We start from the raw sequence: 144179 nt of genomic DNA, 5'->3' as shown, positions 1-144179 counted from the left end.
CTGTAGAAGTGCTGCACTCAAATGCCACAAATTTGGAATTCTCAGCAGTGACCACAGGACTGGAAGAGGTTAGTTTTCATTCCAATCCCAAAGAAAGGCAATGCCAAAGAATGTTCAATTTACTGCACAATTGCACTCATCTCACATAATAGCGAAGTAATGCTAGAAATTCTCCAAGCCAGACTTCAACAGTATGTGAACCTTGAACTTCCAGATGTTCAAGCTGAATTTAGAAAAGGCAGAGGAACGAGAGATCAAATTGCCAACATATGCTGGATCATTGAAAAAGCAAGAAAAGAGTTCCAGAAAAACATATATTTCTGCTTTATTGACTATGCCAAAGCCTTTACTATGTGGATCACCACAAACTGTGGAAAATTCTGAAAGAGATGGGAACACCAGACCACCTGACCTGCCTCCTAGGAAATCTGTATGCAGGTCATGAAGCAACAGTTAGAACTGGACTTGGAAAAACAGACTGGTTCCAAATCAGGAAAGGAGTACATCAAGGCTGTATATTGTCACCCTGCTTACTTAACTTACATGTAGAATATATCATGAGAAATGCTGGGCTGGAAGAAGCACAAGCTGGAATCAAGATTGTTGGGAGAAATATCAATAACCTCAGATATGCAGATTATACCACACTTATGATAGAAAGAAAAGAACTAAGAGCCTCTTGATGAAAGTGAAAAATTGGCTTAAAACACAACATTCAGAAAGCTAAGATCATAGCATCTGGCCCCACCACTTCATGGCAAATAGATGGGGAAACAATGAAAACTATGAGAGACTTTAGTTTTTTGGGGGCTCTGAAATCACTGCAGATGGTGACAGCAGCCATGAAATTAAAAGACGCTTGCTTTTTGGAAGAAAAGTTATGACCAACCTAGACATCATATTAAAAAGCAGAGACATTACTTTGCCAACAAAGGTCCATCTAGTCAAAGCTATGGTTTTTCCAGTAGTCATGTATGGATGTGAAAGCTGGACTATAAAGAAAGTTGAGTGCTGAAGAACTGATGCTTTTGAACTGTGGTATTGGAGAAGACTCTTGAGAGTCCCTTGGACTGCAAAGATATCCAACCAGTCCATCCTAAACAAAATCAGTCCTGAATATTCATTGGAAGAAATGATGTTTAAGCTGAAACTCCAATACTTTGGCCACCTGATGTGAAGAACTGACTCATTTGAAAAGACTCCTGATGCTGGGAATGATTGAAGGTGGAAGAGAAGGGGATGACAGAGGATGGGATGGCATCACCAACTTAATGCACATGAGTTTGAGTAAGGTCCAGGAGTTAGCAATGGACAGGGAAGCCTGGCGTCCATGGGGTTACAAAGATTTGGACACAACTGAGCAACTGAACTGAGATGTGCTGATGGGAATATCTAATCCTCATGAGACAGAGTGATTTTTCTAATTTTTTCTCAAATATATGTGTAGTGCTTAGATGATGCTTCTTCTATAGCTGGTACTCAGTAGGTATTGGTTAAATAAAGAAGTAAGAGACATAGCCTGTATCTTAAGTTCATTCTATTTTGTTCTTGCCAGAGTAAGGAGCAATAGAGTAGAAAGCATGATCAATAGTGTTTATCTGTTTTCAGCAAGATCTCCCTATCCCTGCCTGGCAGGGCTGCCCTTGACACACCACTTCTCATCGTCTCATCCAGAGTTGTGCTTCAATGTTAGCTTTGAATTCCAATCACAAGCTAAAGAAAAAATCAGACATAATTGTGCACATTTTTTTTATCCCTTCCTGCTTCTACCACATACTACCCCTAGGTGATGGTTTAGTTGCTATGTCATGTCAGAATCTTGTGATCCCATGGACTGTAGCCTGCCAGGATCCTCTGTCCATGGGAATCTCCAGGCGAGAATACTGGAGTGGGTTGCCATTTCCTTCTCCAGAGGATCTTCCCGACCCAGGAATCAAACCCAAGTCTCCTGCATTCCAGGCAGATTCTTTACCAACTGAACTGTAAGACTACCCCTAGAAGTATCTTGAAAAGAGCAAAGTAGATATCATATAGGATTTTTTTTTTTTTAGTAAAATCTGCACACAACTGAATTGGAGGAGATAATTGAGCCATTGATCTTACAGCGGAATCTGGACAATTAGAGGTTCCTCATTCCCTTTTCTGCCCTTGGAATGTGTGTTACACTTGCTTTCCCTACAGTATAAGCTGCTCATGGACACAGCCTTGAGATTGTCTTGTGATACTGAGACCATTTAGATGTATATGCGACTGAACTCAGTTAAGGCTTTTATATAAACTTTAGGCAAAAGATCTACTGAAATTGCAAGTGCTCAAAACAAGCTTCATGTGTTAATTCCCTTGCTTATTAAACTTGCCACTTACCAGTCTGGAGTGGTCTGCTTCCTCCTTCAATCCTGCCATATACAGGGGCCAGTTTGCAAATCAATAAGCTGATACATAAATTAGGAAAAAGGAAAGAGAAAAAATACTAACAATACCAATAATTAATGTCTTTAACATGATACATTATAATTAATCCAGATCATAAAATTATTTCATACTAAACCCAAATAACCACATTTTTTTGTGAGATTTATTTATCCCATATAATATTAACAACAATTAAAATATAACCAAAGCTTATTAGAACAAAATAAAGCACATGGTAAGCAATTCAACTTATGGCTCAATATTCAAAATTCTATTTTATAATCATGCTCCCTTTTGGAATTTCATTATTGCTCTATAATTTTTGGTTACCTTTTATGATATTTTAATGTTACTTTTGGGCACTCCCGATGGCTCTGTGGTAAAGAATCTGGATGCCTGCAATGCAGGAGTTGTGGGTTCAGTCCCAGGGTGGGGAAGATCCCCTGGAGAAGGAAATGGCAACCCATTCCAATAGTCTTGCTAGGAAAATCCCATGATCAGAGGAGCCTGGTGGACTACAGTCCAACGTGTTGCAAAGAGTCTTTAGGGCATGACTGAGCACACACCTAATGTTACTTTCAACAAAATATATTATAGTTCATTAAATATAATAATAATAATCATATGCCTTGACTTAATTTTTGATGGCCACTATATTAACATTTTTTACTATTATCTTTAAATGGAATAAGCAAACATTTTGAGACCCTGTTTTCTGTAAAGCATATCCTGTTTGTCCTAGTCAGAGAATCATGTACTAATGCAATTAAACGAAGCAATTGTTACCTGACTAAATAGACAAAACACATACTGAGTAAACTTCAAAAACAGGTGGCCAAGTTTAATCAGCTTAAAGAACTCATCCAAAACCTTTTGCCAATCTTATCATCGTGTAGCTCTGCAATCTGCATTATTTTGGTACTGTAATAAAAGCAGTCTCTTGGGTGGTGAATCCATTAGAAGTTCATAAGTTTTTATTTGGAAGCTTAAAATTACAAAATGTTCCCCAACTCTGGATCTCTGTTAAACTAATTTAAAAAAGAAAAAGTTGCAGGCTGGGGATTCCACTTAGATAGGAAAAGATGAATATAATGAAGATTGAGAATTGTCTCCAGAGTTTTGAATTGATCAAAGGTAGATGGAATACTGGAGAGATGAAAATAAGAAATTAAAATAAACAGGTATGAAATAGCTTTAGAGTAGTATTTGGGCTGATGAAGATAGCGTGAAACACAATGTAAAGTTACCAATGAGAATAAGTAAGACTGGACTTTTCTGCCTTTATGCCTTCTGACTTATTCATCTCCTGCCACCACCCTGAGCTGCAGAATTATGGATGAACCTGGGCAGTGACTGCTTGCATGGCCTCAGTAAATTCACATTATAGAGTTGATCTCAACACAGTCTTGCTGCCGTGTACCTGAAAGTGTTACTTTTGCAGATCTCCTGGCCACTGAGGTATAGCTTTTTCTTATACAATTCTTCTGCTTTGGTTAATGGGGCATGCTAGATTACTAATGAGTGGCAGGGGAGGCTGGGTATTTCTTATTTCATTTATTTGGTACTTTTTAAAGCAAATGTTAATAAGCAACTATTATATGGTAGGCTCTGTGCTACTTGTTGAGAGATAATGATGAACATGATACTGGCCTGGCCCTTAAGGAGATTAGGAGGGTGGATGTAAGCAAACAGGCAATTGTAATGCCACATGGGAATAAGTACAGTACAGCTAAGCATAGACAGCTTTGTGAAAAACAACAAACAGGATGTATAATCAATCACATGCATCAGAGGACACTTTCTAGAAGTTATAAGCTGAGACCTAGTGAAGGAGGAGAGCCTCTTGATGAGAGTGAATGAGTAGAGTGAAAAAGTTGACTTAAAACTCAACATTCAGAAAACTAAGATCTTGGCATCTGATCCCACCACCTCATGGCAAATAGAAGGGGGAAAAGTAGAAGCAGAAACAGATTTTATTTTCTTGAGTTCCAAAATTACTGCAGGTGGTGACTTCAGCCATGGAATTAAAAGACAGCTTGCTCATTGAAAGGAAAGCTATAACAAACCTAGACAACATATTGAAAAGCAGAGACGTCACTTTGTTGACAAAGATCTGTATAGTCAAAGCTATAGTTTTTCCAGTAGTCATGTACAGATGTGAGAGTGGGACCATGAAGAAGGCTGAGTGCCAAAGAATTGATGCTTTCAAAAATTGTGGTACTGAAGACTCTTGAGAGTCCTTTGGACAGCAAGGAGATCAAACCAGTTAAGTACTAAAGGAAATCAACACTGAATAGCCACTGAAAGGATTGATGCTGAAGCTGAAGCTCCAATACTTTGGCTGCCTGATGAAGAGTTGACTCAATGGAAAAAACCCTTAGGCTGGGAAATATTGAGGTCAGGATGAGAAGAGAGTGACAGAGGATGAGATGGTTAGATAGCATCACTGACTTGATGGACATGAGTTTGAGCAAACACCTAGAGATAGCGAAGGACAGTTGAGCCTGGCATGTTGCAGCCCATGGGGTTGCAGTGAGTTGGACAGGACTTAGTAACTTAACAGAAACAACAGTGAAGGAGGAATTTTCCAGGAAAAAGAAAAAGAAATGATTTTGATGGTTTCCCCAGGCAGAGCTAAAGAAAGTTGCAGAAATAAGTCAGACCTAAAAGAAATAGTTTTACTCCTGGATTTTTTTACTCCTTCAGGGTAGATACAGATTATGACAAAAAGGCAAATAAGACAAGAGAGGCATGGGGGTGAGGAAAGATGAGGCAGACCCTCACTGAGACTGTGGATGGAAAAATAAATCCAGACTAAGATAAAGTAAAGGTTTGTTCCAAAAGACTATTTCAATAGCGAGAAACACCCTGATCTCAGCATCTGCAAGCATCTCAAAACACACAAACAAACAGAAAACAACAATAAGAAAGGCTTTTCTTTTATAGGGGAGGATAAGTGGGGATGGGAGGAACTTATGGGAGGAACTTAGGGAAATTGGGCAAGTGAATAGGGGCTGGCAGACAGCTGATTGGGGCAGATCAACAGGAAATGTTTCTCTCTGTGTTCAACAGTTCTTGGATTGAACCTGTTCTGCTCTTTAGGGCTTGCGTGAATGCCAGCATTTGGGGGTGAGCCAAAGTTCAAAGGTCTATGGGGAGGAGAGAGGCCCTTCTAAAGTGTGGTCAAGCCAAGCCAGTGGGTAAGGAATGGACAATCGTGAACTTGGACAGGACTCACGCAACCTGCCTGCCCAGTATTTGCCAGTCAGTTCTCCCTGGGGACTGAGTTCTATTCTCTAGCTTTGCAGTAGACAGCGCGCCAACTCCAAATGGACGGATGCCTCAGGCCCATCATGTCACCACCACAGGGCTTTGATCATCTTGCTGCTGCACTCACCAATAATTGGTTTGACAAGTTCCCACGCCCTTGTAACACAGTACCCTGGAAACTGTGATTTCCCCAGTGGCAGTCTGCCTTCCATACCCCACCTGGCATGACCGTGTCTTCCTTCAGCTCCAGGCCAGCTTCACTGCTCAACTGTGAGCCTGACTTGAGTCATGTCATGGAATTTCATGCTAAGATCAGTTTCTTATGCTTCTCTGTAGCTCTCTATTATTGAATCACTGTATTCTGAGCAGTTTGGGGAGACTTTAGTGAGATTCTTCCTGGCTAACAAAATTGTGGCAGAATTTGGAATTATAACAGCAAAAAAGAAATTATTATAGGTATTGAAATGTGATGATTTCACATTTTATATGCGTTTTTGCATATTGGTCTAAATTATAGCTGAATAGAAGATGCAGGGAAATGCATGTTATTTCAGAGTTATACTTCTTTGTATTGTCTAAGGAGGTAAAAGCATATTTAAATTTTCATTATTCAGGTATGTATCCTGAAATCACATTTTGCTCAAACCTTAGGGTATACCCCAGGACAGGTTATTAAAATTCTGGTTAAGCATTCAACAAAACTTACAATTTGCGATTTTATTCTGAGGCCTTTTTTTTTTTTTTTTAAAGAAATGGCATTTTCCAGAAAGTCAACTAATTTTTAAAAGTCTGATTTGTGTTTTATAATTTAGTGAAGTTCATTCTGGATAGAAAAACAATGAGAGAATAATACGCCATATTTTTAAAAATTCTCTTTTATTACTGCACACAGTAGCTAAACTAGGTTAACAAAATATTGCCTAGCAGAGGGAAACTGCTTTAATGATCAAGTAAGAAAGAATTGTAATTAGCTCAGAAAAACTTTTACATTATTAATTTGCTTAGGAAACCACTTCTTCCTAGGGAAAAAAAAAATCTCTTCTCAGTCTTTCAGACTTTTTATCCTTGCAATTAGGAGTTCCAGATATTCTGCCAATTCAGTTAAGTCTGATACACTGATATATTAGGCAAATAAAAATGTGCAAACTAAATATCAATTTGTTGCAATTATGATTAAGAACAGCTGATTTTTTTCCCTGTCTTTTTATTAGAATCTTGCTCAGTGAATAATAAAACTGAATTTATCCTTTGTTCTTTTCTTTTTACTTGAAATTTGTGCAACCAGTTTTTGCAGTATATCATTTAAGGACAGAAGCTGGTACAGAGGCATTATTTCCAAGGACAAAGACAAAGAAGAAGTCAGCTCTCAAGGGCAAGAGCAGGGCTGGGGACTGACCCAAAGGAGACACTGGCAGAAAAGAGAGGAGCAAGGTTGTCAGGGACAGACAGGATGTGGTGGCTGCCACCGGCATCTCTGCTCAGCTGCTCTCTTTTTAAAACCGCATCATCAGGATAAAATGAGAGGAAGAATGAACAGACACGATTGGAGGTGTTGCTAACACCATTTCAAAATGAAACATAAAAGGGCTCATTTCTATGTGCTCTTTATAAAAATCCTTGCTCAATAGAAATATAATGCAAGCCATGTATGTAACTTTTTACTGTCTACTAGCCATATTTACCAAAATCAAAGGTGAATAAATTAACTTTAAGAACGTATTTTATTTAATCTACTATATCCAAAATGGGTAACATATTTGCTATCTTTTTGGCATGTAATAAACATGATTAATGACATAGTATACATTTTTTTCATAATAAGTCTTTCAAAGCCTGTCTGTGTGTTGAACTTAAAGCATATCCTCTTTTGGATTGTCACATCTCCATTTTTCAGTAAGCCATAAGACCATGAAGAGAAATCATAGAAAGATTTCCCTACATCTTTGCTCTACATTGTGGGTCATTTCTGAGATACTATTTAGTCAACTGCTAAGAAACAAAGAAAAGTAGAACTGAAATTTGCTAGGAAGTTACTAATTAGCATATTAAGTAGTTGACCCCAAATTATTTGGAATACTCTATATTGTTTGATGATTGTCTCTCTCTCCCTTTTTTTATTTTTATTTTTTTATCTCTCTTTTTTTAGTGCTTTCTTTTTTAATTAAGGAAATGTCTCATTGTATTTGCAAAAAAGGACTTTTCAAACTCTTTTATATTTTGCTTCCTTTAGATTCTTTTCCCACATTCTTTAAATTTCTGTTCAAGTTTAATTTTCTGCTAAACTATTTCAAAAAGATTCCAACATTACCCTTGCATTTGTCAATTATTTTGCATGAAGAAAAGAACCTGTTCATGTGAGTTTTTTTCTTTGAGGATGGTGGGATTTTTGAGATTGTTCAAACTATGTGAATAACCCAAAAATTGAGTTGTCCAATTTAGTTATACTGTAAGAAAGTTATAATATGAAGGAATATTATGGTTTAAGATTTATAGAACTTATCTCTCCCCAATAAATTCTGTATTTATTGTAAAAGTTTGTCTTCAAAGGTAGGGCATTGATATGCAATTATAACCCAGATGATATTGGACAAGGAGGCATTGGATTGTATGATCCACTTTCTGCTGGTTCTTTGGTGTTGTTTAATGATGTAGTAAAACAAAGCATTATTTTAGACACTGTTCTTCCCAATAGGATATCCAGCTTCAGTTCAAAGTAGAGGATCTATCTGCCAAAAGACGCTAATAATATTCCTCTTATTCTTACTGCAAGACAACAAGAATTTGCTAGAGAGAATACCAAAAAAAGCACAAAAGCATAACAAGGTGTTACTTTGCACCACCACCCAGCCCTCTGCACCCTCCCGCCCACCCCCCTCCTCAGCAAATATTGTCTTTATTCTACCTGGAAAAATATACTGGTTTCTTTTCAGAGAGAGTGAGAAAGAGAGGCTTGATTGATCGCTAAGTATCAGAGCAGAATTACTGAATCAGATTCTCCTGAGATGGGGTTCTGCAATTTGCATTTTAAATAAGATTCCCAATTGATTCTTATCTGCTTTAATGTTTGAGAACCTCTAGTTAAAGAAAATATTTAGAGGCATCATTCAGCCACTTTTTTGCAGGTCCGGAGAGGGGGTTTAATTTAACTAGGCAGATGTAATTTGCAGAACAGATTCAAGTGAACAAAGACTGATAACTGATTCCGTACTTACAGTACTTGAAGCACATGCATAATCAAAGAGTAGAGAATGGAGTGGAGACACCCTGGCCCAGGGGTGTTTGGGGCTTCCCAAAAGAGTGTCCAAAGCCTTAAGGTAAATATTTTGGTCAATGCAGTATTACATTATAATGCTGTTTTGCTTTCCTCTCTCCCTGATTCTCTAAAATTATTAGCAACCAGAAAGAAGAGCATAATGTATGAATGGAAAATGTGCCTGCTAAATCAGTACTTGCTGACGTGAGAAAATAGTGCTTCCACTCTTCAGGGAGTTGAGAGAGTATAGGAGGCCTGAGGAGTTTGAATACATTTCATATAATGTCCTTTTTGGATTCTTATTGCCTATAGCATTTAAAACAAACTTTTTAACCACAGACATGCATCTTACACAATGAGCCTCAAACTATCTTCCCAGCTTTTCTCTTCATTATTCCTCTCATAAATCCTGTGTCTGTCTAGCAACAATGAGCTCGGCCAGTCTTAAAACCACCCTCTTTTTAAAGAAATGTAGGATAATATTTTTAACAATAGTATAGATGCACAGAATTTAAAATTAAATAATTCCATAAAGATTTAAAGGGAAAAAGCACTTTCCTGTGAGTCTCCCATGTTCCCTGCTCACCAGAAGCAACCACTTTAAATAATTTTAGTTTTCTTCTCGTTGGTATATTTGTATTTTAGAATAACATGACTTTTTTTTTCCTTTTATATCTGAAAAAAATGATGATTCTGCTCTCCTTCACAATCCTTTTTCTTCTCCTATCCAACATATTTCTGCTTACCCATTTCCACAAAAATAGTTTCAGCATAATTTGTGGCTATATGTTCTCTGTAATATGACTGTTCACAGCAGAGACAGGTACTGTATTGGGATAACACCTCTTTCTTTCCATAATTAATACTAGGTCACACCCCAGTAGTTCAATATAAATATAGATAACACATTCAAAACCATCAAGTATTATTTGTTGCTGTTTTTCAGTTGCAAATTCTCATCCGACTCTTTGGAAGCACACCAGGTTGTGCTATCCTCCACTATCTCCTGGAGTTTGCTCAAATTCATGTCCCTTGTGTTTGTGAAGCGATCTAACCACCTCATCCTCTGTCATCCTCTTCTCCTGCCCTCAATCTTTCCCAGAATCAGTGTCTTTCCCAGTGAGTCAGCTCTTTGCATCAGGTGACCAAGGTACTAGAGCTTCAGCTTCAGGATCAGTCCTTCGATAAATATTCAGGGTTGATTTCTCTTAGGATTAACTGGTTTGATCTCCTTGCAGTCAAAGGGACTCCCAAGACTCTTCTCCAGAACCACAATTTGAAAGCATCAGTTCTTCAGCACTCAGCCTTCTTTATGGTCCAACTCTCACATCCGTACATGACTCCTGAAAATACCATAACTTTGACTACACGGACCTTTGCCAAGTGTTTTTATGTTTATAATATTGTAGATATTTCTAGAACCTCTGACCTCTGAACAGGTTATGCCTGAGGTTTGTTGCACAACTTTCATGGCCCTAAATCTCTTTACCATCAACTTGATTGTTGCTTTCTTCAGTCTCTTATATTTCATTTCCTGATTCCATGTGGTACCTTTTTATATTCTTTTACTTCGTTCCACATATTCTGTAACTTCCTGAAAACAGAAAATGTTTTGATAATTTGCCTGTCTGAAAATGCCTTTATTTTACTCTGTTTTACTGTCAGCTCAGGTGAGTAAAGTATTCTAGGTTGGAAGTAATCCCCCTTTTCCAAGTTGAATGCATTGCTTGCATTACAGCTTCTCACTTAGTTCCTGTTATCAATAATTCTCCTAATCTCAAGTATATCTAGAGTTCCTGAAAGAAAATGCCTCTAATATATCACCTCTAAAAAGTAAGTTTTCTAACTGCTTCAAAGTGGCTAAGGTCAGTTGTGTAACTGAGGAAAGTTCAGTCCAGTCGCTCAGTTACGTCCAACTCTGAGACCCCATGAACTGCAGCACGCCAGGCCTCCCTGTCCATCACCAACTCCTGGAGTTTACTCAAACTCATGTCCATTGAGTTTGTGATGCCATACAACTATCTTATCCCCTGTTGTCCCCTTCTTCTCCCATCTTAAATCATTCCCAGCATCAGGGTCTTTTCAAATGAGTCAGTTCTTCGTTCACATGAGGAGGCCAAAGTATTGGAGTTTCGGATTCAGCATCAGTCCTTTCAATGAATATTCAGGACTGATTTCCTTTAGGATGCACTGGTTGGATATCCTTGCTGTCCAAGTGACTCTCATGAGTCTTCTTCAACACCACAGCTCAAAAGCATGAATTCTTCAACACTCAAATTTCTTTATAGTAAGTCCAACTCTCACATCCTTACATGACTACTGGAAAAACCATAGCCTTGACTAGATGGACTTTTGTTGGCAAAGTAAAATTTTTGCTTTTGAATATGCTGTCTAGGTTGGTTGTAACTTTTCTTTCAAAGAGCAAGCACCTTTGAATTTCATGGCTGATGTCACCATCTGCAGTGATTTCAGAGCCCCCAAGAAACTAAAGTCTTTCATGGTTTTCATTGTTTCCCCATCTATTTGCCATGAAGTGATGGGAGCAGATGCCATGACCTTAGTTTTTTGAATGTTGTGTTTTAAGCCAAGTTTTTCACTCTCCTCTTTCACTTTCATCAAGAGGCTCTTTAGTTCTTTTCTTTCTATCATAAGTGTGGTATAATCTGCATATCTGAGGTTATTGATATTTCTCCCAACAATCTTGATTCCAGCTTCTGCTTCTTCCAGCCCAGCATTTCTCATGATATATTCTACATGTAAGTTAAGTAAGCAGGGTGACAATATACAGCCTTGATGTACTCCTTTCCTGATTTGGAACCAATCTGTTCTTCCAAGTCCAGTTCTACCTGCTGATTCTTGACCTGCATACAGATTTCCTAGGAGGCAGGTCAGGTGGTCTGGTGTTCCCATCTCTTTCAGAATTTTCCACAGTTTGTGATGATCCACATAATAAAGGCTTTGGCATAGTCAATAAAGCAGAAATAGATCTTTTTCTGGAACTCTCTTGCTTTTTTGATGATCCAGCATATGTTGGCAATTCGATCTCTGGTTCCTCTACCTTTTCTAAAACCAGCTTGAACACCTGGAAGCTCATGGTTTATGTACTGTTGAAGCCTGGCTTGGAGAATTTTGAGCATTACCTCGCTAGCATGTCAGATAAGTGCAATTGTGTGATAGTTTGAGCACTCTTTGGCACTGCTGTTCTTTGGGATTGGAATGAAAACTGACCTTTTCCAGGCCTGCGGTCACTGCTAAATTTTCCAAATTTGCTGGCATATTGAGTGCAGCACTTCCACAGCACCATCTTTTAGGATTTGAAAGAGCTCAGCTGGAATTCCATCACCTCCACTATCTTTGTTTTTAGTAATGTTTCCTAAGGCCCACCTGACTTCACATTCCAGGATGTCTGGCTCCAGGTGAGTGATAACACCATCGTGATTATCTGGGTCATGAAGATTTTTTGTCTAGTTCTTCTGTGTATTCTTGCCACCTCTTATTAATATCTTCTGCTTCTATTAGATTCATACCATTTCTGTCCTTTATTGTGCCCATCTTTATATGAAATGTTCCCTTTGTATCTCCAATTTTCTTCAGATCTCTAGTCTTTCCCATTCTATTGTTCATTTTCCTCTATTTCATTCATTTTCCTCTATTTCTTTGCATCGATCACTGAGGAAGCTTTTCTTATCTCTCCTTGCTATTTTTTTGAATCTCTGCTTTCAAACGGGTATATCTTTCCTTTTCTCCTTTGCCTTTCACTTCTTTTCTCAGCTATTTGTAAGGCATCCTCAGACAACCATTTTGCCTTTTTGCATTTCTTTTTCTTGGGGATGGTCTTGATCACTGCCACCAGTACAATGTCATGAACCTCTGTCCATAGTTCTTCAGGCACTCTTTCTAGCAGATCTAATCCCTTAAATCTATTTGTCACTTCCACTGTATAATTGTATTGGATTTGATTTAGGCCATACCTGAGTGGTCTAGTGGTTTTCCCTACTTTCTTCAATTTAAGTCTGAATTTGGCAATAAGGAGTTCATGATCTGAGGCACAGTTCACTCCCTGTCTTGTTTTTGCTGACTGTAAAGAGCTTCTCCATATTTGGCTGCAAAGAATATAATCAATCTGATTTTGGTATTGACCACCATGCCACTGACATACCATGGTGATGTCCATGTGTAGAGAGTCGTCTCTTGTGTTATTGGAAAAAGGTGTTTGCTATGACCAGTGTGTTCTCTTGGGGAAACTCTATTAGGCTTTGCCCTGCTTTATTCTGTACATCAAGGCCAAATTTGCATGTTCTCCAGGTATCTCTTGACTTCCTACTTTTGCATTCTATTCCCCTATAATGAAAAGGACATCTTTTGGGGGTTTTAGTTCCAGAAGGTCTTGTAGATCTTCACAGAACTTTTCAGCTTCACCATCTTCAGCATTACTGGTTGGGGTTGAGGAAAACGGGCCAAGAAATTTGGCATTCTAGTGCTTTCAAAGTGCTTTGCCTAGTCCTCTGGTTTTGAACACTACCTTTCTATACTGTCTTACCAGCTGATGCAATGGGACAGGTTTTTCATTTGTTTGTTTCCTTCCTTTAGTCAATTATTTATTTTTGGTAATTAGTTTGGAGAAGAACTAGATATGTGTTTTTTTATTCTCATTATGCATAGTTATATTTATTGCAGTGTTAACAAGTTAATATGACATATAATGTAGTGTATGTACCATATTAACTTCCTAAAGTTACACCTGTCAATCCTAATAAGATCAAACCAGTCAATCTTAAAGGAAATCAGTCCAGAATATACATTGGAAGGACTGATACTGAAGCTGAAACTCCAATATTTGGCCACCTGTTGCGAAGAACTGACTCATTGTAAAAGACCCTCGTGCAGGGAAAGACTAAAGGCAGGAGGAGAAGAGGATGACAGAGGATCAGATGGTTGGATGGCATCACCGACTCAATGGACATGAGTTTGAGCAAGCTTTGGGAGTTGGTGGTGGACAGGGAAGCCTGATGTGCTGCAGTCCATGGGGTCACAGAGTCGGTCTGGACTAAGCAACTGAACTAAACTGAACTGAATTTCCTAAAATTCAAAAGTAAGATCTGAATCTTGATACTCATCTATTGTCAATTGATTCATATAAGTGATTTGAATCTGAAATTTGCACTAAACAACTTTTGAGGTTTTTATGTAAGAAATCAAGTTGCATCTTGGCTTTCTACTCAGAAGGCTTATATTCAAAATTGTTCAGATATGATAAGTCAGTATTGTCTATCTTCCTGTTTCCCACCTCCATAATTATTGTTTTCTTCCCTTCTATTTTCTTAGTATATGTGAGTGTGCATATGTGGAATGTGTGTACCCTTAATAAAATCAGATAATTTCATTGTTATTCTAGTGAGGTTTGTGGAGGAAGATTGATTTAAGTTCTATCAAAGAAAGAGAAAAAAAAGAATGGCTTCTCTTTACAACAGAAGAACTAGCACCTGTTGGATATCTTTTGGAGTGAAAGTTATGTACATATGCATTAATAAATTTAAATGTTTAATTAGATAAAATTCTTTCTGCACTTTTCCTTCAATAATAAAAAAGTACATCACGTGTTAGAGTAAATCCTTATTCTAATTTCTATTAGATATATATATAGGAGTCTTTTCTCCATGAATCTCTTCTCCTTGATTGTTGGATTAATATTCTGCTGCTGAGAGAGAAAACATAGGCAAGCAAATAGAATCTGAATACAGTTTTACCTCACTCTAACTTAGGTCTCTTTATGGCTATATATTTTAAGGACAAGAATAAATAATAAACAATGTAGTACTTACTTTATCTGTACCTATTTCTCCTACTAAAGAAAGTGAACTGACAATTTTTTGAACTTGTGAAAAATAAGTTCATAAATGATTTTACTAGCAATATATATATATATATATATATATATATATATATATATATATGATGCATTTATTTAACTTGTAATAAAACAAAATTTTATTGTGAAAGGCATATATTCTAGAATATGCATGCACACTCCTCATGGAAAAACTAGTGATAACCCTTGCATGATGAAGGAAAAATCCCTGGTTTATTTAGTTGCTTCATAATCATTTATGCCTAACTAGCTTTTTTGCTGTCATATGGCATTTTTCCAGTTTATTCTTCAGTTTATTTCATAGTCTATTGCTGGATAGTCAAAATACTTATTACCATTACACACTGCTTCTGTATACATATATTATTACTCAGATACTTTTAGCATATTCTTGATAATATGATATATAAAATTGCGCTTGCTCTAATGTTTATGTTTATTGCTAATCCCAAGATTAGAGTAGATTATAAATACTTTTTATATTGTGTATTACAACTGCCATGCTGAATAATGTTCACGTGACAGCCATTTTTATCTAGAAGTTTTTTCAAATATTTATTTAATTGGTTGTGCTGGGTCTTAGCTGTGGCATGTGGGGTCTTTTGTAGTTGCGGCATGCAAACTCTTAATTGCAGAATGTGAGATCTAGTTCCCTGACCAGGGACTGATCCCAGGTTCCCTGCATTAGGATTGCAACTTCTTAGCCCCTGGGCCAACTGGAAAGTCCCTGTAGTGAGGATCAATCTATAGAAGAGGCTTGAAACTGTGCCTAGCAGATAATAAGTGGTAAATTATTTATTGAGCTTCTCCAGTGGCTCAGCAGTAAAGAATCCTCCAGCAATGTAGGAAACACAGGAGACACAGCTTCGATTCCTGGGTCGGGAAGATCCTCTGGAAGAGGAAACGGCAACCCACTCCAGAATTCTTGCCTGGAGAATCCCAGGGACAGAGGAGACTAACAGGCTAGAGTCCATAAGTTTGCAAAGAGCCAGACACAACTGAAGTGACTAAGTATGCACACACACAGTTCTGTTTACTGTTGGTATCAAACAAGCTTGGATAAATTGCACAAATGTTTATGTCTTTGGGAAAGTGATTTTGAGGGAAGAGAAATGAGAAAAGGAAAATTGCCGATAATTGCCATTTTTTTTTTGTAAGAGAGCGAAGGAAAGATCAGGGATGGAATATTCCTCAAAAAGGTCAAGTTGAAGTCTGGATTAAAGTAAAATTATGGGGGGAAAAAAGCAAGAGTTTACAGAAGAAAAGAAATTATTTAAATTCAGAAAGAGAGGAAATTAAATAGAATTGCCACTTTTGTTTTTACAGTTGAGTTATATGTTTTGAAATATCATTTGATTTAGAAAGTGATTTAAAAACATATTTTTAAGATAAAATAATATTCAGAAATAATTTAAAGGTAAGATGATGGAATTTAAAAGTCTGAAATATATAACAGTGTGAGATTGATCTAATGCATTAATTTGACGTTGAGAATCATTTCATTGAATACCTACCATGTGGTAATAGCTATAGTATGCAAAAAAGCTATTGTCTACAATCTACATAGCATGAGAGATTTTAGACATTCCTTTGTCATTTGCAGTTTTTAACACAGCTTGTAGACTTGAAGGGAGTTTCATTTGTTCTCTTGCTCTCCCAGCTTTTGGTGCTTCAGTCAGAATCTCCTTTTCTGGTTAAACTGACCAGTCTTTAGCAGACCTCTCCTTATCCTAGACAAAACCTCTTTCAGAAGAACGTGTTTAATTTACCCTAGAAAAACATTCACAAAACTGGTTATACCATCTTTATTCATCACAAACTCAAACTTTAAATATCCAACCTTTCAATAGAAAAATGAAATAAAGTATGATATATTCATATCATGGAGTATTACTGAGTAATAATAAAAGAAAACAAATAAATGATACCAGTACCACATGGATGTTCAAAAACACATTGAAAGGAAAAGCCAGGGGCAAAAGAATACATTATATCATATAATAGCACTGAAGTTAAGGTCAACAAAAAGCAAACTTAAACTACGATGACAGGAATCAAAACAGTGGTGGTACTAAAAAAAAAAAAAACAAAAAAACAAAAAACAGTGGTGGTTTGGAAGTAAATGGGAAAGACATGAGGGAAATTTCTGAAGTGATGAAAATGATGAAAATATCTTTTTCATGGTGTTAATATGAGTGTTCACAATTGTCAAAAATTCATCGAACTGAACACTTATGATCACCTTATTTTAGTATGTATTCTTGACTTCCAACAGTACCTTGAAGGCCACATCATGAACAATAGTTGTGAAAGCAAAGTCTGATTTGAAAATACCAGGATTGATGATAGAATGAATGGTTCTTAAGAATCAGAAGTCTTCCAAAGTAATATAGATAGAGTTCAGCTTCAAAGTAATATGGCATAGAGTTCATAACGACCCAAGTATTGGACAAACTTTACAGAGCTAATCCCCAGGCAACCTATGTAAATGAGGAATTAAATTAGGCATAAGGAGAATTAGGCATTAGAGGAGGGTTGGTGTGAAAGGAAAACTCATGCAGACAAGCAGAGAAAACATCAATAAGCTCCCTAGAATATGCTGAGTGCCGTAGAACATGGTGGGAGAGAGATTATAAATTTAGGCAAATATTGACAAGTCACACCTTTGCTCTCAAGTCATTTACAGAGAACAGGTTCTGACCCTATCCCAGAATGTTTAAGCATCTGTCCTTCCATCCTAAATCACTTCAGTCATGTCTGACTCTTCACAACCCTATGGATCTTAGCCCACAGGGCTCCTCTGTCCATGGATTTCTCCAGACAAGAATACTAGAATGGGTTGCCATTTCCTTCTCCAAAGATCTTCCCAACCTGGGGATCAAACCCTTGTCTGTTAGGTCTCCTGCACCGGCAGGTGGGTTTTGTTGTTGTTGTTTTACCACTAGTGCTACCTGGGAAGCTCAGGATATTAAAAAACTTTCAAATTATTTGGGATGGTTAAGGAGCAGACCTTCAGCTGAGCTTTTAATAATGATGTTCAAAGCCCCCATTATACAACCAGGTCCCTAAGGGAGCCACTACTTCTGCCACAATCAAGAAATTGCCTGCCCAATCAGAAAGCTCGTGTAATATGGGCTAGATCCAGAACCTGCCATCTCTGCTTTCCTCTGAAGCAGCTAATGTTTCTCAGAAGTGAAATTGATTCAGCAAACCAGAATCTCATCTATATACTTGAAGGGAATCCAGAAATCTATTTTCATTTTGTTTTGTCTTATTTTAGCGTTTTAGCCTTTGCAGTGTAAGAAAATACACAATAAGCAGTTTGAAATACATATTGAGTAAGCCAAACCAAATATATCACCACTCACACGCTTTTCTTCCCATACTTAAACTTCCAAACAGCAATACCAACAAACAAACAAACCAAAATTCCCCCTTTAACACAACATGAATATCCCAATAGAAACAACATGCTCATCCTTTCATAAAAGCAAGGAACAAAAGTCTTATCAAATATGACATCCATTTCTGAGTGATACTCTTTCAACTGCAATCTCTTTCTGACCCTGGGTAATCTATGGAGTAAACAATCAGTTTAATTACCATCAACATTCCATGTAAAAGAAGAGGAAAAGAAAAGAAATAAAGGGAAATGGATAATACTTGCAAATTTATAGAAATAGCACAGGAAAAAAAATAAAGTAGGCAGAACACTCCTTATTTCTACAAGTGAATATCTGTTCATAGACAGTATTCATAATTTGACACTCAGGAAGGTAACAATGTAGAGTTCAAATTCAGCAACTTTTACAACTAAATTTTGCATGTGATTTGGGTTTCCCTGGTGGCTCGGATGGTAAAGAATCTGACTAAAGTGTTAGTTATTCAGTCATGTCTGACTCTTTGTGACCCCATGGACTATAGCCCACCAGGCGCTTTTGCCCATGGTATTCTCCAGACAAGAATACTGGAATGGGTAAGCTATTCCCTTCTCCAGGGGGTCTTCCCCACCAAGGGATCTAATCCACTTCCTCACATCTCTTCTGTATCAGTCAATATCCAATCAAGAGACAGAAAGGACGTAATAATTTGAGCAAGTTTATAAGCTCTCCTAGGGGGTTAGTTACTCTGGAAAAAAGAGAACTCTAGAGACTTCAGGAATAGCATGTGGAGTGAGCTGCCACATTCTTTATAGCTGAGCAGAGCATGTAAAGAAGGAACAGATTGGAAGACACCCCTACCTTCCCCAAACTGAGATGCAGACTTCCTTGCCAAAGGTTGAACTATGGCTACCCAGGGCATGGACAATTTTCTTTACAGGCTATAGAGTGGAAATAACTTGTAAGGCTCCCTCTAGAGTAATGGGAGAGCTGCCTACAGGGAGGTGCCACATATTTTGGTGAGTCTCACATCACTGGCCAGTACATACTGTTGGCTAATCTGCACTGCAGAAGCATGTCAAAAGGAAAATACTAGAACCATGAAGACTAGAGATCCTTTCATCCTTGATTTGATATGGAGAAGGAAATGGCAACCCACTCCAGTACTCTTGCCTGGAAAATCCCATGGACGCAGGAAACTGGTAGGCTACAGTCCACGGGGTCGCGAAGAGTCAGACACGACTGAGCGACTTCACTTTCACTTTTCACTTTCATGCATTGGAGAAGGAAATGGCAGCCCACTCCAGTGTTCTTGCCTGGAGAATCCCAGGGATGGGGGAGGCTGATGGGCTGCCGTCTATGGGGTCGCACAGAGTCGGACACGACTGAAGTGACTTAGCAGCAGTAGCAGCCGCAGCATCCTTGATATCCCTCCAGCACCTCTCTATTGGCAAAGTTCAAAATAATGTTGTTCAGTTGCTAAGTCGTGTCCAACTCTTTGCAACCTCATAGACTGCAGCCCCCTAGGTTCCTCTGTCCTTTACTATTTCCCTGAGTTTTCTCACATACAGGCCAACTGAGTTGCAGATATTATCTAACCATCTCATCCTCTGCTGCCTCCTTCTTTTTCCTTCAATCTTTCCCAGCATCAGGGTGTTGTCCCATGAGTTGGCTCTTCATTTCAGGTGTCAAAGTATTGGAACTCTAGCATCAGTCCTTCCAATGAATACTCAGGTTTGATCTCCTTTAGGACTGACTGGTTTGATCTCCTTGCAGTCCAAGGGACTCTCAAGAGTCTTTTCAAGCACCACAGTTCAAAAGCATCAATTCTTTGGTGCTCAGCCTTCTTTATGGTCCAACTCTCACATCCATAAATGACTACTGGAAAAATCATAGCTCTGACTATATGGACCTTTATCAGCAAAGTGATGTCTCTGCTTTTTAATATTTGTCTAAGTTTGTCATAGCTTTCCTTCAAGGAGCAAGTGTCTTTTAATTTCATGGCTGCAGTCATTGTCTGCAGTGATTTTGGAGCCCAAGCAAATAAAATGTCATTGCCTCCACTTTTTCCCCTTCTATTTGCTGTGAAGTGATGCGAATGGATGCCATGATCTTAGTTTTCTTTAATGTTGAGTTTTAAGCTAGCTTTTTCAGAATCATGCCATCTGGCAAAAATGTTTTTCAGATTCAGCTCAACAATCATGGTCAGGCAATGAAACATGGACTTGGAACTAAGAGGAAATAGGTTGACATTTGATCACTAACTGGATAGCAGTGATGTTGGAATAACTGCATCCCAGATACATGCCAGAATGTTAGCATCAGTTGGAAAAGATAACCGTCTTTTCAAAACAGTAATGTTTGCCTCAGGCAGGTACTACAAACCTCAAATACGGAGCTTCTTGTGTGACTAATTACAGAAAGATATAATATAAATCAAAGTCAGTATATTTCCTCTGATTCCTTCTGTAAAATAAATTTCACCAATGCTATCTTCCAAACTGACATGTGAGAACTTTGATTTTGGAGATTCTTTAATAGCAGAGTTTTAGAAGAAGAAGTGAAGCAGAAAATTCAGGACCAAATGTCATTATTTTCCTCTCCATGTATAATATGTGGATATATTTATTTTTAACAATATAGAGTATAACAAGATGGTTTCTCTCTTTTCCTGGAAAGTTCCAGAATTGCATTTTCTCAAATTAAAATATTGGGACAGCATAATGTAGAGTTACTAACAAGTTATAAAAAATTTAGATTTCCTTGTCAAATAAGCTTGAATAACTTCTGGGAATATAGGGGCGATTTTGAATTATCATATTCTAGATAGTTGAATTAAAATAAATAGGTAGCATATACCCTCAGTTCATTGTGTCTTGAATTGTGTTTTTTTTAAATATTTCTTCAATATTGAGCTAAAGAATGAATATTATGAAAAATATGTCTATGTTTGATGTGGAAAAGGGTTAACCATTTTTCTTTGCCCTATGGATTTCCACTCATGTGAAAGAATGTTCAACATTACTTCTGGGGTCCCTATAATCTTTCAGTGGATGATAATAATCATTAACATTTATTGAGCAAATATTATGTGCCAGGCACTCTTAGTAGACCTTTCCACATATTAATATATTTAATACTTACAAGAAATCAGTGAGATAAAAAATACATTATCATCATCTCCATTTTATAGATGAGGAAACGTGCCAAAACCTAACTTCCAAAAGTCAATGAGCTAGATAATAGCAGAAAAATTCCATTAAGTCTGGTTCCAGAATTTGCTATTTCTACCACATCCTATCCATAATAATAACAATAAAAAGTTATTGAAAACATGAAGACCTTTGTAGTGTACTTCTATTTTGTTCACAAATTTATTCTTTAGAATACTGAAGAACAAGATTAATGACCTCTTCAAGCCTTTAGCACCGTAGGGGTAGAAGGACAAAATTTTGCAGTCTGTGACAAAATATCTTATGCATATGAAAGTAATCTACTTTGTCTATTGGCAAATATTTTTGAGAATAAAATATTTTGTGTGTAATAACTGGGGAGAAATTGGTGAATAATGATTGACTCATTGGTAAATTGTCTAACTGCAAGCTCTTAATTTAGCAGTTGCTGATTCTGTTAAATTCTTTTCATTTTTTTTGCATATGGAAGAAAATTTTCCATCAGTCTGAGCCATTTAAAGTGGGTTTCCAGAAACCAACTTTGGGGTCTTAGAAAATCAACTTAAAAAAAAATTTAAAAAAAGAAAACAAAAATACCTTTCTCTTTGAATTTTGAAATAGGTAGAAAATACAGGTTCCCCACTAGTAACAATATATATGGAAAATACAAAAATATATTTATCTTGAAGATAGATGAACTTTGTATAAGATTACTTAAAAATACTGGACTGAACATGCTCTGTTTATTGTCCCAAATGTATTCTGGTGATAATTCATTCCTCTTCTACAGGATTAGTGTAGATGTGGAATATTCTTGCAATATTTTAACTCATGCACTAGCGAAAAAAATGCACTATCAGAAACCTGATGATCAGACTATAAGCCTCAGATGGCAAGGGGAAGAGCCAAGACTCTTTGTGTCTAAGGGAGTCAGATTTTGCTGTGAGTCTGTAGGGAATTATGTCTCAATAATGTGCAGACTGGCAGTTCAAGGAGAGCACAGAAAACTCAGTGCTTTCCAATAATGTCTTTGCTCATTGGAGAAAGAAGAGATCTTAGTACAAACCAGTGTTTTTGCCCAAAGTGCTGGAAATATCTAGTCCAAATATGAGATCTGTGTGATCCAAGGGATAAACATGTCCACATGGCTACTTACTTGGAAAACATCAAGACAGCAAGTCACTGTCAGTAGGCCTAGACTCTCTGCCCTTGCAACCTGGCAGATAGAAGCTTGGGACATAAGTACCTCATCTAAGGTCAGAAAAAATAAAAGATGCTTGACAATATTGGGAACAAATGAAATTTTCTGCTAGAATTTATCGAAATTTGATGTGAGATTTTGAATGTCACCAACTTCTATCTACACCTCACTACAGTATTGAAATCCAAACCTACTGCTATCATCCACAAGGAACAGAGCTGGGTAGGTTGGCAATTTCCCCAGTGTGGAAAAGAGCAGCACAGAAAGAAGCGAAGAAACAATTTATACTAATAATGTTCTGTGAAGACATATTATCAACTTTGCTCCTTGTCTCAGCTGTGTTCATTGTCTCATGATGTTTAGGATGTCTATCAGGTGTTTCTATTCTGTGAGTGATGGAGGTGAAATGTCAAGGGTGACTATGGTTCTTGGAACACATGCTTTCTGTTTCTTTGCATTGCAACTTATTCAATTCTATGGTGCAATTTCTTAATCAAATCAAGAATTTGGAGAATGGTGAAATACTGTTCTCATTTTCACATTGACTTATAATTAGCCCTGTGTCCTTATTATCACACACATCAGTAAAAGAATTGGGAAATTCAGGATGAATATATGACAGAGGTTGAACATTTTCATTATACGTAATTTGAGCTTTTCCTTCCTCCTATTTCCTTTCTACATGGAAAGTTACTAATTAATTACAGTAGGCTCCCCTTATCTGTGGTTTTACTTTCTAAGGTTTCAGTTCCTGAGGTTAACTTCAGTCCCAAAAATATTAAATGGAAAATTCCAGAAATAAAAATCCATATGTTTTAAATCGCACACCAAGTTGGATGATGAAATCTCTTGCGGTCCCACCTTGTCCCACCTAGGAAATGAACTGGCCCTTTGTGCATCATGTTCTGCCAGTCAGTCACTTAGTATCTTCTGTTATCAGATTGACTGTAGAGGTTGTGTTCAAGTCACCATTATTTTACTTCATAATGGCCCCAAAGCAGAAAAGTAGTGATTCTGGCAATTGGAATATTCCAAAGAGAAAATATAAAAAGTTTCCTTTAATTAAAAAGGTGAAATCACATGACTTAAAAAGGAAAAAAAAATTGTATGCTGAGATTGCTAAGATATAAGGTAAGAACAAATCTTCTCTCTGTGAAATCGTGAAAAAGGAAAAATTAATTTGTGCTGGTTTTGCAGTTGTATCTCAAAGTGCAAGAGTTATATCCACAGTGCCTGGTAAGTGCTTAGTTAAAATGGAAAAGACATTACATTCACACAATAAGATATTTTGCGAGAGAGAACATGTGTAACTTTTATTAGTGTATTATTATAATTGATATATTTTATATTAAATATTGTTGCTAATCTCTTAATGTGCCTTATTTATAAACTAAATTTAATCACAGGTATGTATGTATGGGAAAAAACATAGTATATATAAGATGTGGTACTCCCTGAGGTTTCAGGCATCCACTGGGGGTCTTGGAATGTAACCACCACAGATGAGGAGAAAATACTGCAACCTCAAGAGATTCCAAGAGATCTTCTCTTGGTCACACTAAGTTTTTAACTTGTTTTCCTTGCTCTCAAGTGTACGCCCTACTTAATTTTTTTTTTTTTTTAATAGTCTTGGCAGCTATGAGCATCTAAGGTATTCCGGATCTAAAGCAGCTGGTCTGAATTAATGTATGGGCTTCTGGAGAGTGACTAATTGATGACAGTCAAGTGTAATCCTTCTAGATTTTTCCTTCAGTATAGTTATACTTTTTTCAGGTCAAATTTCCTTTATGATATCCCCCATGTGAGATTCAGACACAATAATAAAATAAATTATTTTACCTCTTGAAGATACTAAAGTGAACACATGCAAATCTAGGGACAAGCAATAATTACGGTGAGATGGTGGGGAAATGCAGTCTGAGCCCATTAATAAAAGATAATTTTTCTTAGTTAATATTGCTCATCTATATGAAATATTTTAAATGATCACATATTATAGTTGTAATAGGAAAAACTAAAAAATAAAATTATTATTATTTAAAAAATAGCATTTATATTTCAAGATCTCAAGCACCTTACTTGGATTGCTTACTGTTCTTCAGAGTTTGGAAAAAGGTTATTGAGTATTAACAGATGGTCAGGTACTAAATGTTATGTTCAAGCTCAAGGGGAAAGACAGGAATCTAAAATAACGCCATTTCTTTAAAGCTGAAATTGACAGCCATAAACTTATTGATGTAGAAGAAAAAGCTGGAGTATCTGAAGGGAAATTTCTCAGCTACATCACAGTTGAACTGTCTTAGATTTTGACAGTTCTCAACATTGAAATAGTGATGTGCAAGACCAAAAAAGAATGAGTCTACAACTTCCTAGGTTATGCCGGCATGTGGTTTAAGTAGGAAGACAATCTTTTATGCTTATTGAGAGCATGGTCTCTGGAATCAAACCATCTGGACATAAAGACCTGGTTGTTCTATTTAGTAGTTGTGAGACATTGGAAAAGTTCATCAGTCCCCTATACTTCAGTCTCTCCAACTGTAGATTAGGTGTACTAATGGTTCTTACTGAAGAGCTATAGTTTGAACACTAAATGCGATACTATATATATAACATAATCTAGGATTATGTTCAGAACAGTGTGACAGAGGTACAGAGTCGCAGTGACTTAAAACAAGCAAACATGCAGTGAAGCTCATTTATCTTTCATGAAGAAGTTTGGGGTAATTTGGAATTAAACAGTCCAATGTTGATGTGGCAGTTGGACTTTGCAAAAAGTACATGGACACCCAGACTTTCCCCTTGGTTCATGAATGAATCATGATTCAATACATTTTTTTTTCTCCCCCTTATGTCTACATTCCAAGTTACAGGAAGGAACAACACGCGAGAAAGGGAGATGAGGGATTCACAAGTGCTGTCTTTTAAGGAAGGTTCTTAAAAAGTTCCCTGTGACTCTTGCCCAGCCATATTTCATTGGCCCAAGTCTGGTCACTTGTCTGCAAGAAAGCTGGACCATGTGATCCTTGTCTGGTGGCTTACGTGCACAGCTAATTATACAAAGTCCAGATACTATGAACTATTGCTGAACAATAGCTCCCGATATATAAAAAGTCCTCAGTAAGTGCTAAACACTTGTATAATCGGTATAAATTACCAACCCACTTTATTTTAACTAATATGTAGTGATTCAAATTATTTAAATTGGTCCATTTTGCTAGTTAAACTAATCAAATTTGCTGATTATTGGAAAGAAAGCCTGCCTACTTCCCTCCCCCCTTCCTTTCTTCCTTTTTTTCTCTTTCTTCCTTTTTTTTCTTCCTTAGAAATATTTAACAGGGAGGAGTTTCCTTCTACTTTCAGTGATGAGCACCTCCTTAATTTTAGTAAAGACAAATTGTTTGGGAAGGTGCAGTCTATTTATTTGTGGGAAACAGCACTGCACCCTTGAAGTCAAACTTCAGAAAGGAAATTGTTTAGGAAAGAGGACTGAAAGTATATTCAAATCAGAATATTCAAGGAGACCATGATGAGCAGAGCTATATCTTAGTATAAGGATCTAGCTAGTCATTACTGTAGAAAATTGAGTTTAGAAGAATGGTCTATTAATATGGATACTGATTTCCCCAGGTGCACATATGTGCATGTCTCCTTGTATCTGCGATAATGGTCTGTAGCCTAAACTAATATAATGCCCTTTCATCAGAGTGTTATCCTTCTCACAAGAATTTAATAATCATATTTTATCACCCAGAATACTTTGGCCTTTATATTTCACATTGTGGATTCAATGATGGATCCTCATTTGATGATTCTTTATTATCCTCAACCACTGCCAAGGAGGACAGAAAGAGGATGTGATTAATGCGCCAGTCTAGGAACTGTTAAATAGCAAAGAGAAGCACAGTGATGGTAAAGCAAACTACTATTCCTATCTCTGGCTTTCCATTCATTATGTACAATATTGGTATTCTGTTGGCTCATTGTCGTTCAGAATTATTAAATGCAGTGAATGGTGAAAGACAAGGAAACCAAGCTATGATACAGTTGTAGCTGTTGTTAAGTACATAACTCAGCATATATGCCTCCCATATTGTTGGATGAAATAAACAACAGAAGGAGGAAGAAAGCTGTAAAATAGAACATACAAAGCTTGCTAGCAGCAAGCTAATTTTTCAGTATTCAAATTTTATAGCTTTATGTCTATTGGGTTCAGGTTACAGTCTCTGTAATATAGTTTTTAATTATTTGAAACTTATTGAAACTTATTTTGTGGCCCAAACTTTAGTTTATTTTGGTGAATATCTCCTGTGTGTTTAAAAACAGTTTATATCCTGCACTTGTTGAATATGATGCTCTATAATTACCAATTAAGTAAAATTAGATAATTTTAATCTTCTATAGCCTTAATAATTTTTTCTACTTATTCAATACTTTACTGAGAAATTAGTGTTAAAATCATCAATATTTAATTTTTATCACAGATATTTTATTTTATTTTTTATTTATTTATTTTTATTAGTTGGAGGTTAATTACTTCACAACATTTCAGTGGGTTTTGTCATACATTGATATGAATCAGCCATAGAGTTACACGTATTCCCCATCCCGATCCCCCCTCCCACCTCCCTCTCCACCCGATTCCTCTGGGTCTTCCCAGTGCACCAGGCCCGAGCACTTGTCTCATGCATCCCACCTGGGCTGGTGATCTGTTTCACCATAGATAGTATACATGCTGTTCTTTTGAAACATCCCACCCTCACCTTCTCCCACAGAGTTCAAAAGTCTGTTCTGTACTTCTGTGTCTCTTTTTCTGTTTTGCATATAGGATTATCGTTACCATCTTTCTAAATTCCATATATATGTGTCACAGATATTTTAAAGCTGTGCTATGGGATGTATAGGCATTTAAGACTATTATATCTTCCTGATGATTTTAATCTTCTGTCATTATAAAGTATCTCTATCTTTGATAATATTTGTAACTAGCTCATTGGGTATGTAAGTTACTATAAGTTAGGCTATAGTCATTATTTTTTGCACACCATTTCTAATTCTTTAATTTTCAGTTTTTCTGTGCCCTTAAAATTAAATTCTGTCTCTTGTTAAAATCATAGAGTTTGCATTTTTGTGTTCATTTTGGTGATCTCTGTCTTTTAAAGGTAATATTTAGTATATTTGAATTTAATTTAATTATGACATAATTGACATTAAACTACCATTTTGCAGTTTATTTTCTTTATGTACTGTCTGCACTTTTATCTTTTCCTATATTTGCTTGAATTAATCAAGTTTTTATTTACTATCTTTTAGTATTCTGTGTTGACTCATGAGATTTTTAGGCATACATCTTTGTACATTTTTAGTGGTGTTGAAAGGATTGCAATACAGATTCTTATCAGAATCTATCATAAGATAATATTAGATCATTCTGTGTACAGTATAAGAATCTTATAAGATTTATAACTATGTGGACCTACCCTGGTGGTACAGTGGTTAAGACTCTGCACTTCCATTGCAGGGGGCATGTTCTCTCCCTGGTTAAGAAATTAAGATCCTCACGTGCTGGCCAGTGTGTGTGATTAAAACACAACAAATGCATCTGAGTCAGTTCTAGAGAGGTGGATGAACTTAGAGCCTATGATACAGAGTGAAGTGAGTCAGAAAGAGAAAAACAAATATCATATATTAGTGCATATGTATGAAATCTAGAAAGATGGTACTGATGAACCTCTTTGCAGGGCAAGAATAGAGACTCAGACACAGAGAACAGGCTCATGGACACAGCTGGGGAAGAAGAGGATGAGCCGAATCACGAGAGTAGCACTGAAATATACATATTACCATGTGTAAAAGCCAATGGGAAGCTGCTGTGTACTGCAGGGAGCCCAGCCTGGGGCTCTGAGTGGGATGGGGTGGGAGTTGGGAGGAAGATTCAAGAGGAAGGGGACAAATATATAATTACATGACTGACTCATGCTGATGTATGGCAGAAGCACAGCATTGTAACACAATTATCCTTCAGTTAAAAATAAATAAATTTTAAAATGTATCTTATAATACAAAAAATAAGAGTATACAAATAGTCTTTGCTTTGCACATCTCTGATATGTAAGAATTTCTGTTACCATGATTTAAATAGCATGAGGTCCCAACTCACAGTTTAAATTTTATCAATAAATACTGCAGCATACTAACTGTGAGCAAATAGTAAATTTAGCTAGCGCCTCAATCCACAAATCACTGTGTAAATAACAGGTGTGCTTCATGATCAGTATCTACTGCATATCTGCTTTTTTGGTTCATTCAGACAGGAAAGCATGTAATTGAGCTGTTTCCTTGTCTTCCAGTGATAAAACTATGTGTCATTTTACAAAGTGGATGACCAAAAGAGGGAGCTGAGCAGTAAAGTTGAAGGAGCCAGAAAGAATCAAAAGTTACAATGTTGCAATTAAATTTGAATAAAACAGAATGAAGTTATGTAAGAAATAGCTGACCAGGGGATGTTGACCCTGTCCCAATTTGAGAGATGTTAAATGTGCAGCCAGAGAAGCTCAGTGAATGTTAATTATTGATATAAATGAGGGAAGTTAAATAAATGCTATAACATAAAGGGTAAAGATGTCCCAGAGTAAATGACTGGCAAAACTTTAAAGAACTTTTGGAGATATATCATGACGTTTAAAATGCAAGGGGGAAAATGTAGATAACTTATTCATGCTTAGAAAGTATCATGACACTTCAAAAGGACAGAAAGATGCTCACACAACATCCTAAGTCATAAGACAAGAAGGCAAGAGTTTTAACAATTGCTCAAACTATATTCATACTTTTTTTAAACAAAAAAGACTATTGTTTTAAATCACAATGTACTAAATAAACAATAGGGATTTTAAAATTCCCTTACATGTTTAACTTTTAAGGTCACTTTGCAGTTTCAACTTGCATAATTGAAACTGCCTTTGACCCTTTTTACAGCATCTTCACACCCATCACTGGAAAAGACAATGATACTGGGAAAGAATGAAGGCAAAAGTAGAAGTGGGGTGGAGGAGGATGAATTGGTTAGAGACCATCACCAACTCAATGGATGTGAATCTGAGCAAACTCCAGGAGACAGTGAAGGATAGGGAAGCCTGGAGTGCTGCTGTCCATGGGTCACAAAGAGTTGGACATGAATTGACAACTGAACAACAAGAATAACGCCCATCATTCTGTGCTATAGTTTTCATATATTTTACTTCTATGTGTATTATATATACTAGGGTGCATTGGTATTATTTTTTAATATTTAATACTATTTTAAAGAAAAATTATAATAGTATTTATATTCACTCACATATCTACTATTTGGTATTCTCTTTACTTTTTTTTCCTTGAGATCTCAACTTCTACTTTGATCATTTCCTTTTAACCTTTAAACATAACATTCTTCTATAATTAAGAAAAAATGATTAATTCCTCAACTCTTATTTGTCAAAAATATTTATTTAATAGAAATTTTAAAATTTAAAATTTTGAATGAAATTTTAACTGAATATGGAATTCTAAGTTGACTTTTTTTCTTTCTTTTAGCACTTTAAATATGCTATTTCTTTGTCTTCTGGCCTTCACTACTTTTGAATAAATGAGAATTAGTATTTTTCCCTTGAATATAATATTAATTTTTTGGAAGAGATTTCTTAGCAGATTTTTTCCTTGTCTTTATTTTTTAGCAAATTACACCTGTGTACCCAGGTGTAATTTCCATATTTATCTTTCTTAAACTATAAAGAGCCTCTTGGATCTGAGGATTTGCATCTTTTATTAATTTAGAAAATAGCTAAATAGCCATTATCTCTTCAAATATTTATGCTGATCAATTCAGAGTATTTCCTCTGTTCATTCCTCACAGTCCATTTTCCAATGCTTGAAAATAGTTGCTTCGTATACTTTGACTAATGTTTCAAGTGTTTATATGGGATATGTCTAATATTAACTGCTGTCTATCTTGGCCAAAAATAGTCCATATGGCATTTTAATGGATTTATTTTCCTGTTCTCCTACCAGACGAAAGAGTTTATTTTGTTTTCATATATTTTCTTGGCATCATTATAAGTGAACATAGTCATTGAAGAAAAATATTGTAAGTGATTACTTAAAGATTTTTTTTATGACCCTATCATCAAATGATTCAAGGTATTATTAGTACATTTATTGGAAAATATATTAAAATTCTCTAAATCCAAAGGCTGCAATTCAGTTAGTACACTGATACATATATGATCTATAAAAAGCCTTTCATTTAACATTTTTCTCCTTCATATTGTTCATGTGAGAACAATGAAATCAGTATAAGTTTTTATTAGTTTATTCCTTATTTCTAATTTTTAATATAAGTAAAATATTTTTAAAAAGTGTAAGCCAATTAGTTTACATTTAGTTTAATTTCATTATATTTGTTCATTAGACATTCATGGCAAAATAAATTCCAATTAATTAACTCTAGTTTTCTATTGTATACTAATTATTTTTAGCCCCATAAAACTTTTTGTTATATTGCATTTCCAATTTTCAGTCAAAGATCTTTTGATATAAATTTAGGCTTTTTGTTTACTTCCTAACAGGAAAAACACTATCATTTTCTTTCAAGTTAAATTAACAACTATATAACTACATTATTTTTAATGTACATTTGAGAAAATTTTACTAAAACAAGAAAATATAGTTATCATTTTTGTTTTTTTGAGACAAGGAATATAACTTTACTCAGAAAGCTGGCTGACTGAGAGGATGGTAGACTAATGTCTAAAAGTAATCATCTTGTTATCACCTTTAACTGCAGAAAAGATAACAATTAAAGCTTTATACCTAGGTATTAATAAAATAAACATACAAAATAATTTAAGTTCCTCCATATAATATTACAAAAATTGCCAACTGCCTTAACAGTCACTATTCCCTTCATTGTTAGAGTTTTATTTATTTATTTTTTTTTTGACTTTGTTAGAGTTTTAAAACACCTTGGATTTTCCCCAGCTTGTTCTGATTTATTTCTTCACTCTTATATTGCATGTAGCTTTATATTTGTCTTTGTGATTATAAAACTATTGTATTGTTGACAAACAAATATTCAGTGTTCCAGAGAGGATGAGCAAAAGAGAGAAAAATAGCATTTGTCTTTTGCATTTTATTGGTTTATAGTATTCTTTTTTTATCTCCATTTTAGCAAGTTTTAATATCAATATGATACTAAACTGATAAAGAGAAAAACTGTTTTTTTCTTTTCTAAAACTGTCCTAGAAAAATATCTTCTCTTGTAGGTCTGAAGGTGCTCATCTGCCTTCAAATGGTAGCTTGTAAGTATATCTGTAGCTGTCTAAAACCATTTTCTAAATTTTCACTCAGAAAAGTCAACTCAACCCAGCAATGTTTTACTTGCACATAATAGGTACTCAGTAATAAATTAAGTAATGAATTTGTAATCTTGTTAATAATTAACTTGGTAAAATTCATAAACATTATTCTTACCTTTAATTTAATAGAAAGCCTGAAATACTTTATTACCAATTTGTAAAATTAACACATATATATCCATAATTTCTCTAGAATATATTCTGTAATTCATACTTTTCATCATTTTAACACTGGTTCTTTTTTCTCTTCTCCTACTCAGCTTTCTTGGAAACATTACTGAGCCTTTACAGTAAATAAATATGGTAATATCTATTTTGGACTTTCTGAATGTAATCACAACAGCTGTGTTTTATTTCTGGGAAGGATTCATTTTTCAGCTTATAAAATTGTAGGGAAGATGATGAGATAAGTAGAAAGTAAGTAAAAACTCCAACCTAAGAATGGGAAACATTTTGTTATTGCTCCCTAAAGATGATGATAAAGAAAATTTGTTGTACCCCTGATGGATGGAATTTTAAGATGGAAACTGTAATAAATGTATTCAATCATAAGTTTCTTTAAGCATATTACTGACTTGAAATTATTGAAATTCTTTCAATAGCCATCTCCTAACCATAATATTAAATGATATATGGATCACTGTAGCTTTAAATCTTTTTATTAATTTTGTTTATTTTGGGACAACAAATTATGACATGGATATAACTCTAAACTAATAAGTCAAAAATTATGTTGAATAAATATACTGAAAAATTAAGCACAGGGAATTTATGAATATTATTCTCCAGAAGCAAAATAAATTATATGCTAGAAAGTATTCCCACACCTACCTTGTGCCTTTCACATCTAAGTTTATTTTTATAATGAGATCTCTTAATTTCTTAACCATATTTTCTGCTAGCCAAGTTCTTAGAACACAATTATTTATCTCTAATTTATAATTTATCAAACTATTCATAAAAATATTTCCAGCTTTATATGATCTTTTGGAAATTTGTCATGTAATAATCAAGAAGTGAATCATATGTCCCTTTCTCTTGAGCCTGGGCCAACCTTTGTGATATCTCATCAAGAGCCTGGAAGAAGAAAAGTAATACAACTTCCAAGGCTAACTCATTAAAGGCAATTGAGTTCCCATCTGTCTCTCTCTCGCTCAGAATAATTACCCTTGGAAAACAGCCACTATACTGCAAAGAACTCTAAGCTACTGGGATTGGAACAAAGTCCCAAAGTCTTCAGCCATATCAGAGATCCCATTAACAGCCAACACTGACTTACCAGCTCTATGAGCAAACCTTCTTGGAAGTGGATTTTCCAATCCTCAGCTAAGTTGCTATGTGGAACAGACCTTTTCTCCATTTTGTGTTCAAATTGCAGATTTGTGTGCAAAATATTTAACTGATGTCTTTTGCTTGCTTTTTGTTGTTTTTTTTTAAAGATTTTTTTTAATGTGGACCAGATTCAAGTTTTTATTGAATTTGTTACACTATTGCTTCTGTTTTATGTTTTGTTTTTGTGTTTTGTTTGTTTTGTTTTGTTGCAACGAGGTATGTGGGATCTTAGCTCCATGACCAGGGATCAAACTTGCACCCCCTGCATTGGAAGGTGAAGTCAAAACCATCGGACTGTCAGGGAAGTCCCATTGCTGTTGTTTTAAGTCACTAAGCACTGAAATGTTTTGCTTTTCAGCAACAAATAACCAGAATAATTATAATGAGAAAGATAAAGTTACCAACTTTCAACTAGATATGCAGATAAAGGCATAGAAATAAATTCAAAAGAAGTTTTGACTCCGACAACCAGTACATTAAATCTCTGTCTTGTCTTTGAGAATCTGTTCATTTTCCGTAATTTTTATAAACAATCCACCAACTACCCGACTGATATGTAAAAACTGTGAGACAAGTGAAATGCTTTCTATGAAGTTTTAAATATCAAACTCTGTAAGTCAACGACAAAATTCTCTCTTGTCTACAATTTGCAAAAGTAATGCTGACAATATTAAGCTCTACCTGAGCGCAGTACTCCTGTGAAACAGGAATAGTCACCAAATTTGCCCCTCCCCAGTAGTTGTTCAGTAGCTCAGTCAGGTCTGACTCTTTGCCACCACACGGACTGCAACACGCCAGGCTTCCCTGTCCATCACCAGTTCCTGGAGTTTACCCAAACTCATGTCCATTGAGTTGGTGATGCCATCCTCCCATCTCATCCTCTGTCATCCCCGTCTCCTCCTGCCTTCAATCTTTCCCAGCATCACAGTCTTTTCCAAAGAGTTGGCTCTTTGCATCAGGTGGCCAAAATATTGGAGCTTCAGCTTCAGCATCAGTCCTTCCAATGAATATTCAGGGTTGATTTCCTTTAGGATGGACTGGTTGGATCTCCTTGCAGTCCAAGGGACTCTCAAGAGTGTTCTCCAGCACCACAGTTTGAAATCATCGATTCTTTGGTGTTCAGTCTTCTTCATGGTCCAACTCTCACATACATACATGACTACTGGAAAAACCATGGGTTTCACATATAGTGTTTCCCTACAAAATGTTTTACTACAAAGAATTACCTTCCTCATATCACTTAGAGAAGACATTCATAAACGGACCCTTTGTTTACCTGTGACAGGATCTCCAAATAGTCTATGTTCCACAAATAATTAACCTAACTGTTTGACTCCTCTAACTGATGTGGACAAAATTCTTGCAGTGGAACTCAGACAACCCATATTGAAAAATATTCTTTTGAACATCTTCTGGTAGCAAGTAAAGCTATTCTCTGATGAACTATCCAACTACACCACTGTCACTCCTCCCCCATCCAGTTCTTTGTAAATTTGTTTAATCCTTGTCACTTCCCTGGTGGCTCAGACGGTAAGCAGTCCACCTACAAGGCAGGAGACATGGGTTTGATCCCTGGGGTGGGAGGATACCCAGGAGGAAGAAATGACAACCCACTTCAGGATACTTTCCTGGAAAATATCATGGATCGAGGGGCCTGGCAGGCTACAGTCCATGGGATCGTAAAGAGATGGACATGACTGAACGACTTCACTTTCTTTCTTTCTTTTCTCGTAATATAAAAGCTTTTTTCCACCTCGCCTTTGATATTCTTGCAGATCTTCAGGTAAGCTGCAGCGTTCTCTTCATTGCAATGCTTCCTCTCCCTATTATAATAATATTTTAAAATAAAGTCTCTCCTTTATCTACATCTGGATTTGTTTTTACCTGAGAACCAACAGTGATAATTTGAGAATTTCCCAGGTGGCACTAGTGGTAAAGAAGCCGCCTGCCAACACAGGAGATGTAAGAACCGCGGGTTGGATCGCTGGGTCCGGAAGATCTCCTGGAGGAGGGCATGGTAACCCACTTCAGTATTCATGCCTGGAGAATCCCACGGACAGAGGAGCATGTGGACTAATATCCAGACACGACTGAAGGGACCTAGCTCGTAAATGCAATCCTACAACAAGATTAATAATACAACAATAATACAATAATCAAGAAACATAAATCAATTCTATCAATATATTGTATCAGTGATATCTACGTCTGAAGTAGATGATGAGCTTCTTGTGAGCAGAAAAGTTGATGTTTTTATCCCTCTAACCTAATTTTGTGATCAATAATTTGAAATTGAACCATTCTTAGGAAATTGAGAAATGAAAAATAGGTAGAAAAGATATATGTGGCAATTCTTTACACTTTCTCTACACCACTGATCTGAAAAGAATTTGTTCATGGTTAAATCTGCTCTGTGCATTCAGTAATTTGTCCTGAAAAAAATTAAAAAAAACCCAAAACATGAAAACAAGATTACATTGTGTGCCAGAAATAACTGTGAGGAGCTAGATATCCTAAACAGAGAAAGTTGATGTCTTGAATAATTTCTGTGGTATTTGAAATCTGCCAAAACATAATGAACTCCTCTGAAACAATGCCTTATAAAAGACCAATATCCCCTGACAGGTGGGGTGGGGATGTTTCAGGTTACTATACAACAGGAGGCAGCTTAACATAGAAGTTGTGCTACCCACTAGCCACAAGATTTGAGCCCAGGTCCTGGAGTCACTACTTATAAATGTTTGAGATCAGCAGACTAGTAAATTTCTGAATCATTTCATGTAACAATTAATTTGCTTGATCAGAAATATACATATTCACTTCAAATGAATTCAAACACACAAAATGCAATGTGTGCAGTGGCATCAGCTTTCTGAGAAAGAAAAGAAAAAATTAAAATCTCCACAAATCCCTGATTTTTAATGTTTACCAATGTGTGTAATGTAAATACTTCTATCATTGCCAGTTTTAAATAATCAAATAGAGATTGATTGAACATCACATCACTCAATATATACTAATATATGCATTTATATATATATATATATGTATGTGTACTTCTACATACCTATGTACTTACATCTACTCACATATATAGTCAGTGTATATATTCTATGTATTATATATTTTGCACCTATGTTCAATATGTGTGTGTTTTATATATACTACAGAGCATAAAAGAGGAAAGGTCTTTCTAAAGTTGGAAATATAGTGACAGATTTTGAGTAAAGGTTAAGCATGACATTAAGATGCAAAACCTCAAGGAACTAACAACCTTTAAGAAAACTTAGAAAACATACAATAATAAAAAGTTAATAATTGTCATACTTCTGTAATATTTATCAACATATATACATTAGCACTGAAAATACTCACTGCAATATTCTAGTATTTGTATTTCTAAATACACTGAAGCAGTACAGAACACGATCTCTAAATACATAGAAGCATTACAAACACAGTTTGGTCTCTTGCTCAAATGTCTCACAGATTGTATATAAATTCACTGTTAAACTTCCTATAATTTTGGTCTGGATTATTGTAGTAAATTTAGCATATAATGACAACATAATGAGACAGTGATGAAAACAGCTCTTTTGCATTTACCTTCCAGAAAAATACATGCAGAATTTACAAAAGCCAGCAACAGGTTTTGACCAATAGAGATTTACTGCATGCAATTAAGTCAGCACTGCCATTACTATTACCCAAGTGCTTTGAAAAATTGAGTGAACCTTTTTTCTTTCTTTATTAAGAGGAAGAAATTGATAAATCTTTGGGAGGAACATTGTAATCTTAATTTCCAAAGAATGGCTATAATTCCATTGTACAAAACCCAAGTAGATATTCATAGAATTAGAATGGCTTATTAAAAAGTTGCATGTACCATGAAAAAATCATGTAAACATTTTCTTCTACTCTCCCTATTCAAATAAATTAGGAAAATCTGATAAAATCTTTTTTTTTTTCCTCTTTCAAATCTAATTACACTTTCAAAGGCCAAAAGCTGAAATCCATCTCCACTTCAATTAGGAAAAAAATGATCTGAAATAAAATAATTTCAATCACAGAGGCACAAGGAGAAAGTCAAGTAAACTGGGGAAGTTCTTCAGAGACTACCTTTTGGAAGAAATAATGATTGAACATACTCAGAGAGTGGCAAAGAAAATGTGTTTTTGCAAGATTATTTTTTGGCATATTTATTTTAAAGCAGTGAAATGGGGCAAGTTATGTGAGAAGTGTACTAAAGTGTATCTCTTACTGTTTCATTTTATTTAATTTTCTTCTTTAAGGTGTTCATGTATTGATAAAAGATTATTTTAAAAGTGCATCATGTAAAGGAGAAAATTTTGAACAAAAGAAGAATAAAGGACACTTGAATGCCTCTGCAAAGGTCATGAGTTTTTTTTAATTTATTTTAACCTGATATTGTGAGAAAGTCTCAATATAAAATTGATTGCATAAAAAGAGGACATGACACATCATATAGGTAATAATACCTGAAAAATCATTTTGGATTACTAGGACCTGAGCCTCTTTAAGAAATGTCACTCTGCCTCATCTCTGGCCCTCCAGTTCTTTAATATTGTTGGGTTTCTGCCAAGGAAGCTATCTTTTCCTTTTCATTCAAGTGCAGCAATGAGTTTTGAGATATTAATGTCTGAGAGTAGGGTCCAGGGTGAACCAAATCAGAATAACCTGGACTGTCCATCATTTCTTGAGGCCTCCTTGAAACTGCCTAGATCAACTACTTCAGATTTCAGTGGGATTGGACTTGGGAATCTCTCATTTTAACAAACACTTCAGTGATTTTAGGTAATAAATGTTTGAAAACCTCTAGCCCAGGGGAATGTTGAAGTTACCTGCCCTGTACTCATTACAAATTTGTGGAAATGCTTCATTAACCTTCTTCCAAAAACCAGCTTTAATACTAGCAAAACCATTTAATTAACACAAAATATGACATAGATGGAGGACAGTGTTTTCAACCCATCTTAACTTGGACATAATTAATATTTAATTTTCTTCCACATTGAAATGCTTAATGAAAATTAGTCATTTGCTGGACTGTAGGATACGAAAATTAGTGAATATCATGTGTCAGAATTCCTAGGTTTTAATATTCAGTTGAGCACTAATTAAGTTTTTTATCTTGGGAAATTCACTTAAATTTCCTTTTATTTAAATATTAATTTTTATTATTAAATCATACATGAGTATGTTATCCTCTTGAAAAAGGGCAATTCAATTATTATATAAGGAGCTAAATTTCCCTTTGACAATCTCTCTTAATTTCAGTTTCTTCCCAGAATTAACACTTATTATTTTGGTTTGTATCTATCCAGGTAAATATTTTGTTGTTGCTCACTCACTAAGTCATATCTGACTCTTTGTGATCCCATGGACTATAGCAAGCCAGGCTCCTCTGTCATCTACTGTCTCCCAAAGTTTGCTCACATTCATGCCCATTGAGTTGGTGATGCTATCTAACCATATCATCCTCTGCAGCCCCCTTATCCTTTGACCCTCCATCTTTCCCAGCATCAGGGTCTTTTCCAATGAGTCAGCCCTTCACATCAGGTGGTCAAAGTATTGGAGCTTCAGCTTCAGCACCCGTCCTTCCAATGAATATTCAGGGTTGATTTCCTTTAGGATTGACTGGTTTCATCTCCTTGCTGTTCAAGGGACACTCAAGAGTATTCCCTATCATCACAATTTGAAAGCATCAGTTCTTAAGCCGTCAGCTTTCTTTACAGTCCAACTCTCACATCCATACATGACTACTGGAAAAACCATAGTTTTGACTATATGGATCTTTGTTGGCAAAGTGATGTCCTTGTTTTTTAATATACACTATGCAGGTTTGTCATAGCTTTTCTTCCAAGGAGCAAGAGTCTTTTAATTTCATGTGACTGTAGTCACAATCTGCACTGATTTTGGAGCCCAAGAAAATAAAATTTGTCACTGCTTCCATGGTTTCCCCATCTATGCCATGAAGTGACAGGACCAGATACCATGATCTTAGTTTTACGAACGTTGAATTTTAAGGCAGCTTTTTTGCTCTCCTGTTTCACCTTTATCATCCTGTGATTCATCCAGCCCAACATTTCATGTGATATAAGTCCATAAGATCACAGAGTCAGACATGACTGAAGTGACTTAGCACACAACAGCACTCAGTATATATAGGCTTCCCAGGCTACCACTAGTTCTTTACTAGTGGTAAAGAACCTGCCTGCCAATGCAGGACATAATGGGTTCAATCCCTGGGTTGGGAAGATCCGCTGGAGGAGGCAAGTCAACCCACTCCAGTGTTCTTGCCTGGAGAATCCCGTGAACAGAGGAGTCTGGCAGGCTATAGTCCATAAGCTTGCACAGAGTTGAAGACAACTAAAGTGACGCACACACGCATGGACTCTACATGTGTTATATAACCAGTGTGACAATATAGAACCTTGTCATACTCCTTTCCCAACTTGGAAGCAGCCAGTTGTCCCACGTCTTATTCTAACTGTTGCTTCTTTATCTGCATACAGGTTTCACAGGAAACAGGTAAGGTGGACTGGCATTCCCATCTCTAAGAATTTTCCAGTTTGTTGTGATCCACACAGTCAAAGGTTTTAGCATAGTTAATGAAGCAGAAGTAGATGTTTTCTTGGAGTTCTCTTGCTTTCTCTAGGATCCAGGGGATGCTGACAGTTTGGTCTATGGTTTCTCTGCCTTTTTAAAATCCATCTTGTATATCTTGAAGTTCTTGGTTCACATACTGTTGAAGCCTGACTTGAAGGATTTTGAGCATAACTCTGTTAAAATGTGAAATGAGCGCAACTGTACAGTAGTTTGAACATTCTTTGATATTGCCCTCCTTTGAGATTGAAATGAAAACTGACCATTTCTAGTCCTGTGGCCATTGCTGAGTTTTCTAAATTTGCTGACATTTTAAAGTGTAACACTTTAGTAGCATTATTTTTTTAGGATTTTAAATGGCTCAGCTGGAATTCTGTCACCTCCACTAGCTTTGTTCATGTAATACTTCCTTAGCAAAACTTCCTTGATTTCACACTCCAGGTTGTCTGGCTATCATAATTATCTGGGTCATTAAGACCTTTTTTGTATAGTTCTTCTGTGTATTCTTGTCACCTCTTCTTAATCTCTTCTGCTTCTGTTAGGTCCTTACAGTTTTTCTGTCCTTTATCATGCCCATTCTTACATGAAATTTCCTCTTAATATCTTAAATTTTCTTAAAGAGAATTATTTGTTTTCCCATTCTCTGTTTTCCTCTACTGCTTTAATTTAAGAAGCATTAAATTACATCATTACTGTGTTCATTTCAGAAGGCCTTCTTATCTCTCCTTGCAATTCTCTGGAGCTCTGCATCTGTTGGGTATAACTTTCTCTTTCTCCTTTGCCTTTCACATCTCATCTTTCCTCAGCTATTTGTAAAGCCTTCACTGATAACCTCTTTACCTTCTTGCATTTCTTTTTCCTTGGGATGGTATTGGTCACTGCCTCCTCTACAACGTTACAAATCTCTATCCATATTTCTTCAGGTACTCTTTCTACCAGATCTAATCCCTTGAATCTGCTCATCCTCTCCGCTGTACAATCATAAGGGATTTGCTTTAGGTCATACCTGAATGGCCTTGTTGTTTTTCCCTGTTTTCTCCAGTTTAAGCCTGAATTTTGCAGTAAGGAGCTCATGATATGAACCATAGTCAGCTTCAGGTCTTCTTTTGCTGACTATAGAGAGCTTTTCCATCTTTAGTTGCAAAGAGCATAATCAATCTGATTTCAGTAATGACCATATGGTGATGTCCATTTTTTAAATCTATTTATGTATTTTTAAATGTATTTATTTGTTATTGAAGGGTAATTGCTTTATAGAATTTTGTTTTCTGTCAAACCTCAACATGAGTCAGCCATAGGTATACATATGTCCCCTCCGTTTTGAACCTCCCTCCCATCTCCCTCCCCATACTAACCCTCTAGGTTGATTCAGAGCCCCTGCTTGAGTTTCCTGAGCCATACAGCAAATTCCCGCTGGCTATCTATTTTACATATGGTAATGTAAGCTTCCATGTTCTTCTTTCCATACATCTCTCCCTCTCCTCCCCTCTCCCCATGTCCATAAGTCTATTCCCTATGTCTGCTTCTCCAATGCTGCCCTGTAAATAAATTCCTCAGTACCATTCTTCTAGATTCCATATATATGTGTTAGAATATGATATTTATCTTTCTATTTCTAAATTACTTCACTCTGTATAATAGGTTCTAGGTTCATGTATCTCATCAAAACTGACTCAAACACATTCCTTTTTAAGGTTGAGTAATATTCCATTGTGTCTATGTACCACAACTTCTTTATCCATTCATCTGTTGATGAACATCTAGGTTGCTTCCATGTTCTAGCTATTGTAGATAGTCCTGCAATGAACAATGGGATACATGTATCCTTTTCAATTTTAGTTTCCTCAGGGAATATGCCTGGGTCATATGGTGGTTTTATTCCTAGATTTCTAAGTAAACTCTATGCCATCTTCCATAGTGGCTGTATCAATTTACATTCCCCTCAACAATGCAAGAGCATTCCCTTTTCTCCACACCCTCCCCAGCATTTATTGTTTGTAGACATTTTGATGATGGCCATTCTGACCAGTGTGAGGTGATATCTCATTGCAGTTTTGATTTGCATTTCTCTAAAAATGAGCGATGTTGAACATCTTTTCTTGTGTTTGTTAGCCATGTGTATGTCTTCTTTGGAGAAATGTCTGTTTAGGTCTTTTTCCCATTTTTTGATTGGGTTGTTTGTTTTCTCACATTGAGTTGTATGAGCTGCTTGCAGATATTGGAAATTAATCCTTTGTCAGTTGTTTCATTTACTATTATTTTCTCCCATGCTGAGGGTTGTCTTTTCACCTTGCTTATCATTTCCTTTGCTGTGCAAAAGCTTTTAAGTTTAATCAGGTCCCACTTGTTTACTTTTGTTTTTATTTATTACTCCAGGAGGAGGGTCATAGAGGATCTTGCATTGATTTATATCATTGGGTGTTTTGCCTAAGTTTTCCCCTAAGAGATTTTTAGTTTCTGGTCTTTCATTTAGGTCTTTAACCCATTTTAAGTTTATCTTTGTGCATGGTGTTAGGAAGTGTTCGAATTTCATTCTTTTACATGTAGCTGTCCAGTTTTCCCAGCACCATTTATTGAAGAGGCTGTCTTTTCTCCATAGTACTTTCTTGCCTCCCTTGTCAAAAATAAGGTGCCCATAGTTGCATGGGTTTATTTCCGGGCTTTCTATCTTGTTCCATTTGTCTATATTTCTGCTTTTGTACCAGCACCATACTGCCTTGATGACTGTATCTTTGTAGTATAATCTGAAGTCAGGAAGGTTAATTCCTCCAGCTCCATTCTTCTTTCTCAAGACTGGTTTGGCTATTTGGGAGTCTTTTGTGTTTCCATATGAATTATGAAATATTTTGTTCTAGTTCTGTGAAAAACGTCATTGGTAATTTGACAGGATCATGTTGAATCTGTAGATTGCATTTGATAAAATAGTCATTTTCACAATATTAATGCTTCCTACCCAGGAATATGGACTGTTTCTCCATCTGTTTATGTCATCTTTGATTTCTTTCATCAGTGTCTTATAATTTTCTGTGTACAGTTCTTTTGTCTCCTTAGGTACGTTTATTCCTATATATTTACTTTGTTTTGTTGCAATGGTGAATGGGATTGATTCCTTAATTTCTCTTTCCGATTTTTCATTTTGTGTATTGATTTTGTATCAATACAAAATGCAAGTGATTTCTGTGTATTGATTTTGTATCCTGAAACTTTGCTAAATTCACTGATTAGCTCTAGCAATTTTATGATACCATCTTTAGGATTTTCTATGTACAGTATCATGTCATTTGCAAACAGTGAGAGCTTTGCTTCATCTTTTCTGATCTGGATTCCTTTTATTTCTTTTTCTTCTCTGATTGCTGCCGCTAGGACTTCCAAAACTGTGTGAATAATAGTGGTGAAAGTGGGCACCTTGTCTTGTTCCTGATCTTAGTGGGAATGCTTTCAGTTTTCACTATTGAGAATAATGTTTTCTGCAGGCTTATCATATATAGCCTTTACTCTCTTGAGGTAGGTTTCTTCTATGCCCATTTTTTGAAGAGTTTTAATCATAAATGGGTAGTGAATTTTGTCAAAGGCTTTTTCTATGTCTATTGAGATTACCATATGGTTTTTATCTTTCAATTTATTAACATGGTATATCACTTTGATTGATTTGCATATACTGAAGAATCCTTGCATTCCTGGAATAAACCCAACTTGATCATGGTGTATGAGCTTTCTGATGTGTTGGTGAGTTCTGTTTGCTAAAATTTTGTTGAGGACTTTTTACATCTATGTTCCTCAGTGATATTGGCCCATAGTTTTCTTTTTTGTTTGTTGTTTTTGTCTGGTTTTGATATCAGGGTGATGGTGGCAAAAGAGAATGAGTTTGGAAGTGTTCCTTCCTCTGCAATTTTTTGAAAGAGTTTTAGAAGCATAGACGTTAGCTCTTCTCTAAATGTTTGATAGAATTCTCTTGTGAAGCCATCTGGTCCTGGGAGATTTTTGATCACAGTTTCAATTTCAGTGCTTGCAATTGGGTTGTTCATAATTTCTATTTCTTCCTGGTTCAGTCTTGGAAGATTGAACTTTTTTAAGAATGTCCATTTCTTCCAGGTTATCCATTTTATTGTCATATAGTTGTTCATAATAGTCTCTTATAATCCTTTGTATTTCTGCATTGTTTTTTGTAACCTCTCCTTTTTAATTTCTAATTTTGTTGATTTGATTTTTCTCTCTTTTGTTCTTGATGAATCTGGTTAAAAGTTTGTCAGTTTTGTTTATCTTTTCAAAGAACCAGCTTTTAGTTTTATTAATCTTTTCTATTGTTTCTTTCATTTCTTTGTTATCTCTGCTCAAATTTTTATGATTTCTTTCTTTCTACTAATTTTTTTGTTGTTGTTGTTCTTGTTTTTCGAGTTGTTTTAGGTGTAAAGTTAGGTAGTCTATTTGATGTTTTTCTTATTTCTTGTATTGCTATAAACTTCCCTCTTAGAACTGCTTTTGCTGTAGTCCATAGGTTTGGAGTTGTCATGTTTTCATTGTCATTTGTTTCTAGAAATTTTTTGATTTCCCTTTTGATTTCTTCAATAACCTGTTGATTATTTAGAAACGTGTTTTTTAATCTCTATGTATTTATGTTTGTTACAGTTTTTTTTTTTTTTCTTGTAATTTATATCTAGTCTCATAACATTGTGGTCAGAGAAGATGCTTGATATGATTTCAATTTTCTTTAATTTACTGAGCTTTGATTTGTGACCCAAGATGTGTTCTATCCTGGAGAATGTTCCATGTGCACTTAAGAAGAAGGTGTATTCTTCTGTATTTGGATGGAATGTCCTGAAGATATCATTGAGATCTATCTCATCTAATGTATCATTTAAGACTTGTGTTTCCTTATCAATTTTCTGTTTTGATGATTTGCCCATTGGTGTGAGTGGGGTGTTAAAGTCTCCTACTATTATTGTGTTACTGTCAATTTCTCCTTTCATGTCTGTTAATGCTTTGGCAACCCACTCTGGTACTCTTGCCTGGAAAATCCCATGGACGGAGAAGCCTGGTACAGTCCATGGGGTCACAAAGAGTCAGACACGACTGAGCAACTTCAGTGCTTTTCTTACATATTGAGGTGCTCCTATGTTGGGTGCATAGATATTTACAATTGTTATGTCTTCCTCTTGGATTAATCCCTTGATCATTACGCAGTGTCCTTTCTTATCTCTTGCAATATTCTTTATTTTAAGGTCTATTTTGTCTGATATAAGGATTGCTACTCCAGCTTTTTTTTTTTTTTTTTTTTTGCTTCCCATTTTCATGGAATATATTTTCCACCCTCTCACTTTCAGTTTATACGTGTCTTTAGGTCTGAAGTGGGTTTCTTGTAGATAGCATATATATGGGTCTTCTTTTTGTATCCATTCAGCCAATCTGTGTCTTTTAATTGGAGCATTTAATTCATTCACATTTAAAGTAATTATTGATGTATATGTTCCCATTACCATTTCCTTAATTATCTGAGGTTTATTTTGTAGATGTTTTTTTCTTCTCCTGTATTTCTTGACCACATAGTTAGTTAACATTTGTGATAAAGCTGGTTTGGTGGTACTGAATTCTCTTAACTTTTGCTTGCCTGAAAAGTGTTTTATTTCTCCATCAATTTTGAATGAGATCCTTGCTGTGTACAGTAATCTTGGTTGTAGATTTTTCCCTTTCAGTACTTTAAATATATCCTGCCATTCCCTTCTGGCCTGCAGAGTTTCTGCTGAAAGATCAGCTGTTAAGTGTACAGGGTTACCCTTGTATGTTACTTGTTGCTTCTCCCTTGCTGCTTTTAATATTCTTTCTTTGTATTTAGTCTCTTAGTTTGATTACTGTGTGTTTTGGTGTGTTTCTCCATGGGTTTATCCTGTATGGGACTCTTTATGCTTCTTGTACTTGATTAACTACTTCCTTTTTCATTTTGGGGAAATTTTCAACTATAATCTCTTCAAAAATTTTCTCATACCCTTTCTTTTTCCCTTCTTCTTTTGGGATCCCTATAATTCAAATATTGGTGCATTTGATAGTGTCCCAGAGGTCTCTGAGACTATCCCCAATTCTTTTCATTCTTTTTACTTTATTCTACTCTTCAGAAGTTATTTCCATCATCTCATCTTCCAGCTCACTGATTCTTTCTTCTGCTTCAGATATTCTGTTATTGCTTCCTTCCAGAGTATTTTTAATTTCAGTAATTATGTTGTTTGTCTCTATATGTTTATTCTTTAATCAATTAACACAGATTTGTTCATTGATTCTTGCAATTTTTCCATTTTGTTTTCAAGATTTTTGATCATCTTTACTGTCATTATTCTGATTTCTTTCTCAGGTTACTTGCCTATTTCTTCTTCATTTATTTGTACTTCTTTATTTCTAGTTTGCTCCTTCCCTTGTGTAGTATTGTTCTGCCTTTTCATTATTACTCATTATTATAATTATTTAACTTTTTGTTTTTGAAGTCTCCTTTTCCCAGTCTTCAAAGTTGAATTTTTTCTTCCTTTTGATTTCTGCCTTCCTAAGGTTGGTCCAGTGGTTTGTGCAAGCTTCATATAGGCTGAAATTTTTGCTCAGTTTTTGTATGTTTGTTTTTCCCCTGATGGGCAAGGCTGAGTGTGGCGGTAATCCTGTGTGCTGATGGTTGGGTTTGTACTTTTGTTTTGATCATTGCTTAGATGAAGCATCCTGCTTAAGGTGCTACTCGTGTTTGGGTGATGCCAGGACTTGTATTCAAGTGGTTTCCTTTGAGTGAGTTCTCACTATTTGATACTCCCTAGGGTTAGTTCTGTTATCCTAGGTCTTGAAGTCAGTGTTCCCACTCCAAAGTCTCATGGCTTGATCTCTGATCAGGAACGAAGATTCCACAAGTGGTTTGTTATGGCATTAAGTGAGATTAAAAGAAATATCCAAAAATGAGAAGCCAAAGATGAACCCCAGACAAATGCAATTACAAAATCAGGCAAATAATAATTAAAATAATGGAATATACACATGTACATATACACTCAAGAGCAACATCAAAACAGTGTAACAAAAATAAAGTACAATAGATTGACCTGGAGAACAAAGGAAATCAAAAATTATATTTAGCAGTTAAGAGCAAAACTAACTAAAGCATAAAGTGGAAAACAAAGCTAAAGCAAGGTGGCAAGTGGGGAATAAAGCAATGAAAATAAAACTAGCAAATAAATTGAGAGGAAGGAAAGAAAGAAAAGAAAGAAAGAATAGATATGCAAAGTTAAATAGAGGTAGACGAAGACGATTTATATACATAAAAGATTAATTACAAGGGGAAAAGAACAGTAGGAAAGCAACAAATGAATAAATATAGAAAAATATAATAGGTTTTTTAAAAATTTAAAATTAAAATTAGAAAAAAAAAAAAAAAAAAAAACAGAAGAAAGGAAAAAGGAAAACTCCACAGAACTGCAAAAGTCCAATGTAGAGGCAGAGGTGTATAACAGTAAAAAGTGTACTGAATATACACATATACAAATACATCCATAAACAAAATCAAAACAGTCCAACAAAAATAAAGGACAAAATTGACCCAGTGAACAAAGGAAACCAAAAATGATGTCTACCAGAACAAAGCTAACTAAGCACAAACTGGAAAACAGAACAGAATTCCCCAAGGTGCCAACTGGGGAATAAAGCAATGAAAATAAAATTAATAAATATGTTGAGAGGAAAGGAAAGAAAGAATAGATATGCAAACTTAAATATAGGTAGATAAAGAAGATTTATATACATTAAAAATTAACTGCAAGGGGGAAAGAACAGTAGTAAAAGCAAGCAAAAGAATAATGTAGAAAAATAATAATAGGTTTAAAAATTTTTTAAAAAGAGAGGAAAAAAAAATAGAAAAAGGAAAACTCCCTCAAATTGCAAAGCCCAACATAGAGGCAGGGGTTTATAACAACAATAAAAAATGTGACTGAGAAAAAAAAAAGGAAAAAAAGAAACTCAAAAGTTTAATTAGATTTCATAGTGCCAATAAAATTGACAACTACTACAGAGGAGGAGAAAAAGGGGAAAAAAAGATAAGAAAAAAAATCCCAAGGAATCTACATAACAAGTCAAAACATAAGAATAATAAGTGTTTTTCTTGAGTCCCTGCTGTCAGAGTCCTTTCCCTCCCCAGGAGTCACAGTCCACCTCACTCCCTAGGACGCCCTCCAACACTGTGCTGGTCTCTGGACCTGCTGTGGGGGCAGCTCAGATTCTAATCTGGTCCCACTCCTATATGTTCTTGCCTCCAATGTCCACAGCTATCAGAACTAGTGCATTTTCTTTTGTTGGAGCTCTCAATGCCCTTTTATGTATCCCATGGACACAGAGTCTGCCCAGTTGATCGTGTGGATTTATCTGCAGCTTGTGCAGCTGGTGGGAAGTTTTGGGGTCTTCTTCCTTAGCCACCCTGCCCCTGGGTCTCAACTGTGGTTTTATTCCCACCTCTGCATGTGGGTCGATCCCTGGGGTTTGCTCCTGAGGCTGCCCTGGAGGACTGGGTTTGCCCCTGTGAGGGCCAGATGAGGGGGTGGTGCAGCTCCTTGGGTTCCGTGGGCTCTGGCAGCACCACATACTCAAGAGAGTTGGCGGCTCGGGCAGCAGGAAATACAGTGCTCTAGAAGGGGATGGCAACCAGGATTGGCCAATACGCTCCAGTATTCCTGCCTGGAGAGCCCCCTCCCTGACAGAGAAGCCTGGCGGGCCACAGTCTACAGGACCGTAAAGACTCGTACCCTACGGAAGCAACCCTGCATGCATAGATGCAAGACTTTCTGCCTGTGGCAGCTCTGCTCCAGTGAGAGTCGAGCGTGAAGGTGGCTCAGCTGCTTGGCTTGCAGGGACCCTGGTCGGCGCCAAGTGTGCAGGGACACGGACTGCCTCTGTCGCAGGAGTTATGGCCCTATCAGAGTTTTTGTTGAACCTCTTGTAGCTGGCGATCAGAAGGCCTTTTTGGCCAGTCTTTCTCTGTAGCTCTGCCCATTCAGGCACTTAGCGGGCTCCCTTGTCTGGGGTCCTTCTCTGTTGTTCTGTAGGTCAGGCACATAGAGGGGCCCCCCTGGCTGGGGTCCTACCCTGTAGATTTGTGCATCAAGCACTTAAAAGGGCATCCTGGGTGGGGTTCTATTTTGTATTTCAGTGCATCAGGTGTTTGATTGGCCAGCCTCTCTATTATTCAGTTGCCGATGCTTGCATATGGGAAGAGAGATGGTGGGAAGAGCTATGGTGATGGCTCCACTCCCTACCCATAACTCTGCAGTATCGCCTCGCTTCCAGGGCTGCCTCTCTTTCCTGCATTGGCATTTCCCGCCACGATCACCTCCCTCACACCCCCTCGATCCATCTCTCTGCAGTCAATAGCAGCCCTCACCCTGGGATTGCTCCACAATCCCTAAACTCCAGCTCCCAGCCACTGCACCTTTCAGGGGACCAGCACTTCTGTCCGGGTGTGTATGGCTGCAGCAAGGACTGTCTGATTCTCATCCCATTTAGGCCGCCACGGATCAACTGTTTCACTCTCAGCCTTAAATGTTTCTCTTCTGACTCAGACAACTGCCCCAATGTGGGGATTAGATCCCTGTTTCAGTTCCCCCGCCTGCCGAGGGCAGTTCCAGTTCTACTAACACTCCTGTCTGCCCCACTAGTTCCTTCATTCTTATGAGTTTTGCATGGTTCCATATATTCTTTTCCTCTGGTCAGGTACTCCTGTCTGCTCTCTGCTGGTGTTCTGCATGCTCTTCTGTGTCTGAAGGTGTATTCCTGATGTATCTGTGGAGAGAGATGTACTCCACATCCACCTACTTCTCTGCCATCTTGTTCTCCCACCTGGTGATGCCCATGTTTAAAGTCATCTCTTGGGTTCTTGGAAAGGGTGTTTGCTATGACCAGCATGTTCTCTTGATAAAGCTCTGTTAGCTTTTGCTCTGCTTCATTTTGTACCTCAAGGCCAAGCTTGCCTGTTTTTCCAGTTATCTCTTGACTTCCTACTTTTGCATTCCAATCCCTTATGATGACAAGGACAGCCTTTTTTTTTTTTTTTCCTCTCATGTTAATTCCAGAATGTATTCTAGCTTTTCACAGAATCAGTTAACTCCAGCTTCTTTGGCATCAGTGGCTGGGACATAGACTTGGATTACTGTGATGTTGAACAGTTCTTCAAAACAAACCTAGATCACTTTGTCATTTTTGAAGTTGTACCCAAGCACTACGTTTTGGACTCTTCTGCTGACTATGAGAGCTCAGGGATCCTTGCCCATGGGAGTAGATATAGTCCTCATCTGAATTAAATTCACCATGTCTGTCCATTTTAGTTCACTGATTCTTAAGATAGTGATTGAAGAATGGTACCATCTCCTGCTTGACCATATCCAATTTACCTTGATTCGTGCACCTAACATTCCAGGTCCTAGGCGATATTGCTCTTTATAGCATTGGACTTTACTTTCATTGGCTTCACTGGTAGCTCAGATGGTAAAGTGTCTGCCTGCAATGTGGGAGATCTGGGTTCAAGCCCTGGGTTGGGAAGATCCCCTGGAGAAGGAAATGGCAACCCGCTCCAGTACACTTGCCTGGAAAATTCCATGGACAGAGGAGCCTGGTAGGCTATAGTCCATGGGATCGCACAGTTGGACACGACTGAGCGACTTCACTTTACATTCATTACCAGACACATCGACCACTGAGGGTCATTTATAATTTGGCACAGCCTCTTCATTCTTTCTGGAGAAATTAATAATTGCCCTCTGCTCTTCCCCAGTAGCATGTTGGACACCTTACGACCTGGGGGACTCATCATCTGGTGTCATATCTTTTTGCCTTTTCATACTGGTCATGTGGCTTTGTGGCAAGGATACTGGTGAGGGTTGCCATTTCCTCTTCCAGTGGCCCTCGTTTTGTCAGAACTCTTCACTACGACCCAAATGTCTTGTGTGTCCCTGCGCGGTATTGCTCATACATTCACTGAGTTATGGGATCCCTTTCACGGCCATTCGAATAGGGATATATCTCATTATGTTCTTGATTTGCATTTCCCTGATGATTGGTGACACTGAGCAACTTTCACGTACCTGTTGACCATCTGCATGTTTTTTTTTTGGAAGTGTGTACATTCAGGTGCTGTTCCCATTTTTTAATCAGATTGATTTTCTGCTCTTTAATTGTATGAGTTTCTTATATATTTTGGGTATTAACCCCTTATTAAATATTCTATTTGTGAATATTTTCTTCCATTATGTAGTTGCTTTTTCGTTTTGGTAACTCATTCTTTTGCTGTGTGGAGTTTTTTTTAAAATTTTATACAGTCCCCCACTTTTTTATTTTTGGTGTCATATATTTTCTTCTCAGACTTCTACAGTTTCAGGTCCTATGATTAAGTATTTAAACTATTTTTGAGTTAACGTTCATGACTGGTTTATGATAGGAATCCTAGTTCATTCTGCTGAAGATGTTTACCCAGTTTTCCCAAACTAATTTAGCAAAGAGACTCTCCTTTTCCCAATTAGTACTTTTGATTGTTTTGTCAGTATGAGCTGACTTCATGTGCAAGGGACTATTTCTGGGCTGTAAATTCTGTTCCATTGCTTAGTGTGTATATTTTTATACTCATACCACATTGTTTTGATTTCTATAGCTTGGTAGCAATCAGGATGTCTGATATAAGCCTCTGGTTTGGTTTCCCTCAAGCTTACTTTGGAGATTTGGGGTCTTTTGTGGTTCCCTAAGAATTTTAAGATGCTTTTTTTTTTTTTTTTCTGTGAAAAATGTCATTGAAATTTTAATCTAATTTGCATTGATATAGTTCGAATTTAATTCAAGTATTTAGGTTTAAGTAGTATGAACATTTTAACAATATTAATTTATTCAATTCATGAACACATGGTAGCCTCCAACTTCTTGTGTATTCTTTAATATTTTTCATCAAATTCTTACAGTTTTCAATGTACAGATCTCTCACCTCCTTGTCTAAATTTATTCCTAAGTACTTTATTGGTTTCAATGCTATTGTGAAGGGGATTATTTTCTTTGTTTCTTTTCCAGATGTTTCATTGTTAGTGTATAGAAATGCAGTTGATTTAAGTGTGTTGATTTTGTACCTGTAAACTTGTTGATTTTCTATGAATAAGATCTTATCATCTCCAAACAAAAATAATCTTACTTATTCCTAAATAGAAAGAATAAAATTGCCTTCTGATGTTACTTTATCTAATTAAGCTCCCAGAATCTTAACCGCATGACTATAGCACTCAAGCCTGCTCAATGATCAGCAGTAAAAATGATTCCCAAACAATTAAACAATGCTTACTTAGAAATTTCACTGATAGCTCCTGAGCTTTTGTGGGATTCATTTTCAATTCTCTGACATGCATATGTCTTAGCTTGGTAAGCATTGTACCTACTACTTCATACTTTCTATATCTAATATTGTCATTAATTCAGTGGGTCAATATGATACCTTTTGAAATTGAGAAATATTTATGGCCCTTATGGGCTAAATTATAATAGAGAGTTGGAAAGTTCACATATGTCTAAGGCAACAAGTTTAACATATAAGCTATCTCTGCCAGATGAAAAGAAAACCAGTTAGGCTATTTTCAGTCTAGTTTAATGTAGAAGGAAAGCATAACTTCCTTGTGCAGTATCTGCATTTCAATTGCATTAAACTGAATTCATTAACTACAATAAAGAGACCATATATGAAATAATAGCGAGTTATTGTTACTATATTTATTCCTCCACCTGTCATATACTTACATTGGTCAAATTAGAGGATTAAGAGTAGATGTGACACCACAGAAGCTGGGAAGAGAGAAAAGCCTGCCAAAGGTAAAGCTTCCTATTTGACTCTGCTCCTTCCCTTCTTTCTGCAAAGTCTTGCTGGGAGTCCCTTGACCTCTGAGGTGCACTATATGGGACAGAGGGAAGTCCATTTTGATTCTGTTTTGGGGTTAAAGCCCAGAATAGCTTCTGGAGCTCCTTGGAGCTCCAGGGAACATGAGATTCAAATCTCTGTTTAAATCCTGATTTCACCAAGGATTGTGTAATCTTGAGCAAGTTATTTAGTGGCTTCCAGGCGTTGAATGTCCACTGTGTTCCAGGAGCTTCGTGTTTATCATTTCGTTTAATTTCTCACAGTAACTCTGAAAGGTAGATCATTCTACCCCCTTTCTGCACAAAACCTAGGAGGCATTGTGCAGGCAGAAAGGTTCTTGTATTTGAGACTTAGACTGTCTCCATTTGAATCCTTCTGTGGGAACTTGGATAGGTTTAATCTTTTGTGTTTCAAATCTTTTTATGTGTAAAGTTGGATAATTCACCTACTTTCAAGGCTTGTTGTGAGGTCAAATGGTGGAGTACATGACATGTTTGGGTGCGTGTGTGTGTGTGTGTGTGTGTGTGTGTGATGTCATTAAGTAACCTCTGAAAACTACAACAAAAGTGGATGTATTAAGAATCAGGAATCCATATTACTTGAAATTTTGCTTGTGGCATTAATCCAATCATGTCATTTTTTTCTATTCTTGCAAACCTCACTCAAGATTCAGAGTTAATTCAAAGTGTTTTTGTTGTTGTTGTTGTTAAATTCTGTTTTACAATTAACCACCAGCAAAACTGAGGAGGTAAGAGCAAGTTTCTGTCCCATAGGCTATCACAGTTTGGGCACACACTTGCATATGTCATTCCAAAAGGAAAAGTGATATATTTTAAAAAGAAGAATAGAGGCTTTGAGCCATAAAGTAAACAATGCCCACTAAAAGTATTATTTTTCACGATGTTCTCTTTGCTCAAACTTTTGTGACATATTGATTACATGTCTATTTTTTGTAATTTAAAGCCCATGTTACACCATTGAGCATATCTGTATTCTAAAGACTAATAAGGTGAAAAGGGGATATACAGTTAAGGCTTATCCTCTGTTCCATTTTTACTGGAAAGGAAAAAGAAATGGATTCCAATCATTTAGAAAAAAAAAAAAAAAAAAAAAATTTGAAAAACTATTTCACACCAAATTTTCACTTGCAGCTACTGAATATTAACCTATCTGCAAGTAAAAGTAGCAATAATGGGCTGCTAATTTAGAAGCTAGGGAGATGATATTTGTTAACTCAGAAGCAATCAAAAGAATAAGTTTTTTTTTTTTTTCTAGGCCCCCACCCACCCATCTGGATCCATGGGTAGCAAAAATGTTGACTATCCTTCATCTGATATTGGTCCTATGTCCTTCTATCCATTTTACACATCTGCATTTTTAAGCCAAATTTTTAAAAGTATATTAAAGAATCTGCCTGCAGTGTAGGAGCCCCAGGTTTAATCTATGGGTCAGGAACATCCTCTGAAGAGAATGGCAACTCACTCAGGTATTCTTTCCTGGGGAAATCCATGGACAGAGGAGCCTGACAGGCTACAGTTTGTGGGGTCACAAAGAGTCGGGTGGGCACGACTGATCAAATCTCTGTGTGTCTGAAGAAGAAAATTTTGTGTCAGCACTAAATTTCTACCTTTCATTGTGAATTTAAATACTGGAAATTATTTCATTTGATTATACCAAAAAGATCCTCAAGTTCTAGAAAAATGTACCAACTATAATTGCTACATAAATTAAGCATATTGAAAACCCATAAGCCACATATTTTTTAATGACATTTCCCTTAACTCAACAATGAGTCTGATTTTAGGAAAAAGCTTCTCCTTATTTCTTTGTAAAGATATATGTTACAGTTTTAAAGAAAAATAAACCTGTTACTAAATAAACAATTTTTTGTTGTTGTCTCATTACTAAGTTGTGCCCACATCTTTGCCACCCCATGGGCTGTAGCCTGCCAGGCTTCTCTATCGTGGGGATTTCCCAGGCAAGAATAATGGCGTGGGTTGCCGTTTCCTTCTCCCAGGGAATCTTCCTGACCCAGGGATTGAATCTACATCTCCTGCTTATCTGGTGAATACTTTATCACTTTTACCACTTCTTTGCCACCTGGATTCTTTACCAGGGAATTTGTGGAAAAATTATGAAACTGAGATAAGCCAATTTTTTTTTTTTTTTAATTACAATCATGAGAAATGTTCCTAATGTTTAACAGCCTGTAGGGTATGGATCCTGTCAGTCACAATGGACACTGTCTGGAATTAATACTGTAAAACTGTGATCTGGCTATGGCTAGCTATTGATAGCTTATGGAGAAAGATGTCAGATTCATGATCTCCTAAGAAGAAGAATTAACTTTGGGACCAGGGACCAGTCTTGATCACTCAAAAGCTTTTGTGTAGCAAAGTTTTATTAAAGTATACAAAGGGACAGAGAAAACTTTTGACACAGACATCAGAATGGGGGCGGAGCGTGCCTCCTCACTAGTCTTAGCAAGGGAGCGACACACTTTATTTAATTGGTTATTCAATTCAGTCTCTCAGTCGTGTCTGACTCTTTGTGAGCCCATGAACCAAGCACGCCAGGCCTCCCCGTCCATCACTAACTCCCGGAGTTCACCCAAACCCATGCCCATTGAGTCAGTGATGCCATCCAGCCATCTCATCCTCTGTCGTCCCCTTCTCCTCCTGCCCCCAATCCCTCCCAGCATCAGGGTCTTTTCCAGTTAGTCAACTCTTCGCATCAGGTGGCCAAGGTATTGAAGTTTCAGCATCAACATCAGTCCTTCCAATGAACACCAAGGACTTATCTCCTTCAGGATGGACTGGTTGGATCTCCTTTCAGTTCAAGGGACTCTCAAGAGTCTTTTCCAACACCACAGTTCAAAAGCATCATTCTTCACAGTCTAACTCTCACATCCATACATGACCACTGGGAAAAACACAGCCTTGGCCAGATGGACCTTTGTTGGCAAAGTAATGTCTCTGCTTTTTAATATGCTGTCTAGTTTGGTCATAACCTTCCTTCCAAGGAGCAAGCGTGTTTTAATTTCATGGATGCAATCACAATCTGCAGTGATTTGGGAGCCCCCCAAAATAAAGTCAGCCACTGTTACCACTGTTTCCCCATCTATTTGCCATGAAGTAATAGGACCGGGTGCCATGATCTTAGTTTTCTGAATATTTAGCTATAAGCCAACTTTTTGAGTCTCCTCTTTCACTTTCATCAAGAGGCTCTTTAATTCTTCACTCTCTGCCATAAGGGTGGTGTCATATGCATATCTGAGGTTATTGATATTTCTCCCAGCAATCTTAATTCCAGCCTGTGCTTCCTCCAGCCCAGCGTTTCTCATGATGTCCTCTGCATATAAGTTAAATAAGCAGGGTGGCGATATACAGCCTTGACGTACTCTTTTTCCTATTTGGAACCAGTCTGTTGTTCCATGTCCAGTTCTAACTGTTGCTTCCTGACCTGCATACAGGTTTCTCAAGAGGCAAGTCAAGTGATCTGGTATGCCCATCTCTTTCAGAATTTTCCATAGTTTATTGTGATCCACACAGTTAAAGGCTTTAGCATAGTCAGTAAAGCAGAAATAGATGTTTTTCTGGAACTCTCTTGCTTTATCAATGATCCATCGGATGTTGGCAATTTGATCTCTGATTCCTCTGCCTTTTCTAAATCCAGCTTGAACAATTGGAAGTTCACGGTTCGCATATTGCTGAAGCCTGGCTTGGAGAATTTTGAGCATTCCTTTACTAGCGTGGGAGATGAGTGCAATTGTGCGGTAGTTTGAGCATTCTTTGGGATTGCCTTTCTTTGGATTGGAATGAAAACTGACCTTTTCCAGTCCTGTGGCCACTGCTGAGTTTTCCAAATTTGCTGGCACATTGAGTGCAGCACTTTCACAGCATCATCTTTCAGGATTTGAAATAGCTCAGCTGGAATTCCATCACCTCCACTAGCTTTGTTCGTAGTGATGCTTCCTAAGGCCCATTTGACTTCACATTCCAGGATGTCTGTCTCTAGGTAAGTGATCACACAACAGTGATTACCTGGGTCATAAAGATCTTTTTTGTACAGTTCTTCTGTGTATTCTTGCCACCTTGTCTTAATATCTTCTGCTTCTGTTAGGTCCCTACAATTTCTGTCCTTTATTGAGCCCATCTTTGCCTGAAATGTTCCCTTGGTATCTCTAATTTTCTTGAAGAGATCTCTAGATTTTCCCATTCTATGGTTTTCCTCTGTTTCTTTGCATTGAACACTGAGGAAGCCTTTCTTATCTCTCCTTGCTATTCTTTAGAACTCTGCATTCAAATGAGTATATCTTTCCTTTTTTCCTTTGCTTTTTGCTTCCCTTCATTTCACAGCTATTTGCAAGGCCTCCTCATACAGCCATTTTACTTTTTTGCATTTCTTTTTCTTGGGGATGGTCTTGATTCCTGTTTCCTGTACAGTGTCACGAAGCTTTATCTATAGTTCATCAAGCACTCTGTCTATCAGATCTAGTCCCTTAAATCTATTTCTCACTTCCACTGTATAGTCATAAGCGATTTGATTTAGGTCATACCTGAATGGTCTAGTGGTTTTCTCCACTTTCTTCAATTGCAGTTTGAATTTGGCAATAAAGAGTTCATGATCTGAGCTACAGTCAGCTCCTGGTGTTGTTTTTTCTGACTGTATAGAGCTTCTCCATCTTTAGCTGCAAAAAATATAATCAATCTGATTTTAGTTTCAACCATCTGGTAATGTCCATGTGTAGAGTCTTCTCTTGTATTGTTGTAAGAGGGTATTTGTTATGACCAGTGCATTCTCTTGGCCAAACTCTATTAACCTTTGCCCTGCTTTATTCCGTACTCCAAGGCCAAGTTTGCCTGTTACTCCAGGTGGTTTTTACTTCCTACTTTTGCATTCCAGTCCCCTATAATTAAAATGACATCTTTTTTGGATGTTAGTTCTAGAAGATCTTATAGGTCTCCACAGAATTGTTCAAATTCAGCTTCTTCAGCGTTACTGGTCGGGGAATAAACTTGTATTACCGTGATATTGAATGGTTTGCCTTGTTAACGAACAGAGATTGTTCTGTCGTTTTTGAGATTGCATCCAAGTATTGCATTTCAGACTCTTTTGTTGACTATGATGGCTACTCCATTTCTTCTAAGGGATTCCTGCCCACAGTAGTAGATATAATGGTCATCTGTGTTAAATTCACGAGTTCCAGTCCATCTTAGTTCGTTGATTCCTAGAATGTCAATGTTCCCCCTTGTCATCTCCTGTTTTACCACTTCCAATTTGCCTTGACTCATGGACCTAACATTCCAGGTTCCTATGCAATATTGTTCTTTGCAGCATCAAACCTTGATTTTGTCACCAGTCCCATTCACAACTGGGTGTTGTTTTTGCTTTGGCTCCATCCTTCATTCTTTGTGGAGTTATTTCTCCACTGATCTCCAATAGCATATTGGGCACCTACCCACCTGGGGAGTTTATCTTTCAGTGTCCTATCTTTTTACCTTTTCATACCGTTCATGGTTATTACAGTAACCATTATATAATTATATTACAGTATAATTGGTTATTACAGTTAATGAAAAGAATGTCTCAAGGTTATAAAGGTCTTACTAGAACTGCTCCCACAATTTACATTTTAAAATGCAGGATTAGAGCTAACAATAGAAAGATCTTTCCAAACCCACTCCCGTAATATACATTTTGCAATAACAGGATTAGTCAGAAGGTTCTCAAGAAGGAGAACATGTCCTCAAGCAGGATACATTGTTGTCATATAATGCTTAGTACAGAGTTTAATCTGAGTTGCTTTGTTGTGTATTCATCAGCTCTGGGTTAAAAAAAAAAAATGTTTTGTGTGACTAAGACTAAGGAATGTAGGGAAAAAAAAGTTTGTCCTTTTTTCCTTGAGAACTCCAGACCTGTGCCGCCTCCTTGAGAGACCCAGACTCCTCTCTCCTCAGCATCCGGGGACCCCTAATTGTTATCAACCAGCCTAGAAATTGACTCTCTCATTCCCCATTTTTCTTTTAGGAGAATTATGTTGCCAAGGGAAAGGAGCATAGTTTTCATTCCAGAACTACTCCCTGCTCTTGAGGGGTGTAGTCCCTAAATTGTTGAGGCATCATACTCTCCTAACCCTCACACTGAGGGTCTCTGTCAGGGGCCCAAGTAATAGGTGGAGGAGGCTGTGGTGAAGGAGGAAACAACACAGGCTCCATCTTGAAAGCAGGACTCCATCTTGGGCTGGATTGTGGACTTTGAGCTCTACGACCAGTAACTATGGAAACGACATACCGACTGGAAAACCAGGCCCCTGGAAGGAAGAGCCCCAGGGCTCTCTGTCGCCTAAGAGAATATCCTAATTATCTGTGTAAACAAATAAAATCATACATTCTATTATGCTTATTGGGGTATGACCACAGGCCTATTGATAATTGTCCACTGTTAACTACCTAGAATTAAGACATATGAATCACGGGTTAACTTTGATTGTATCTTTCTTTTTCCTTTGTTCAGACTAGTTTCAGGGAACCTTATACACTTAGGGTATATAAGGTTTTCACAAATGCTGGTCAGGGTCCTTGGCCAAGAGGAGACTCTGCCTTGGGCCCGCCGGTGTAATAAACTGCACTCCACTATCCTCACTGTCCTTCTGAATGAGTTTGTTTCCTGGAACGCGTGGCTTCAACAGTGGCACTCTCTGTTCCCCTTCTGATGTCTATGTCAGAAGCTTTCTCTGTCCCTTTTTACACTTAAATAAAACTCTGCTGCACAAAAGCTCTTGAGTGATCAAGCCTAGTCCCTGGTCCTGAAGCTAAATCTTCTTCAGAGATTATGAATCTGACATCATGACATTAAGTAAGTAAGCTGTCACCATGCCCAAAATATTATCCTCCAGGCATTAATTACTTTTAAACTTTGAGTGCAGATCTCATGAGATGTGGAGATCTTATTTTGAGTCTAATGCTGCTGCTTCTGCTGCTGCTAAGTCACTTCCTTCGTGTCCAACTCTGTGCGACCCCATAGACAGCCCACCTGGCTCCTTTGTCCCTGGGATTCACCAGGCAAGAATACTGGAGTGGGTTGCCATTTCCTTCTCCAATGCATGAAAGTGAAGTCTCCCAGTCATGTCTGACTCTTAGGGACCCCATGGACTGTAGCCTACCAGGCTCCTCCATCCATGGGATTCTCCAGGCAAGAATACTGGAGTGGGTTGCCATTGCCTTCTCCGTCTTCTAGGCTAATAGTTTTTAAATATTAATATGTATAAAAATAATCTGAATATCTGTTAAAGTTTCAGATTCCCAAAGCTAGTCTTCACAAAGTCTGAAGTTGAATCAGACAAATCCTAGAAGACTACAGAACTATCAAACCCTTTAGGGAAGTTTGATATGATTTGGACAAAAACTCCTCTATACCATGCTGATCTCAAACCCCATCTTCCACATGCTTATAATATTGATTTCTATCAACTCAAGTGATATAAGAATATTGTTTGATCCCTTACTAAGTGTCCTAATCCCAGATTAGGTCAGAACTCAATTCTGCTGCCACTTGAATAAAAGGAAAAAGATGATTTATTGGCAGGAACCAAGCAATTTTAAAGGAGTGGGGTGAGGTAAGAGAGACAGAAAACAAACTTTCCTTTTAAGAATGGATGAATGTAACTGGTCTTGATTTCTCAGGATCTTTTTAATGCAGCCTATCCCCTTTTTGTCAGATCAATTTTACATTAGAAACTTCTCATATAATTAGATATTTTAAATGACTGTACAGGACCATTTAAGTGGCTTTTTCTGTCTATGTTTTTTGAACTTTTCTCCTTTTCAAAGACAAACATGCTTCTTAGTCTTTTATTTATCAATTCTCAAGCACCTTAAGGAAATAATAAAACAATGATAACCATATATTAGCAAGATTACCATGACCTATCCCAGTCTAATTTTTTAATTAGTGGGTTGTCATTTCCTTCTCCAGGGGATCTTCCCAACTCAGGACTTCCAGCTGATGCTAGCAGTAAAGAAACCATCTGCCAATGCAGGAGACATAAGAGATGTGGGCTCAATCCTTGGGTCAGGAAGACCCTCTGGAGGAGGTCATGGTTACCCACTCTGGTATTCTTGCCTGGAGAATCCCATGGACGGAAGAGCCTGGTGGGCTACAGTCCATAGGGCCGAAGTCAGACACCACTGAAGTGACTTAGCACTCATACATAGGTCTAAAACAAAGAGGGGTAATAGGAGTGGGTCCTGAGGAGAATCAGCATTTTTTGTAACTGCTTCAGGCAAAAACACACTACAGTTTCTTCCAGCAATGCAGAGTTAACCTCCTCAGATGGGGATGGAAAGGCTAATACTTCTAGGGCTTTGGAAGGCCACTTCCACTGCAAAGAATGCTTATCAGTGTTTAGGGCCTCAGTATCCCCAGCTTCATCAGGGTCATGTCTCCATCCTAACTTACAGGATCTCATTCTTACCCCATCAGTGCCCTCAAATTAGTAGTAAAGACCCTGGGAGGCTGGGAGTTCAACTTATATTTTAATTATGAGAGTCTGTTCTGGATTTGATTCTCAGCTATCTCATCCCTGCAGCTATAGGAAATAAGTGTCTTCTTCAGGGCATATTAATAAAGGTCGTATATTTGGTGCTTGATTGGGAATTCAAATCTCTGTGCTCACCCTTTTCCTTTATGACTTTGTCCAGCAACATTAGGAACAATCATCTAACCCCATTATATTTGTTTCTGAAAATGTTCAAAAGTATCATAAACACAGTCACCCAGCTTCTTGCTTCTTATAAGTCATCAATTATAAGTATCCAATGAAGATATTTTATGTATTTCTCTTGCTGGTTCACATCATGGACTATCAGTGCTCCATAATTACAGACAATAAACTCCTTAGCATCTTTAAACCTAATTAGATCCTCAATTCCAAAACCCCCAGAACCAATTCCAAAAATGTATCTTTAGTTATTATTTTTCTAATCTTTTTAAAAATTAATTTTATTGGAGTTTAGTTGATTTGCAATGTTGTGTTGGTTTCTGCTCTGTGTGTGCTAAGTCACTTTGGTTGTATCCAACTCTTGCTGACTCCATGGACTGTAGCCCACCAGGCTCTTTTGTCCATGCAATTCTCCAGGCAAGAATACTGGGGTGGGTTGCCATTTTCTCCTCCGGGGAATCCTCCTGACCCAAGGATCAAACCCACAGTACCTGTAGATCCTGCATTGCAGGCAGATTTTTACCACTGAGCCACTGGGGAAACTATAGTAAAGTGAATCAGTTATACATATACATAGATCCACTCTTTTTTAGATTCCTTTCCCATATAGGTGAGTACACAGTACTGAGTAGAGTTTCCTGTGCTATGCAGTAGGTTCTTATTAGTTATCTGCTTTATATATAGTAGTCAGTATATGTCAATCCCAATTTTCCAGTTTATCACTACTCCTCCTTTTTATCTTTAAAAATGATGCAAGTGAACTTATTTATAAAACTGAAATGGAATCACAGATGTAGAAAACAAGCTAAGACATATCTTTAAAATTATGTAATTATGTTCTTCTAGAACGATTCATATTATACTTTCAGTTCCCAAAGCAATATTAGCCGGTTTTTCAGAGAAAAACCAATAGTATATACCTATATCTACATATCTATCTAATCTGTATATTTCCTCTATTTATCCATCTACCTATCTATCTATCTACCTATGTACCCACCTACCTTTGTAGAGAAAGAGATCGATCGAGATCTTTTTCATAAGGAATTGGCTCATATGAATATGGAGATTACAAACTCCATATGAATATGGAAGGCCAAGAAAAAGATGGTATAGTGCCTGTCCAGTCCTAAAGGCCTGAGAACCAGCAGAACTGATGATGCAAGTCCCAGACAGAGTCCAAAGGCTTAAGAACCAGGGGTACCAAATGTTTAATCTCAGTCTAAGTACAGGAGAAGGTCCCAGTTCAAGTGGCCAGAAAGAGAGGAAATTCTTTCTTCCCTTCTGTTCCAGTCAGGCTCTCAAAAGATTGTATGTTGCCCACCCACATTGAGAAGAGTGATCTGCTTTATTCAGCCTACCAGTTAGATGCTAATCTCATCTGGAAGCACTCTCACAGACACACCCAGAAATAATACTTACCATGTATCTGGGCACTTCTTGTCCTTTTCAAAAGTGAAAGTGAAAGTTGCTCAGTCATGTCCAACTCTTTGCGACCCCATAGTCTATACATTCCATGGAATTCTCTAGGCCAGAATACTGGAGTGGACAGCCTTTCCCTTCTCCAGGGTATCTTCCCAACAAACCAGGGATCAAACCCAGGTCTCTGCATTGCAACTAGATTCTTTATCAACTGAGCCACATAAAATTAACCATCATAGGATCCTCTGAAAAAATTCTTGATGATGCAGCCAAACTTAAACATGTACTTGAGATGATTAAGAAATAGGAGGTACTGGATTTCCTTTAGGAAAATACAGCTAAATGCTTAATTTAATTAAAGCTAAATTTTAAAAATTAAATTAAAACTTGAATAAATGCTTAATTAATTTCACAGTAAAAATGTCAAAGATTTTACTGCAGTGTTTCTTCATAATATCAATGGAAATTCTCTAAAGATATATTATTTAGCTTGTAAATATTTATGATTTTTCATTCACTGCTTTTTTCCTCATCATCTTAACTTTAAGCCACCTAATAATTCATCATCATCTTTAGCGTGAGAAGACACATAAAAAGAAAAAAAAATCTCCTGTTATTGCTGTATTTTTGAAGATGAGGGGATTTTAAAAGTCTTCTATAACAGGTAGATTACTTATCGATACCTTCCTTCTGCTTAGATTTACCTCAATTAATTGCTAAATCATATTACTTACACATTTTTAAAGGCAGAAAAATGTCATTGGCGCAGGAAAAATTGAACTGCCACAGAGACAGATGCAACTTTATTTAAATTATATTGTGTGCTCAGTCACTTCAGTCATGGCTGACTCTTTGTAACCCTATGGATTGTAGCCCCCAGGCTCTTCTGTCCATGGGATGTCCAGGCAAGAATACTGGAGTGATTTGCTATACCTACCTCCAAGTTATCTTCCCAGTTCAGGGACTGAACCTGCATCTCCTGCATCTCCTACATTGCAGATGATTCTTTACCTCTGAACCACTGGGTAAGCCTGTGGCTCAGTGGTAAAGAATAGGAAATTATATTAATAAAATATAAAATCTAGAGGCCACGGACATCCAACAAGTGAAGTCATTAATAAAGCTGCTTCTACTGTGTTATACTTTATGTTGGTAGACTATCAACTACAGCTTCCATAAAGTTCATCTACATAATAGGGTAATAGTACCAGAAAAAACTGTGATTTGAAAAGATACATGAACCCCTATGTTCATACCAGCAGTATTTGCAATACCCAAGACATGGAAACAACCTAAATGTCCAACAACAGATGAACGGATAAAGAAACTATAGTGTATGTTTACAGAAATGTTAGTCAGTCATAAAAAAAGAATGACATAATGACAGCAACAAGGAAGAAACTGGAGATTATCATATTAAGCAAAGTACATCAGAAAGAGAAAGACAAATACCAGATGTGTGAAATCGAAATGATGGCACAGATGAACAAATGAACATATCTATGAAACAGAAACAGACTCACAGACATAGAGAACAGATTTGCAGTTGCCAGGGAAGAGGAGCATGGGGGAGGGAAGGTTTAGGAGCTTGGGATTAGTGGATGCAAGCTGTTATATATAGGATGGATATACAGCAAGGTCCTACTGTATAATACAGGGAACAATATTCAATATCCTGTGATAGGCATAATGCAAAGAATATAAAAAATTTTGTATATATATATACAACTGAATCACTTTTTTGTACAGTGGAAATTAACACATATTGTAAATGAACTAAACTTTAATAAAGTATTTTAAAAAAAACAATAGGTTAATAATAATACAGTGAATTTTGCTAATCATTTTCATATGGTATGACATAGTCATTTATAATATACCAATATTAATCAGAATAATGTATTCATTAGTACGCAAATTCACAGAACAAGGAATATTCATCAAATTAAATGTCCTTAATTTTATGTATTTAAATTTCTCTTTAAGAGCATTGGCTTAAATCTTCATATGTATGACTCTCTTAATTTTCTTGACTGTGATTTAAAAACTGTTGAATATATACAGTTCTACATTTAAACTGGAGAGGTCTAATTATGTGTGGTTTTAAATATTTTATGATTATCACATACATCTTTAATGTCCAGACATAAGGGGTGACTAAAACACAGAATACTTAATTAAGCCTGATATCTTTGTCTAGAATTTTCTTCATTTAATTTCCTATTCATTTTCTACAATATTTTCAGGTATGATTTAGTTGAATATTTGTTTCAGTAACTTTTATTTAGAAACCAATTATTTCTCGAAAACTAGACAATAATTTTCAAAGTGTACGTGTTCCTGGAGACAATTAACACATTCACTCTATCGGAAGAGACTCTGATGCTGGGAAAGACTGAGGGCAGGAGGAGAAGGGAGCGACAGAGGGTGAGGTGGTTGAACGGCATCATCAGCTCAATGGACATGAGTCTGAGCAAACTCCAGGAGATAGTGAAGGACAGGGAAGCCTGGCATGCTGCAGTCCATGGGATCACATAGAGTCAGACACGACTGAGTGACTGAACAACAATAATTGTATTGGAACCGACATTTGTGTCTCCTCACATCTGCTCAGGTCTAGCAGTGAGCCAGGCCACAGCCACTTTCTGGCTTTCTGGAAGGAAAGTCTGGAAGGACTCTAATGATAGCTCATACTTACAGTAACTATTCCCTCCTCATAAATTCTAGGCCACCTTTCATATAGATTTAAGCAGTTGTACACTCCTGAAGACTTGCAAAGAGAGAGAGTGCTAACCCTCCGCAGTAATAACATTGCACTTGTTGGAAATATGATTTTGTATATTGGTACCCAGAGAGTGGTACCCAGAAAGTCAGGTAACATAGCCTAGAAATGTGGGAGAATCATTGCCTTCTTGGCTAGTCTTAGACCAATAAAAGACATAAGTCAGGCAGAAGTCATCAGATAAATTGTTCTTCATGTCCCAAAGTACTGTCCCAAGATCTGTCAGGAGCTATTGATATCTCTAGAGGTATTTCACATGATCCAGCTCCCAGCTGTATTTGTTGCAAAGCTGTGATGGACTCTCTAACTCTTGCATTTGCTCTTTCACCATGCCTCACTTTATTTTAACTTTAACTCTCAGTTGCCATGAATTGCACTTCTAATAAAGAGTTAGCGCACAAGATTTTGTCTCAGACTCTGTTTACTAGGCTACAGTCCATGGGATTGCAGAGTCAGACACGACTGAGCGACTTCACTTTAGCGTAAGCAAGCTTCAGTTGGGAAAACGCCATTTCACTTATTTCCCAACTGAGAAGCACAGCTTTATAGAGTTATATTCCCTACACTGATTTCAGTAAAAATAATAATTTAGTAATAAGCCGATGTGGACTTAGTTGTGAGGATTTTTTTTCTGATTACATAATAACTGGGAAAAGTGAAAGTGAAAGTGAAGTCACTCAGTAATGTCCAACCCTTTGGGACCCCATGGACTGTAGTCTACCAAGGTTCCTCCATCCTGGGGTTTTCCAGGCAAGGGTACTGGAGTGGGTTCCCATTTTCTTCTCCAGGGAATCGTCCCAACCCAGGGATTGAGCCCAGGTCTCCCATGTTGCAAGCAGATGCTTTACCATCTGAACCACCAAGGAAGCCTGTATTGCTTACATTGATTTCAGTAAAAATAATAATTCAGTAATAAATTTATGTGGATTTAGTTGTGAGGTTTTTTTTTTCCTGATTGCATAATAACTGGGAAGCAATAGCTTAAAAATGTGCATATTTAATACATGTGAGTGCTATCACATATAGAGTAATGTAAATAGCAATGCATTAGACTCTCAGCTAGGAGTATATGACTCTGAGAACTGAAGAAATGTACATCTACATAGAGAGATAAAACTATCTTACATGAAGTAATTATTGAACAATTAAGCATTAAAACTGAGATATTAGCTATCAGTGTAGTGGGGATTAATATAAAGTAGTGATCATTTAGCACATTGGAAATGACTTAAAAGCAAGCATAATGGTTCAAATATTTCTACTTTAGCAGTTGAAAAGCAACCAGAATGAGAATAGTCAAACTATCCCTTTGCCTCTAATGACCAGAGGCATGGCCAAGAAAGGACAAATTAAAATTAATAGGAGACAATAGCTCACATACAAGAACCATTTAAATATATGAAGTAACTGTATCAATTAACTAAAATAGAGGGAATTTTAATTCTAATAAAGTAGCTTAGATAAGCTAAAGCGCAAAGCATTGTTTAATGCAATGTATAATTCCTTATCGATTCTGAAACATCTCAAATTGATTTACTTAATTTTGACATTAATTATAATACCCTTAGATTCTCTGATTTTATTCAAAACATCTAATCAGCCTTAACCAATAAAAACAGGATTATTTTTCACTAATAATAATTATAGTACCGTTATTTGTATCTTTATTATAGGCATTTATTTAATCTAGTAATTCAAAAAGTCAACTTTTTAATTTAAATATACCCATTTAAAATACTATTATTCTTATCAAACGAAACTGAAGATAAGAAAACTAAGCTATTGTTTACATTAAAAGTTAAAGTAAGCTTCTATTTTCAGATTTATTTAATATAAAAGCCCAGGCATTTAATCAACATTCTAATACTAGCCAGAAGTTCAAACTATGTCAAACTATGTGGTGACGGAGAAGACTGTTGAGAGTCCCTTGGACTGCAAGGAGATCCAACCAGTCCATCCTAAAGGAAATCAGTCCTGAATATTCATTGGAAGGACTCATGTTGAAGCAGAAACTCCAATACTTTGGCCACCTGATGCGAAGAGCTGACTCATTTGAATAGACCCTGATGCTGGGAAAGATTGAAGGGAGGAGGAAAAGGGGATGACAGAGGATGAGATGGTTGGATGGCATCACCGACTTGGTTGGATGGCATCACCGACTCAATGTACATGAGTTTGAGTAAACTCTGGGAGTTGGTGATGATCAGGGAGGCCTGGCGTGCTGCAGTCCATGGGGTCGCAGAGTTGGATATGACTGAGAGGCTGAACTGAATGGAACTGATACTGTTCTTGGGCTTCCCCAAGGGCTCAGTGGTAAAGAATCCACCTGCAATGCTTAGGAGATGCTTGAAGGATATATGGGTTCGATCTCTGAGTGGGGAAGATACCTTTCAGGAGGAAATGGCAACCCACTCCATTTCATCCTTTTACTCATTCTTGCCTGATAAATGCCATGGACAGAGGGGCCTGGTGGGTTACTATCTATGGGCTCGCAAAAGTGTCAGAGACAACTGATTGACTAACACTTTCACTTTGGTATTAGAAGGTCACACAAATCGACATTTAAATTTTTCAATACAAAGTATTAAACATAGACAAAGATGTAATGAAAAGTGACTCTAATATCCTCTGCTGGGAAACCCTTAGGTCCATGAAAAGCAGTGAAAAAACCAAATGCCACTAGTAAGGGAGGGAGTAAAGGTAGTAAAGATAACCACAAATAACTTTAAAATAAGAATGCCTAATCAAGTTAAGATGCTTCCCTAGTGGTTCAGATGGTAAAGAATCTGCCTGCAATGGAGACCCGAGCTCAATCCCTGGGTTGGGAATAACATTGATAAACTATTGGTTGAAGCAGATATATGTGATATTACTCTAAAGACACAAAAATGAGAGGTATTTTCTTTGATATTTTCTCCCCAAATGGGGAAATAGTCTCCCCTTATTCAGTTAAATTGATTCCTTTTATTTTAACTCCCATTATGCTACTGAGTCTCAGTATTTATTGATGAGAATTTAACATATGCAAAATCAATAAATGTGATATACCACATTAACATAATGAAGGATAAAAAATCTTATATCATCTCAATAGAGGAAGAAAGAGACAATTTGACAAGATACAGGATACTTTCTTGATTTAAAAACAAAAAATAAACTTTAACAATTTAGGGCTAGAACAAATACACCTCAATAAGATAATGGACATGTAAGTCAAGTCAACAACTAACATCATATGTAATAGTAAAAAGTCAAAAGGCTATCCTTTAAGAGCAGTAACAAGACAAGGATCCCCATTCTCACCACTTCTATTCAAAGTAGTATCTGAAGTCCTAGCCAGAATAATTAGGCAAAACAGAAATACAAGGCATCCAAATCAGAAAGGACACATTAAAATTATCCATTTTCCTGATGACATGATCTCATATATAGTAAATCCTAGACTTCACCAAAAATCTGTTAGAAATAAAAAAAAAAAATTCAGCAATGTTTATAGATTCAAAATAAACATATCAAAATAAGCTGTGTTTCTTTTTTTAAATTGAGATATCAGTTCAGTTCAGTTCAGTTGCTCAGTCATGTCTGACTCTTTGTGACCATATGGACTGCAGCACACAGGGCTCCCTGTCCATCACCAACCCCCAGAGTTTACTCAAACTCATGTCCATTGAGTCAGTGATATCATCCAACCGTCTTATTCCTGTCATCCCCTTCTCCTCCTGCCTTCAATCTTTCCCAGGATCAGAGTCTTTTCCAATGAGTCAGGTCTTCACATCAAGTGGCCAAAGTATTGGAGTTTCAGCTTCAACATCAGTCCTTCCAATGAATATTCAGGACTCATTTCCATTAGGATGAACTGGTTGCATCTCCTTGCAGTCCAAGGGACTCAAGAGTCTTCTCCAACATCACAGTTCCAAAGCATCAATTCTTTGGCGCTCAGCTTTCTCTATAGTCCAACTCTCACATCCATACATGACTACTGGGAAAATCATAACCTTGACTAGATGGACCTTTGATGGCAAAGTGATGTCTATGCTTTTTAATACGTTGTCTAGGTTGGTCATAACTTTTCTTCCAAGGAGTAAACGTCTTTTAATTTCATGGCTGCAGTCACCATCTGCAGTGATTTTGGAGACTCCCTTCCCCAAATTGAGATATACTGACATTAATTTTAGGTGTGCAACAAAAGAATCCAATATTTACATGTATTGTGAAATGATCACCATAATGACACCAGTTGATCCATCATGGTACATAGCTACATGTCTTTTTCTTGTGACGAGAACATTTAAGATCCACTCTCCTAGCAACTTTCAAATATACAGTATAATATCTTTAGTTATAGTTACCATGATGTACATTATATCCTGAGGACTTATTTATTTTATAACTGAAAGTTTGGTTTATATTTTTTGGATGACCTTCACCTTTTTTTTTCCCAGCCTACATTGCTTGGCTCTTGCAACTACTTGCAACTACCAGTCTATTCTCTGTGATCTATGTTTTCAAGGGTTTTGTTATTTTTTTTTAGATTTCAAATATAAGTGATATAATATAGTATTTATATTTCTCTTTCTAAATTATTTCACTTAGTATGATACCCTCTAAGTTGTTGCTGCAAATGGCAAGATTCCACTTTTTTAATGGCTGGATAACATTTTATTATTATATCACAGTTTTATCTATACATTCTTCCATTGACAGAGGTTGCTTTCAAGTTTTGGCTATTGTAAATAATGCTGCAATGAACACAGGGGTGCAGATATATTTTTGAGTTAGTGTTTTCACTTCCTTCAGAAAAATATCCAGAAGTGGCGTTGCTATATCATATGGTAGCTCTATTTTAAATTTCTTGAGGAAACTTCATACTGTTTTCCATTGTGACTATGCCAATTTATGTTCCCACAAATAGTTCACAAAGATTCTCTTTTCTCCACAATCTCCCCAGAGCTAGTTATTTCTTATATTTTTGATAATAGCCATTATTACAAGTGTAAGGTGGTATCACATTGTCATTTTGATGCACATTCCCCTGGTGATTGTGATTGGAACACCATTTCACATATCTCTTGGGAATCTGCATGTCTTCTTTGAAAAAACATCTATTCATATCCTCCAGCCATTTTTTAATTGGATTGTTTGTTATTTTGCTATTGAGGTGTATGAGTTCTTTATGTAGTTTGTATGTTAGCTCCTCAACAGTTATATGGTTTGCAAGTATTTTTTTTCCCATTTGGTAGGTTGTCTTTTTACTTTGTTTTTGGGTTCCTTTGGTATATAGAAAAGTTTTTAGTTTGATGTAGTCCCACTTGTTTATTTTTGCTTTTGTTAACTTTGATTTCAGTGCCAAATCAAAAACCAATTACCAAGACTAATGTAAAGGATCTGCCACCTATGCTTTCTTCTAGGAGTTTTAAGGTTTCTGATCTTATGATTGTCTTTAATTCATTTTGAGTTTATTTTTGTGTATGTTGTATGGTAGCAGTCCAGTTTTATTCTTTTGCATGTTGCTGTCTAGTTTTCCCATTAATTGAAGAGACTATCAACTCTTGACTGGACGATTATAATATATTACTGCCAGACACCTGGTTTTCCTTTTTGTTCTTCAATATATGCTGCTGAGAGATGGAGAATGGTGGTTTAATCACTAAGTCAGGTTCAACTCTTTTGTGACCCCATGAATTGTGACCTGCCAGGCTCCTCAGTCTTTGGGATTTACCAGGCAAGAATACTGGGAGTGGGTTGCCATTTCCTTCTCCAGGGGAGATGAAGAATGAGAAAAAATGAATAACCGTTAGTGGTAAAGAACCCATCCACCAATGCAGGAGACATAAGAGATGTGGGTTCAATCCCTGGGTTTGGAAGATCCCCTGGATGAGGGCATGGCAACCCACTCCAATATTCTTGTTTAGAGAATCCCATGGACAGAGAGCCTGGCAGACTGCAGTCCACAGGGTCTCACTCACTTAGCAACATGGTGTTTGATATTCCTGCAAAAATTGTTTTAGAGGAATTGACTGACTAATGCAGAAAATTCCAGGTTGCTTGATAGTAGAAGGTTTGTTTTTTTAATAAACAATTATGAGTTTAACTTCTTTTCTGAGCATAAAAGCAAACATGGAAGAAGTAAAACTGAAGTTTTCATTGCCTTCTTCATCACAAGATGGAGCTAGGTGGCTGAGTCTATTGACTCAAAGCAACAAATTCTTTCATGTGGCCATTTCTGAACACCTACCACTATTATAATAAATATTTCTAATATACTTCTTGCACTTTCAGATGCGGGGTGGTAAGTGCTCAGAAATAAAAGGTGCTAGTATACTTTATCTATCTTTTCCTTAAACTCAGACTCTCCTCAGAACTGCTCAGTTTGAATATGCCAACTGTCACCTAGGACACTACTGATTCAAGTTTTTAAGAAAGAAAGGGTAGCCTCAGTTGATTAGTTTCAGCATGGTCAGATGAATGCTAATCTCAGGAGCAAATAAACTTGGTAACATTTCAGATATTATTAAGTAACAAGAAGAAAATAAAACATTTTTTAAAGAAAGGAAAAGAGTAATTTAATTTGGCAGGATTTATTCTAGTTGAGGTATCCAAAAAGGTCTTTCTGAGTGACATATTGAAAGAATGCTACCTTCTGAGAAGGAAAGAATTATCAAAGGATATAAGCCAAACATATTCTAGACAATGACAAATGGCTTTCAAATGATTAATAATCTGGGAAATCTAACAGTAATTGAAAATCAGAGAAGCAGAAACTTAGTTGAGGAAGAGAGCAGAAGATAAGTGCAGAGGTTTAAACAGAAGCATACCAGGCAGGTTTATGTTGGCAACAATAAATAGTTTAGAATTCTAAGAGTAATGGGAAACTGTTACAGGTATTTAATTAAGGAAGGATGTGCTCTGATCTTACTTGGGTTTCTCTTACCTTGGACGTGGGGTATCTCTTTATGGCTGCTCCAGCAAAGCGCAGTCACTGCTCCTTACCTTGGACGAGGCATATCTCCTCCCAGCCACCCCTCCTGACCTTGAACGTGGAGTAGCTCCTCTCGGCCCTCTTGCGCCCGCACAGCCGCTGCTCCTTGGATGTGGGGTTGCTCCTCTCAGCCACCATCCCTGACTTTGGGTGTGGGCTAGCTCATCTCAGCAGCTGCCCTTGACATCGGGCATATGGTAGGTGTTACAAGAGGGCATCAGAGGGCAGACACACTAAAACCATAATCACAGAAAACTAGCCAATCTGTTCACAGGACCACAGTCTTGTCTAACTCAATGAAACTAAGCCATGCCATGTTGGGCCACCCAAGACAGTCGGGTCATGGTGGAGAGGTCTGACAGAATGTGGTCCACTGGAGAAGGGAATGGCAAACCACTTCAGTATTCTTGCCTTGAGAACCCCATGAACAGTAGGAAAAGGCAAAATGGTACGATACTGAAAGATGAACTCCCCAGGTCGGTAGGTGCCCAGTATGCTACTGGAGATCAGTGGAGAAATAACTCCAGAAAGATGAAGGGATGGAGCCAAAGCAAAAACAATACCCAGTTGTGGATGGGACTGGTGACAGAAGCAAGGTCCAATGCTGTAAAGAGCAATATTGCATAGGAACCTGGAATGTTAGGTCCATGAATCAAGGCAAACTGGAAGTGGTCAAACAGGAGATGGCAAGAGTGAATGTTGACATTCTAGGAATCAGTGAACTAAAATGATCTGGAATGGGTGAATTTAACTCAGATGACCATTATATCTACTACTGTGGGCAGGAATCCCTTAGAAGAAATGGAGTAGCCATCAGCATCAACAAAAGAGTCTGAAATGCAGCACTTGGATGCAATCTCAAAAACGACAGAACGATCTCTGTTCATTAAAAGGCAAACCATTTAATATCACAGTAATCCAAGCCTATGCCCCAACCTGTAATGCTGAAGAAGCTGAAGTTGAACGGTTCTATGAAGACCTACAAGACGTTTTAGAGCTAACACCCAAAAATGATGTCCTTTTCATTATAGGGGACTGGAATGCAAAAGTAGGAACTCAAGAAACACCTGGAGTAACAGGCAAATTTGACCTTGGAGTATGGAATGAAGCAGGGTAAAGGCTAATAGAGTTTTGCCAGGAGAATGCACTGATCATAGAAAACACCCTCTTCCAACAACACAAGAGAAGACTCTACACGTGGACATCACCAGATGGTCAACACCAAAATCAGATTGATTACATTCTTTGCAGCCAAAGATGGAGAAGCTCTATACAGCCAGCAAAAACAAGACCGGGAGCTGACTGTGGCTCAGATCATGAACTCCTTATTGCCAAATTCAGACTTAAATTGAAGAAAGTAGAAAAAACCACTAGACCATTCAGGTATGACCTAAATCAAATCCCTTATGACTATACAGTGGAAGTGAGAAATAGAGTTAAGGGACTAGATCTGATAGAGTGCCTGATGAACTATGGACAGAGGTTCATAACATTGTACAGGAAACAGGGATCAAGACCATCCCCATGGAAAAGAAATGCAAAAAGGCAAAATGGTTGTCTGAGGAGGCCTTACAAATAGCTGTGAAAAAGAAAGGCGAAAGGGAAAGATATTCCCGTTTGAATGCAGAGTTCCAAAGAATAGCAAGGAGAAACAAGAAAGCCTTCCTCAGTGATCAATGCAAAGAAATAAAGGAAAACAACAGAATGGGAAAGACAAGAGATCTCTTCAAGAAAATTACAGATACCAAGGGAACATTTCAGGCAAAGATGGGCTCAATAAAGGACAGAAATTGTAGGGACCTAACAGAAGCAGAAGATATTAAGATGAGGTGGCAAGAATACACAGAAGAACTAGACAAAAAAGATCTTCATGACCCAGATAATCACAATGGTGTGATCACTCACCTAGAGCCAGACATCCTGGAATGTGAGTGAAGTGGGACTTAGAAAGCATCACTACGAACAAAGCTAGTGGAGGTGATGGAATTCCAGTTGAGCTATTTCAAATCCTGAAAGATGATGCTGTGAAAGTGCTGCACTCAATATGCCAGCAAATTTGGAAAACTCAGCAGGGACCAGAGGACTGGAAAAGTTTTCATTCCAATTCCAAAGAAAGGCAATGCCAAAGAATGCTGAAATTACCACACAATTGCACTCATCTCACCTTCACTTTCCTGCATTGGAGAAGGAAATGGCCACTCCAGTGTTCTTGCCTGGAGAATCCCAGGGATGGGGGAGCCTGGTGGGCTGCCGTCTATGGGGTCTCACAGAGTCGGACACTACTGAAGCGACTTAGCAGCAGCAGCAGCACACGCTAGTAAAATAATGCTCAAAATTCTCCAACCCAGGCTTCAGCAATTCCTGAACCATGAACTTCCAGATGTTCAGGCTGGTTTTAGAAAAGGCAGAGGAACCAGAGATCAAATTGCCAACATCTGCTGGATCATCGAAAAAGCAAGAGAGTTCCAGAAAAACATCTATTTCTCCTTTACTGACTATGCTAAAGCCTTTAACTGTGTGCATCACAATAAACTTGGAAAATTCTGAAGGTGATGGGAATACCAGACCACCTGACCTGCCTCTTGAGAAACCTGTATGCAGGTCAGGAAGCAACAGTTAGAACTGGACATGGAACAACAGACTGGTTCCAAATAGGAAAAGGAGGACGTCAAGGCTGTATATCGTCACCCTACTTATTTAACTTATATGCAGAGTACAGCATGAGAAACTCTGGGCTGGAAGAAGCACGAGCTGGAATCAAGATTGTTGGAAGAAATATCAATAACCTCAGATATGCAGATGACACCACCCTTATGGCAGAAAGTGAAGAGGAACTAAAAAACCTCTTGATGAAAGTGAAAGAGGAAAGTGAAAAAGTTGGCTTAAAGCTCAACATTCAGAAAACTAAGATCATGGCATCTGGTCCCATCACTTCATGGAAAATAGATGGGGAAACAGTGGAAACAGTGTCAGACTTTATTTTTTGGGCTCCAAAATCACTGCAGATGGTGATTGCAACCATGAAATTAAAAGATGCTCACTCCTTGGAAGGAAAGTTATGACCAACCTAGGCAGCATATTAAAAAGCAGATACATTACCTTGCCAACAAAATTCCGTCTAGTCAATGCTATGGTTTTTCCAGTGGTCGTGTATGGATGCGAGATTTGGACTGTGAAGAAAGCAGAGTGCCAAAAAATTGATGCTTTTGAACTATGGTTTTGGAGAAGACTCTTGAGAGTCCCTTGGACTGCAAGGAGATCCAACCAGTCCATCCTACAGGAGATCAATCCTAGGTGTTCATTGGAAGGACTGATGTTGAAGCTGAAACTCCAATACTTTGGCCACCTCATGCGAAGAGTTGACTCATTGGAAAAGACCCTGATGCTGGGAGGGATTGGGGGCAGTAGGAGAATGGGATGACAGAAGATGATCTCATCTGGCTGGAGGGCATCACCAACTCAATGGTCATGAATTTGAGTAGACTCTGGGAGTTGGTGATGGACAGAGAGGCCTGGTGTGCTGCGATTCATAGAGTTTCAAAGAGTTGGACACGACTGAGTGAATGAACCAAACCGAACCAGGTGCTCTGATCAGCATTTTACAAAGATAGCTGATTTCTATTATGTTTGGAGAAAAGATTGAGAAAGGGAAAGCTCAGAAGTACAAAGGTAAGGTATAATGTTACTCCTATAGTACAAGTGAGAGATGATGGCAGAAATAAGAGCTGATGGTGATGGAGAAAGGAATTTTGTTTTGGTGGTAAAAAGCAGAGAACTTCCTGATTATAATTTATGTGGGGATAGGAAAAAGACTTGGTCACCTGAACATGTGATGGCACCATTTTCAAAACAGGAAAGATTAGAAAAAAATATAATATTTGATGAAAGAGAAATAATTAGAAGTTACATTTTGATAATGCTAATTTTTACAAAAATCCGGTTAGAATAGGCAGAAGAAACCAATAGTTTCTTTTTGATATATTTGAAGGAATTTCTTATTATGGGAAGTAAAAGAAATTTCAGAAGAAATCGATTTAGAGACTTTACATGGCCTAAAGTTAAGACTAACGTAAATATCAGTAAGTTTCAATTCAATCAAACTTCATCCCTTCATCAATTCTGGCAACCACATCGCATGTGTAGTTTAGCGTACATTCACCTGGTTTAAGGAGGTTCTAGTCCAAAATCACTGCAGATGGTGATTGCAGCCATGAAATTAAAAGATGCTTACTCCTTGGAAGGAAAATTATGACCAACCTAGGCAGCATATTAAAAAGCAGAGACATTACTTTGTCAACAAAGTTCCATCTAGTCAAGGCTATGGTTTTTCCAGTAGTCATGTATGGATGTGAGAGTTGGACTATAAAGAAAGCTGAGCACCGAAGCATTGATGTTTTTGAACTGTGGTGTTGGAGAAGACTCTTGAGAGTCCCTTGGACTGCAAGGAGATCCAACCAGTCTATCCTAAAGGAGATAAGTCCTGGGTGTTCATTGGAAGGACTGATGCTGAAACTGAAACTCCAATACTTCAGCCACCTGATGCTAAGAGCTGACTCATTGGAAAAGACCCTGATGCTGGGAAAGATTGAGGGCAGGAGGAAAAAGGGATGACAGAGGATAAGAAGGTTACATGGGTTTGGATGAACTCCAGGAGTTGGTGATGGACAGGGAGGCCTGGCATGCTGTGGTTTGTGGGGTTGCAGAGAGTCCAACACGACTGAGTGACTGAACTGAACTGAACTGAGAAAGAAGCCCAAGCTAAGCATCACGACAGTTCCCTTCTAATTAGGGAATGTGTAAGACAAAAAAGTACAGCTAATGCACAGCTGCCACAGCAAACAAGGACATTTTTAGCTCAGAGACAAATTATCTAACGTGAATGACTCTATCTCCAATCTCCTTCCAGTAATACTTCAGGCTTCCAATTGTTTGAATTACACTATAAAACTACAATAAACTTTCTGTTCAGCTTTTCTTTGTGCTTCAAAGATTCAAACACCCACTCCCAATCCTGACCAATCATTTTGCCTGTTTTCATTTAGAATCCTTTCCCTACTGATGCCAAAAGTGTCCTAGTGCTTTCTCTCTCTCTCTTTTAAAAAAAATTTTGGGTTTTTTCTTTTTTTTTTTTTTTTTTTCTTTCAATATTGAAACCATCTTTTTCTTTTTTTTTTTTTTTCTTTTCATTATTTTTATTAGTTGGAGGCTAATTACTTTACAATATTGTAGTGGGTTTTGTCATACATTGAAATGAATCAGCCATGGATTTACATGTGTTCCCCAGCCCGATCCCTCCTCCCACCTCCCTCCCTACCTGGGTCTTCCCAGTGCTCCAGGCCCAAGCACTTGTCTCATGCATCCAACCTGGGCTGGTGATCTGTTTCACCCTAGATAATATACATGTTTCGATGCTGTTCTCGCAATACATCCCACCCTCGCCTTCTCCCACAGAGTCCAAAATTCTGTTCTGTACATCTGTGTCTCTTTTTCTGTTTTGCATGTAGGGTTAACTTTACCATCTTTCTAAATTCCATATATATGTGTTAGTATGCTGTAATGTTCTTTATCTTTCTGGCTTACTTCACTCTGTATAAGGGGCTCCAGTTTCATCCATCTCATTAGAACTGATTCAAATGAATTCTTTTTAATGGCTGAGTAATATTCCATGGTGTATATGTACCACAGCTTCCTTAATCATTCGTCTGCTGATGGGCATCTAGGTTGCTTCCATGTCCTGGCTATTATAAACAGTGCTGCAATGAACACTGGGGTGCACGTGTCTCTTTCAGATCTGGTTTCCTCAGTGTGTATGCCCAGAAGTGGGATTGCTGGGTCATATGGCAGTTCTATTTCCAGTTTTTTAAGAAATCTCCACACTGTTATCCATAGCGGCTGTACTAGTTTGCATTCCCACCAACAGTGTAAGAGGGGTCCCTTTTCTCCACACCCTCTCCAGCATTTATTGCTTCTAGACTTTTGGATAGCAGCCATCCTGACTGGCGTGTAATGGTACCTCATTGTGGTTTTGATTTGCATTTCTCTAATAATGAGTGATGTTGAGCATCTTTTCATGTGTTTGTTAGCCATCTGTATGTCTTCTTTGGAGAAATGTCTGCTTAGTTCTTTGGCCCATTTTTTGATTGGGTCATTTATTTTTCTGGAATTTAGCTGCAGGAGTTGCTTATATATTTTTGAGATTAATCCTTTGTCTGTTGCTTCGTTTGCTATTATTTTCTCCCAATCTGAGGGTTGTCTTTTCGCCTTGCTTATAGTTTCCTTTGTTGTGCAAAAGCTTTTAAGTTTAATTAGGTCCCATTTGTTTATTTTTGCTTTTATTTCCAATATTCAGGGAGGTGGGCCATAGAGGATCCTGCTAGATTTATGTCGGAGAGTGTTTTGCCTATGTTCTTCTCTTAAGAGTTTTGTAGTTTCTGTTCTTACATTTAGATCTTCAATCCATTTTGAATTTATATTGTGGTACTATAGGTAATTTACAATGTTGTGCTAGTTTCAGGTGTATGGCAAAGTAATTTCATTATACATTTCATATATCTATTATTTTCAAATTTTCCCATTTATATTATTACCGAGTATTGAATAGAGCTCCCTGTGTTATATAGTAAATCCTTGTTGATTATCTATTTTATATATAGTAGTGTGTATATGTTACTCCTGATCTCTTATTAATGTATTCTTCCTAGTGTTTTTAATACTATTCCTTGTGCCTTAGGTTTCAGGCAACCTTTGTATTCAGACCTGTTCTTATCTGAGTCTTTAGATTGAATGTATCAGATAGATGTCAGTTCAGTGTACTCGTATATCCAGACTCAAAACAAGCTTGCTTGCAGGGCAAATTAGCTAATAATATGGCAGAAAGCTCTAACCACTTATAATTCAATGACCTGAGCTACTGCCTCTGGCATGCTATATATTATAGCTAAGCTCTCTATTGTTTCTCATTTCTACCAATGAAGTCCATTATATACTTTTGATAAACAAAAGTTTATTTTAAATCCACACACTAAAACTCTCTCTTCTCAGTGGAGAGATATAATTCCGAACTCAACTGAAATATAATTTTATGTGTGTGTAAGAACTTTGACCTTGATGATGTGTTTCTATTCATCACAGATAAGGATAAGACCCAAAGTTTGTTTTGCTCCAATGTCAGAAAATATCCTGAACAAAACAACGTGCACATTACAATGTAAGAATCAAAATAATATTTGCATTATGCATCCTCTCGTGCCAGGATCTAATTTTTCTTTTTCACGTGGAATATAAAAAAGAATCTCAAAAGATTGATCTTCACAACCATTTATACACGGGAGATATGATCAGAGACACAATCCCAAAGGTCATTAATCAGTCACAGCTTAGCATTTTATCAACATCAGGACAAATTTCTAAATACCTGAATATATGCTTCCATTTGCCAAGATTAATACATTGCACTGCTCTTACTAATACTCCACAGGGATGTAGAAAATAGGAAGGTAGATTTTCAGAGAAAAATAAAGGAAAGAAGAAGCAAATACAGAATTTTTAAAATAGGAGACATTGGAACGGTGAAATAAGACAAGCAAAGGTAAAGTAAAAAAGACTGAGGCCTTTCTGAATCCTAAGGGAAAAATTCATATATTCTCCTTCATGCCAAGATTGAGTTCTATGACTTTTTCATATTGTGTGTTGTCTTTCTCTCCCAATTCTCACATAAAATATTTCCGGATGACAAATTATTCCTCTGAGGAACATTATAAACAGGTGTGTGACTTTCAGATATGGGCAAGGTTGATTTTAGGAAATATTGCAATGTAAGAGAAATGTGTGAGACAGATTCTTGCCTCTCCTTCCTAAGTTCCTCCCGCTGCATCCCTGCACGTTTTCATTTCCTCCTCACCTACAGCCTTTACAGTCATCCTCCTGCCTCAATCTCAATGCACAAGTCACTTAATACCCTCAAGCAGGGGCACATGGGGAGTCCATGAAATTAACTACAGAATGTGAACGCACACGTGGGATGGCTGTGGCAATGTGCCACTCAGACCTGCTGTGGGGACAATACTTTACCAAAGTTTCCAGCTGTTGCATCTTTGGATCCCCCATGCATTCCCACTGAGGTGATGCTTGTCCCAGGCTTCTGAGCCAATGACTGAGAGCAACATGAACGCCTAAGCAGATTCATTATCAGGAGATACAGGCATTTTTCAACAGGAGACAGTGCCTCAAGGACTCCTTTTTAGTTTGGCCAAACCTTTATTAAAACCATGTGCTGTGTCCAAGAATCTTCCTCCCCAACTTCCTTTCTCTCCTTCTTTCCTTCCATAGGTGTGAGACCAGCGTCATGGTATAAATACTCTTCCGGCTCCCTCCTACAATAAACATCTGTAATGTCTCATTCTGTCTAGGTGTGTGCCATTTGGTAGTCCTAAACTAACACAAATGGCACTAAGATACTTGAAAAAACAGATGGCAAAATAAAGATGCTCGACATGGTCATCCCAGTCTGAAAGAAAAAGAAGATACAAACATGAATGTAGGAGGATCACCAATGGAATGTGATGCAGGATGGCATGCTAAAGAATGCTGGAATGCTAAAGCGCTCCCTTGCAGCTAACCGTGCAGACACAATGCTTCAGGCATTTTCAATAATTGTTTGTGTGTGGGGGAAGGGGAGTGTTGTATGGTGTGAGGAGATATAAAAAAAATTCACAATGTTGGCTGGTTAGGAAGTGAGATAAATCACTGAAGAAGGGTAATAAAAAAAACTCATGGTGGTCAACAGTTGAAGGCCGACTGTGGGGACCAAAAGACTGGCCATGAGGTTGAAAATCTGACAGAATCACAGATATCCAGAAGCATTTCAGTGCTCATCCAAAGCAGATCTGTTATGTTCAAGTTCGGACTCTGGTTGGGAACACCTGCGGCCCCAACACTGGGATGAGTCTATCTATAGAAAACCCCTGAGGATAACTGCTGCTGCTGCTGCTAAGTCACTTCAGTCGTGTCCGACTCTGTGTGACCCCATAGACGGCAGGCCACCAGACTCCCCCGTCCCTGGGATTCTCCAGGCAAGAACAGTGGAGTGAGTTGCCATTTCCTTCTCCAATGCATGAAAGTGAAAAGTGAAAGTGAAGTCGCTCAGTTGTGTCCGACTCCCAGTGACCCCGTGAACTGCAGCCCACCAGGCTCCTCCCTCCATGGGATATTCCAGGCAAGAGTACTGGATTGGGGTGCCATTGCCTTCTCCAGAGGATAACTGGAGATTCCCTTGAACATTTACAGCTGTGGAAATGCCCCATCATTCCCTAGTGAGTCTTCACTGTATAGTCTGCTGAAGATGCCTCCCTCCCTCAGAAGCTGCACCGCCTAATACTAAAGTTAACTCCAGCATAACCTGGCTAGGGCCATGCTGAACCTGATGAAGGAGGAAAAGAGTTTATAGATCAAAGGAGAAAGAGGAATTAGTTAACAGGTACTGGCAGGGGTCAAAGCAGTTATCTTGGGTTTAGATTTTAGTGTTTGAACAAGGGGACCAGAATGTAAAACAGGATAAGCAAGAATGAGTTGACTTGGGGCAATGAATCAGAGCAGAAACTCTGGGTGCTGGTGCAAACTCACCACCAAATGACTTAGAGACAAGGTGAAGTAGCGTTGTCCATGACCTTCTAGTAGTTAGGGGAAATAAAGAGGCTGAGAAAAGTGATTGGAATGAAATGATAAATCATCTAAGGCCAGAAGAGTCATCAGATGATTATGTTTTACAGGATAGGCCGAGAGCACACTCCTCACTGTGGTCATTAGCAATGTACTTATACGGAGGCACCAGCATCAGAAAGAACTTGAGAGGTGATTGCCTTCTTCAAGTCAGGTGTGAAGGTAAGTGATCTGGTCACAAAATCGAGCTCATTAATATGCATTCTGAATGATAAGTCTTGAATTAACAGAGGCCAGGTGACAACACTTACTTTCCAGAAGACTGGAGGCTGTAATTATTGTAATGACCAAACAAGAGGAAAAATGAAGAGATATGACTCATGAGAGCATGTGGAGATGATGATAGAATATGCCACACTTAGAAAATAGACCAGCAGTCAACAAGGGTTCTGCTTAACACATACAATCAAATAAAATTGAAGATGAAGGAGCAGGAGGTTGAGACAATTGCTCCCTTAAAAAAAACTACAATCCTTTGCTCAGTGGCTGGACCTGTGTGTGTGCTAAGTCACTTCCATTGTGTTTAACTCTTTGTGACACTGTGAATTGTAAACTGCTGGGCTCCTTTGTCCATGAGATTCTCCAGGCAAGAGTACTGAAGTGAGCAGCCATTTCCTCCTCTAGTGAATCTTCCTGACCCAGGGATTGAACCCACATCTCTTCCAGCTCCTGCATTGACAGGCAGGTTCTTTACTGCTAGTGCCACCTGGGAAGCCCTGGCTGAACCTGAGTTCCAGCCATTTCTTATCAACCATTTCTGATACGATGACTGAAGGAGTAGCTGGATCCCTGGAAGGAAGGAGCCACAACACCAGAAGAATTATATGCAGAAAGAGGCTTCATCCATCTGTTCTGTCAAAACTGAACATTGAGGAGAGGGAGATACCCAGACATATTAAAGATTATGTACACAGGATCAGAGCTGACATTAATGACCCAAGACTCACAATATCATCATACCTTCTGTTAGAACTGGGGCTAAGAGGTGTCAGATTAGTAAATGGATTTCTGGCTAAAGTCTGTTTCAAAGTGGAATCTTTGGTCTTTTAGTCCTACCAGAAAGATATAATGGAATTGATATATTGAGAAATTGAGGGTACCTGAGCCCTGGCAACTTGGAATGTGGAATGAACTGTCACCTTGGAAATACCAACTAGAAACCTCTGTGTTGCTTTCCTCTAGCCAAGATAATAAATGAAATATCACATTTCACTTTATGGATGATGGCATTGATTAGGGTCACTGTTAAAATCCTACTCTATCTATCTCATATCTTGGCTTGTTCTCCCCTTCTGACTCCTAAAAAATTCAGATAACTCTTGGAAAAAAAAACTTTAGACTACGATAAACAACAATGTTATATCCATAATTGCAAATATTGTGTCAGAGGTTTACTTGTTATGTAGCATATTAGGGAATGGTTTCTTCTCCACTACAAAAACAGATCAGAAACACTTATATTCATAAGGGAATGGGCAAGAATATTCACTTCCAGTTTTGTTTCAAGCCATATTAACTCCAATGGTTTCCGTCATGTAACCTAAATTGATCTGAACAACTTGAACTTAACACAGAATATCACACTCTCTGCTATCTGATTCTTTCTTGGTGAGTGGTCTTGAGGGTTCTAAACTAGAATTAAGATAATATATAATGAATTTTCAGTTGGAGAGTGTTGTTTTTTTCCCACAATTGAAAAAAAAATCACAATATTCCATTTCTCAAAAATGCTCTAGGATAGCTGGTGTAAGTCAGGTGTTCTCTAAAACTTTTGCTGTAATGTATCATTAGGTCAAATTTATAGGGAGTGGTTAGTTTGCAGATAAGTCCTTGTACACAGAGGGCTATAAGACACTGCAGTAAGGGGCAAGAGATTGGTATTTGGCCGTTTAGTAGGCAAAAGAACTTATTTAGAAATCTAGGAAAGAGAGAGAGATTCTTGGGTTCCAGTGTGTGTTTTACAGTGGGGTAAATGTTAAAAGAAGATTTAAGCATATACCCCATGCTATTTCAAGCCAGAAAATAAAATATACTAGAGATTTTTTTAAAAGATATTTCAAATAATCATTGTAGCTCACTCTAAAATTGTGGTCAAGATTTAACAGTACACAATTTAAAATTTGACACTGGTAGAAATAACCCTTCTTATAGTTGTGGAAATTACAGCATTTGAGGACAGATTTGACTATAGAATAACAAATATTCTAGTTCTCCATGATATAAAATGAAATGTATCATTGATTTGTTTTATGAGTTTTTTCCACAAGTTTCAAATCACTTTTTTATATAGATAGAGATAAATTGCCTATTTCTTTAAAGAATGGATGCCTTTATTCTGTACTAGTGGCTCTTTATATAACCCACCAGCATTTCTTCATTCAGCGTCAGTACACCATTTCAGATACATATCCAATGTGATAAAGAAATTGACACTGAGATTGTCACTGAGATCCTCCAAGACTGATGATCCCTCTTAAATATAAGATGCCATTATCAATTCAGGATCACCCAAAAGAAAACCAAGAAACTGTTAAAAGGATCACACTAATTTTCACAAATATTTAGTAAGTGTTCTATTTTGCATGTACAAATAAAATGAAACATATATAATAAGCTTTTTTAAGTAACCAAACTCAATAACTTTTAAGGAAGAAGTTATGTCTTTTCACTCTTCCTCATACATTTAAAATGAAGTCAAAATGGAATGCTTTTTAAAAAGTTATTGCATTTTAGTTTTATAGGGAATATATTAGAGCTTAACAATTAATAATAAAATAATGCCTTTTATAAGATAGAGGCAACTTAGAAAAAGTTTGTTTTCCTATTCTTTTGCTTTTTTCATAAATAATAAGAGACGTTGTTCAGCGCTAGACATTTGCAACTCTCCTTAAGATTTTTGTGAAATAAAATAATGCTTCAGAATGTTGTTTTAAATACAAGTCAATTGTGCCTTTCATCAAGAACTTACAAAAATATTCTAGCTGTTAAATTATTACTGCCCCATGGATGTGCTAAACTGTATCCTATTGAGTTAAAATTTCTAGACCTCTGAAATTTGTTAACATCCTACTTTATTTGAGAAGATGCTTATCATGGAAATACTCTCTACTCTGCTAGACTGAAGAGCAGATGGCCACAATCAGATATTCTTGATAGGGAGATATCCCAAGGAATATTCTAATGATTTGAATCCAGTCATGTTTGTCTATTTCATTATTTAATAAATACCCTAAGAATATCCTTAGAAATAAACCATGAGTTTATTTACATCATTCTTTTATCACAAAACTAATTTCTTATTAATTGAATTGAAACAGGGTGATCAATGCTCTACTAACATACTAGACTTCTACACTTGTAACGACAAGCTTAACTTAATGAATCATGTGCATGAGATTTAAAGCAAGCAAAAGGAATTACTAACCACTTTTGTTACTAACAATCTTCAATATGTCCCAGCTTCTCAGATTACTATGACTGCAAACTCAAAATTACCCTTACCTTAGTCACTCAGTTGTGTCTGACTCTTCAGGACCCCATGAACTGTAGCCTGCCAGGCTCCTCTGTCCATGGAATTTTCCAGGCAAGAATACTAGAGAAGGTAGTCATTCCCTTCTCCAGAGGATCTTCCAACCCAGGGATTGAACCCAGGTCTCCTGCATTGCAGGCAGATTCTTTACCATCTGAGTCACCAGGGAAGTCCTATTTTAGATATAGAGGAGTATTATATACATCAGTATAACCTGGTATTTTACTTATCATAATATAGTCTCCTGGATTTTGAATTACAGTTTAAAAACATAATGAATAGTATTTATTTCAATAACACCTAATTGTTTCTCAAATTACATTACATTTGATCCTCACCATCTCAATAATAGCTCTGTTCCACGCTCTATTTAATGAAATTTTATTGAAAGAAGAAGGAGAGTAACCCTCCTAAGATTCAACTTCTTATAAGTGTTATAGCCAGAACATGAAAAGGAGTCCATTAGTCCTTGACATGCAGTCCATGGGGTCATAAAGAGTCAGACACGACTGAGCAACTGGACTGAACTGAGTCCTTGACCTTGGATTTTTTAATATACAACAAAGAGAATTTTCTATTAATAGCTGTAAAATTTAAAATTTATTCCTGTTTGATTAATCATGTCCTATTTGGTTGCTCAGGGTTGAAGAATTCCCCTGCAATGCAGGAGGTGTGGGTTCAATCCCAGGGTAGGAAAGATTCCCTGGAGAAGGAAATGACAACCCGAATCACTATTCTTGCTTGGGAAATCCCATGGACAGGGGAGACTGGCAAGCTATAGTCCAGAGAGCTGGACATGACTGAGCAACTGAACATGCACACATGTAGGGTCTATTATGAAGAACTGAGAGAAGAATAATGAATTCAAGTGTTCAGCATATAATATACTTTGCAAATGTACTTGGGTAAGTGATCCAGCTCTCTTCCTACCTCCTCCCTTTCTTCTTCCTCTCTTTTCCCATCTGAGATAGCTGGAGGATACTGATAGAAAAATTAAGAAGGGGCACATAGGTTAGGATGCAATAAAAACTGGATGGAGCCAGCTGAAACCGAGGTAGCTTCAAGAACAGAAAATAGTCTGGTTGCTGACATTTAACTCATTAAACCTTTGTTCTAATACTAAAAATCATTCCCCCTTACATTGTGATATTTCTGGGATGGACCATAAAAGGCCAAACAGTGGACAGAGACCCAATTCCTGGGAATCCCCACCCTTCCTTGAAATAGCAAGTATATTCCTCCCACTGGTAAGAAATTACTCAGTGCATAAAAACCAACTATCCCATGTCCTAGTGCTACTCTAACTTTCTAAGATAGTTGGCATTCTGCCTATGGAGTGTGTATAAACCTTTCTGAAAAACCTTACTTTTACTTTTCTTTGGCTTGCTCTTAAATTCTTTCCTGAATAAAACCAAGGAATCTCAATTGGCAGACTGACCAATGAACTCACATAGCTCCCTGGATGTGACATTTCACTTTCTTGTAACATTTTCCTTCCCTTTCCTTCCCTTTGCCCCCTCCCACCCTGTGCTCCTTTCTCTTCCTCCTCCTTTTCTTTTTATTTTTCACCTTCTCTCCCTTTTTCTTCTTACCCTCCCCATCCTTCTCCTTCCCCTTTCCTGTCCCCTGCTCCTCTTTCTTCTTCTTCTTCTCCTTCTCCTTCTTCTTTCTTTTTTCTTCTTCTTCTTCTTCTTTCTTCCTCTTCCTCTTCTACACCTTCTCCTTCCCCCCCAAAATTGCAAATCACAAGATAAGTAAAAACTGTTGTAAACAGATTGAATGGAGCCCATTGATATTTTGAAGTAGAGTGAACTCTGATTCTTATTGATTGCCTTTTGTCCATTATTCTCTTCTCTCCTATAACTCTCCTTCTTCCTTTGCATCTCTAGTCTATTTTTTTTTTTTGTCTCCTTTGTTATCCTATATCTTAGTATTTGGATGTCCTGACCTCCTAACAGTAAAGGATTGAAGAGATGATGTTCACAAATCATTATCAGTCCTGGGATACTGTGACAAGTGTTAGAAAATGGGTGAGATGAGTAACTATTAAGTAAAAGGAGTATCTTTTTATACTGTGGTTTGAAAAGGCATTAATTTATTTTAAGGTCTCTGATATTTAAGGTCTCTGAACAACTGAAGCCTCATGTTGTTCTTATCTCTGAATTTATTTATAAGATCACTATGAATGATTTATTTCAGTTCAGTTCAGTCGCTCAGTCATGTCTGACTCTTTGCGACCCCATGAACCACAGCACACCAGGCCTCCCTGTCCATCACCAACTCCCAAAGTTCACCCAAACCCATGTCCATTGAGTCAGTGATGCCATCCAACCATGTTATCCTCTGTCATCCCCTTTTCCTCCTGCCCTCAATCTTTCCCAGCATCAGGGTCTTTTCCAATGAGTCAACTCTTCACATCAGGTGGCCAAAATATTGGAGTTTCAGCTTCAACATCAGTCCTTCCAATGAAAACTCAGGACTGATCTCCTTTAGGATGGACTGGTTGGATCTCCTTGCAGCCCAAGGGACTCTCAAGAGTCTTCTCCAACACCACAGTTCAAAAAGTGTCCATTCTTCATGCTCAGCTTTCTTCACAGTCCAATCTGACATCCATACATGACCACTGGAAAAACCATAGCCTTGGCTAGATGGACCTTTGTTGACAAAGTAATGTCTCTGCTTTTTAATGTGCTGTCTAGGTTGGTCATAGCTTTTCTTCCAAGGAGTAAGCGTCTTTTAATTTCATGGCTGCAATCACCATCTGCAATGACTGATTTACTAGGATAGCAAATTATGTAGTGAAATTTGATGCCAGTCCTTGTAGGTTTGGATTTTGCAGAGATTGTTGGAGGTCAAGTGATTTTTCTCTACCTGTCATTTTTCATTTTATCACTTATGACCAATATTTATGTATTTTATCCTTCTGGTACATGTACATTTGTTCACATGAAAGTTTTAGATCTTTTTTACAGTGACATTGAAGAAGCAGCATGCATATATTTTTCATCTGATGGAAGTCAGATATAAATGAATTGCAAGACAGAAAGCATAGAGAAAGAGAAAGAAAATAAACTGGTAAGCATAAAACAGGAATTTAAATAGTTCATGCTACTTGCCATTATGCTCAATGAGTAGATGCCTTCTAATGAAGATGACACAGTAAATGTTAACTTGCTATTCCTTCAGCAAGCTTCAGTATCCAATTTCCACTATCAACAGTGAGTAGTGTTTAAAGAAAGCATATCTTCTTATTTCTTGGTCCTCAAATACAAGCAAGCCAAATGCCTCATATAGTGCTTAACTAGAAAAATAGTCAAAAAGCAACTGTCAATTTTTTTTAACAATTAACAGTGAAATGCCCAAATGGACGTCTTTCACATTTCCAAAAGTTATTTTCACTTTAAAAGATACTGCCTTATGTTGTCTATAGATAGAAACTCCCACTAAAATGCAACTCTATTTCATCCTTAAGGTCCCTGATCCCTATTGATTTTGTGGTTTCTGTTTTGCTTTTGCTTGGATTATAAGTCATTTGAAACAGAAGCTATATTTTTTGCTAACTTTATTAGTTCTACAAAACACAATATCATGAAAATAGTTTGTGCTCAAAAAATTTATAACTAACTTTTTAAATGAATGGATTATCAGTGGATTCAAACATTTATCATGCAAGTTGTGGGGACACATAATATTTTATTTTTTTCCTAGAAAAAAAACAGGGATAAAAATGGAAAATCAAAGTTGCTTTTATGTATATATCAAAGTAGTATATCTTATAACATATGATGTGAGAATTGGACCATAAAGAAGGCTGAGTACCAAAGAACTGATTGATGCTTTAGAACTGTGGACCTGGAGAAGACCCTTAAGAGTCCCTTGGACAACAGGAGATTAAACCAACCAATCCTAAAAGAAATCAACCCTGAATATTTATTGGAAGGACAGATGCTAAAGCTGAAGCTCAATACTTTGGTTATCTGATGTGAAGAGCTAACTCATTGGAGAAGCCTTTATGCTGGGAAAGATTGAGGGCAGGAGGAGAACGGGGTGACAGAGGATGAGATGGTTGGAGATGGTTGGATGGCATCACTGAATCAATAGACATGAGCTTGAGCAAACTCTGGGAGATAGTGAAGGACAGGGAAGCCATGCTGTAGTCCATGGGGTCGCAAAGAGTCAGGCACAGCTTAGCGACTGAACAACTGTAGAAATACTACAATTAATTGATTACTATATTATATTATATTATATGGGAGATATGTAGAATATGTGTTTCCTTTAAAATAGTCTAGGTACATATTTAGTGTGAGTATCTATAGCATACATATCATGTGTCCCTGATTCCATAACCTGGATTAGAGGAATATCAACTCTTGTCTGGGTCAAATCAAAAGTGACTTTCTTGTCAGTGTCTCCCAAATTCTCCCTTCTGTCCTCCCTCAGCTCCTTGGCTTTCACTTTTGGAACTTCCTGTATAGAGGGCCACAAGCTGGGGAATGAAGTACTGGAGACTGAAGGGAGTTCTAAGGATCAGTGTTACGTAAGAGGCTACCAGGCCTGGAGGTACTGCTTCTTCTGTTGTACATCAGCTGTCACCACCCAAAGCTCTCAGCAGCAAGACCAGTGCCATGGTTGTCACTGCAATGTTCTTTGAATAATAATGCTTCTCTCATGCTAGTACCATATCAATAGCACGCCTAATATGAATAAATAAATATCATTAATTATGAATGTACATAATACATCAAAAACACTGGGGAAATAACTTTAAAGTCAGACTTTTATAGACAAAAGTATCTCATCTTCTGTAATATTTTCTAATATTCTTTTAAAATCCAAATTTTGTCATTGATAACATATTACATGCCAGAAGCTAATATAATAACTTTTGTTACAATGGTCCAGTGAACATTCAAATATATACCAGATTTTTATAGGAAGTAAAATTCGTTCTCATCATATAATGTTAAAATATTAATATGGCACATATCTGATATAATCTTAAAATGAATCCAGTATCTGCATTCATTTTTTTTGTCCTTTGCTTTTTTCTCACTGGTAAATTGCTTTCCCTTCTCTCCATAACTCATTCCTCCTCATGAGTTTGTATTCCACCTGCCTCTTCAGGACCCTTATTGGGTAGGAAAAATAACAGCAGGTTTGAAATCCATAACTTCTCCTGTGGATTCTAGTGAATAACAAATGCTCAAGTTTGAAAGACTGAATGCAGAATTTTTAGTAGAAACTTATAAGCTGATCCTACAATTTATATAGAAGGGAACAGGATCCAAAATAGTCAAACTAATTTTGAAAAAAATAAAAATAAAATTAAGGACTCACACTATCTGTTTTCAAGACTTACTGAACAACTTGAATAATCAAGAGACTGTAGTATTAGAAAAAATCATCTCAAAGATTACTGAAACATATTAAGGTATTGAGAAATAGATGCACGTATATGTATAGTCAGCTGATTTTTAAGAAAGAAGAAAAGGCAATCAATGAAGAAATAAATAGTGCTGGAAAAATCTGCTGAAACAAATAATGTTGAAACAATTAGATATATAAAGAAATAATTAATCTTGATCTACACCTAACATCATAATAAATAACTCAAAATATATCTTAAATCTAAATGTAAAATTAAAAACTATAAAACTTTAAGAAGAAGATATTTATGACTTTTGACTGGGCAAAATTTTTTTAGCTTTTTAGGGAGAGATGGAATTTGTCTATACATTTTTTTATATGTCATATTTCATAAAATTACCCTTTACAGGCTGAATTTTATTATATATAAATTATACCTCAATTAAAAATAAATGCCATATAGCTGTATTCATAATAGGAAAAATAATTTTAAATGCTATAAATTATCCAATGACCATAAACACAAAAATGGGTATGCAAATGATAATTATAATATGTGTTTATTAAAAAGAATACACTTCAACAATAAAAATTGATAAACTGCATATATGGAAGAGTAGGAAATCAGGCCTTAATGTGGATCTAATCAACTATATTTTAAAAAGATGTGGTCATTTAAGGATTCATTATTTTTCTTGGATGAGTATTTATTGAATTTGTTATTTCTTTGCAGAAATATCATTAACAGGGTTCCTACTGAAAGAAGTGCTATTATGTGCCATCAACCAGTGTTCTTGAATGACCTCTGGAATTAAGTCAGATGTAATTAAACATCCTTTTGACCACAAAAATATTGTTTAAAAAGTTTGAATTCCTCTTTATCATTACTTTAAGGCACAACCTCAAGTTCCTACTGATGGACAAGCTAGTTAGCTTGAAGGAAGAATTAAAGCAAGAGAAATATTTAAAGAACCAAAATAAAAATCTTTAAGATAAATAATTGTAAAAAGTCTTTTCCTATAATTATCACTTTCAGTCATTAATAGTGACAGTGGTAACATCGTTCTCCTAAAGAGTGAATATGCCCCTTCAAAATTCTTATATTGAAATTCTAACTCCCAAAGTTGTAATATTAAGAAGTGCAGTCTTTGGGAGGTGATTAGGTCAAAAGTGTGCAGCCTTGATTGGAACTTAACAGAGGGCAAACCTGACTCCATTTTATATCCAATTCTGTGCCGTTGCCTGTGCTTAGGGCTTCCCTAGTGGTCCTAGTGGTAAAGAACCTGCCCACCAGTGCAGAGATATAAGAGATGCTGATTCTGTCCCTGGGGTGGGAAGATCCCCTGGAGGAGGCCATGGCAGCCCACTCCAGTATTCTTGCCTGGAGAATCCCATGGACAGAGGAGCCTGGCGGGCTACAGTCCATAGGGTTGCAAAGAGCTGGACACAACTGAAGCGACCTAGCATGCAAAACACATCTGTTCTTAGTCATGTTAGCTGTACGTCTTTCAGTTTTGTGAATCAAGTTGCTATTCATTGCCCCAACAACTTGTCTCTCAGTTATTGCCCCGTCATGCAGCAAGCAGTAAGAGTTTGAACTCCATAACATGATTACAGTTCTTACAAAAGAGGCTTTAGCGAGAACTTTATCCCTTTTGCCAAGTGAATTTACAGCAAGACAATTCTCTATGTACCAGAAAGTGGACTCTCACTAGACACCGAAACTGCCAGTACCTTGTTCTTGGACTTCCCAGAACCAGCCTCCAGGAATACATTTCTATTGTTTGCAAGCCACCCAGTCTATGTTATTTTGTTACAGCTGCTCACACCAACCAAGACAAATTCTAATATGCTAAACATAGAGCATTTGTACTAGAGGGTCCCTCTGCCACATTTACAGTGATATTTATTTCTTATCATAAATTAATGCTTTATTGCATATGGTAGATTGGCAACTTGTTCCATGTATTGAGTATATAAAGGACCACTGTTTCATCTACAGAGTTTGACACAAGCAGGGTTAACTTAAATAAAAACAACTGAGAAATTAAAGTTAATGTAACTTGCAGTTAAATAACTGGTAACAACAAATAGTGACTTTTTTTTTTTTTTTTTCTTGGTCCAATACTGTTTATTCTGGACCTTTTAGGTAATGCAGAAATCACAGAGTTTCTAACTGGGGCACAACAGGTAGCTCTGTGATATTCCCGTTTCCCAGCATTCCACAGCTTTAGCATATGGTCAGAAGTACATCAGGGCCATTTAAAGCAGATCCTCTAGCCATCCTGCCTGTGGAGGGCTCACCACAGCCCTGCGGTCTACAGATGGCTAAGGGGCCTGCCGTTTCCTGTCTTCACATGCCCCCAGCACAGCAGATTGCAATGCAGGAAGCATACCATAAGCCTAGAGAACTGGCTGCTTTCCAAGCCCTCAAATTCACTCCTCAGGCTGTATCATTTATGGAAATTGATTCTCTTATTTATGTCTGGGAGGTGCTAGGAACTCTCTGTGGAATGTAACCATAGGAATGGCATAGGAGAGGTAATGAGGGAGGCAGAACCCTTGCATATGCATGGAAAAGTACAAAGAAAGGGACAGTTTCCTATGCAAATGTCAGCGATCCTTTATTTTATTCAGTACTTCACAACTAGTCAGTATCAAACCAGAGCTTACTGATTATAAATATACTGCTATTTTCAGAATACCATAATCTTTGTTATCTACTGATATTTCTGTTAACAATTATCATTACAATTATTTGATTCAAATCCTCTCCAAACATGAGCTTTCAAAAACCATGATTTCCTGAGTCAATTTGACTTCAGATATTCATGTGAATACATAAAATGATAAGTTTTCATTTCCTGTACCCTCACACACAGACCTGATCTGGAAAGCAGAAAGAACAAGGGAAAAGGTGAGGTTTAGAAGCAGCCAGAAAATCAAGGGTCAGCTGAAATTTCAAATATGTCTCTCTCCTTCCAAAATTGTTTACATTTATCCACCAAAAATAGGTTACCCACTGTATTTGACATTGAAAATACAGAGATAAAAGGACATATTGTTGCTATCTATAGTTGATGCACTTGGAAGAAGAAAGATAAATGAATACTGACAATAAAATTTGGCCACTTCTAAGACTGAGGTAAACCTGGAGTGCATATAAATGGGAACTAACCTAGATGAGAAAGATCCAGTAAACATTCTGGAGGAAATAATATCTAATTTCCTCTCTCTTATCTCCATTATCAAATAAATATAAAATTTCTACTAAAATGTCCAGGCAGCTCCTTCTTTCCACCTCCACTCCCAGCATCCTAGTTCAACTCATCATCATTTCTTATCTGAAGTCTGTAATAACCTCCTAATCACTCCCCCTATATTCACTCTTGCATATTTGCAGTCTATCTATTCTCCAGGCAACATCTCAAATTATGCTTTAAAAATTTATACCTGATCATGTCACACATTTGCTTAAAAGCATATAGAAAAATTTCCTCTGATCATAAAGAACAACCTTATATTATTTTTTATCATGGTTTGTAAACCTCGCATAATTATATCCTGGCTTATAGCCTTAGTCTAAGTTCATGTTACTCTTTCTCTATTAAATTTGTTTTTCAAGGCACTCAGCCTTCTGTATATTTCTCTAATGCTCAAAGATCTGGTTTCATCTTTGAAGTATCTAGCTTCTCTCGTGGTACTTTTTCTAAAGTCTTCCCATATTGAAATTGCTTCTTAGTAATCAAATTTCCTACTAAATACTGTTTATACTTAGCTTCCTTTTTTGAACCTTCCCAAAGTTCTGAGTCTTTTTGCTCTACAATTTCATGATATTCTGTAATGTTGCCTTATTTAAATAATGCTTATTATATTTTTGTATTTATTTTATAATTATTGGTTTTAAAATGATGACTTCTATTAATTCAATATATAAGGGATATATTCCTTTTTATTGTGGATATTCTAGTAAAGTCAACATCTATTAAGCCAGTAATTATAAAATAAATATAATTGATATAACATAAAGAAAAATAATATTATATATATATATATAAAGTACCTGTGTTTTTCTTTGCTGTGTCACCAACGCTTATTATGTTGTTTCATATATTCACAATGAATATTTATCAAATAAGTGAATGATCTAAAACCTAAAAAATGAATTAAATTGGTGACGAGGGAAGGAAAGGTTTTGAGCATAACTAAAAGCTTATATCAATGTCTCTGAAGCTTGATACATTTAGTCATCTATAGAGAGATTTCAGAAGGCATATTGGAAGGCAAGATGATAAAAATGCAGGTCTGAAGTGTTAGTAAAGGGCTTATTAATGAAGGGCATTTTATTCTAAGCTAAGGAATTTGTATTTTATTCCAAAGTCAATGAGGACTTAATGAAAGGTTTTATGAGTTGGTTACTTCTGTGTTTTAGAAACTAAGGCACTAAGTGTATTAGAAAGTAGGAGAATTTGAGCCACTGACTCTTATTAGGAATCAAAAAGCAGTTGATCATAAAGTAGGAAGTCTAAGCTTATCCATGCCCTTCTGAATTAGAATCTTCAGTTCATTTCTTCCTTTAGGTATTTAAGTATTCCAAAGTGATTCAATTATAAAACAATTAGCTTTTTATGACTGAACTCAGTGTGTGTGTGTGTGTGTGTGTTTGTATATAAATAAATAAATATATAAATAATTTTCTTTGACCTTAAATACCCATTATCTATAGTTCTATTTATCTTCTCCAATTATTAGCCAATTTCTTAAAATGCATCCACATATTTCAATCTTGTATTCAACTTTCAGATGATTTTAGTATGATTTCTACTTGTCATTAATGAAAGTATAATTATCAAGTTATTAACATCTCCCTTATAACAAACACAGTGAACATTTTTAATCCCTTATCCTACTTAAGGGAATACCAGACCACCTGACCCACCTCTTGAGAAATCTATATGCAGGTCAGGAAGCAACAGTTAGAACTGGACATGGAACAGCAGACTGGTTCCAAATAGGAAAAGGAGTATGTCAAGGCTGTATATTGTCACCTGCTTATTTAACTTATATGCAGAGTACATCATGAGAAATGCTGGGCTGGAGGAAGCACAAGCTGGAATCAAGATTGTTGGGAGATATATCAATAACCTCAGATATGCAGATGACACCACCCTTATGGCAGAAAGTGAAGAGGAACTAAAAAGCCTCTTGATGAAAGTGAAAGAAGAGAGTGAAAAAGTTGGCTTAAAGCTCAACATTTAGAAAACTAAGATCATGGCATCAGGTCCCATCACTTCAAGGGAAACAGATGGGGAAACAGTGGAAGCAGTGTCAGACTGTTTTTTGGGGCTCCAAAATCACTGCAGATGATGATTGCAGCCATGAAATTAAAAGACACTTACTCCTTGGAAGGAAAGTTATGACCAACCTTGATAGCATATTAAAAAGCAGAGACATTACTTTGCCAACAAAGGTCTATCTAGTCAAGGCTATGGTTTTTCCAGTGGTCATGTATGGATGTGAGAGTTGGACTGTGAAGAAAGCTGAGCGCCAAAAAATTGCTGCTTTTGAACTGTGGTGTTGGAGAAGACTCTTGAGAGTCCCTTGGACTGCAAGGAGATCCAACCAGTCCATCCTGAAAGAGATCAGTCCTGAGTGTTCATTGGAAGGACTGATGCTGAAGCTGAAACGCCAATACTTTGGCCACCTCATGCGAAGAGTTGACTCACTGGAAAAGACCCTGATGCTCGGAGGGATTGGGAGCAGGAGGAGAAGGGGACAACAGAGGATGAGATGGCTGGATGGCATCACCGATTTGATGGACATGAGTTTGAGTAAACTCCAGGAGTTTGTGATGGACAGGGAGGCCTGGCGTGCTGTGATTCATGGGGTCGCTAAGAGTCGGACAGGACTGAGTGAATGAACTGAACTAAACTGATCCTACTTAATCATCCAGGGTCTTTTGAAATTCTCAGAATCACCATTGTAAATGCAATTGAAAAATATTTTGCAAAGACAATTAATAATGAGTCATCAAAGAGAATGAAGCCATCCAATGAAATACAAAATTTCAAGAAGCTGGGAAATGTCAGCAGTTCCACGGCCATATATACCAAATAATGACTGGGGGGAAAAAATGTCTAATAATAAGGTGTTGTTGAACACTGCAAGTCAGAGTCAGGTAACCTGGAATAGCTAAGTACAGGATGAACAAGTAACTATACTCATTTTGGAAGCTGAGTTGTAAAAGGAAGGTTGATATGGATAAGAGCTAGGACATACCAAAAAAAAAAAAAGTGAACTGATAGATAGTAATATGTAAAATATGTTAATATAAGAAGAAAGTCAAGTGCATCAGAATATAGTTAAATAATGCTATTGATTATCATCAGTTACTTTAAATAGGAATTCAGTTAATTCCATACAGGGTTTAAATTTTTTGTTCAGTTCATGAAATAAAACAAAGCTTTTAAAAATAATTTTCCCCAAAATGAAACAACTGAAATTGTGAGAGTTGCTAAAATTCAGCTTCCCAGGTCAACATTTAGAATAAAATTACTTAGTTTTGCAAATTACTATGAATATAAATTTGAAGCATAATATCACAGCAAAACAAATAATCCTGCTAAATTTAAATATCTGTGAAGGAAGAATGTGCTTGAAGATGGTTTTAATGAAAATTTAATTCAGAATTAAAATCCAGAGTTGTCAAAATTTACAAGCATTTTTAAATACTCACAAAATAAGTTATGTATAGTATATATATTATATATGCCATATACAAATCTGATATTGAAAGCAAAAAAAAAAATTCAGCATAGCAATAAGCAATTTCTTTCTTTACTGTTTATCAATTAAAAATGCTTTACCTTTGAGGAACTATTTAGCAAACCAACATAAGTGTCTTACTATTAAATTAAAAATTTTGCAAATGAGTTTTTTAATGTGTGATTACATTTTCAAAAGTAGCTGGGGATTATGCAATTATAGCAATAATTAATAAAATACTGCCACCAACAGCAAATCAGTTTTTGGAAAATTGGGATTATTTAGAATAACTCATACAAAATAGAAAGCTTTAGAAATCTACTTATCAAGGGAGGATTTAAACAAAAGAAATAATTGCATGAATCAAGTCTTTTTTTTTTTTTGCTTCACCTCATGGCTTTCAAGATCTTAGTTCCTCCACCAGGGACTGAACTCAGGATCACAGTAGTGAAAATGCTGAGTCCTAACCGCTGTACCACCAGAGAAGTCCCTACCTGAATCAAACTATATTCAAGTTTTCACTTGAATACCTGTTATGGTTATTTATTTTCAGCCGCACTCGGTCGTCACTGCTGCATGTGAGCCTTCTCTAGTTGTGGAGAGTGGCGGCTACTTTCCTTGCCCTGTGTGGGCTTCTCACTGTGGCGGCTTCTTTAGTTACAGGGCTTGGGCTCTAGAGTTCAAATTTAATAGATGTGCCTCATGGGCTTAGTTGCCTGTAGCATGTGGATCTTCCTGGACCACAGGGGTTGAACCCATATCTGCTGCATTGGCAGGCAGACTCTTAACTACTGGACCCAGAGGGAAGTCCTACAATACTTTAAAGTATCTTAACTTACGGAAAAAAATCTGATAGATTTTCTGCTTTCCAGTTGACAAATTTACACGTTATGTTACATTGAAAAATATATTCTTCAGAAAAATATTAGTAATTTAGTATTAGAAATGGATACATATATACCAGAATATTTTCTTCTTATGTAAATGCTGAGAAATCAATATAAATAAGATTTTAAATTATTGTATGTATGTATATTTACTTTTAGAAATTAAAAAAATATTTTAAAATATAGTTATTTTTAGATTTTTCCAATATACTGTGATCAATTTAGGCTTCCCTGATGGCTCAGACAGTAGAGGATCCACCTGCAATGCAGGAGACCCAGGTTTTATCCCTGGGTTGGGAAGATCACCCGGAGAAGGGAAAGGCTACCCACTCCAAACATTCAAAAATTATACATCTTAAGTGTTTTTACTGTTTTTTACAGTCAATAGTATCTCTATTTCAACTATAAATTATATTGTCAGGTCACTCATTGGTGATACTAAAAATATAGGACCAAAGCATAAGATTTAGGCAAGATCAAACATTCTGGAACAAGATGGATGGAGCTTGGTACGAGCTTTGGGCAACAGGAGAGAACAGATTACCATAGTTGACCTTTCAACATAGACTTGCTGTTGTAGCATTATTGAGTATCCCAGCAGGCTATCCAAAGAGTCCTCAATCTCTATCAAACATTCTGAGAGAATTCACATCCAACAAAATGGAAGAAATTATTATTACATTATCAATAATGTATTGATCCTGTTATTAGCCAATTTTAGTAGCAATGATAAATTTTTGCTGCATGAACAAAAGAATAAATGAATAAATTACAGAGTCATCTCAGCTTGATAATTGATAGATGTCACCTGAACAGAAATTAGGACATTTATAAAAGTATTAATAGAAAACAAGAAGTTATAAGGAGTTATTGATTTGGGAATTGGGGGTATTTTATATTAGCTATGCATTCATATTGGCTGGGGAAGGAATTATAAGGCCCTTAACTGCAGGAACATGGGAAATGCTTGAAAACTTTTGTATAGATTATAGAAGAACAGGAGATAGAAATTTAGATGAAACTTTTTGCTGTTGTTTAGTCGCTCCGTTGTGTCCGACTTTCCTTCATTCTCATGAACTCTTGCCCACAAGGCTCCTCTGTCCATAGGATTTCCCAGGCAAGAATACTGGAGTGGGTTGCCATTTCCTTCTCCGTGATATCTTTCTGACCCAGGAGTTGAACTCTTGTCTCAGATGTCTCCTACATTGGGAGATGGATTCTTTCCCTCTGAGCCATCTGGGAAGGTCCAAATGAAACTTAGGTAGACAAAATTCATGCCATAAAAGTAAGTGAGAAAAACTGTGGGAGAAAAGTAACTGAAATTAGTTGAGGCTGGTATGTGAAATATATAATAAACTGCATGTGTAGTGTTAGTCACTCAGTTATATCCAACCCTTTGCCACCCCATGGATTATAGACCACCTGGATCTTGCCTTCATGGGATATTTCAGGCAAGAATAATGGAATGGGTTGCCATTTCCTTCTCCAATAAATCCACATAATGTCTTTCCATGGCTTTAAAAACTTGTAAATAAATCATATCTGTTTATATCACTGTTTCATTAATTATCTGATATATGTTAGATCTACTTATTTTACATTTATTTGGCCAATAAAATTGAACTTCAACAACAATAACAACAAAATATTCCCAATATTTAGACCTCATTAGCTTGCATGTATATGTATCATAAAGCACATGATTTAATAAAACATAGAAAATGTAAGACAAGCCTACAATGAATTAACATTTAGTTGGAAAGCAATTCAATCATTAGTATTTGGTAATTGATTACAAGTTCTTAATTTAAAATTTTCAAGAAAGTAGAAATTTCTGCCTCCTAATAAAATGCTTTTTAGTATTCTCAGAAAATCTGTTTTTGCTCTATTTCAGAGATCCAAAATGAAAGAAAACCATTCCCTGTGGTTATGGGAAACATGATTTAAAGTCTTGCAAGCAAGTTGTACAAGTAAGGAAGAAGAATACATTAGCTTATGATGTTTGAGGTAAGCATAATACTGTGTATTAGTAGAAGATATTTACTATATGATATAAAATTGTTATCATCAGTTAAGTTTGAGGAAACAATAAAATGAGCTTACGTTTTACTTTGATCTAAAAGAAAGCCAAAGAATGCTCAAACTACCGCACAGTTGCACTCATTTCATACGCTAGTAAAGTAATGCTCAAAATTCTCCAAGCCAGGCTTCAGCAATATGTGAACCATGAACTTCCAGATGTTCAAGCTGGTTTTAGAAAAGGCAGAAGAACCAGAGATCAAATTGCCAACATCTGCTGGATCATAGAAAAAGTAAGAGAGTTCCAGAAGAACACCTATTTCTGCTTTATTGACTATGCCAAAGCCTTTGACTGTGTGAATCAAATTAATCTGTGGAAAATTCTGAAAGAGATGGGAATACCAGACCATCTGACCTGCCTCTTGAGAAATCTGTATGCAGGTCAGGAAGCAACAGTTCAAACTGGACATGGAACAACAGACTGGTTCTAAATCAGGAAAGGAGTATGTCAAGGCTGTATATTGTTGCCCTGCTGATTTAATTTACATGCAGAGTACATCATGAGAAACGCTGGGCTGGGAGAAGCACAAGCTGGAATTAAGATTGCCGGGAGAAATATCAATGACCTCAGATATACAGTTGACACCACCCTTATGGCAGAAAGTGAAGAGGAACTAAAAAGCCTCTTGATGAAAATGAAAGAGGAGAGTGAAAAAGTTGTCTTAAAGCTTAACATTCAGAAAACTAAGATCATGGCATCTGGCCCATCACTTCATGGGCAATAGATGGGGAAACAGTGGAAACACTGTCTGACTATTTGATTGGTCTCCAAAATCACTGCAGATGGTGATTGCAGCCATGAAATTAAAAGACGCTTACTCCTTGGAAAGCAAGTTATGACCAACCTAGATAGCATATTAAAAAGCAGAGACATTACTTTGTCAACAAAGGTCTGTCTATTCAAAGCTATGGTTTTTCCAGTGTTCATGTATGGATGTGAGAGTTAGACTAGAAAGAAAGCTGAGCACCGAAGAATTGATGCCTTTGAACTGTGGTGTTGGAGAAGACTCTTGAGAGGCCCTTGGACTGAAAGGAGATCCAACCAGTCCATCCTAAAGATCAGTCCTGGGTGTTCATTGGAAGGACTGTTGTTGAAGCTGAAACTCTAATAATTTGGTCACCTGATGCAAAGAGCTGACTCATCTGAAAAGACCCTGATGCTGGGAAAGATTGAGGGCCAGAGGAGAAGGGGACCACAGAGGATGAGACAGTTGGATGGCATCACTTCCTTAATGGATATGGGTTTGGGTGAACTTAGGGAGTTTGTGATGGACAAGCACCTGGCATGCTGTGGACCATGGGATCACAAAGAGCCAGACACGACTGAGCGGCTGAACTGAACTGATTTATGCTTTCATTTTTTTCCCCATAAATGTGAGGTGCTTGGTATTCATTTTCTTTTTTTTTTTTTTTTAGAATTCATTATTTTCAAACAGCAATGTCACACAAATTTTAACAATCAAAGTTTATGAATTTAACAAGTGTTTTCCTTGAGATAATTTTCACTGAGAAAATCATCACTGAATTTCCTTGAGAATTTCATCGCTAAAAAATATACCACAAAACCATCATAAATATTACACCACTGATTTATATGAAATTAACAAATGATTTGTAAACACCTGCCATGCAAAAGAGACTTAAGTAGTTATTTTTAGAAAAAGATGTATGTGAAAGTTATTTTTATAAGTTTAAAATTTTAAGGAAATAATGATAAAGTAAAATTTATGATAATGGTACAATAGAATTTCAAAGGAAGAAGAAAGATAGTTTTGGGGGAGAAATGAATAAATTAAAATGATTGGGTACATGTTCAGGAGTGTGTTGGGATAAATTGCTGCAGTCACTGGTGAGTTAAAAGTGTGTTTTATAACTTATACATTGATCAATATTATTTTGTTACTCCTACTGAAAATACTGTCATCAATTGGAGATGCACACTTAAAGGAAGTGGCAAAAATCCAATGTATATTTTATCAAATATTTATAATTCTGGAAAGTAAGTATTATTATTATTGTTATTTTTGGCTGTAAATAATGAAATAAAATGGAACATAAATGACTTGACCAAGTAACTAAACTGAAAATAGAAACCAGATCTTTATGATTTCCAGGCTCATGTTCTCTCTTCTCTGACACTTGTTAAGAAAGGAACTAGAAGGTGTTGGAAATTAAGATTTAAGAAACACTGATAAAGTTACTCAAGGTCTTACATACTTTTTATTATTTTTCATGAATAGTGTAATTAGCATTTTTTGTTTACCCTACATAGTCTCTTTCAATATTTAAAGCTTTCACAACTAAGATTTTTCAGCACATAGGTAATATCTTTAGTAATTTGTCTTTATTTTTTGGCTCTAATTCACTGATAGTAAATCAAATTATTATGTTTAATTGTTATGCCAGATTTTCTCACTTAAGCAATTAATGCAGACCAAATTCAAGGGAGAAATTTTAACAAAAAATTTGTAACCATTTAATCCAAACTCCCTTCTACCTCACTGGATCCAAAGGTAATATATTTTATCTGGTGATCATTTCATGAATATCTTACTTTTTATCTATTCCTGGGCTAGGTTCTGGATGGATACAGAAAAATGAAAGCTTACTCTCCCAGAATTTGAAAGCCACATGACAAGACATCATCATAGGGCCTCTCTGCAACATTTTATAAGATATTGAATGGCAGTAACAGAAACTCCATCAAGCTCATTCTGGGTCTAACAGGAAACAAGATGGCACAGAACACCAAACCATCATTCCTTTGATGGTTTTGCAACAAACCAAATTTTGCATCAAATTTTGCAACATTGTCTTTATTAGAAACTAAGGACCAAGGCTGGTGATCCTTTTGCTACATTTTCTGGTTGTTGTTGATCTACCTCCTAAGAGGTAGATATATAAAGATTAATTCACCTTTACACACCCAATTGAATTTCTACCTGTGGACAAATTAAGGATAAATCTATGCAGGTAAATAACAGAAACTTTCATAACTTTTATAAATACCCACAAAGAGTCAGACATGACTGTAGCAACTTAGCACACATGCCCAGAAAACAAACTCTGAAATGTCTCTTATTCAGAATCATTTTGTGCCTCTCCTGTGCATCTTTCTCCATCCAGTCCCTTATCCCCATAACAATATCACCAATGTGCAGGACTTGTTTACAGAAGTGTAGGCCTTCTCTGCGGAGTTCAGCAGGATACAAGGGGCTGCGGGGCTTTTCCAGTCGTTGAAGACCCTAGACACTGGGCAGACACCTTCAGAGACTCAGATGTCCAAGTGATGCCCCATCAGGACCACACGTTCACTGTTCAGCTATGTTGTGCTTTCACTTTTAAAACTGTTCAAACCCTGTGAGATTGCTTGGTTTAACTGCATATAAACATCAGTCTATCCACTTAAAACAGTTCTGCCTTCCTGGATGACCTCTCCTTTTAGATGAATTTTTGGTGAGAACTTGGAAGAATGCGTCTTACAGAAACATCATCCCAAAGTCACTGCACGCAGGAGACGAGGTCGTTGGCATTGAAGAGCAAGCAAGGGGTCTGTTTTTGCTTAAGATGGCTGTCACACGCTTCTGATAAGGTAAGAATCCTGAAGTGCCAAGGTTACAAGTTTTTAGTGACAGTAAATGAAGACCCTCCTAAAAACAGAAGTGACCACTCCTGGGGTCTTGAGTGATCACAGGACAGTAGTCTGACCCTTGAACTTCTCTCTGAGCCCAGAGTGAGCCACGGACACACGAATAACCTCATCCCTTCTTGTCACGGGGGACCTAAGAGAAAGAGAGTAAACACATTTCTTGTGCCACCTGCAAACATGGGGATTCTTAGAAACCGTTTTGGGGACTATAATAGCTGGTAGTTTTCTGGACTTTCTCTTTTGATGTCCATTTGTTCTTCTGTTGTGAGGCAGTACTCTGGGAGGAAGAATGGTTTCCTGGGGACCATCCTCAGTGTGATGGACAGGGAGGCCCGGCGTGCTGTGGTTCATGGGGTCACAAAGAGTCAGACACGACTGAGCGACTGAACTGAACTGAACTGATCCTCAGTGTGTGGCTCTGTGACCCCCCTGTGGCGTCCTGTGGGCTTTGCCCCTCTTTTAACTCTGGACAACAGTGTCTTAACATTAAAGTTTTCTATGAACTCTATTAACTGATGTACTATCTTATCTGATGTAGTTTACTTGAAGAAATCATGAAAAATTCTCCATCTTCTGAGGTACTTTCAAAGCGTACTCGTTGTAGGACCAGGCATCACCTTCCAGACTAATCCTTAGCAAAAGTTAAAGGCTATAAAGGAGTGGATGTTTAAAAATTAATACTTGTTAATACTGGCAAAATGGTACTCCTAGATTATGAGAAATTTTAGCTTAGATATTCTTATGAAGGGAAGGGATTTATAAATATACTTGCTTCAAGGAAACTAGGACCCAAGCCGGTGTAACAGGCATGCCTTCAGATGTCTAAAATGATGGCAACAGTGTACTCCTCTGCACACACATAGGCTGGCATCACTGTTTTACATATCTCTTGTTGTCGTTGTTCAGTTGCTAAGTTGTGTCAGACTCTTTGCAACCATACAGACTGCAGACCGCCAGGCTCCTCTGTCCATGGAGTTCTCTAGGCAAAAATACTGGTGTGGGTTGCCATTTCCTTCTCCAGGCCTTTTGCTACTTTGGATTGAAGTTATATCAGGAATATTTATATTATTTTTGTCTTTTCTAACACATCTAATTTGCCAAATTATGCAAAAGGAAATATATATACTGATAGGTGGCTGTTTTTCTTGTTTAGTCGCTAAGTCACGTTAATCAGCAAGGCTTATCTGTCCATTTCCCAGGCAAGAAGTGGGAAATGGAGTGGGTTGCCATTTCCTTCCTTCCAAGATCCCAGGAGCTCTTCCTAATCCAGGGATTGAACCCATGTTTCCTACATTGGCAGGTAGGTTATTTACCACTGTACTGCCAGAGAAGCCCCTACTGATAGGTAATGAATGCATTTTTGCATTTTGAAATCATTTCAGTAAATAAAGTAATACAGGTATATTTTAAATAAAAGTATCAGATTTTTGTTTTTTTGGATTTTTTCAGTATAGAGTGCAATATCAGATGAACAGGCCTCATTTCCCACAAAAATGTTCTGATTATATTGAAGTTCACAGGGTGTTGTTCCTTTTAATACTTGAATTAAAGGTATATGTCTTAGTGCTCCATTAGCTACATTTAGAGAATGGTAATCTAATGACACTTTGTATTATCTCCATTTTCTGTATTGTTTTACGTTTAATATAATTTTGGTGTGAAACCCTGTTATCAGAGTATTTAATTATAAAAGTATGTAATTTTCAAGAATATACTATATATAGTAATTTGTAATACCTTTATTAAAACAAGAGAAGCCAGTGTTGTTTACAGGTCCACAATAGTGATACATTTTTATCTGAAAACTCCATTTGTTATTTCTTCTCCTTAATTTTTATGGGATTCTATCAATATAGGTATAACTTTCAAAGAGATAGAGTTATATTTTTAATACCTAGGATAAATATTTCTCACTGATAACTCTTTGGAAAGCAAGTATGATGATAATGCCTACTTTAATCTCATCTTTGATCTAAATACAAGTGGAATGCATCAAATACACTAACCAAAGAAAACAGAAAAATACTACAGTTTCAGTAGCTCCTCAGATAGCAATTAAAATGGAATATTAGTTTAAATATTTTCTCTAAATACAAACTCAGTTGGGAGGCCTTTGCCCAACATTGTGCTAATAACCTTGTCCTTTTCTTGCATGCTAATATCACTCTCTCACAGCTGGCTGCAAAGCCATATAATCTCTCAAATAGGTCTTTGGTTTAAATCAGTTTTTCAAAATCAAACAAAAACACAGTCAAGTAATATGATGGAAATATGTAAATCTTCAACTTGTTTTATCTGCTTATCATTGTAATCATTTATCTTTGCAATATACCTTAGCTTTCTCTCTTTAAAAGATGGTATCTTAAAATAAGCCAGTTCCAGAGTCTATACATCAGGGAACTATAAATTCACAGAGATCCCCAGCACCCAGATCTACTTTGTTTCCCAAGAATTAAGATTTCATGTCTTTCATAGATACATTTCTGTTCTGCATAACTGTATATGACATATGGATGATTTCTTTTAATGGAGCTATGCCCACCAAAAATAGATGCTTAAATATTGCAATATTATATGTACATATGTTAGTTTCAGTGACACTATATTGAATCACAGCTATAAATTGTACAGCTTAGATCTACGTTGTTAGTAACTGTACTAATAGTCTGGGTAGATATAGAAATTATTGTATTCCTGAATTTCTAACTTCTAAAAATAGGACAATATCTTCTTAAATTCCTATTTTGATCTAATAAGGTGTTTAACGTCTTTTAGTCTTAAATTATATCAAGGAAGTCTATAAAATTGTCTCTACTTTTTGTCCTTTTATCTTCTTTACCTGATTATAACCTTTGAAGTATCAAATTGTATTCCTTAAACTAGGTTTTCCAATTAGTGAAATCAGTATTATTTCACTTGCTCCTAGTTCTTATGGTTTTATAGACTGATTTTTCTCTTTTCTTCTCAGGGTTTTTATTCCTTGCCTAAGGATTCTGATCAAGATAAGGATTTTATTGTGATTTCCTTCAGACTACTTCCTAACAGGTTAAAAATACTGTTAACTTTTATTGAGCTATTTTTGCCATTATACTTTTGAGATAGTAGAACAATAATTATACAAAATACTTCACACGTGCCAGATCTACTATATTATCCAAGAACAAATTGGCTTTCTGCTTTGTACTGCCCTTTTTCATCATGACCAGTTTTTAGATTGACTTTTTGTGTAGGATAAGTCATCACAATTTTGTCTTTAAATCACCTACAAGTGTTCCTAGTTTAAAAATTTTAGCTTGCAAATAATAACCTAGAGACTGTAATCATATAAAGTGTTCATTGATTGACAGCCACTAGTTTTAATCCCAATGTAACCCAAAGTATTTTGTGACTTTAGTTCAATATATGATGGTATAAATATCCTCCATTAATCACTTTCTTTACTTCCCTTCTTGAAGCATAAAATTATATAGCTAATTCCCAGAAAACCTTAAATATGTTATTTATGATGTACCTCATGCTTTAGGCAAAGTAAAAAGCTATATTATAAAATTTGTTTTCTAGAAATATGACTCACAATACATAGAAATGCTAGTAACTATAAAAAAATATATTAAAAAGAAATGTGGCTCTACTTACAAATCAATGATAAATCTCCGTGTTCTCAAAGAGAAGACATGGGCCAGAGGAATCGGTGCAATAAGATATTAAGCTTGTTCTAAAAAGGAACATGGGTATTAATTCTTATATATGAACAAGAAACACATTTATCAGAGACAGATGACAGTATAATAAAGTGATTAGATAAACTTTATTGAAGCAATGACATTTGAACAAATATTAGATGGAGAAAAAATTATCAAGAAGACATCTTCAAAAGAAAATACTATAGACAGAAGGAAATTGTATGCAAAGGTTGTATAAGATGGAGATAAATTTATAAAAATATGAGCGTAGGTGAGTTATTATATGTTTCCCAGGTGGCTCAGTGATAAAGAATTTGCCTACCAAGGCAAGAGACACAAGAGATGTGGGTTCAGTCCCTGGATCAGGATGATCCCCTGGAGAAGGAAATGGCAACCCACTCCAGTATTCTTGCCTGGAGATTCCCATGGATAGAGGAGCATGGTAGGCTACAGTCCATGAAGTTGCGAAGAATCAGACACAACTGAGTGACTGATCACTCACATAGGCAGAAGTTATATACAAGAAAAACTATGGTATACACTGATAAATCATATCCCCAGCAAGAGAGGCCAGGCTTCCCTCTTACAGTTTTGTGGGGCGGGGGAAAGGTCTCTTTTAGACATTAGCATTCTGATACAGTATTGCATGCTATTTAGAGTAGCTTGTTTCACTAATATGACTTAGTAATTCCCACATAAAAATTTTTTTTTTTATTATTATTATATTTTTTTTTTCCCAGTGGGTTTTGTCATACATTGATATGAATCAGCCATGGATTTACATGTATTCCCAATCCCGATCCCCCCTCCCACCTCCCTCTCCACCCGATTCCTCTGGGTCTTCCCAGTGCACCAGGCCGGAGCACTTGTCTCGTGCATCCCACCTGGGCTGGTGATCTGTTTCACCATAGATAGTATACATGCTGTTCTTTTGAAATATCCCACCCTCACATTCTCCCACAAAGTTCAAAAGTCTGTTCTGTATTTCTGTGTCTCTTTTTCTGTTCTGCATATAAGGTTATCGTTATCACCTTTCTAAATTCCATATACATGTGTCAGTATGCTATAATGTTCTTTATCTTTCTGGCTTACTTCACTCTGTATAATGGGCTCCAGCTTCATCCATCTCATTAGGACTGGTTCAAATGAATTCTTTTTAATGGCTGAGTAATATTGCATGGTGTATATGTACCACAGCTTCCTTATCCATTCATCTGCTGATGGGCATCTAGGTTGCTTCCATGTCCTGGCTATTATAAACAGTGCTGCGATGAACATTGGGGTGCACGTGTCTCTTTCAGATCTGGTTTCCTCAGTGCACATAAAATTAACTTTTAATAATATCAAAGGCAGAGAGGAACTTTTGGTGTGGTGGGAAAAAAACAATTATAAAAACTGGGAAGACATTATAAAGACTATTTTTAAAAACTCCCTAATAAAATTATAAACTAGGGGGAAAATCTAAAAAAGGAAGCTGTGAGCATGTGCAGAGAAGAAACAAAAGGCCCACCAAAAGAAACAAAAGAAAAAGATAGGGTAAACATGAAAACTCTCTTAAATTTGAAAGGACTCCACAAGTCATACACAAATCTATTAACAGAAAGTGGAAACCTTATTGGCATAAGACATTCAAACATAACCTCTGAATAATAATTGGCTGACCAGTAAGCTATGCAGACATAGAAACAATCCCTAGGAATCAGGCTTAAGAGTGAAAATAAAATTAAACAGAGAAATCAGTAGGTAAATACCAAAGTAGAATTGGATTCTACAAATTTAGTCTAACAAGTTACTAAACAAAAATGGCAAAAACCACCCTCAAGGGAAAATTTCAGAATCTAGAATTACTACAACATAATTTCTAAAGTGTCTTGATTAAAAAAAGAAAAAAAATTATTTGGAAGAGGGAATCAGCAAATTTAAAGATAAATTGATAAAAGTTATCTACTTTTTGAAGAATGAGAGAAAAATATGAAAGAAAATATATAGAATCACTGAGAACAATATCAAACATACTAACATACATAATGTGACTGTCAGTAGAAGAAGAAAAAGGAACATAAAAAAACGTTTAAAGATATAATGGCTAAAAGCTTCCCAAATTTGATGAAAAGCAATTATCTACACATCTAACAAGTTCAATTAATTACAAAGAGAATAAACACAAAGATATCTACACCTACGCACAGCATACTGAAACTTTTGAAAATAACGACAATAAGACAATACTGAAAGCAATAAAAGAAAATTATTCCATATGTATCAATGGAGAGCGGTACAATTAAAAGTGACTTCAGATGTGAAACAATGGATACCAGAATGCTTTGAAAAAGTAGATATTCAAAGTGCTAAAAGAAAAAAAAAAGAATTACAAAAAAGAGTTCTAGCAAAATTGTCATTCAAAAAATGAGGTATAATAAAAACATTCCCTGAAAAATGAACACTGAGAATTTGTTACTAGCATACAATCTCATAAGAAATTCTTAAGGAGGTCCATTAAGCTGAAAGAAAGTGATACCAGATGTCAATTCAAATCTACAGGAAAAAAAATAAAAGCAATCAAAACTTTCGACAAAAGTAAAGTAATGCTTAAATTTTTTTCTCTTAGCTTTTTACAAAGCTATAAGATGGTATAAAGCAATTATTATAACACTGAATTGTTAATATAGAGAGGTTATATATATGAAAATCATAAGACAAAGTAGAAGAGAGGAACTTGAATTGTATCAGAATAAATTTTCTGTATTTTATAAGAATTGGCTTAGTATCAATAAATATCAAAAACACATGCACACATATGCTTGCAAATACTTTATACACAAAAGGAAAAAAGATAATTTTAGATACTATTCTTCAGTTCAGTTCAATTCGTTCAGTCGTCTCCAACTCTGACCCCATGGACCACAGCATGCCAGGCCTCCCTGTCTATCACCAACTCCTGGAGTTTGCACAAACTCATGCCCGTTGAATTGGTGATGCCATCCAGCCATCTCATCCTCTGTCATCCCTTTCTCCTCCTGCCCTCAATCTTTCTCAGCATCAGGGTCTTTTCCAATGAGTCATTTCTTCACAGGTGGCCAAAGTATTAGAGTGTCAGCTTCAACATCAGTCGTTCCAATGAACCCTCAGGCCTGATCTCCTTTAGGATGGACTGGTTGGATCTCCTTACAGTCCAAGGGACCCTCAAGAATCTTCTCCAACACCACAGTTCAAAGGCATCTATTCTTTGGCGCTCAGCTTTCTTTATAGTCCAATTCTCACATCCATACATGACTACTGGAAAAACCACAGCCTTGACTATATGGACCTTTGTTGACAAAGTAATGTCTCTGCTTTTTAATATGCTGTCTAGGTTCATAACTTTCCCTCCAAGGAGTAAGTATCTTTTAATTTCATGGCTGCAGTCACCATCTACAGTGATTTTGGAGCCCCCCAAAAATAAAGTCTGCCACGATTTCTACTGTTTCCCCATCTATTTGCCATGAAGTGACAGGACCAGATGCCATGATCTTAATTTTTTGAATGTTGAGCTTTAAGCCAATTTTTTCACTCTCCTCTTTCACTTTCATCAAGAGACTTTTTAGTTCTTCTTCACTTTCTGCCATAAGGGTGGTGTCATCTGCATATCTGAGGTTGTTGATATTTCTTCCAACAATCTTGATTCCAGCTTATGCTTCTCCAGCCTAGTGTTTCTCATGATGTTCTCTGCTTATAGTTGAACAAGCAGGGTTACAATATACAGCCTTGAGGCACTCCCTTTCCTATTTGGAACCAGTCTGTTGTTCCATGTCCAGTTCTAACTGTTGCTTCCTGACCTGCATACAGGTTTCTCAAGAGGCAGGTCAGGTGGTCCAGTATGCCCACCTCTTTCAGAATTTTCCACAGTTTGTTGTGACTCACACAGTCAAAGGCTTTGACATAATCAATAAAGCAGAAATAGATGTTTCTCTGAAACCCTCTTGCTTTTTGATCCAGCGGATGTTGGCAATTTGACCTCTGGTTCCTCTGCCTTTTCTAAAACCAGTTTGAACATCTGGAAGTTCATGGTTTATGTATTGCTGAAGCCTGGCTTGGAGAATTTTGAGCATTACTTTACCAGCGTATGAAATGAGTGCAATTGTGCGGTAGTTTGAGAATTCTTTGGCATTGCATTTCTCTGGGATTGGAATGAAAACTGACCTTTTCCAGTTCTGTCACATTTCATTTTAATTTCTGATGTATTAAAGACCTAAATATAAAAATAATAACTTTAAACTGCTATTATTAGTTGAAATATTTCTTAATGACTCGAAGTTAGGGAAAAAAACCTGGTGGAAGCTTTAATTAAACAAATTTTATTGAATTCTTCCTATTTGCCATAAACTCTTCTAGGAGCTAAGGATACAATAGTGAACATTAATGAAAAATATACCTCTGTCATGTAGATCATATTTTCATGAGTTTTGCAGTATTTATACAACTGCTTAAAAAAATGCTGATAAAATTTTCCACAGCAAAATGAAATGAAGCATTTAGATAATGAAGGTATAAACAAATAGAAAGTATAAACAAATTGAAAGCCTGAAAAATGATATATGGCATATACATAACAACAAAGGACTTAACTTTAGAATGTATAAAACATACCAGCATATTTGTTAGAATAAGAAAACATGCCAAGATAAAAATGTAAATATCTGTAGAGAGAAATTTTGAATAACCAATAAGCAAAGGAAAGATTTCAAGCTAGTCATTAACTTTAAAAAGATTACTTGAAACTATCTTGAATAATAATTTCACATCTACAGTGAAGTCACTCAGTCATGTCCGACTCTTTGCAATCCTGCGGACTGTAGCCCACCAGGCTCCTCTGTCCATGGGATTCTCCAGGCAAGAATACTGGAGTGGGTTGCCATTTCCTTCTCCAAGGGATCTTCCCAACCCAGGGATAGAACCCAGGTCTCCCACATTGCAGACAGACGTTTTAAAGTCTGAGCTACCAGGGAAGCCCGATTTCACATAGGATTATACAATTTATAGGATTATACAATCTATAGGATTATACAATTTAAAAGTTGGCTAATATGACAGTGTCAGTGGAAACTTAATAAAAAGAACACAATACATTGCTATGAGAGCATAAGTTGAGGAGACACTGGTAATGAAGTTAAGAATGCGAAAAACTTATGTTCAACAAACTGCTGTAAAAAAAATAACTCTTGTACATGTGTAGAAGAAATTGTGGCCATTAGTGTCTATGGTAACATTTTTGCATAATTATGAATACACACTAAAACAGCCTAAAAGTTCAATTTGTTGGTAAAAGAAAAACAAATGTGATTAATTCATACAAGGGAATATTATAAATAATGGATTAATGAACTATAGCTAAATGGAGTAATAGTTCTCACATGATAAAGGAGGAAAGAATGTTTCATAAGGTAAAGGAATGCCATTATATGACTTGTGCAAATATGCAATGGACTTCCCAGCTGGTGCTAGTGATAAAGAACCACTAGAGTTGGACCATAAAGAAGAGTGAGCACTGAAGAATTGATGCTTTTGAACTGTGGTGCTGGAGAAGACACTTGAGAATCCCTTGGATAGCAAGAAGATCAAACCAGTCAATCTTAAAGGAAATCAATCCTGAATATTCTTAGAATGACTGATGTTGAAGCTGAAATTCCAATACTTTGGCATCCTGATGCAAAAAGCCAACTCATGGAAAAGACCCTGGTGTGGGAAAGATTGAGGGCAGGAGAAGGGAGTGACAGAGAATAAAATGGTTGGATGACATCACTAAATCAATGGGCATGACTTTGAGCAAACCCTGGGAGATAGTGAAGGACAGGGAAGCCTGGCATGCTGCGGTCCATGGGGTCACAAAGAGTCGGACGTGACTGAGCAACTGAACAACAAATATGCAATACCAATCATGTGTATTGCTTTGTATGCATATGTGAGCAGTTGTGTGTAAGTATCAAATGTAAAATATCTAAGTTTTCACACCATCTTGAAGTACCTCATGAGAGGATGGGAGAAGTAAGTTACAGGGACTTGGCCATGAACTGTTCTTTTCACAATTTAAATAAAAGCTGTAAAATTAATAAATCAAATTGTTACTATCTTTCAAAGCTGTGTGGCCAAAATACTGATTTTATATTATTGCATGTATTTTCATGGTTTTTTTTTGAATAATGTATAATAATTTTAACATTAAAATAAGTACAATGTTAACTTTCAATTTAAATCTTAAAAGTATGATTCAGAACATCACAGCTATTAAAAATAGTGATATATGAAAATAAAGCCTAAAAAAATCAGTTAAGTTTTTTCTCTAAATATTTCCACTGTCATCCCACCAGTGCACTTTACTGTTTATTTTAGTAACTGTTTAAAAATCAGTTAATAAAGATCAGTTACTACTTGACAGAAGCCAGGGATAAAAGAAAGATCATCTTGTATTTTTGTTTCAGAGTCCATTCATTAACAGTCAGAGATCTGAGAAACCTTAATCAAAATGTAAAGAGATATCAACAATTAAAGAACAATCATAAAAGAAAATAAATCATTTTCAAAACTAGGCCAATATAAGAATAGATACATGATTTTTAAAAGTCAAATTTATATGTAGTGTCTTTACCACTCTTAAAAACAGCTAAAGACTTAATAAAAACCTTTACAGTTTTAACACATGTGAACCGACTCCCTTGAAATCAGGTCAGCCTCAAGGGATGAGGAATGAATGCATGACTTATAATAATTGCTCACAAATATACACACACATATCTACATACCCATGTATGCATGCATACATGTATGTACTTGTGAATGTACATATAAATTGTACCAAGAAACACTTTTATAAGTTCTTTAAGTTTCAAGTAGAGAACTTTTGGTAAACATAAGTGTTACTTCTTATTCAAAAACTCATTCGCAACTTTCTTGTGCTCTCAACTGTGTGAGTTTTTATGCTGAGTCATGTCCAACTCTTTGCAACCCCAAGGACTATAACCCACCAGATTCCTCTGTCCATGGGATTTTCCATGCAAGAATAGTAGCTTGCCATTTCCTCCTCCAGGGGATCTTTCCAAACCAGGGATCGAACCTGGGTCTTCTGCTTTGGCAGGAGGATTCTATACCACTGAGCCAACTGAAAATCCCACTCTCAAACCCACGTGCTTAACCCAAAATACTTTGCATACGCCAATGCTGCTTCTGTAAAATATAGCATTTGGTTTGTTATTGAAGATACATTTTTTTTTAATTTAGTGTTACTGAATTATTTTGATGAATACAAAACTAAAATTCTCTTCGTCTACATTACAGCAAAATTGTGAGTCTGATAATGACAAGCATGTGCAAAATTTAGTTAATTATAGTGAACAATAACATAAAATATTTTGTAACAATATATACATGGAAATTATAGTCTCCAAAATTTCCTATTTAAGAAAGTTGAGGTTGATAAGTACAGTTCCAAAATAAGAAATATTTATTGCTACATGTACTAATACTAGGGCTTATGAAATGTTTATGTATTCTGTAAGTACAGAGAAATCCAGTAGGAAACATTGGGTCACATAGAATATATGAATTAATAAAAGATTTTCATCCAGTGTTATTATTTAGTATGCATTACAATTTTTAATGTGGTATTCTTTGGAGAACATATTTCACTCTGTGCAGGGAATATAATTTAATTTTTTTCATTACAATCATCTTTCTTAACATGAGAAAACACCATGGGGCAGTCATTCTGTTATGTGCCTTTCTGAAATCTATTCCAGGAGAAACATGTCATGGAAAAGAAGTTAGTCGAGAGTCTCTAGCGGCAGGTGCTCTCAGGATCTGCCTCAGCTTTTGAGTCACAGTCACAACAGAAAAACTGTCCCCTTCCAATGACTGAACATCCTAGTGAGACAAAGGTTCAACATTTCAGACTGCACGAAACAGTTTGAAAGATATCTAGGCATTATACATCTCTGTTGGGCAAGCCAGGATTTTTCTCAAGGCTCTCTGGGACTCCTCCTAGTCAATCTTCTTTCCTTCATACTCTCCTTTGACAGATGTCAGACCTGTATAACAGTCAGATGTCTTCTCCTGCCTATTCCTACATTCTGTAGCCTTATCTTTCACAGGTATTGTACTAATAAATATTAATAAATCCCTTGTACTTATTAGTACCCATTTGTGTTCATTCTTTAGAAGACTCAAATGACAAATGCAAGATTACAGCAACTAAATCTTAAATGAATTTTCTACATAATTAGCTAAAATTTGTCTTTGGTTCCTGAGTATTTTAATAAAATTTTGAGCAATCTTCTTAGGAAAAAAATCAATGAATATAATAGTTGGCATATAATATTCTGGATAATAGCATATTGACAAATAACTGTTGGTTTCTTCAAAAGAGACTACTAAAACAATTTACTCATTAATGACTATTTTCTATGACTAATTATAATATTAGCTAACAATACAGTGTTTGCCTCTTAGTCTAATTCATCACCAACTTTAAAAAAAAAAAACTCTTTATTTATCTATTTATGACTGATTGGGTTTTCATTCCTTTGCATGGATTTTCTCTAGTTGTGGTGAGTGGGAGCTACTCTTTATTGCATTGTGCGAGATTCTCATTGTGATAACCTCTCCTGTTGTGGAACACAGACTCTAGTTGCACAAGCTTCAGTAGTTGTGGCTCATGGGCTCTAGAGCTCAGATTCAGTAGCTGGGTGCATGGGCTTAGTTGTCCTGCAGCATGTGGAATCTTCCTGGACCAGGGATTGAGTACATGTGTCTTGCATTGGCAGGCAGACTCTTAACAACTGTGCCATCAGGGAAGCCTCATTACCAACTTTTGACTGGATAGAAATATCCAATTGATTTCCCCTGCTTCAACTTTTGCATTCTATGGGTTACTATAAATTCTTTGATTCTCAAAATAATTCAAAAGTTTATGAACAATTTTGGTTCAAAATTTTTAATAAATTAGATGAAATACAAAGATTTTTTGAAAGATAGAAACTACAAAAACTCAAGAAGGAATGACCTAATATGCATTTACTAGATATTAGATATTAATGTGTAAGGAAAAAGTAAAACTAAACAAAAAACAAAACTCCAGATCCTGATGGCTTCACTGATAAATTAGACTGCATATATAAGGAATATTTTCAATTGGGAACAAATTATTGCAAGCAGATTTTTGGAAATACAGAGAATACTCCCAATTGATTCTAGGAAGCCAGGATTATCCTTATAATAAAACTCAGTGAGGGGGAAGTGAGACAAGGATTTACAAGAAAAGAAAACTATAGATCATTACCTCTTGTGACCCTGGATACAAAAATTCTAAATAATATTTCTTAACTTAGATCAAACAATGTATAAAATATTGACAACATTTGAGAATAAAAAGAGGCATAAAAAAACATTGAAGGTGATAAATCTGTTTATTTCCCCAACTGCACTGAGTTTTTTCACAGAATATACACATGTGGAAATATATCAAACTGTACACTTTAAACATATGGAATTTATTGTATGTTAGTCAAATCTTAAAGTTGTTAAGATTTAGATTATTATATAACAATGAGTAACTAGAAAAGTGTGTTAATACTTATTCTCCCTTTGGGTTGGGTAGCTTTGAGCCTAAGCCCTTCACTGTCAACCAACTCTCAACTTGGTTGATATGGAACCCTTTTGCCCATTTGAATATGGGTCAGTTATGTTTTGGTAGACCACAAAATCACCTTACCTGCCTCCTGAGAAATCAGTATGAAGGTTAAGAAGCAACAGTTAGAACTGGACATGGAACAACAGACTGGTTCCAAATTGGGAAAGCTGTACATCAAGGCTGTATATTGTCACCCTGCTTATCTAACTTCTTTGCAGAGTACATCATGTGAAATGCCAGGTTGGATGAAGCACAAGCTAGAATCAAGATTGCCAGGAGAAATTATCAATAATCTCAGTTATGCATATGACACCACACTCATGGCAGGAAGTTTAAGAGGAACTAAAGAGCCTTTTGATGAAAGTGAAGGAGGAAAAGCTGGCTTAAAACTCAACATTCAAAAAACTAAGATCATGGCATTGGGTCCCATCACTACATGGTAAATAGATGGGAAAGCAATGGAAACAGTGAGAGACTTTATTTTATTGGATTCCAAAATCACTGTAGATGGTGATTGCAGCCATGAAATTAAAAGACTCTTGCTCCTCAGAAGAAAAGCTATGACCAACCTAAACAGCATATTAAATAAGCAGAGACATTTCTTTGCTGACAAAGGTTGGTTTAGTCAAAGCTATGGTTTTTCCAGTAGTCATGTATGGATGTGAGAATTGGATCATAAAGAAAGCTGAGTGCTGAAGAATTGTTGCTTTTGAACTGTGATGTTGGAGAAGACTCTTGAGAGTCCCTTGGACTGCAAAGAGGTCAAACAACTCAATCCTAAAGGAAATCAGTCTTAAATATTCATTGGAAGGACTGATGCTGAAGCTTAAACTCCAATATTTTGGCCACCTGATTGGAAGAGTTGACTCATTAGAAAACACCCTGACGCTGGGCAAGATTGAAGGCGGGAGGAGAAGGGGACGACAGAGGATGAGATAGTCAAATGACATCACCGGCTTGATGGACACGAGTTTGAGCAAGCTCCAAAGTTTGGTGAGGGACAGGAAACCTCGGCGTACTGCAGTCCGTGGGGTCACAGAGTCAGACACGACTGAGTGACTGAAGTGAACTGCATGTTTTGATAAAGCTCTAGCAAGTTAAGCTCTGGTAAAATAGATTCCCATAAAATAGGCCTTGTTAAGGAGAGCAATAGGAGTATTTTTTAATGATTACTCTTTCCTAGTCCCTGCTGGAAGCACAAGGTAATTTTCTTCTATCAGACTTAGAATCTGGTAGAGCTCCTGGAGGTAAGACTGAAGAATGATGTTTCCAAAGATTGGACCCTCCCTCGGAATTTTTATTGCTCACATCCAGCACACATTGAGCCTCCAGCCTTTCCCCAACTACAGTAAAAAATGGTTCTAATACAGCTGCAGTTACAGACTTTGCTCCTGAACTTCTGCTCCCAGTAAGTTGTGATTCTGTTTTCACCTGTCTTTCCAGTTTTCAGAGGAGGCAGCAGTTTGCCCTAGGTTTTTAATTCTTTGGTATTACTAAGACTTCTGATTTAAAGTCTGTTCATCTTTTTACTTGTAGGGAAAGGAATGACAGTTTTTAAGTTCTTTATATGTCAGAATAAAAACCAAAAGTCTAATGTATTTCATAAAATACTTTATCCAACAGCAGATTGTGCAAACTTCTCACAATCTCACATGGAACTCTCACCAAAATAGACTTCATTCTGGCCATTAAACATACCTTAGCAAATTGAAAATAATATAAATCATACAAAATTAATTCTCAGGTTATAATGTAAATAAGGAGGTTCATAACCACTAGATATGCCTTACAAGAAATGATAAAGGGAATTCTTCTAGCTGAAATGAAAGAGTGCTAATTAATAACATAAAAAACATAGAGAGGCAAAAAAAAACACTCACTTTCTCTCTTTATTAAGAGAAATATGCAGTCAAATTCATAATACCTTAATACAGTAGAATTGCTGTGTAAGACACTTTTATCTCTAGTATAAAAGTTGAAAAACAATAATATTAAAAATAACTATAGCTACAGTAATTTTTAAAATATTGCACAATATAAAAAAGAATGGAAAGCATGACATAATAGCATAAAGTATACAAGGAGGAGAAGGAAAACTAGAGCTTCTGTATGCAATTGAAGCTAAGTTATCATTTTAAAAGACTGTTCTATATTTGCCATGTTTTATGTAAGCCTTATGGTAACAACAGCAGAAAAACCTATAGTAGCTAAAGATACACTTAAAAAGGAATTAAAGCATATTATTACCAAAAATAAATTACAAAGGAAGTCAGTTAAGAGAAGAAAGGAACAGAGGAACTTTTAGAAAACCAGACAGAGAACAATTAATGAAAGAAAAGCTAGTGGTATGTTAGTCACTCAGCCCGGTCTGACTCTGAGACCGCATGGACTGTAGCCCGCCAGGCTCCTCTATCCATGGGGTTCTCCAGGCAAGAATACTGGAATAGGCTGCCATGCCCTTGTCCAGGAGACCTTCCTGAATAGGAATTGAACTCGGGTCTCCTGTATTTCAGGCAGACTCTTTACCTTCTGAACCATCAAGTAGTAGTAATTACTTACCTATCAATGATTACTTTAAGTGGAAAGGAAATAAACTCACCAATCAAAGACACAAAGTTGCCAAATGATAAAACAAAACAAAATAACAAAAACCAAGATCCAACAGCTTTCTGCTAACAAGAGATTCGCTTTCATCCTAAAGACACACATAGGTTAAAAGTGAGGCAATGGAAAAATATATTCTAGGCAAATGGTAACCAGAGAACAGGGGAAGCTATACTTAACATTGGATAAGACAGACTTTCAAACAAAATCAGTCACAAGAATGACAAAGAAAGTCATTAAATATAATAGAGGACTCAATTCAACAAGAAGATATCAGAATTATAAAAATCAGATATCAGAATTATAAATACACAGGCACCCAGCACTGGAACCCTTAAATATTTAAAGCAAATATTAACTGACTTAAATGGGGAGATGAACAACAATAAAATAATAGTAAGGATTTAAATATGCCACTTTAAACACTGGATACATCATCTAGACAGACAATGAAGAAACAGTAGATCTGAATATGACTGTGCTCAGGTACTAAGATTATTCTTTTTTATTAATGCATAATTAATCACATTACAACAGGTATTAAGGACTTTTGCCTATTTTGTTGCCCTGGATATTTATTGTATTATTTAGACAAGTCACTTAACTTCTTTAAATCTACTTTTGTCTCCTCAAAAATTTTTCTGCAATTTTTCCTTTAAAGCAAAGCCTTTCTAGTGCCTGAAACTTCAAATTAAACCAAAAACAAAAAAACACTTTGTTTCAAAAATTAGCAGTTTAGAAAAATATTTTAGCTTTATAAACCAAAGAAAATCTTTAAAACCTCAGTTAGGACCCAAACAATCATATTTAGCTGCCAAGAACACATGTGTGCTATTTGATGATGTGCTTATTCAGAAGGAAATAGTACACCTCAATTGTCTGGAAAAAAATAATTTAGTGGGTTATTTTAATTGATAGAAGTAATCTGAATGAAAGCCTAAATTTAAAAGAAAAAAACTATTAAATTGCTCAACATACTAACGAGGAGAATAATTTGAAATGATATTGAAAAATAGTAGGAGGAAGCCCAGGAATCTAAAGGCTAGTTATTGCTAGAATGAATGATAATAAGAAAAATTGTCAATACTAGCACGAGAAAGAGGGAAATTGGAGGTGAAAGATGACATTTTTGGTTAAAAATTTTCCTCTGTGAAACATGAATCATCTGTGGAATACATAAAGCATATGAGGCTATGCCAGTTTGGTGTTTATTGATGAAAAAAGTGGATGATATATATTTGACAGTCATTTCCTGTGTTTCCCCAATATATAGCCAACCATCCAAATACTTTATGAATATTTTAGTCTTCAAAGAATTTGACAGCCTTTTGAGACTATATATTGTGACTGAATAAAAATGCCCAAGGACTCTTTAAAAGAATATACAAAGATTATGAGTGAAAATATTACAAACAGTGCATAAGTTCAGAGGGTGATTATAGCAAAGAAATGATCAGAGTGTGACTCAAGGAACAAAAGCTTTTTAAGAGCCAACATGAGTAGACAGAAGTGCTTGGATTTTGATGATAAAATCCAGGAGCCTAATAAAAGGAAGCTTGTCAGAAATGTCTAGTTTCATACGTATTTCTTTCCAAAAAATGTTTCTGCTGGAGTTAAGATTTGTGTACTGTGTTAGCAGTAGGATTCTAAGCATCGGCAGTCAAGTGAACAGACGGGACCCAACTTTAATCAGGTTATGTAGAAGGGATGCTGTAAAGATGCACTGAAGCACAAATTCAAATGACACAGCGCAACTGTGTTCTACGGGACAGGAGCAGCTGCAGCCAGGCCTCCTGGCAGTTACTTACGGTTCCTGTCAAGTAGCTCTATCAGACAAATCTGATTTGCCGCAGTTAAATGATGGTGTCAAAAAAAAAAAAAAAGGCAGCAAAGGTGGCTCTTGAGCTAACATGGCTAAAGGCAACATTCATTCACAAGCAAAGCTGATTTTTTTTCTCTCTGCTGAGTCACTCCCTTTCATATATACTTCTTTTTTTTTTTTTTTCTTTTTTTTTTTCTTTTTTTTTTCCAGTGGGTTTTGTGATACATTGATATGAATCAGCCATGGATTTACATGTATTCCCAATCCCGATCCCCCCTCCCACCTCCCTCTCCACCCGATTCCTCTGGGTCTTCCCAGTGCACCAGGCCGGAGCACTTGTCTTGTGCATCCCACCTGGGCTGGTGATCTGTTTCACCATAGATAGTATACATGCTGTTCTTTTGAAATATCCCACCCTCACATTCTCCCACAAAGTTCAAAAGTCTGTTCTGTGTTTCTGTGTCTCTTTTTCTGTTCTGCATATAGGGTTATCGTTATCACCTTTCTAAATTCCATATACATGTGTCAGTATGCTGTAATGTTCTTTATCTTTCTGGCTTACTTCACTCTGTATAATGGGCTCCAGCTTCATCCATCTCATTAGGACTGGTTCAAATGAATTCTTTTTAATGGCTGAGTAATATTCCATGGTGTATATGTACCACAGCTTCCTTATCCATTCATCTGCTGATGGGCATCTAGGTTGCTTCCATGTCCTGGCTATTATAAACAGTGCTGCAATGAACATTGGGGTGCACGTGTCTCTTTCAGATCTGGTTTCCTCAGTGTGTATGCCCAGAAGTGGGATTGCTGGGTCATATGGCAGTTCTATTTCCAGTTCTTTAAATGTTCAGCCCTTGTGACATCTGCATCTCTTCTCTATTTAGATTTCTGTTATGAATAAAAATTACCTATTATTAAGAGCACTAATCATCGCTGCCCCGCTTTTCAAATGGTCTACACTGAACATTGTTTTCAAAATGTTTTTGAATTGGTTTGAATGGTTTGAATTCTCCTGTGGTCTTGCAAACAAGAGTTTGCAAGGCACTTTTCAGAAAACTGTGAATTAAATGTCCTCTCTTATAGTGAGATGAAACATTTTGTGTTTTGTACTTCACATGATCTATAAGAGTTGTTTTTTCTAAGTAGTTGAAAACACATCATCTTAAAGATTCTACAACTGACATAAAAATACAAAGAGATGTAATATCTACATATTTTTATTGCATAATTTGCAAAATCGTATCTACAACAGTCAAGCATGTGCATTTGTGTGGGCTATCTCAGGAGTCCACATTCTTTATATTAGTCATGGATTGATTTCTTATAGTCTGGGCCAGTGCTTGTCTATTCAATACTCTCAGGATAGTGCTATGTTTGATCTATGGCAGCTCTACCTCCAAAAGTGTTTTCATAAGTTCTCAACAAAGCATCCAGAGTGATATTTTCAAAACTTAAATCAGAAAACTTTATTCTTCTACTCAGGACCTCAGAACTGGTGAGGCTACAGGTTTATTAGAGATTAATACCAAAACTTGAGCAACCCTACTGATCCCAAGGTTAAGAATCTGGCTCTAATGGAGAGACTGCTATATTTCAACCTTCCCTCCGTCACTTATTAGCTTGCATTTAGTCTTTAGGGAAAAGTACTTAATTTTTCTAAGTCTCAGTCACCTTTCCTTCAAAACTGAGAAATAATAGTATTCACTTCATAGATTTAAGCTGAAAGGTAATCAAATTAATTTATATAAAATATTTTGTATAAACTGCCACATGGTAAGCTTTCCAATGAAAGCTAGCTGTTGTTACTTTTTTTTTTTTTTTTTTTTAGTTGGAGGCTAATTACTTCACAACATTTCAGTAGGTTTTGTCATACACTGACATGAATCAGCCATGGAGTTACACGTATTCCCCATCCCGACCCCCCCTCCCACCTCCCTCTCCACCCGATTCCTCTGGATCTTCCCAGTGCACCAGGTCCGAGCACTTGTCTCATGCATCCCACCTGGGCTGGTGATCTGTTTCACCATAGATAATATACATGCTGTTCTTTCGAAACATCCCACCCTCACCTTCTCCCACAGAGTTCAAAAGTCTGTTCTGTATTTCTGTGTCTCTTTTTCTGTTTTGCATATAGGGTTATCATTACCATCTTTCTAAATTCCATATATATGTGTTAGTATGCTGTAATGTTCTTTATCTTTCTGGCTTACTTTTTAAATAAACAATCACTTAATTATTGCTTTGCTAAGATTCTGTTCTTCTCCTATGTACATATAAGATATAGTGCACATGTTTATCTGTGCCTATAAATTAAAGACGCTCACTTCCAACATGGGAACTAATATAATTTTTATGAATGCCAGTTGAACCTACATGTATACTGATGGATTTTTTGTTGTTAGTAGTTACAACACAGAAGACAGGGAAAGAAAGTATAACTGGTATAATTGTGTCATGGTGTTCTCCCCCAAACGAAACAGTCAGAAGACTCAAACTCAACATTAAAACAAAGAATTGTTTATGTAAGTATTGTCTAAAAAGTCAGTGATAATACAGTCACATGTTTAATCTTCTCTACAAATAAGAAGAGTAAAGTTTTCAACAGCATAATTTTATTCCAAGGAGAATGATACATGTAGTGTTTCCTTAGGCTACACAGCTAAATATGACATGACTTCAAATACAATTTTTAGTGCTACTGAGTATTTAAAAGGTTATAAGACTTTTGGGGGGGGTTGTTATTTAGTCCCTTTTTATATAATGAATATATCAAATAAATATGTGATTTGTAAATTGTTTCTGAAATTGATTGATTTCAGAGGACAATCAATGAGTGTTTTAGAGCTTGTTTTCACTGTACTACTTGACTAATGATGATGGTCCTTTGAAGTCAAGCTTGGATTAGAGAGACTGGCTATTTTATGACTTTTATCTATCTTTCTATAGAGTTGTAGTCTAATGCTACAGTGCCCTTGATGGAGGGGCCAGGCACCACTGTGCACTGTTCTATTTAAGTGGTTCTTGATAGGTAACTCTAGCTAGCAATAGCTCTTTTAATTGCCTTTTGGCTTATGCAACTATTGCACAAGGCTGCATTTCTATAAACAGGGATTCTGATCATGACTGCCAGTGAATACCCTTTTGATGATAACATTTGGCTTAATAGATCAGTGCCCTGAAGCAGCATTAATGCTGTTAGCAAGAAACACAACATATGTAGTTTCAGTTGCTCAAACTATTACCTTATTGAGCTTCACTAGTTGTTGTTGAGTATAACAGGGAAACGTCTTGAATCAACTGTGGGTAAAACTCTGGAAAAGAAAAAAAGCTTTGTTTAAAGCCCTAGGAATATTCTAAAGATTTTCTATTAGAGTCAGTTGAAGCACAGCCAATATATTTTCTGTTACACACAGTATTGCAAATAACGAACATTCTAGCCCTTTCAACAACCATAAAAGATCCAATGACACATAAAAACCTAGAATGCAGCGCTGCTGATACCTACTATTTACAAAGTGTAGCTTAGATGCTTTGAATCAACAAGAATGGTTCTTCTCATCTCTAGGGCACACAGATTTGCAGTATTTTGTATTCATACAAGAAAACACAGTCTTAAGTTACAAAATAGATATACCTTTTATGTACATATATTTAATGTGCAGCATAGGATATAATTTATAATGTCATGTTTCAATATCAAACAGCTTTCTCCTTTTATATTGCTCCTGGTTTCTTTTATATTTTTGGTCTATGTTAAAGTTATTGAAGGAAACTTATTTATGAGAGCACATTGAAATGACAGGGGTCTATGAGGTGAACATACATAAATTTGTCAGTTCTGATAAAATACCTACTTTGACCTGTACAATTTATATACAGGGGAAAATCTGGCAAAATAAAAATGCCTTAGTCTTTGAATGAGATAGGTATGGGATCATTTTCTCTTATTTGGAATCTTTGTGACCTAAGGTAAGGTACTTAATCTGTCTGTAGACCTCAGTGATGGTAGGCTACTCTTCAGAAGGGGATTTAACTTTGGGCAAGGCAGCTACCTTCAATATGGGCAATTCCTGGAGAAAACAGATGACCGCAAGCTTCAGCAGGCAGCCCTCCCAGCAGGGGAGGGGATGTAAGCAGGGCACCACAGTACCCAGGACTGTCAATTATTTTGCTAATTCCTTTCTATTTTCAAAACCAACTTTTCAAACCAAAACAATAACATCCACCTCTCTAAATTTTATAAAGTGAAAGTGAAGTCGCTCAGTCATTTCTGACTCTTTGTGACCCCATGGACTGTAGCCAACCAGGATCCTCCATCCAAGGAATTTTCCAGGCAAGACTACTGGAGTGGGTTGCCATTTCCTTCTCCAGGGGATCTTCCCGACCCAGGGATCGAACCCTGGTCTCTCCCGCATTGCAGGCAGACGCTTTACCATCTGAGCCACCAGGGAAGCCCAATATACTTCCCCCCTTTATTATAATTATTTTACACTGCTTTCTAATCACTGACTTCGTACCTGAATTATATAGTAAAGGGCTTCCCTGGTAGCTTACCTGGTAAAGAATCAGTCTGCAATGCAGGAGACCCCAGTTGGATTCCTGAGTCAGGAAGATCCCCTGGAGAAGGGAACAGCTACCCAATCCAGTTTCTGGCCTGGAGAATTCCATGGACAGAGGAGCCTGGCAGGCTACAGTCTATAGAGTTGCAAAGAGTCAGACATGACTGAGCAAACTTCATTTTCACTTTCACTAATATAGTAAAATGGAGAAGCAGTGGTTTAACAGTTAAGCACGTGAGATTTGGAGATAGACTCTCAATTTATGTCTTCATTCTACCAATTATTTAGCTTGAGAAATTAGTGAAGATTTATCTTTCTCTGCCTGCAGTTCCTAATTCACAAGATGGTGGTAATAATAGTGCTTACGTCATAAGTGGTAAGGATTTGATGAGTTTAAAATAACACCTAGAAAGCCCTATTGGTACTTGACATAAAATAATCACTATGTAAGTATCAACTTTTATTACCATGTCCAGCACAGTGTTGTAAAATCCATTTTGACCTAACTCAGCTCCTATTACTCTAGTTGGTGTTTTCATTGTAATCAAAGAAAATGAATTAAAAATCCACTCTTAGCTTTGGAGAGTTTTATAACATTCAGATCCTTCCCAGAATTACTGTTTTGTTACATGAAGAAGGGAGAGGAAAAAAAAAGAAAAGAAAAAAAAAAACCCTTTCTGCCTGGTGAGTTTGTTTTGAAAACTACGTACTACATAAGGTAATGTATGTGAAAACACCCCCATCCTCCAGCCAAGAAATTCTTCTTTGATTTTCCTAACATGTCATGCATCTCATGTCTCAGATCTTTTGCATACAACCTATTCTGCCTAGAGTTATTCCTTGTCTCTCTCCCATCTTTTGAGTTCTAATTGCTCATCAAGCTTCAAGTCTATCCTCCCCCTCTGAAGCTTTCTATTGTTGTTCACTCCGTAAGTCATGGCCGACTCTTTGTGACCCTGTGAACTGAAGCACAGCAGGTTGAAGTTTCTGTAACGTCTCAATTAGTGCCAAGCACCCAAAAGCCCCTGACACTCTGTAGCTAACAATAGCATCGCATTTATTCCACTATTTTGTAACTACCGGTTTTGCTGGAGGCTTTTTGTTGGTTTTTAGGTGACTTAACAATAGTCTTCTAAAGGAAGGTCTTATTCATTGCTTTGGTATTTCCAAGCTTAGCCCAACATCTAGATCACTTATTAATTAGGTGGGAAGGGAAGGAGAAGATGGGATGGGACTGAGCCAAATCTTACAGTTGAATTCCAGGAAATGACTTATGATAACTAGAAAAATAATCATTTCTACTTTGTGAGTAGAAATTCATCTGACTCTCTGCCAAAATTATCGAAACTAATCTTTCCAAGGTTGAATTTAACAGCACTACTTCAAAATTATACCCCTTGGTTTGCTCAATAGCTGAGTGCTGATTTAAGCAAACTCCCCTCCCTATCTCCAACAACCTTCTTTCAAAGTACTTTTACAATGCAGGTGATTTTTGAATGTTTTTATTCAACATGACAGAAAAAAATATTTAAGAGAAGAAAGAAGGCTGCCTGAAGCTACTTAATGTTTTATTTAAAATTATATTACCCTAGCTAGGGGTGCACACAGGGCTTCCCTGGTAGCTCAGCTGGTAAAGAATCCTCCTGCAATTCAGGAGACCCCAGTTCAGCTCCTGGGTCAGAAAGATCCCCCGGAGAAGGGAGAGGCTACCCAATCCAGTACTCATGGGTTGCCCTGATGGCTCAGACAGTAAAGAATCCACCCACAATGCGGGAGACCTGAGCTCAATCCCCAGGTTGAGAAGATACCCTCGAGGAGGGCATGGCAACCCACTCCAGTATTCTTGCCTGGAGAATCTCCATGGACAGAGGAGCCTGGTGGGCTAAAGCCCATGGAGTTGCAAACAGTTAGACACAACTGAGGGAGAAAGCACGACATAGCACAGAGGTTCACTCATGCATCCCCTCCCACAGGTGATAATATCAACAGTGATTAGATTAGAGTTCATATTTTTATGAGTTGTAAAGTCAACTGAAAATTTCCAACAGATCCAATATTTCTTACATTGCACTTAAAAAATATTATTATTATTATTATTTATTTTATTGTGTAAGTTTCAGGGGTACTGCAAAGTGAATCTGTTATACAAATATATATTCCCACTCTTTTTTTTAGATTCTGTTCATATATAGGTCATTATAGAGTATTGAGTAGAACTATCTGTTCTATACAGTAGGTCCTTATTTGTTATATATTTTACATATAGTAATGTGTATATGCCATTTCAATCTTCCAAATTATCCCTCCCCTTTCGAATCCCCTGGTAACCATAGGTTATCAGTAACTCTATTATGGTTTTGAAGATAAGTTCATTTGTAGTCTTTTTAAAGATTCCATATATAAGTGATATATGTGAGTTATGTTTGTCTAACTTACTTTGCTCAGTATGAGAATGTCTAAGAACATTCATGTTGAGGCAAATGACATTATTTTGTACGTTTTATGCCTGAGTAATATTCCCTATGTATAGGTGTCACATCTTCTTTATCCATTATCTGTTGATGGACTCTTAGGTTTCTTCCATGTCCTAGCTATTGTGAATAGCATTGCAAAGAACATCAGGGTATATGAAATACATACCTTTTCAAATTATGGTTTTCTCTAGATATGTGCTCAGGAGGGGGATTGCTGGATCATATATTAGTTTTATTTTTAGGTTTTTAAGAGTCTCCACACTGTTCTTTATAGTGGCTATACCAGTTTGCATTCCTGCAAATAGCAGGAGACTTTTTGAAGGAGGTCGCCATTATCTTCATTATTTCCACAATATTTTGGTCTCAGGTCAAACCATAAGGAGGGAACATAGCCCTGCCCATCAACAGAAAATGGAATTCAAGATTTACTGAGCATGGCCCTGCCCAGTTTCCCCCCAAGGGAGTCTCTCCCATCAGGAAGCTTCCATAAGTCTCTTATCCTTATCCAAAAGAGGGCAGACAGAATGAAAACCACAATCACAGAAAACTAATCAAACTGATTACATGGACCACAGCCTTGTCTAACTCAATGAAACTATGAGCCATGCCATGTAGGGTCACCCAACGTGGACAGATTATGTTGGAGGGTTCTGAAAAAAATGTGGTCTACTGGAGAAGGGAATGGTAAACTGGTATTCTTGCCTTGAGATCCCCATGAACAGTATGAAAAGGCAAAAAGATTGGACACTGAAAGAGAAACTTCTCAGGTCAGTAGGTGCCCAATATGCTACTGGAGAAGAGTGGAGAAATAACTCCAGAAAGAATGAAGAGATAGAGCCAAAGCAAAAACAACACCCAGTTGTGGATGTGACTAGTGATAGAAGTAAAGCCCAGTGCTGTAAAGAACAATATTGCATAGGAACCTGGGATGTTAGTTCCATTAATCAAGGTAAATTGGAAGAGGTTAAACAGAAGATAGCAAGAGTGAGCTTTGACATTTTAGGAATCAGTGAACTAAAATGGACTGGAATGGGTGAGTTTTCATTCCAACCCCAAAAAAGGCAATGCCAAAGAATGCTCTATCACACAATTGCACTCATCTCCCACGCTAGCAAAGTAATGCTCAAAATTCTCCTAGACAGGCTTCAACAATACATGAACCGTGAACTTCTAGATGTTCAAGCTGGATTTTGAAAAGGTAGAAGAACCAGCGATCAATTGCCAACATCGTTGGATCATCCAAAAAGCAAGAGAGTTCCAAGAAAAACATTGACTTCTGTTTCATTGACTATGCCAAAGCTTTTGACGTGTGGATCACAACAAACTGTGGAAAATTCTTAAAGAAATTGGAATACCTGACCACTTTACCTGCTTCCTGAGAAATCTGTATTCAGGTCAAGAAGCAACAGTTAGAACTGTATATGGAACAATAGACTGGTTCCAAATCAGGACAGGAATATGTCAAGGCTGTATATTGCCACCCTGCTTATTTAACCTATATGCAGAGTACATCATGTGAAATGCCTGACTGGATGAAGCACAAGCTGAAGTCAAGATCACTGGGGGAAATATCAATAACCTCAGATATGCAGATGACACCACCCTTACAGCAAAAAGTAAAGAAGACCTAAAAAGCCTCTTGATGAAAGTGAAAGTGGAGAGTGAAAATCTTGACTTAAAACTCAACATTCAGAAAACTAAGAACATCCGGTCCCATCACTCCAAGGCAAATAGATGGGTAAGCAATGAAAACAATGAGAGACTATTTTTTTGGGTCCAAAATCACAGCAGATGGTGACTGCAGCCATGAAATTAAAAGATTCTTGTGAATAAATGACTTAATTAAACTTAAAAGCTTTTGCACAGCGAAGAAAAACATAAAAGAAGACCCTCAGAATGGGACAAAATATTTGCAAGCAAAGCAACTGACAAGGGATTAATCTCCAAATATAGAAACAGTTCATGGAGTTCGATAGCAAAAAAAACCCAATAACCCAATAAAGAAATGGGCTGAAGGTCTAAATGGACATTTTTCCAAAGAAGACATATGTATGGTGATAAAACACAAGAACAATGCTCAACATCACTACTTATTAGAGAAAAGCATATCAAAACTTCAGTGAGGTATCACCTCAGACACAGAATGGCCATCATTAACAAGTCTTACCTTGCATTTATTTATATTTAGAGTTGAAAATAGGGAATATGTCAATTCATTTGTCTGAGTATTACAACACAGTGAAAATAAGACAGTAGGACATGGAGGTATTGTATTTAATTATGATACTAAAAAAAGCATAATTGTACTCAGGAATGACTATGCTATTAATACTTTGGCCACCTAATGTGAAGACCCTACTCATTGGAAAAAACCCTGATGCTGGGGAAGATTGAGGACAGGAGGAGAAGGGGGCAACATAGAATTAGGTGGTTGGATGGCATCATCGACTCAATGGACATGAGTTTGAGCAAACTCTGGGAGATAATGGAGGGCAAGGGAGCCTGGAGTGCTGCAGTCCATGGAGTCACAGAGTTGGACATGACTGAGGGACTGAACAGCGGCAACAATACTGTTAGATTAGTATTTGCAAATTTTTTTTTGAACTAGGCTGCTTTTATCATAACAGTTATGTCTCACCCTTTTAGTGTTTTTTTGTTGTTGTTGTTGTTATTGTTGTTGTTTGTTTGTTTGTTTTTGTTTTTTCCTACCTTTATGGTGGTCCTTTTTGAGGATCTGGCTACATTATCCTTTAACTAGCAATACTTTTGACATTACAACTATTGTAAAAAGAAGATCGAAATAGAATAGAAATTGCAAAAAAGTAATGAACCAAATTTTGTCTAGTAATCCATTCCTTCCCATTTTCATGTCTTTCCTTGACTTTGCAGAATTATGAGCAGTGCTTCTGTGAAATTTCACATGTGAGGTTTGGTAAGTTTCATTCTCATTTAAACCTTCATTAAACCCGCAAATTTGGTATGATCTTCTAGAGACCAGTGGTTCATGCTTTAATAAGAGCAGCAGCACTACTTACTGACACACAGCTAATTTTGCAGGAATATGGAGATAATGATGTTGCCCCTTACTTTAACAGTGATACAGAGTTTATTCTCAATTATCCAGAAGTGGTTATCCATTTTGCCCATTATTTCCAATCTTTATTCTTTGTTTTCCCTTTTCTTAATATTTTTGGGCTTTGCACTGTGCCAGCAGAAAATGGAGAGGAAAATGATGAAATATGGAATATAAGTGAATATGTCTTGTCATTTCTGGCTTTTTAAAAATGAAGTGATATTGAAATATACATCAATTTTTGATCACTTGGCTTGCCTTTGTAACTTTCTCCTTGCCTTTCCAAGAAAAACAAATGGTTAAGTAAATTAAAAGGATAAAGATTCCAAAGGAGACAAAAAAATACCTAGAAGGAAAAAACTAAGAATAATTTTAGCACATCAATTATTTATATAAAACAATGGATTCCTAATACTTACAAGTTAGACATGTATTAATTAAAGTCACTCCCTACACAATCTCTATGTGAAATCAGTTATTAGGCCAATTTAAGCTACTATTTAAGCTAAATTAATTTATATATTCTACAGTTGCAATATGTTCCAATTTTGTATCTGAATTCACCTAATTATTTTGAATTTATGATGCCTTCTTTTATTTTTTCCAATACAATTTAGGCATTATTAACTATTCAGTGACTATCCTTTATGTATATAAGGCATAAGGATAATTTCTTTTTATTCTTTCACACAAAATAGCTTGCAAACTGATGTGAAGAACCTAAACTGCCCGGAAAATGCACTTTCAAAAGTGATGTGCACTTCAATCTCACAGATCAGGAAAACCTGGTCCCAACATGTCCTCCAAACCATGTTTCCCACTCTTCTTCAATTCTTACACTTTATACTATTTAGGTCACCTTCCTTACTCTCTTACAAATGCACAATGATGTTTTAAAATCCATTTGCTGATAGAGTGTTCATCATTGTACTTGTTCCATCAATATACTTGTTCCATTTCTGTATCTTTTCCCAGACAGTGGGAGTATTATGAAATATGTTTTCATATAATAGAAATAGTTATTAAAGTAAAAATTGCAATAGTAATAATAAGCAAATACATACAGTAATTACAATATGTGATGTATTTCAATATTATATCATTTAGCTACTCACAATAACTCTACTGATGATGCACATATTATTATTGTACAGATTTACTGCCCAGGAATTTAAGGTCTAGTGGGTGACAGACTTGCACCAGGTCACAAAACAGGTAAATGAAGGACGTTGGCATCTTACCCAAGATAGTCTGATCCAGCATTTCCCTTTCATGCTCTTTGTCATTCATGTTCTTGTGACTTTACATAAACAATCAGTTCAGTTCAGTTCAGTCGCTCAGTCGTGTCCGACTCTTTGCGACCCGATGAATCATAGCACGCCAGGCCTCCCTGTCCATCACCAACTCCCGGAGATTACTCAAACTCATGCCCATCGAGTCGGTGACGCCATCCAGCCATCTCATCCTCTGTCGTCCCTTTCTCCTCCTGCCCCCGATTCCTCCAGGCATCATGGTCTTTTCCAATGAGTCAACTCTTCACATGATGTGGCCAAAGTATTGGAGTTTCAGCTTTAGCATCAGTCCTTCCAATGAACACCCAGGACTGATCTCCTTTAGGATGGACTGGTTGGATCTCCTTGCAGTCCACGGGATTCTCAAGAGTCTTCTCCAACACCACAGTTCAAAAGCATCAATTTTTTGGTGCTCAGATTTCTTCACAGTCCAACTCTCACATCCATACATGACCACTGGAAAAACCATAGCCTTGACCAGACGGACCTTTGTTGGAAAAGTAATGTCTCTGCTTTTTTAATACGCTACCTAGGTTGGTCATAACTTTCTTTCCAAAGAGTAAGCGTCTTTTTCAATTTCATGGCTGCAATCACCATCTGCAGTGATTTTGGAGCCCCCCAAAAAGTAAAGTCTGACACTGTTTCCACTGTCGTCCCATCTATTTCCCATGAGGTGATGGGACCAGATGCCATGATCTTAGTTTTCTGAATGTTAAGTTTTAAGTCAACTCTTTCACTCTCCTCTTTCACTTTCCTCAAGAGGTTCTTTAGTTCTTCTTCACTTTCTGCCATAAAGGTGGTGTCATCTGCATATCTGAGGTTATTGATATTTCTCCCAGCAATCTTGATTCCAGCTGCTGCTTCTTCCAGCCAGGCATTTCACATGATGTACTCTGCATATAAGTTAAATAAGCAGGGTGACAATATACAGCCTTGACATACTCTTTTTCCTATTTGGAAAAAGTCTGTTGTTCCATGTCCAGTTCTAACTGTCGCTTCCTGACCTGCATACAGGTTTCTCAAGAGGCAGGTCAGGTGGTCTGGTATTCCCATCTCTTTCAGAATTTTCCACAGTTTATTGTGATCCACACAGTCGAAGGCTTTGGCATAGTCAATAAAGCAGAAATAGATGTTTTTCTGGAACTCTCTTGCATTTTCAATGATCCAGTGCATATTGGCAATTTGATCTCTGGTTCCTCTGCCTTTTCTAAAATCAGCTTGAACATCTGGAAGTTCTTAGTTCACGTATTCCTGAAGCCTGGCTTGGAGAATTTTGAGCATTACTTTACTAGTGTGTGAGATGAGTGCAATTGTGTGGTAGTTTGAGCATTCTTTGGGATTGCCTTTCTTTGTGATTGGAATGAAAACTGACCTTTTCCATTCCTGTGGCCACTGCTTAGTTTTCCAAATTTGCTGGCATATTGAGTGCAGCACTTTCACAGCATCATCTTTCTGGATGTGAAATAGCTCAACTGGAATTCCATCACATCCACTAGCTTTGTTCTTAGTGATGCTTCCTAAGGCCCACTTGACTTCCCATTCCAGGATGTCTGGCTCTAGGTGAGTGATCACACCATAGTGATAATCTGGGCCATGAAGATCTTTTTCGTACAGTTCTTCTGTGTATTTTTGCCACCTCTTCTTAATATCTTCTGCTTCTGTTAGGTCCCTACAATTTCTGTCCTTTATTGAGCCCATCTTTGCCTGAAATGTTCCCTTGGTATCTCTAATTTTCTTGAAGAGATCTCTAGTCTTTCCCATTCTGTTGTTTTCCTCTATTTCTTTGCATTGATCACTGAGGAAGGTTTTCTTATCTCTCCTGGCTATTCTTTGGAACTCTGCATTCAGATGGAAATATCTTTCCTTTTCTCCTTTGCTTTTCTCTTCTCTTCGCTCCACAGCTATTTGTAAGGCCTCCTCAGACAACCATTTTGCCTTTATGCATTTCTTTCCATGGGGATGGTCTTGATCCCTGTCTCCTGTACAATGTCACAAACCTCCATCCATAGTCCGTCAGGCTCTCTGTCTATCAGATCTATTCCCTTAAATCTATTTCTCATGTCCATTGTATAGTCATAAGGGATTTGATTTAGGTCATACCTGAATGATCTATTGATCCCTACTTGCTTCAGTTTAAGTCTGAATTTGGCAATAAGGAGTTCGTGATCTGAGCCACAGTCAGCTCCTCGTCTTGTTTTTGCTGACTGTATAGAGCTTCTCCATCTTTGGCTGCAAAGAATATAATCAATCTGATTTCTGTGTTGACAATCTGGTAATGTCCATGTGTAGAGTCTTCTCTTGTGTTGTTGGAAGAGGGTGTTTTCTATGACCAATGCATTCTTTTGGCAAAACTCTATTAGCTTTGCCCTGCTTCATTCCGTACTACAAGGCCAAATTTGCCTGTTACTCCAGGAGTTTCTTGACTTCCTACTTTTGCATTACAGTCCCCTATAATGAAAAGGACATCTTTTTTGGGTGTTAATTCTAAAAGGTCTTGTAGGTCTTCATAGAACTGTTCAACTTCAGCTTCTTCAGCATTACTGGTTGGGGCATAGACTTGGATTACTGTGATATTGAGTGATTTGCCTTGGAAACGAACAGAGATCATTCTGTCATTTTTGAGATTGCATCTAATTACTGCATTTTGGACTCTTTTGTTGACCATGATGGCTACTCCATTTCTTCTAAGGGATTCCTGCCCACAGTAGTAGATATAATGGTCATCTGAGTTAAATTCACCCATTCCAGATCATTTAGTTCACTGATTCCTAGAATATCTACATTCACTCTTGACATCTCCTGTTTGACCACTTCCAATTTGCCTTGATTCATGGACCTAACATTCTGTGTTCCTATGCAATATTGCTCTTTAGAGCATCAGACCTTGCTTCCATCACCGGTTACATCCACAACTGGGTGTTGTTTTCGCTTTGGTTCTGTCTCTCCATTCTTTCTGGAGTTATTTCTCCACTGATCTCCAGTAGCATATTGGGCACCTCCCGACCTGGGAAGTTCCTCTTTCAGTGTCTTATCATTTTGCCTTCTCATATTGTCATGGGGTTCTCAAGGCAAGAATACTGAAGTGGTCTGCCATTCCCTTCTCCAATGGACCACATTCTGTCAGGCCTCTCCACCATGAGTTGTCCATCTTGCTTGGCCCCACAGGGCATGGCGTAGTTTCATTGAGTTAGACAAGGCTGTGGTCCTGTGATCAGATTGGCTAGTTTTCTGTGATTATGGTTTTAGCGTGTCTGCCCTCTCATGCCGTCTCGCAACACCTACCATCTTACTTGGATTTCTCTTACCTTGGACGTGGGGAATCTCTTCATAGCTGCTCCAGCAAAGCGCAGCCACTGCTCCTTAATTCGGACGAGGGGTATCTTCTCAAGGCCGCCCCTCCTGACCTTGAACGTGGAGTAGCTCCTCTCGGCCCTCCTGCGCCGGCGTAGCATCAAGTCCTTGGAGGTGGGGTTGCTCCCCTTAGCCCCGCCCCCTGACCTCTGAGGTGGGGTATTTCCTCTTGGCTCCGCCCCTGACCTTGGGCGTGTGGTAGCTCTTCTCGCCCGCCACCCCTTACCTCGGATGTGCAATACAACCTCTCTATTCCTATATTTCTTACTTTTAAAAATTAATTTGTATTTATGTATGTAGATGTTTCATATCGGCCATTTCTCCAAGGAGCCCTGATATGTAGAAACCAAGATCTGTGGGCCAGGTGTGCTCATTGTATCAGAGTTTCTTTAATTCCAAGTGCTCCTAGATGATAGAGCAGAAAATAGTACATACATATACATCTATAGTCTATAGATGTATATCTATCAATTATATCTATCTTTGTATCTATCAATTCTATTACAGCCTACAAGTTTTTAATGATCCCTTTAATGCATATCACACAGCAGAGTTTATTCTAGTTTTCTCCTTTTCCATATTTGTAACTCCCTTCTTCAGTGTTTGTGAACACTGATTTAAATATATATCAGTCTACTAATAGTTTGTGAAATGTATGAATGCTCAGTTGCTCAGTCCTGTCCAACTCTGTGAGACCCTATGGACTGTAGCCATCCAGACTCCTCTGTGCATGGGATTTTCCAGGCAAGAATACTGGGAGTGGGTTGCCATGCCCTACTCCAGGGTATTTTCCTGACCCAGGAATCAAGCCCGCATCTCTTGCATTTCCTGCATTACAGGTGTATTATTCATTGCTGAGCCACCAGGAAAGCCCATAATTCGTGAAGACTGGTGATAATTAAATCTTATTCAAATAGCAGTGAGATAACTATTCTTTTTGACCTGGTATAATTGACTTCATGTTTTGGGAAAGATAATCATTTAGATTGTTTTTGAATATTTTCTGCTGAGTTTTAGGTTTGTGCTGGGTTTTGGTCATGACCAATAAATAATTTTACTGTTAATGTTTCTAAATTAAAGTTGAAAATGCAAGAACAATATACATAATGCAAGAACATGATAACATGTTAAATATTTGAACTTAATTTGAGGTTTTTCTTGGGAGTTGGAACATGAGATTCAGAATTTCAGCCAAAAGTATTTTTCAACCTGTGATAAAAGCATTATTCCTGAACCTCATTCTCAATTCAGTTCAGTTCAGTTCAGTTTGGTCACTCAGTCGTGTCCTACTCTTTGCAATCCCATGAATCTCAGCACAGCAGATCTCCCTGTCCACCACCAACTCCCGTAGTCTACTCAAACCCATGTCCATTGAGTCAGTGATGTGATCGAACCATCTCATCCTCTGTCGTCCGCTTCTCCTCCTGCCCCCAATCCCTCCCAACATCAGGGTCTTTTCCAATGAGTCAACTCTTCGCATGAGGTGGCCAAAGTACTGGAGTTTCAGCTTCAGCATCAGTCCTTCCAATGAATACCCAGGACTGATATGCTTTAGAATGGACTGGTTGGATCTCCTTGCAGTCCAAGGGACTCTCAAGTGTCTTCTCCAACACCATAGTTCAAAAGCATCAATTTTTCGGCCCTCAGCTTTCTCAATTAGGATCAGACAAATGTCTAACTGATCCATCAAACCTACAGATTACATTTAAGAATCATAGTAGAGTCCAAATGTGTGATTCTGGTTTGAAATATAGTAGTATAATATCTGTTGGGCAAATAAACTAAACAAGTACCATTCTAAAGTCTATTGTTATTGCTGCCGTTCACCAGCTTAATTGTGTCTGACTCTTTATGACCCCATGGACTGCAGCATGCCAGGCTTCCCTGTCCTTCAGCATCACCTGGAGCCTGCTCAAACTCGTGTCCACTGAGTTGATGATGCCATCCAAACATCTCGCCCTCTTTCCCTTGAGAATTCCAGGTCTATGGTCTTCTATTAACTGTGTGACTCAAGGTTTTTTTTTTCACTCAGACCTGGAATTCTTAAGGGTCTTAAATGTAGAGATTATTGAATTTAAACAACTTCTCAGATACTTAAATAATGACGTAATATTGGACTGGACACCTAAATAAGTAATTGAGCTAATTTACAGAGAGTTCCAGAAAAACATCTATTTCTGCTTTATTGACTGTGCCAAATAGACGTAATATTGGACTGGACACCTAAATAAGTAATTGAGCTAATTTACAGAGAGTTCCAGAAAAACATCTATTTCTGCTTTATTGACTATGCCAAAGCCTTCAACTGTGTGGATCACAGTAAACTGTGGAAAATTCTGAAAGAGATGGGAATACCAGACCACCTGACCTGCCTCTTGAGAAACCTGTATGCAGGTCAGGAAGCAACAGTTAGAACTGGACATGGAACAACAGACTGGTTCCAAATAGGAAAAGGAGAACATCAAGGCTGTATATTGTCACCCTGCTCATTTAACTTATATGCAGAGGACATAATGAGAAATGTTGGGCTGGAAGAAGCAGAAGCTAGAATCAAGATTGCCGGGAGAAATATCAATAACCTCAGAAATGCTGATGACACCACCTTTAGGCAGAAAGTGAAGAAGAACTAAAAAGCCTCTTGATGAAAGTGAAAGAGGGGAGTGAAAAAGTTGACTTAAAGCTTAACATTCAGAAAACTAAGATCATGGCATCTGGTCCCATCACTTCATGGGAAATAGATGGGGAGACAGTGGAAACAGTGTCAGACTTTATTTTTTTGGGCTCCAAAATCACTGCAGATGGTGACTGCAGCCATGAAATTAAAAGACGTTTACTCCTTGGAAGGAAAGTTATGACCAACCTAGATAGCATATTAAAAAGCAGAGACATTGCTTTGCCACAAAGTTCCATCTGATGAAGGCTATGGTTTTTCCAGTGGTCATGTATGGATGTGAGAGTTAGACTGTGAAGAAATCTGAGCACCAAAAAATTGACGCTTTTGAACTGTGGTGTTGGAAAAGACTCTTGAGAATCCCTTGGACTGCAAGGAGATCCAACCAGTCCATCCTAAAGGAGATCAGTCCTGGGTGTTCATTGGAAGGACTGATGTTGAAGCTGAAACTCCAATACTTTGGCCACCTCATGCGAAGAGTTGACTCATTGGAAAAGACCCTGATGCTGGGAGGGATTGGGGGCAGGAGGAGAAGGGGACGACAGAGGATGAGATGGCTGGATGGCATCACTGACTCAATGGGCATGAATTTGAGTAAACTCTGGGAGTTTGTGATGGACAGGGAGGCCTGGCGTGCTGCGATTCATGGGGTCGCAAAAAGTCAGACACGACTGAGCGACTGAACTGACTGACGACTGGAATCATTAAGCTTTCTCTTGTCTCTGGAGATGCCTGTTTTTTTGACTCCTTTGAGATAAAGGCAATGGTGATCCTTCTCCACCCAGGGTTGGCTTCTTTACCAATGGCTCAACTAGTTCAAATATTTGGCAAGCCTGGTTTGATTTCTTAAAGAACAGCTTAGAGTTTCTTCTTGTTGCTCTCCTGAAACTAAAATTTCTCATTCAACCCTGGTAATTCAGCCAGAGACTCAGTGCAACTCAAGTGCCGAAAGATTGTTTTTCAGACCTTTGATGCTGCTTGAAATCTACTTCTTTCATTCCGTATGTTTTACATTTTAATAAAATCCCCACAAGAATATACTCTATGGAGTCTGCGAGGTCTTTCAAATACCCCAAATGCAGAAAGGAATTTAGCACCAAACTTACCACTCTGGGTAGTAGTGGAATATTATTTCAGGCAAATCTAATATGGATAGAAGCTGTGGTAAGGTTGGTAAGCAACTCCAAACTGGGTGAATGAAAATCCAAAAGATAAGACAATATTGAATGGGTAATTCAAAACAAACCAAACATATGGCTTTATGCTTCCATGGAAGTGCATGTGTTTACAAGGTTCGAGGGTCTATTTGATACAGCTGAAGGAAAACTGGTATGATCATCATTCTTTTTTAACTGGGGGAAGTTGTAGAGTCCCCATGATGCCTAATTGTTCCTCTGTATCATGTATAGGAAAACTGATATCTGTGGAAAATATTTGTTTTAGGATTATTCTTGTTAAATTAAGTCAAAAGGTATCCCTGTATAAAGAGGGAGGGGACATACGTATATCTATGGTTGATTCTTGTTAATGTATGGCAGAATATGGTAAAGCAATTATACTCCAAGTAAAAATAAATAAATTAAGTTTTTTAAAAAAGCAAAAAAAAAAAAAAAAAAGGATTCCTGGACTTTCTCTTTATTTGTTGCTTCTCACAAATGTGCTTTTGTGGTAAGTTCATGTATGTTCTTACAAAAGAGATGATTTGGAGTTCAAATTTCAGCTCTAACACTAGCTAATGTTGAATCTTTTTTTTTTTTAATCTTATTACATTATAGTCCTTATCCATAAAATGAGGATAATAACATGACTTCCGTCATGGAATTTTATGTATTAATGAGACAATGAAAGAAAACCACTAACACTATGCTGGCTTATAAGTTTTCAATAAGACTAGCTTATTTGGTATTTCCAGTCACATGGGTAGACAGTCTAAATGTTCACCATCAAGGCATTCTTGACAAAATTAATTTTGCACTGCTGGTGCTGCTGCTAAGTCACTTCAGTTGTGTCCAACTCTGTGCGACCCCATAGACAGCAGCCCACCAGGCTTCCCCATCCCTGGGATTCTCCAGGCAAGAACACTGGAGTGAGTTGCCATTTCCTTCTCCAAATTTTGCACTAAATTAATGCTAATAATATATAGTCCATATGCTCAGAATATCCAGTCCACAAGTCATTTTAACTGGTGAAATTTAACATACGTAGTGCCATTATATTTCAACTAGGCTTAAAATGACTGCTTGCCTTAAAAATCAATGTGACCAGGATCATTTGTGTATGTTGTCCCAGGAAATATCCTTATGATTACCCAGTTTCCTTTTTTGGGGAGATCATTACCTTTCCTGGACATTATATAGTAAAATCTGACATTCAAGTCCCAGGCTGACATCACTGGTCATTGTTTCTGTACTCTAGAATCACTGCTGCTTTGTGTGAATACTTTTTTCTTTATTTGAGCTAAAATCACTGTCATTCACATTTCAGAGGGGTTCTTTTTTGTTTAGGTGAACACTTGAATAAAGACTTATATTTTGTATCTTATCACTACCATATCTCTTGACGATTTTAGGAGGAAAGAGATAAAGATAAAGCTGTTTACAGAATTAATAACAAATATAAAGGTTCAAATCTTAAAATGTTCACTATCAGTTTCCATTTGACTTTGAAATCAGACATTGACACTTTACAAATATTCAGTTGATACTAAGTAAAATGGTAGCATTTGCTTTAGAATTAGAAAACATGTGTGCATAGTGCAAGATTTAAATATACCTGACCTGTGTTATTCCTTTTGAAAATACTTCTTTGTGTGAGAAAAGGAGGGCATTCTATGTGATTATTAGCTTCAGAGCCTTTTAAAGTATTTGAAAGAATGTGCTTTATTTGAGAATAGGACATAAAAGGTGATTGTCAAGACTTGGTGAAATTTTATTAATGACTTAGGTGATTTAATAAAACATCCTACCCACTGAAAGCTCAAGTCTGTTTGGTAAGAATTATATTTTTGAATTGAAAAGTAGATATTTCTGGGGTGATTTTGCCCTTTTGAAAGAACCAGTGGGTAGAAAGAATCCACCTTCCTTTCATATTAAATTAAATGTCACCAAAGTCACTAGTACCCTCAGTCTCTTTTTAGAAAATTCAAGAAATTAGAATTATAAGAATTCTCCACACTTTTAAAAATAAAAAATGATTGAATTTATGTATGGTATCAAATTTATGAGAAATATGACCATCATAAAAATATTATTTGATAAGAATATTTTAAAAATAAACAACTAAGAAGGCATTTTAAGATGACACCACAGGAAAAGTCTGTCCTTCCACATACACAACAAATAAACACCTACACATGGATAATTTCCCTCTGAAAAGAACTTGAGAACTAATTGAATACCTGTTCAACAATAAAAAATAAAAAGGGTGACATCAAGATGGGTAGGAGAGACAGAGAAAAGTTCTCACTCAAAACCCCGTTCCTGGCCTGGCCATGAGATCTTCTTAGAAGGATTTTTCCCCTGGAAGACAAAGGGCATGGAGCCCCACATCAGATACCCTGGCCCATGGATTCGACACCAGAGATGTGAGCCCCCCCAAATGCCTGGCTTAGAAGTCTAAGGGGCTGATGTCCAAGGGTCCCAAAGAGCTATTTAGAAACTGAGGCTCCCCTCTTCAAGGCCTCAAGTGTGATCTCTCTCACACGGAGACTCAGGAAAATATCAGTGGTTTGAAAACTGCTGAGACTCTTTGTGAAGGAGAAAAAAAGAAAGAAAATGAAGTCGTTCAGTCATGTTTGACTCTTTGCGACCTCATGGACAGTAGCCTGCCCCAGGCTCCTCCGTCCATGGGATTTTCTAGGCAAGAGTACTGGAGTGGGTTGCCATTTAGAGTTATTTGCAAATTCTAAAAGCATTGTTTGGGTGGTGGGTGTAATACGGTAGTAATACTTGCAGGAGACAGAGGCACTGCCATTGTGGTGTTCCCCAGCTAACTTGCTAGCACAAACCTGAGAGCTTGGATGTACTGCTCTGCCACAAAGCTGAAACTGGAGAGCTCTGGCAGCTGCAACACCCCCTATTCCTGGATTGGGGTGACACAAATAACCATGGCATTCCCCTGCTCCCCAGCTAAAGTCTGAAAGTGTGGGCAAGTTGTGACCCTCCCCTCCCATCCCCTCTGGCTGGGAGCACAAGCAGTCATAGTATTCTGCCACTTCTGGCCTAACGCTGACTCATTTGCACAGGCAAGGTCCTTTCACACTGCATTGATGAAGCCCAGGGGTGGGTATAGTCA

This window comes from Dama dama, chromosome 17 (assembly GCF_033118175.1).
Source record: "Dama dama isolate Ldn47 chromosome 17, ASM3311817v1, whole genome shotgun sequence".
NCBI lineage: Eukaryota > Metazoa > Chordata > Mammalia > Artiodactyla > Cervidae > Dama > Dama dama.
Note: the sequence above shows the minus strand (reverse complement) of the source record.